The sequence below is a fragment of the Wyeomyia smithii genome, chromosome 1 (assembly GCF_029784165.1).
Source record: "Wyeomyia smithii strain HCP4-BCI-WySm-NY-G18 chromosome 1, ASM2978416v1, whole genome shotgun sequence".
NCBI classification, from domain to species: Eukaryota; Metazoa; Arthropoda; class Insecta; order Diptera; family Culicidae; genus Wyeomyia; species Wyeomyia smithii.
The window spans coordinates 148,901,069-149,045,247 of record NC_073694.1 but is presented as its reverse complement, the minus strand read 5'-3'; the positions used below and the strand labels follow the sequence as shown (position 1 = coordinate 149,045,247).

Below are 144,179 nucleotides of genomic sequence, written 5' to 3'. Positions count from 1 at the left end.
TATTAATTTATTTATTTCTGGTCGCATTGATTTACGGGTTTCAATTTGTTTTTTATCAATTTACAGGTTTCAATTTTTTTTTTGTCAATAAACAAAGAAAAAATCAAGCAACTATCCGCTTAGTAGTGAACTCTTTAGCAAACAAAGACATGAGACGAAGGAAATATTTCTTAATTGATCGTTTACTGAATAAGACAGCATATATTTTTGACATATAAATTAAGCAAATAATTTGATATTACACGCAAATATTGATCGTCGTTTCAAGCAAATATTTGCTTTGTATAATGCACACTATGGATCTGCTCTACACTTCTACGACGTAAGTTTCGTGTGTTGTCAGGGTTGATATTTGTTGACACTCTTGAGGGAAAGTGAAAAAAAGCATCCAAAAACGTTATTTTTTTACAATCCTTTCAGAGTTCTCCTTTCCCGCTTTTTGCAAGGAAAGTGAACTGTCAAAACACCTCATTATATTTCATGCGATGGAAGCAAGACAATAAAATCAGTTTATCAGTTAACAAAGATTGTCGAGGCATCGGTCAGTGTCAGTGAAAAAGTATTTCGGTGAGGTTTATTTTGGTTGAGTGGTCTGTTTGTTTTTCTTTTTCGTTTTGAAGTGAAAATCATTTGGTTGGATTTGTCGTCAAATTTTATTCTGTAACCGTGAACGATGCGCGCGATCTATTTCATCTGAGTATAACAGCACGTTACTAGGACCAGTGTGTGTATCTGAAAGAGTGCTGCGATCATTGGAAGTGAAAATTGAAAATGATTGGCTGTAATTTTTGAAAAATTTGCTGAGGAAAATGACTTTTATCAGCACTGGTTTTGATACGATGTTTAGTTTTATTGCAATATTGTATGGAAAATTTTCCGAGGAGCTCGGGAATCCCGGGATCCCGGGAATCAATATTCCTATTCCCGGGATCCGGGAATCCCGGGGAAGGGCAATTCCCGGGAAATTGTTCCCGGGATTGCAAACCCTAGTATGCCCGTTGTGGAAATATTCTGCGAGCTCAAGAGCCAAGGTCTATTTGCATAAGCCAAGTCGGAAATAGCATGTATTATTAGCGGGTTGATAGAAAGGTTAATGCTCTTCTATGATGATGACGATCGGTTCAATTTCACGGTATGCAGAATACGAATTTGCGGATAATTTTAGATAGAAAGAATACTAAAGATAATTTAGGATACTCAGATCAATAGGGTACTGAACCTTTAACCTGTTTTTGATCTTAATCGATAAAGCCAGAGTGACTGTATATTACCAGAAGAGCACCATGTCATCCAAGGCGTAGGCGTAGCCAGGAGGGGCAGTGGGTCCGTTGACCCCCCCCCCCCCCCCTGGCTGATGACCCTGTGTGATGTGTGCCCTGATTGGTGCAGAATTTTGTTTCCAATAACTCTAATAGCACACAACGACACCTTTAGAGCATAGAAACATCTGTGTAAAGTATCAGTCAGATCAAAAATAATTGATTGCCATATGTTGTGTGGAACTGCACAGGTTTTTCACGTGATCTACCGAGGACATTGCAGCGGTAAAAATACCGGGCAAATCCGCCTGCATCAACTAGGAGTATTGGAACCAAGCTGTAACAATCCCTTACCTTGAGTCTCTTGTAACCTCACTGGAAACATGGTTCAGTGAAGATAGTACACCCGCCTACGCGTTGTCCGCGCTGTATCTCGCTAACGTAATACGCATGTCGTTGAAGAGTTCAAGCGCAAAACCAAAGCTTTCGTAATTTTTTACGAAGGTGACAATTTTGTTGGAGTGGTGGAAGTCTGGTATCAACATTGTAGCGGCATGAGAGCAGACCGTAAGAACTTGGAAGAGCTGGATCTTATAGACCTGCTTGCTGAAGCCCGTTCTTTCTTCCCTGTGACTGAGAAAGCAATTAAAATTGCACTTGCTCTACCATGTACAACATGCACGGTTGAACGCTCGTTCAGCACATTACGTCGAGTGAAAACCTGGCTGAGGTCAACAATGGATGAACAGCGGTTTAGTGCGCTTTTCTTGCTAAGTGTTCATCGGCAGATCTGCCGTGGGTTGAGATTTTGTCGTAAGCGTCAGAAGCACAAAACCGCTCCAGTAGCGGTTTGATTTAGTTCCTTCCCATATTAACAGAAGCTCTCCATTACGCCATCCTATTGCTTTAACACGTTTATTTATGTGAATGCATTGAGTTCTAACGCCAACGTCACCTCTTCTGCAAAATAGCAAAACCATTTCAACGTTTTGAACGAAAAGAGACGTTGATACGCCTGAGTAGTCTAGTTTACCATGCGTACTGATCTGTAGTCAGCAGCAAGAAGTTGGCATCTTTTCTTCGTTGAATGTTCATTAGGCTATATTTTGTCAAGGAGGCAGAATTCGCACAAGACATATATGATTATACTTGTAAGTTAATTATCTCTATGTGCATTCCTGTACAGTGATGTTGCGATCATATGTGCAAATTGAAATTCGGTAGCACTTCAACTCTTCTTTTGCAATACAAGTAACGTAACAAGCAATGTAGCAATCATGTTTCATGTCAATTTTAAATTGCGTAATAATTCTTTGTCGATTTTCGAATTTATAGCTAATCTACTATCCAGTTTTTTACGCACCATAATGGCGGTCGCTATAATGCGTGTTCGTAATATGCGAACCTCTCTGCTTACGTCAGATTTGGGATTTCTGAAAAATTGGCAACAAAAATGTTGCCAGATATATTTTTCTTTTCATAAAATATATGAAGACTTCAAACTGACGTAAGCAGAGTTGTCGAAAAGGTGGGTATTTTATTACGAACTTTGCATTATAGCGTTCGCCATTATGGCGCGTAAAAAGCTAGATAAGGATCATAGATAGTTCACGCTCGTCAAAATTAACTCTAAGCTGAGTGAGATGTCACTCACTTTCGTTAAAAGTGAACCTACTCTGAACAGAGTTTTTATGATATTACTCATTTATGGGTAGCAGCACAGAACAGATATTCAACTTCGAACAAAACTCTGCAGCAAATTGGTGCCCAAGCTTTCGCATTCATTTTTTGCTGTTCCATCCTACATTGATTTTACAGTGCATCGTTCGAACAGTTCGCTCCAATAGTTTGAACATGCACCAAAAAACTATTTTTTTTTGCTTTGATAACCAGGCAAAAAGGTGATCTTGAATAGTTGAATCTATCAAAATCAAGTTCACAGGACCGCATTCAAGAGATCTTTGAAGTGGAAATTCAGTAACAATTCACAATCAACGTCAATAGAACAAATTAAACTAAAAATCTTTCAACCGTTCAAACATTGTTTAACAAATTTTCTTGGATCGTACACCTCACGACCAGGGTTGCCACATTTAAATCTGTGTTTTCCCTTGAAAAAATCTGAACATCTGTATCTGGAACAAAAATATCTGTAAAAAAAATCTGTGTTGTTTAAACACAAAGAACTTTGTATTTTTTGAGTTTTTATGGTACATAAACCAAATTTTTAGCTTAAAACGTGTGAGGAGTTGAAAATATGTTCAATTTGCTCAATATTTAATGGAATAAAATTTTGATTGTTTTCAAAAATTAATGTCAATTTCGAAAAATCTGTAAATCTGCACTTTTCGACGAAAATCTGTATATCTGTATATACAGATTCTGTACCGTTTCTTCGGCCAAAAATCTGTAAAATACAGATTAATCTGTACATGTGGCATCCCTGCTCACGACTGTTGAAACTATTTTAACCTGTTAGTTGATTTACTTGAATATTTTCGTTGGACTTGGAAACCGAATTTCTCGACCAACGACAATATTTTTTTCTCGTACCGTTTTTTTACCTAACATTGCTAGAAATGCATATCAGACGCGCTGTACCAGCACTGCCTACGACATTAGGTATAATATAAAAAAATAATTGTCGTTAGTCAAGATATTCAGTTTTCAACTTGGGCAACAATGAAATTCATTAAAAATATATCTACATAAAAACCGTTGCACGTATGCGGGTGGCACTGTACGTTTATCATGAAAAGGCACCCTCACTATACCAGCACCGGGGAGAACAAACGTTTCTCTCGACGAAAAAGCGGCGAGAGCACATACGGTCCTTTTGTTGAATGAATGGAATATAAGCGTGATGAAATTTCGAGTGTAAAATGCATTCTCTCCACCGCTAGATGTCGATACTTAAAATAAAGAGATTCTGTCTCGTTTTTGGTTCTTCAGTTGAACAGATGTGGTAGCAGCTAGCTGGCATCTCTATCTTATTTGCTTTGCTCCGTTAGGAGCTAACATCACTGCGGATCCGCAATTTGCGGGCCCCATTGACAGATGCTATGTCATGCGTATGAAAAGTGGCGGTGATATGCTATCTCGTTTACACAGACGCTGAGATGTTAGTCCTCGAAACATGGCGGGATGCCAGCTAGCTGATGGGTAGAGTCACCATGTGTCAGAAATTGAGTAGGAATTACGCTCTTCTTAGAAAACCGCTTTGAAATGAAACTGAGTAAAAGCTACTCAGTTTGCTCGTTTTGACTTTTGATTCCTTTGATGAATGAAACTGCCAGAGGATTGTTGCATACAATTATAACAAAATCACAAGTTTTTTCTTAAATCTGTATTTTGCATATACATATATGTAATAAAAAAACACACCTCATTAAATCAGCAGTGTATTCTCTACTTTGCCAGCTTCATAATAAAACCGCAGCAATACGGTTCTCTGTTGCCCGGGAATTGTGACTTGAGGTTTTAAATAGTACAATGCCAAAAAATCCATAACCATTCTCATATCTGGAGGAACTTTAATACACAAATAAAAAACACCTTTTTCAAACAACAATACAACGCGTTTTTCCAAACAACAACTTATTTTTAGCGAAACGTTTTTAAATGTTTTCAATACCACTCAAAAAAAAAGAGTAAAGCAGAAAATTATGACAATCTGAGTAACTGTTACTCAGTTCGGTAAACGAAACTTACTCAATTTTTGACGTTTTAATAGACATTGTAAAACTGAGTCAAAGTTGCTCAATTTAGAGTAAAATGAAAGGAGCGTGTTGGCTAACCAGGCGCAATTACACCTTGCGTACGAGTTAGCCGTTTGAATATTTGCTCTTCCTTTAGCCTCTTCTTCGCGGTGACGCAACCCAAAATCTCAAGCACGAATCAGCGACTTACTTGCTTGTTCTGCTTGGTAGAATCTCAGCAAGCGCAGGTCATTAAACGCGGGAAATGAAATGGTTAGATGCATGAATCTAATGGGAAAGGGAGATATAAACTCGGGTTTGCATTTACCGTGGAAGTTCGTTGCAAATTTCCGGTTTCAAACCCAAAATCTCGTTCGATCTGAGGAGCAAATCAATCTCGCTTCGATCATTTCGTATCGAATAGTGACCGAAGTCAGAGTGCGTGATTTGTGTTGTTCGTGATAGTCGAATGTGCGTGTTAGAGTGAGATTGTCTTCAGTAAGCTAACTATATTAAATGTTATTTATCATAGGGTTAGCACAGTTGAGAGAAGTTTTTAGTGGAGACTTTGCCAGCAAGTGTGGTGAAAAAAGGGGTGTGCTCTAATTGGGTTGTTTAGCTGTATCAGGTTTTTGTATCATTTGAAAGAGCTGTATTTTCTAAGCAAAACGTGATTTTCAAAAATTTTCTATCGTTGTCCTTCAATTTTTAAATCACGAATTAAAACTGCTCGAAATCTGCTTGAAATCGCTACAATGACAGCTCGCCCATATACCAACTGTCATTGTAGCGATTTTGGAGCGATTTTTATTCTTCATTTAAAAATCGAAGAATAATGATATAAAATTTTTAAAGATTATGTTTTGCTCAGAAAATTACACTCTTTAAGCTGATATATAAAAATCCGAAATCCGTGAGTAGCTAAACAACCCAATTGGGTTTATAGCAATGGTAAAACTTAACCGCGTCGAACATTCGTTCGACGGCTTTTAATGTTACATTTAAAGCGCCTGGTGAAGCTACCATCCACACCGCCAGCAAAGCTCATCAACCCTCCTACCTCACACGTCTGGACGCACTGTTAGCTGGGATCCTGACAAGCCGCCGTACAAACTAAGCCGCTGATCGAACGGATCGGCCCTTGCCGCCTTCAATATCAATCGCCGTTATCCTCTTAGCCGCTGATTGGACCGATCGGCATTTGCAGCTGAGATAATCGATCGCCGCCATTCCTCACGCTGCCGCGATTGGTGCCTGAATGGCACATTGATGAAAACGCCGTTGGATGACTGCCGCATGAAAACTCACGAGGTTAAGTAGCTGGCGACGAGTGAGTACCAAACTAAAAAGTCCCGGCGCCGGGCCAAGGTTTACTCAAGATCCCAACCTTGTAAATAGCTTTATGGAATAACCACTAGAACTCCACCCACGCAAATAATAGTCTAGTAGATAGTTATGGATGGCCAAAATTTGTTAGATGTAGGAATTGAACATGCATGTAAATATAAATGTTAATCTTATATAGTGCGTTTCCCTGTTTAGCGTAATGTTTAGTGTTAATTAGGTAAGGTATCTCACGGCTCGCGTTCGTCTCTAGTTTTGTTATTTTGTACTCCAGGTGGACTGCCTGGGAAAACAGTCCCCGAACTCTGATTTCTATAAGCTGGGCAGCAATCTGGTCGTTCAGAGTTGGTCCAGTGATGAGAATCACGAGGTTGGTGTTTTGAGGCTTCAGGATTATTTTCGCGACTTTCTGCGGTAAATTTCATGTTGGATTTCGAATCGAAAGTGGAGACTGAGTACCTTAGTTTTGTGCATCTGCCTTCTCGTTGTCCCCAGTTCATTCTTCTGACCCGCCCTGAGGCGGAGTTTCTGGCCGGCAAGTCAAGACAACCAGATGGTCCTCTTTGAGGTGGCGCTTAAGTCACTTGCTTAGAGATACGGGGAACGGAACCACAGATTTGGGAGTGTGGCATTTCCGGTCCGCTACAACAACTTTATGCAGTTCTACGTCAATCAACGCACTTTCACCGCAATATTTCGCAGTGAAACTATAGTCGAAGACAGATGCCCACGCTGAATCCCCAACATGTGGAAAGTTTAATTTGCGACGTCACTAATCTAGGACTCGCCAGCCTAGGAATGGTAGGTCACTGGTATACTGAGGGACTAACGCGATAGTGGACCTCCGCAGTGCGTGCCGCCATGCAAGACAGACGATGCAACGTGCGCGAATCGACGAACAGAGAGTGCCGTGAAGCCTTCGGATTTGCAATATCAGCGATCAAGAGGGCTTGCGTTGATAGAATATGCGCGAGTGCCAATATAAATTCGTGGGATGACGCCTACAGGATCGTAATGGCGTGTTGGCGCGCGCGGAGTGATCAGCAGCGATGCTGGAGCGTATCATCGAGAAACCCTTTGTATGCCATGGGCCAAGTCATTGGCCTTCGGTTGTCGAGTCGTTCCACGATTTAGTATCTCCGACGTAGACTAGGGATGATCGACCAACCTGCCGGACATCCAAGAATGTAAGGGTTGCGAATCAGGAACTCATCGTGATCGTCAACTCTATGAAGGCGAGCAAGGCACCGAGATCGGATGGGATCTCGAAGTTAATCATAAAGACGGCCAGAAATACCTAAATGACTGCCTCTTTCCTGAGAGGTGGACTCCATAGCACTCGCGCTTAGGAGCCTCCTCGTACCGGTGTTGTTGAACAAGATGTTGAAAAATTATTTCCAGAATCGAGTTCTGGTTTACAACATGGATGAGGGTCAGAAGAGCGTCCCAAGGGTGGATGGTCACACTGACTTGTTTTGTTGGTAGACGGTTGTGTCGAGAGGCGCCATGGAGAAATGAACTTCCACACAGACCCTGTCAGGCTATGACTGCTTCAAGCACTATCTATATAGGTTCGCGCACTCCTCAAGTAACCGTATGCATTAGAAGATAGCATTTTATTGGCACTGATTCAGCATTCCTACTACCAAATGGCTCTGCATCAGCTGGTTCAATGCGTATTATTTTTATATGAACATTACTAGTGTTCAACAACATTATGATAAACTAGCATTATTGAGAGCGAAATATAAACTTCTAGTGCTAAAGTGAACGCTAAGATGTAGTGCTTGAATGCATTTGGAAAAAGCTTTAAAATTTTTTGTGTCAATGTGCCAAATACAAGCTTAAAGTCTGTAGTACACTCTTTGTCTAATGGTCAAATATTTGACCTTCTGACATAATGGTCAAATTTATTTGACATCATGGTTGTTGTTTGCCCGTGTTTGCCACATGTTAAAATCGGAGAGTGACAAATAATTATCTTCGACCAAATTTTTATCTGTCAAAAAGAGACAAATATTTGACGCTCGGTCAAAGAGTGTACTACAGGCTTAAAACGAGTGGCGATTCTTAAAATACTGTAATATTCTCTGCTCATTCGTGTACTTCAGCAGCGACCGAAACAACAATGAACTGAAATAAACCATATGAATTACGTTTGAAGACTTTCATTTGCTTTTATTTTGGACATCAAATTTCCTGTTTTTTCTCAACGCAAATATCGAAGCAGTGACATTTCGAGAGTGCTCCAAATGAGCAATAATGATGCATATAAAGGGTTGCCACCTGCAGCACTTTCTTGGCTACCTATTTCGCCTTTTTTACATAATATCAGATATATACGATACAACCATTTGGGTTTGAATAAGCATTCAATCAGAACTCTGTAATTGAATATAGTATTGTTATAGGTCAATGATTTAGAGCTTATTGGTTACTTGAGAATTTGCATGTCTTCTTCGTTTGCCCTCGTTTTACGCGCGCCAGAAGCTACATCACAGACAGACCTTCAAGCATAAACAATATTGACCGAAAATCCCTTGTAAATTTCAAAATGAAAACACATGAGAAATCACTCAAACACTACCCGCTATCATCGTTTGAGGAAAGTTAGATATAACTTTAAATATACATCATATCTATGAATAGTGCAGAATCATTTATAATCAGCGTGTTAACATATTGACGAAATGCTTCAAATTTTTGGTAAAATTCAACAAATAAATTGTTATTTCTCGCACCATAATTAGCCATGCTTTATAGTAGAGTCATTCCAGCCGGGAAAAAAAACAATTATCGAGCTGTGAAATTTCAAACTGAAAATTTTACAGAGTTTTTTTTATAAATAAACGAAAGGTCGTTACGTCCTATGTTACTCGTCCCTTTAATTCCGACACTTTCAGTACAGCTTCAAAATTACACTAAAATTGAGCCTCTTTCTTTAGCGTACGCAAAAGCTGAGGGTGGAATGACAAAATCGAATCAAAACAATTATGTAGTTTCTGGCGGGAAATTAGTTTTGCTCTCCCGAGCATCAGTGGAAAATTTCTTGACTTTCGAGATCGATTAAATGTTATCAAAGTTGTTATCCGTTCAAAAACATTGAGTTCATGTTATAAAGTAGAAATCTGGCAATGGAAGAAGCTTTGTACCCTAGCTCTCGAAACAGTTTGGCGACTGTTTCGCCGCTGGATTATAATTCAGACTCGGAGTTAAATGCACATGACACTCTCCGAATGGAAGAATCCGAGGACGAGGAAGAATCGAAGGCTAGTGAGAAAGAACCCGAATCAGTGGTAGAAGTAGAAGGGACGAACTCATGTAATTCGAATGAAACGAATTCCCATGAGCCTAGAATGGTCGACAGCAAATCGGATGAAGATACTAAACCAGAAACTACGAAAGATGCTATTGTGAAAGAACCTGAAAAACATCTCTCTATTGATATTGCAGTAGAAGTAGAAGGGACAAATTCATTAAACTTTAATGAAAAGAATCCTCAAGTATCCAGAATAATCGACAGCGAATCGGACGAAGATGCGCCTACAACTAGACGAATAATAAAATTGAAAAAATCCAAACTTATTGATAGTGATTCTGATGAGAAAGATACCACTGAAATCAACCAACCAGTGTCTGATTTCGAGAAAAACTCATTGGCGAATGTAAACCTAGAAATCGATGAAACTGGTGCAATGATTAATCAGTCGATGAGCAGACTCAAATCGTTGATAGATTCGGAATCGAGCAGTCCGGAAGAAGCTAAGCAACAGAATGTGTCACCCATTAAAGGAAAATCGCGGAAAAAGAAACTAAAATCGAAAAAACATCGGGATGCATGCAGAAAACCTAAGAACTCAAATGATTTGTTGGCTAGCGTAAGTTTTAGAAACAAAAACTGAATGAATGTTATTGATAATTAATATTTTTTAGCTTAACCTTGACTTTAGCGACGATGAAGATACTGCAAAGCCTAGATCAGGTTCGAACAGCAGCGACGATAGTGATTCGCTTAGCGATAGTAAAGAAGATGTCTCGCGGAGAAAAAATAACCAATCTCCTCAGAATAAACCCCAACGGGTAATTTAAAAATTTTTGTACTGCCCAGTCTTATTATTCGGTTTACCTTTATTTTGATTATTTTAGATGTCAGCTAAAACAGCTATGGAGCAAATGAGAGTAATTCAAAGCGAATCGCAGCGCATGGCTCGGGAAACAATCGTGTCCGTTCCGTACCATCGTCCGAAGCAACATACATTACAAGAGTTTTTAAGTAGACGCACCATACAGAGGTCTATACACGCTGGCAATACCAACAATACAAAACATAAAACAACGGCTGCCGCTATTAGAATGACTCGTGAAGAATTAGAAGTCTTCGCAAAACAGCTTGAAGAACGTGAAAAGGAAGCTATCGAGTTTTACAAGAGTGAAACTCCTGAAGAAGCTGAAAACATAATTGAAGGCAACATGGAAATGCTTCCCAATCCAGTTCCGGTAGAAGAGACTACGAATGAACTTGCTACCGCAGATCAGAAGAATCCTGCCAGTTTGTCAGTACGTACGGATTCTGAACATACCCCCAATTCTGCTATCAATTTAGATACAGAACCAATCGGTACTCTTCGTGTCAGCGATACTGAGGATGATGAAGTTGATGCATTAGTTAACAAAACGTGTGAGAACGCTGAGAAAATGCTGGCATCCCAAATAGACTCGAAAATACCCGAAGCGGGGAACGATTCAAAACAAACGATTGATTATGAAATTTTCTCCGATCAGAATCAATCAAAATTAGCACAGCGAAAGGCTGAACTACTGGCAGCAGATACCAGCATACCACTATTCCCCACGCTACGTGGTGATGCGGGCATGGAAATCGACCTAGAATCGGGCGATCTTCTTCCAAAAACTCCAACCGGAGTCAGTATCCTGTTCGAGCGTTTCGCTAAATGTGCTGGCGGTAAAAAAGCAAGCAAAGCAACGTCCACTGTAAATATTCTCAGCACTGACAATGGGGCGCTGAAAATGGATTTCATTTCAATGCCAATCAACTTGGACGATCGGGACCCAAATGGAAAGGAGCCAGTACCGGGTGCTGCCTTTCTTAAGTTGAAGCAAACTCTGCGTGAGAAGATTGTACAAATACGAAGAGAAACAATGCTCAAGCGACAAGAAGAAATGCAGAAATGTAAAAAATTGGATGAGGACGATGAAGCAGACGATGAGGAAAAGGCGTTTGAGGATCCAGATGAAAGCGAGTTGGAAGGTGAAGAAGATGAGGAAACAACAGAAATTGCTGCTGATGAAGAGGATCCCAATGATGAAGAAAGGTTGATGAATTCCCTCATAGATGAAGAAGCGGAGGACAATGATAACGATGTCGATGGAGAAATAGAAGACGCACGGGAGGATGACGAGTCTAGTGAAAGTAGCAGTAGCAGCGAAGATGAAACAGCAACGGAAACTACGACTGTGGATGAAAAAAAAAAGTCAAGAATTCTAGTGGCCTTCGAGGATTCGGAAGATGAAGATGTGAAAGATTCCAATCAGGCATCCGAGATGACAGAATTGAACAAAATTGATACCGAGGAACTGTTCTCTGCGTTAGAAGGTATGTGTCGATATATTTTTATAAGGATAATGAATCAATTACACCAAACCTATCAATACCAAACAAAAGTTTATTGTTGTTAAGAATTCATGCTACTTAACCCCTTTCTCTACCAAGGTTAATCTAGAGCCCCACAGGTTTGGAATTAGAAAGCCTTTCAAAATATTTAACAGTGCTACTCAAAATGCATAAATATGTTCTTGAACAATATACTAATTGTTCATGAATATATTTATGCATTTTGAGTAAGATTGGTAAATATTTCTAAAGGTTATTTTTTGCATCCAAACATGTGGTACTCTGGAGTAACCATGGTATTCTAACGTATGAATTGATTCGAACGAAAGTGGGTATGCAAATTCCTGATACGGCCTTAAACAAAAAAAAAAAGGGTGAACTAGCTCAACAAACCGATTTTTGAAATGTAAAACATACTAATTTTTTTTAAGTTTTTTCACAATGTCACAATTATAATTATGACACAAATATTACCGCACTGATTCATATTTTCGTGACGCAGACACAGAAAAAATACCACGTCTTGCTGAAAAATGAGCGTTATAACGTCACGAAAAATAAAAGCTGCTCAAAAACAGATGTTACCAGTTGTCGGCACTCTAAACACGACAAAATGTTCGAAATCGTAATTAATTTTCAAACAGAGCAGAGTTTTTGACTTTTCGAAGAAAAGGTTCGACACCTCAATTTAATGTGCGTTGCAACGCCACACTTTATTACTCTCTCCCCAAAGTGATTGAAACAAAGTAAACAAATGTCTTATACGCCATTATCGTATAAAATTTTATGTACTTTCCAAATCTTTAATAATATTGAAGAGTTCCTTGTAAAAAGTCAAGTAAATATGAAGTTAAGGCCAACAGAATAGTCAAAACCAAAGAGCGTTATAAAAAATATTCAATTCCTTCGGAGTCCATAATAATTATTTTTTTAAAAGATTTCATATATACATGTTCAAATCCCGGCCCAAAAGAGACTGTGGAAACTGTTGTTCTATGTTGCATAAAAAATGAAATCGTTTGAACAGTTGAAAGACGTGTTATGATTAAAATTCTCATTCATATTCACATTGCTTTAGAATATACATATTAGGGGGTTGATTGGTTTAGTCTCCACTTGGCGCATTGCATTTCAAATTTATATGGAGATTTGTATGAAAAAGCCAACGTTTTTGCATTTTCTATTCTTGAGAGGTCAAAGTGGCTCAAACCATAAGTTTCATGACTTCGAATGGTAGGTTTTTTTGATGCCTAACAACTTGGCCGAAGACATCAAAGAGCTAGGGTGTCCCAAAAAAATACTGGAGCTGTTCAAAGTTGAGTATGTCGAAATTTATGCTTCAAATCATTTTTTCTGCCAACACTGCCAGTGTACCGGCGTTAGTCAGATTTCCATCAGAAGTAACCTCTGAAACACGTTGTAGATTCTACCTACGCCTAGAATATTGACCTGAATTTGTTTGTTTGATCCAGCTGAGCGTATAAACTTGTTACGGCAGGCTATTTCTGATGGGAATCCTACTGGCGCCGGCACATTGGTAATGTTGGCAGAAAACAAGATTTTCTGCATTTAAATCGACATACTCAACTTCGAACAGCTATAGCTCTTCTTAGGGACATCCCAACTCTTCAGTGCCTTCTGGAAAGTTGTTGAGCATCTAAAATACTATACTTTTACATAATGTAGTGCATTATTAGATCATAATTGAGCTCTCTAGGAAGCTAAATGCAAAAAAGTAGGTTTTCCCATATAAATTTTCATACAAATTTGAAATGCAATGCGCCAAGCGGAGACAAAACCAATCGACTTCCGGTAAGTTTAGGGTTGTTTGGGGCCCCAAAAGGTACCAAAAAAATCTGGTTCTGGAAAATCGATCACTTTTCCCCACCCTAATACATATGTAAAAACATCTAACTAGGTACTGGTTGAGCATTGGCTTCGAGGGAATCGATAACATAATGACTAATGTTCTATCATTTTATTGTTATTAGATATGAATGAACAGCCCATCAAAATCATTCCCAAGGGACGTTTGAGGTGTTTTGCAAATAACATCTGGCTTAAATAAACTGGACATATCTGGTACATTCCTACGTATCGTGTTGTTTAATTTGCAAATTGAAAATGCCAGATGTTACTAATTGCAAAACCTTCAAACCCTTCAACCTATGAAAGGGTAGTCTTAGAGCAAATCCTATTAAAATTAATAGTCGAGCGGTACCAATAAACGATATACCATTATTCAATTGTAATCTTATTTTAAATTTTTAATTAATTTTCAGATTCGGATAAATTCACCGCCTCCGACCGAAAGAACCTAGAATCTGGTGGCACTATGGCTCTGCTCTGGAAAGACACCGATGATCCAGGGTCGGTGTCTCAAACAGATGACGATTTGGCAGCGCTCTGTTCAGGTCGATTTGGCGAAACGCAAGCCCCGACGGTCAACGCTACTCAGGATACCCGATCTCTGATTAACTCGCTGCCAGCCTTCGATAATGGTACACAATCTGAGCAATTTGAAGAGAATAAATTAATGGGAGATTCACTTTTCACGCAACGAAGTGAACAAGTGGTAGATGAGAGTGAACTCGAAGCTCTTTGTTCGGGAACCTTTACCACGCAGGATCAGCCTGTCAATTTAAAGCAGCATCCGCAAGAACCGCAAAGTGAGCTAGTTTCGAATGTTATCACCAAGGGAAAACTTGTGATAGCATCGTCTGATGAAGAACAAACCATCAATGACTCACCGAAAACAACAAAACGCAAACGAAAGCACAGGAATAATATCTCCGACGACGACAACGATGAAACATCTAAAAAAGAAATGTTAGAAAAAGAGGAAGACGAAGAAGAAGTGGTAGAAGAGGAAGACGAAGAGGAAAAGGCTGAATGTTTTGTAGATTATGATTCAGAGGAGAATGAGGTTGAGGTTGTTATGACCAAAACAGACAAGCTCAAGGCGGCGAATGCTTTCTTGGAAAACGAAGCTGAACTGTCAGAATCGGAATGGGGCAGCGCAGACGAGGATGAAAAAGATCTCGATCGGTACGATATAGATCTAGCAGATACGGAGAACTTTGACCAGGCTAAACTGCAAGAAGAACTGGAACGCATTCACGCTCGACGAATGCTGGAACAGGACAAAAAAGAAGTTAAGGTGCTGCAGGATATGTTCTTCGAAGACGAGGAGAATGATGGTGTTGGCCGCGAAAGGCAATTCCGATGGCGGAATGTAGAAACTACTTTCAATTTAGACTATGATAAGAAACAACCGGATGAGGAAAATGCAGACGAGGATGGTGCCTGTAACAACGAGGAAGAAGAGATACAGTGGCGAAAGCTTCGCCATGAGCGAGAGATGTTGTTGAAAGATAAGCAACAGGATTTAGAAGAGGTTACTTTTACAACGACTTTGCTGGACAAATCGATTGATGAAGAGAAAAACTGCTCGGTTTCTACTACCAACATAACTTTACTGGGGTCCAAATCAAAAGTAACAATACTACGAGGGAAAAAAAGCAGTGAACCGAACACTCCAAAAGATTCGCCCTTTCTTATCAGCAAAACGGATCCTGTACAGGTAAGAACTATTACTACATCGCTTTTACAGTACAAACAATTTATTACGCCAAATGTTCAAAGCTTAATGTAGTATTAAAATAAACTCCGGCTAATTTAACCTAGTTCTATTAGTTACACTTGTTTGGACAACACGCTTGAGCTATGAACTCAATGAGCGTTCGCGTAGGACGACCGGCCATGCCCCTTCGCAGGTACGGAAAATCGATTCCCTTCGTAGTCATTACGTTGTACGCATCTATATGCATCCATTCGCCGCACGGTAAAAACTCTCGTAGAAACGCAGCTGCTTTACAGGACTCACCGCCCACACCCCGTCCAAAGTTCTGCACATCCACATGTTGGACTGAGCACATTTGTTGCGTGAAATAGTCCCACAAGGGCAGTCGCCAAACTCGGTCCCCCGTGTGTACGCTTGCATTTTTTATACGTTGCCAAAGATCTTCGGAGTTGGTGAAAACGGCACTACATACCTTTCCAAATGTTTCTAGAACGTGATCCGATATAGTGGATACATCGACGATATATTTTGGGCCAAAGTTTTCAGCATAGAGTAAAGCATCGACCAAAACCAGTGGACCTTCATAGTCAGCATCGACGACTTCAATGCTTTTTCCGTTCTTCACCTTCACAACATCGCCTGGTTTCATTGCATTACAGCCAATCATGTGCTCACAGAGCGGGATTAATGCGCGAATGTTGACCGGCAGCTTTAAGGCCGCAATTGCTCTGCATGTGGCCACAATACAGGCAGCGCCGGCCATGTCACCTCGCATATCACGAAGGGCATGCAATTTTTTGGCACTTATACCGCCACTATCGTAAGTGTTTCCCTGGCCAATAAGTACTATTGGTCGCTCTTTCGGGTTCGTACCGTAATAGCTAAGTTCCAAAAAGATAGGAGGCTCACAGGAACCTTTGGCAACCGTTAAAAAAGAGGTCATACCCTGACTTTCGGCCCAGCTGCGAACTTTTACCTCCACGTTCACCCCCGAATTGCACAGAATTTGAACCACATTTTGAGCAAATGTGGTCGGAGTCATACGATTCGCTGGGGATTCCTGTAACAGCCGTGCCAAGTTCTGAGCTTCCGCTTTCGCCAGTCCAATTCGCCAACCATTGGAATCACATGACAATGCTGGCTCGTAGTACAGTTGCAATTGCGGGATGAACACTCGACGATCGACGTTTCGCATTTCCTGATTAACCCACATGCCCATATGGGCTCCTTCCGCTGCTGACTCAGCGTGTCCCATGTCTTCCACGTAAATTCGGTTGGTGTCTAGTTTCTGCAATTCTTGGCAACCGGTTGCTGCTGCAATTCGAATAGCTTCTTTCGATATATCCTGCTTCTCCACTGGATCATACCCGAGACATTCGCTTCCAAGCCCGCATACGGCAACCGCGGAGTACGTGGGCTCGAGATTATAGAAGATTCTTGCTTCTCCTCTTTTTGGCATAGGACCGGCAATGTGAAGCAAGTCCAGCAGAGTTCCATTGGTGTAGTACTTTTAAAGTGAAATATGAGTTAATCAGTTTAAAGGCCTTGTCTTTAGTTGAAATGAACCTACCTCATTATATTTAGCGGCAGCCGGGGTTAGCAAACCGGATTCGTACCGATCATGTTCATCGCTATAAACTCCTAAAACGAGACCCCGTGACGGTGGTTTGGAACAGTTTTCCGTTCCGGATACAATCTTCTGGTGAGCGTTTCTTCGAAACATTACCGCGAAAAGTTGCTTTGTCCTTGAAGGTAATATGCTTCGTAGCCGAAAAAGAACAGACATTCTGCCGATGTGAGAAATGATCTGCATGTGAAATCAATGAGGCAAATTTAAACTGCTTTGAAACGATTCGCTTCACGAGAATAAAGAAAAAACCCTTGGGATGGAAATTACGGCTTGCTTTGTTTTAACACTTTGTTTCAGGGTAGTAAAGCATCCTTCCTGTGCCGCGATAGTGCAACACTCAGCAAACTGGCCAGTTTGGTTAAGGTTCCAGAGATCGAAGGAGCGAACACAGTTAACGCAGGAAAGGGGCGGAACTTTGTTTTTGCTGCCGTTAGTCCCGCGATGGACAAAATGGTGAGGAGTAGTGAGATCGAATAATTAATTCTAACGTTTATTTTCAATTTATTTATTTTAGGGATCAAAACGTTCCCTGGAATTAGAAACCGATGAATCGTCACTGAACAATAAGAAAATTAAAACTGGTTTTACAAAAGAGGAAGGAGTTGCGAAAAAACGATTACTGCTTGGACAGTTGATGTAGCGGAAATATAGGTATACAATTCAAAGAAGCATATTTTGGATAATGTGAATCATTTTGTTTCAACGCAGCAGAATTCGAACATATTTTGATTCTTTTATCAGGTTTGAAAGTTGCGAACTGCTTTAAAATCTTTAGATTATCCAGAAAGTTAATTCTTATTATTAGGGCAACGTTATCACTCTAATTCTTGAATACTTATTTTTTGCTGAGATGATATTTTCACAATTCACTAATATACACAAGAAACCAAGATGGTTAATTAATAGGGCTTGAATAGTTTTACATATCAAAATTTCTATCAATCTGCAGAAGCAGAAATCTGTGCTTGTGGTCATATAATTGTGGAACATGTATGTATTAGCTTCTGATGCAAGGGTAAGCTTCTGATCAAGGGTATTCCAATCCGCAAACTAATTCTGAACTAATGGTGTCAAAAAACTCAATGTGCGAATTGGCGAAAATTGCAGTTAAAAATATTTAGAAAACATAGAAAGTGAGCTGTGCTTGTAAAAAGATTGTCTTTCTAATAAAGCCTATTATGTTAGTGACATAGCTGTATAACTAGGGCATCGCCTAAGCGTAGTTCATAATATCTCAAACACGTCGATGACCTGGGTCTGAATCTTAACACTGAGATTGATGTCGATGAACTTGGTTGCGCGATCTCTAAAAACCCAACGGGTTTAGGTTCCTAACTGATGTCGAAAAGTTTTCTCAGAAGGCCGAAAATGTCTACTAATTCTACACATTAGACACGGTTTATCGGATTAATGTGATGGTTTTATTTTCTCGCCTCAATGCACTTTTCGGGTCCATTGTGGGTCCTATAACAACCGTGTAAATTTTCAGATCGTTCGGAAGAAACCTATTTTGTACCAGATACTTTAAGATTCCAGAGATGTCCAGTTGACTCTCATACATGATACTATAGTAATTAGGAATTTCCTGGGAAAAACTCTTTTATAGACCGTGAGGCGCTAGGTCAGTTAGCCAGTTAAGATACTCAGATCAGTTTTTTTCATACTAAGTAGGTTTCGTAGGTTCTACCCCATGGTGTAGTAAATATTTTTGATTGTCCTGCCTCGGAGGAAGCTCTCAGTTGGCATCACTCATGAATGGTCAGTCTCTGAGCCCTAATTTTCAGCAGGACGTAGGTACCCCTCAGAATGACTCCGGCGCGACGAATGTAGTTAAAGAACTTTTTTTTTTAAAGTGGGATTTGTTAGTAGCTTAAGTATTTATGATAAATATTAGTAAATAATGAGTATGTGTGTCCAATCACAAATGGTGACTTCTCAACACTGTTAGAAATTTGTAATTTTAATTGTTAGGATTTGTATGCTTTCGCAATTAGGACTTATCATTCGTAGGGATTTAAACCTACTTGTCAGAAAAGGGGAAGTAAACTTACAACTAACTTAATTGCTAACTTATTGGCTATAAAGAGAGCTTATCGTAGCAATTGAGGATTGCAACCATTTTTGTCGAAAATTGGTAATAATTTTTTTTGACATAGCTTCTAATGATTCAACACCAGTAAGTCTATGTAATTCGAGTGTACCAAACCAAGGAGGACGCTTCAAAATCATTTTCAGAATTTTATTCTGAATCCTTTGGAGCGTTTTCTTCCTTGTAGAACAGCAACTTGACCAGATCGGTACAGCATAAAGCATTGCTGGTCTAAGAATTTGTTTGTAAATCAAAAGTTTGTTCTTTAAACAAAGTTTAGAATTCCTGTTAATGAGAGGATATAAGCATCTCGTATATTTGATGCACTTGGCTTGTATACTCTCAATGTGCTCTTTGAAAATAAGTTTTTTATCATAAAATAGTCCCAAGTACTTAACCTTGTCGGACCAACTTAAAATAACCCCATTCATCTTGACAACGTGATTATTGTTTGGCTTGAGGAAAGAAGCCCTAGGCTTATGCGGAAAAATTATCATTTGAGTTTTAGAAGCATTGGGAGAGATTTTCCACTTTTGCAATTAGGAAGAAAAAATATCTAAACTTTTCTGCAATCGACTGCATATGACACGAAGACTTTTTCCTTTTACGGAAATGCTTGTGTCATCGCAGAACAATGACTTTGTGCATCCTGGAGGCAAATCAGGAAGATCTGAAGTGAATATGTTGTACAGGACTGGACCCAAGACTGAACCTTGAGGTACACCTGCTCTGACAGGAAATCTATCAGATTTCGAATTCTGATAGACAACCTGTAGAGTTCGATCAGTAAGATAATTTTTTAAAATTTTGATTAGGAAAATTGGAAAATTAAAAGTTTGCAATTTCGCAATCAAACCTTTATGCCAAACACTGTCGAATGCTTTTTCTATGTCTAAAAGAGCAGCTCCAGTGGAATAACCTTCAGATTTGTTAGCTCGTATCATATAAGTAACTCTGAGCAATTGATGAGTTGTGGAATGCCCATGGCGAAATCCAAACTGTTCATTTGCAAAAATTGAATTTTCGTTGATGTGTGACATCATTCTGTTAAGAATAATTCTCTCAAACAGTTTACTTATTGAAGAAAGCAAACTGATTGGTCGATAACTTGAAACTTCAGCTGGGTTCTTATCCGGTTTTAAAATTGGAGTAATTTTTTTTCCATAATTTGGGAAAATATGCAATTTTGAAGCAGCAATTGAAAATTTTCACTAAAAATTCCATTGTGCTCTCAGGGAGATGTTTGATTAGTATATTAAAGATTCCATCGTCACCAGGTGCTTTCATATTTTTGAAATTTTTAATAATTGATTCAATCTCATTCAAGTTAGTTTCAATTATTTCTGCAGGTAAAAAATTCTGGGAAGAAATTAAATCAAATTGACGTGTGACTTCATTTTCAATTGGACTCACAAAATTCAAATTTGAGTTATGAACACTCTCAAACTGCTGAGCAAGTCTTTGAACCTTTTGTTCATTGGATACAAGAAGACGTTCACCATCTTTTAAAACTGGAATAGGCTTTGAAGGTTTCTTAAGAATCTTCGACAGCTTCCAAAAAGGTTTTGAATATGGTTTCAATTTTTCAACTTTAGTCTCAAAATTTTGAAGAGTAAATCTATGTTTAATCTCTTTCTATAAATCTTTATAAATAGTTTTAAAAACAGGGTCACGAGAACGTTGATATTGACGTCTGCGGAAATTTTTCAAATGAATTAGAAGTTGAAGATTTTCGTCAATTATTGGTGAATCAAATTTCATTTGAGCCTTTGGAACAGAATAATTCCTGGCATCAACACTTGCACATTTTAATGCTTCCAAAGCGGAATCAATATTCACATCGTTTTGCAAACCAAGCTCATTATTGAAATTTCTCTCAATATGAGTTTTGTATCTTTCCCAATTAGCCTTGTTATAATTAAAAACAGAGCTCATAGGGTTTAAAACTGATTCATGTGATAAAGAAAAAGTTATTGGAAGATGGTCAGAATCAAAGTCAGCATGTGTGATCAAATCCCTACATACATGACTTTGATCTGTTAGCACCAAATCAATTGTTGAAGGGTTTCTTACAGAAGAAAAGCATGTAGGACTATTCGGAGACAAAATATAATAGTATCCTGAAGAACAATCATTGAATAAAATTTTGCCATTGGAATTACTTTGAGAATTATTCCATGAACGATGTTTAGCGTTAAAATCGCCGATTATAAAAAATTTCGAACGATTTCTGGTGAGTTTTTGTAAATCACCTTTAAAATAATTTTTGTGCTCGCGTGTGCATTGAAATGGTAAATATGCTGCGGCAATAAATAAAATCCCAAGTTCAGTTTGAACTTCAATTCCCCAAGTTTCAATAACTTTCGTCTCAAGATGGGGAAGAGCACGATGTTTGATTCGGCGATGAATAACAATTGCAACTCCACCGCCGGAACCCTGAATCCTATCATATCTATGAACCACGTAATTGGGATCATATTTTAATTTTATGTAAGGTTCCAAAAATGTTTCAGTAATAATTGCAATATGCACATTATTTACTGTTAAAAAATTAAAAAGCTCATTCTCATTGGCCTTCAATGAGCAACCATTCCAATTTAATATTTTAATTGTTTTATTTAAAATTATTGCTAAATTTTAAATTAGAAACAGTTTCAATAGTAAAATTTGCGCCTATTTGAATGGCTTCAAACATTGATTTTGCCTGCAACATGGCGTTCATAAGATCGAACATTGCCTGTTGCAAAAAAGAAAGTTTACCTGCCGTAATAGGCCCCAGACAGTTGACATTAGAAAAAATATTTTCGGCAGCAATATTAGCTGGAGTAATAGGTGTACAATTATTTTCTAGCGTGTTTTGCTTACCCATATTAACGGTCAGTTTCGAACTACCAACACTAGGCGGTATAATGTTCGAACTACTACACACTGACAAAACACAAACTTTGAAGCTATAGGCAGTCAAAGACCAGTCCACAAGCAACCGAAAATACGTCTGATCTGTCGGGCAGCTCAAGACGCACTGTAGTTAAAGAACTAATTCTTTATATTGCACTTTCATAGTGATTATATTAATAGCTCGACAAAAATTGATTCTTGCTAAAAGATCAGCTTTTTATTTCCTTTCATATCACAGTTGCAAGTCACTCAGCACAGATTACCATCAGTGCTACAGTCAGTGTCATCATAGGGATAAAATACATTCCCAAACTAACTTAATGCGTTCAGCAAGTGGAAACCATACAACCTAATAGTGGTACGACACCCTGATGAGGCTTACATCAAAGAGGGACCCGCCACAAAAGATCAAATCTCTAATCGCAGTGGAAAATGTACCCAACAGGAAAAAAAACCTAATGCATTGAGGGATGCTTGCAGATCTGAGAAAATACAGATATTGGCATGTCTATATTTCGCAGTCCAGCAAATATTTGTACATGTTAAAATAGTATTTAGGCGGATACAAATCTCGCGTAATTTTTCAAAGCGACCTATCTAACATTGAGAGACTCTCTTTGTTTACTTTCTCTTTGATCAATAATTATGTTATTTTTTCCATATTTCATAACACTCAATGCATAGTAAGCAAGATAGTATTACTATCTTTCGATTAAGGGGAAGAAAGCTTAGAATATATATATATATATATATATATATATATATATATATATATATATATATATATATATATATATATATATATATATATATATATATATATATATATATATATATATATATATATATGAATATATATATATATATATATATATATATATATATATATATATATATATATATATATATATATATATATATATATATATATATATATATATATATATATATATATATATATATATATATATATATATATATATATATATATATATATATATAATGACGACGTAATTAACGAAACAAAGTGAGAGAGGAGAGAATCTGTCATTGGTACTTAGGTCCCTTTGAAAAATTACGCGAGAAATTTTATTTTCATTCATTTATTAGAGTGTAACAAGATAAACAAATTCGTCAACCACTTCGAAAGTATCCCCAACCATCTCCACCGCAGCATTCTGGTTGGCTGGTCTGAGCTGGCATTCCTTCCGCGAAGCACAAAAGCATGTAGGACTTCGTGATACTGATGCCACTTCTCAGCACACCTGCACTTTATATTGCACCTTCTGAAGCTATATCTAACACCAAGTTCGAGAGCCCGTCACCTTGCTTCAGACTGTCACAAACGCGTCTGTAAATTTGTCCGCTGTCCTGACGCTTGATGTGGAACCGTCAAGCGTCGCACGTAACAGTTTAATTAGAAAATCTATAACGAGCGTCTTAGCAGAGTGATTGAGATCAATCAAAGAAATAGTTATCGGTTTCCGTTATACTCTACTAAATTTTTTGGAAATAAATATTGAAATTCAGTCCGCAAATATATATTTCGACTGTGACGTACAGTCTTCCTCAGTGCTTATGAGACCAGTCCACATAAGCACTGAGGAAGACTGTACGTCACAGTCGAAATATATATTTGCGGACTGAATTTCAATATTTATTTCCAAAAAATTTAGTAGAGTATAACGGAAACCGATAACTATTTTTTTGATTGAGTTTAATTAGTTTTATATATATATATATATATATATATATATATATATATATATATATATATATATATATATATATATATATATATATATATATATATATATATATATATATATATATAATGACGACGTTATTAACGAAACAAAGTGAGAGAGGAGAGAATCTGTCATTGGTACTTAGGTCCCTTTGAAAAATTACGCGAGAAATTTTATTTTCATTTCATATCTTACCTATCTTGCACGTCTGAACATTCGGAAGCCCTGGAGACACCACAATGGAGAGGCCTGCTCCCAGAACAACCACATGCTGATCGACGGCCAAACATCGACTCGGATCTCGTGGTTGATAAGATTCACGCCCGGCTGTCCAACGGCTGTCGAGGTCGGTAAGAAAATACGTCTGGACATCCAGATCACTAGAAGGAGTTGCTTCAGAGTATACTCGGCAAGTTGATAGACGGATCGGTGAACTAGCTGGAGTTGACCCGAACGAGCAGTGGAAGCAGATCTATGATGCGGTCAGCGTAACAGCGCGAGAAGTAATAGGCATAACAACGGGAACCACGTGTAGTGGGTGGTTTGATGCTGTGTCTAGAGGTGACGTAAGGGAAGAACCAATCCTACGCCAACACGTTAGTAGCAGCTAATCGTGTGACGCGTCAGATGCGGAAGAAACACCGGGAGGAGAGAGCTGCTTCACCGTCGTGAAAAACCTGAGCACTATGATCGCGTCCTCGTGGAGGCGGAGAATCGCTTCACCAGGGGAACGAGGGGAGGAAGGACAAGCTGTGGACCCACCAACATTGGACGAGGTAAAGAATGCTTGCAAAGAGCTGAAGAACCGCAAAGCCGCTGGAAAGGACGGCTTACCGAACTTTTGTAGTGCAGTTCACCAGATTATCTTAAGGGAATGGTCTGAGAAACAACTACCTACGGCCTGATTAGAAGGACTCATATGCTCTATCTATAAGAAGGGACAAAGGCTCGACTGTTGTAATTATCGAAGCATAACCCTCCTCAATTCCGCTTATAAAATTCTCTCCAGCGACTGAGGCCGTTGCAGGAAGCCTTTGTTGGAGAATACCAATGCGGTTTTCGAGCGGGACGATCTACAACGGACAACCTTGAGATACAACACAACTTGCAGACACATAATCTGTTTATAGACTTTAAGGCAGCATGCGATACAGTAAAACGCAATGACCTGTGGCAAATTATGCTTGAACATGATTTTCCAACAAAACTAATTAAACTCAATCAAAAAAATAGTTATCGGTTTCCGTTATACTCTACTAAATTTTTTGGAAATAAATATTGAAATTCAGTCCGCAAATATATATTTCGACTGTGACGTACAGTCTTCCTCAGTGCTTATGTGGACTGGTCTCATAAGCACTGAGGAAGACTGTACGTCACAGTCGAAATATATATTTGCGGACTGAATTTCAATATTTATTTCCAAAAAATTTAGTAGAGTATAACGGAAACCGATAACTATTTCTTTGATTGATCTCAATCACTCTGCTAAGACGCTCGTTATAGATTTTCTAATTAAACTGTTACGTGCGACGCTTGACGGTTCCACATCAAGCGTCAGGACAGCGGACAAATTTACAGACGCGTTTGTGACAGTCTGAAGCAAGGTGACGGGCTCTCGAACTTGGTGTTAGATATAGCTTCAGAAGGTGCAATATAAAGTGCAGGTGTGCTGAGAAGTGGCATCAGTATCACGAAGTCCTACATGCTTTTGTGCTTCGCGGAAGGAATGCCAGCTCAGACCAGCCAACCAGAATGCTGCGGTGGAGATGGTTGGGGATACTTTCGAAGTGGTTGACGAATTTGTTTATCTTGTTACACTCGTGACATGTGACAACGAGGTGAGCCGCGAGGTGAAAAGACGGATTGCGGCAGTGAATAGGGCTTATTACGGATTGCGTAGCCGGCTTAGGTTCCGATGCCTACAGATTCGTGCGAAATTTGCGCTCCATAGGACTCTGATCCTCCCGGTGGCACTTTACGGACATGAATCGTGGACGAGGAAGGAGGCCGATCGATGAGCCCTTGGGGTCTTTGAGCGTAGAATCCTGCTATAATACTCGGAGGCAAACTAGAAAATAGAGTGTGGTGCAGGTGCTTTAATCACGTGCTGTACGAAGTATACAAACACGCTGGTACTGTCAAGCTGATGAAACACGACTCTCGAAAACCACATTTGGAATCGCCATCGAAGGTTTCCTGCAACGACCTCAGTCTGTGGAACAAGATCCAAAAGAGAGTTTTGAACTCAATATTGAGAAGAGTTCCCGAGTTATTTAGAGTTCTGATACAAGTAGATTTTTTAGCCTAATCAGCCAATTGAAGAATCATAAAAAGAATTCTATTCAGCTTAATTTCTAAGTTACTAACCGTACTTTCTAGTTCACATTTGATGATTAAACTTCGAGGGGCATATAAAGCTTATCTACGTAAACTGGAGAGTTCACATTGAGTTCGGTTGAATCGCTGTGTAGAACGCTGTTTAGCTGTAAAAGGGAATTTCAATAAACTCAAAATTAAAAAAAACAATTTTTTATTTATAAATTCAACTTATTTCTTAACTATAACATTCGTGTGTTTGTCAAATTCATGGTAAGCGTGCAGGAAATCTAGATTAGAAGAATAGCGACCTATCAAAAAGCAAAGCCTTGATGCTACACTCCCATTCGGAACTCGACCTTCTGTACACAGACTTCGCAGCCAACTGTTTTAGTGTACAGAACAATTGCGGGGATAGCGCTACGATCCTACTGACACCAACAGTCTCTTCCGAGCCGGGACTCGAACCTACGATGTCTGGCTTGTAAGGCCAACATCGTACCTCAAGACCAGCTGGAATTGACATATGATGAATTATCATTAATCTTTAAAAAAAAAACTTCTCGCCAAACATGTGAAAAGGGCCAAATTTTCTCGTTTTTTGATTAATACAAGCGAAATCTGCCCTTAATAATATGATTTATTGATAAAAGAATTTAATCTTAATCAAACAATCTTATTTGTACGGGTAGATTAAGCTTGTGTTCATCGAAAAACGTGAAATTGTGGCTTGTTTAAATATGGCACATGGGCCCTTTTCACATGTTTAGCGAGACTTCCTATCTTACCGCAAGATTCAAAACTCAAGTTCTTTCTCTTCGAACCCTTGGTCCATACCACTACTCCGCTCCCGCGAGGTCTGTGTCGGTTCCACTCGATTTTCTTTTTGTTGGTAACTTACATGTTCATGTTTTTTCTTCAACTTCAGAAAAAGTACACGCGAAACTTTATTTGAACCTGAAAGTTCAGAAAAGGATGATGCGGAATTTGTTTTAATTCAGATAAAACTGACGTGAAATCAAACCTCAGAAAAAGTACATGGCGGAACTCAATGTGAACTCACGTTTGACAGTTCTCTTGTTTGTTTTGTTTTTACTGCAGTTTGTCGGTAAAGTAATCGAAAAGGTTGTTTTCTTCTATTCATTTGTTTGGACTTCTATTAAAAACTATTCAGATAAACATTAAAACTTAACAACTAAAGCTGTTAAATTAAAATTTGAAACTTCTAATTAAGATCTTTCCGACTAAATAAATGTCCTGTTATTCAGCTAAAGAGTTCCGCGGAAGTGAAAGTGTTAAGTGAAATTTTTCTCAAGTTATGCCCTGGTACCAAACAAGTCCGAGGGCAATTCTTCATCAAACCACGATACAGATATTCGTTTTCGATTTTTAATAGTTCGTCGGGAATGCCGTCCTTTTCCAGTTGTCTCATAGTTGTTAAGCTCTTTAACTGTTCTCTCCACCTCGTCAATCGATAGTGGGCAGTTTGTCTATCATTCTCAATATCCATCATGCTCTTGTCGGAAACAGGAAAGAGCCTCTGTTATCCTCGTTTTGAAGTAGAATACTTCTCTCAGGAAGTTCGGCTACATAGGGATGTAAAATGAAAATCTAAAACCGAAAAAAGTGAAAAATATGTCCAATTTCAAATGCTAATAAATCGGTTAGTATTCGATGGATTTTCTTTGTTTTTGTAGCAATAGATTGGAAAATCTTCTAAGATTCTTCCCAAAATAAGATAATTGTAATTTTATTATTTACACTACTGTACTATTGAAAATAGTCAAGCCTTGTCAAAACGAAAAATTCGACCTCTGATTGGTCGTTATATGCTTGCTTCCCAAGCACGGTCGACAGGATCATATACCTTGCAATTTAAAACATGCTATTTGGCCTATATAAGAGCCTGTTTCAGCCGGAGCCGCTCATAATAGTTCTAGACAGCGACAACAGCAGTCGTCCTTCCTTAGCAGCAGCACTAGCCCTGTGGTTGGTCACCACGTCTCAGGAACAGCGCGGTTTTTCTCAGCCTGTGTCGCCAGACAGCCTTTATTCCCCCCGTGTTGGGGCAGCATGATGATTGCCATCAGGAAATCCAATTTCGGAAATCAAAATGCCTTTTTTAAGGCAAATAAACAAGTCATTGAAAGTTAATAATTTTTGTCAACGCAAGCAAGCATTCTGTGTTGCATCCTAGCAATTCAAATTTGTCGCACCCGTCTAATTTGTGAAATAGCTTCCACAGTGCATGTTGTCCGTGTATCTTAATTCCTCCAATGTTAGGGCAGCTCAAAGGTTGTAATTAGCAACCGATTTTGAACCGCAACATGCTTTTTTCAAGGCAAATAAAAAAATAATTGAAGGTTAATAATTTTCTGGCATCAACACAAGCAGACATTCTGTGCGGTATGCAATCAAATTCTGTTGTAGTTGTCTAATTTTCACTTTATTTAGTAAACCCCCCACTGTAGGGGCAGCGCAAAGGCTGCGATCAGCATAACCGACATTGAATAATTAACTGCCCTGATAGTACGCATTCACAAAAGCAGTTAGTTCGACTATGCAGAGCTAATATGAAGTCGATTCAATCAATCATCATAAACAGAATTTCGTCGTCTCCCAGCTGCCCAGTTGCAACATGATGCAACACGCAACAGCAACCAAACGAAATCGCTTGATGTTACAAACCGCAATAAGATACGGGTTAAAACCGTTGCGTGTGTGAGAGCACCATCGGTGTTTATTCGCTGTATACACTATCTACTGTTTACTGAACGCAATAATCTGCTTACATGCGACACGGGGACGGGAACATTTTCTTCAACCAAGCTGCACAACACGACGCAAAACATGTTATTTTGTTGCTTCAATGAGAGTGCTATCGGTCCGGCTCGACAAGAAATCATTTTTGTGCATCCGTGCTACGAAACTGAGGAAAAACTTTAGAAACTGAAAAAAGAGGTGGAGCTTATCAAATGATCGCTCTGAGCCGGAATGAAGTCACACATATTTTTCAAGTTATATCATTCCACCACGTACGATAAATAATTCATCCCTATATAAGAGCCTGTTTTAGTCGAAGCCGCTCATAATAGTTCTGAACAGCGACGACAGCAGTCCCTTAGCAGCAGCGGGAGCGAGCAGTGGGTACCATCGATAGCGGATAGCGGCCACAACTGTGGCATAACTGCGGATAAGCGTAGCAGTTTCAGCGGATCTCACCATCGATAGCAGCAGGGCCAGCAGATGCAGGTACAGCGGATACCAATGGCGGCCACAACTGTGGCATGGCTACGGATAGCGTTGCAGTTGCTCAGCAGTTGGGCCAGCGTATAGCTGCAACAAGTGTGGCATGGCTATGCATAGCGTAGCTGTTGCAACGGGTATATCAGCATCGATAGTAGCAGGGTCAGCTGATGCAACGACACTCCCTTCACTAAAATGCTGTTTCAGTGTGGTAGCGGGAAGCATCAGCAGCAGGCTTGCATGAAGTGAATACATCAGCCAGCAACTTTCTCTAAGCCCTCTGCCATAGTAGACGCGAAAAGCGGCGCGAACCGATTCGCTCGGCCGTAGGTTAATGTACAGCTCTACTGATGGCTGTACATAAACCTACAGCCGAGCGAATCGGTTCGCGTCGCTTTTCGCATCTATTATGGCAGAGGCCTAATAGGAAAGTTGTATCATTTTGTTCAGAAGAATATTATTGTCGGTAATATTACAGAGATGCGATTGCGTAAATCCGATTTTGAATTGAACAATTGTTCTTTTGAGAACAAATAAAACACTTATTTGAAGAGTTTATAGCTTTTGGTACCAATAGCAGTATAGTGACAGCCTCAGCGGTAGATGCAGATGCAGCCGGTACTTCCCTGAGGCCGATGTAAAGGTAAATAGGAGCACCACGGTGAAACAGTTCGGGTTATGCTTAGACGCGCGTCATTTTTCATTGTTGATATTCCCCACATGGAACGACGCGCTTTCGTATGATAGCGGTGGTATTAGCGGTAGATGCATTTGCCAACACTTCCTCCAGTAAAGCCGTGTCTAGTTTTCAATGTGAAAACACCTTTCTAATTGTGTTGACCGTGCGCCTTAGTCCTCACTATCAAGGTAACACAGAGATGTAAGAGAAACACTACATCCTATGATAAATTGAACAATGTTATGTTATGACCTAGTAAATTGGGAATGCATCATTTGGTCTATATAAGAGCTACATCAGATAATAAACAAACATTTCATCGGATATTAAATTAAACAACTGAAATTTGGAGAACACAAATGATTATTTGAAGAGTTAATATTTTCTCGTTTTGCGCTATAATCCAAAGTTAATTATCTTCATCTACATGCATACTCAGATTATTATTACGTTTTTGCGTCGCTTTGTGTTTGGCTACGGTCATGCAGAACGCAAATAACGGCGCGATGCGATTCGGCAAGACGAAATCTGTTGAAATGTATAGCTCTACTTCGCCTTAAAAAGAACTGTACATTTCACCACGATAAGGCGAATCGCATCGCGCCGGCATTCGCGTTCTGCATAACCGTAGCCTTTGTTCCGTTCCCGTTTAATGATGTCGTATTAAATGTGCATATTACAATTCGGCAGCACTTCAACTTCTCATTTGCACAAAATTTAAAAATATTCAATGAACTTCATTCAAAATATCAGACAAAAAGAAATTACAATACTGCCAATGAACGGTCAACGTTTATTTACTAGAAGAAAAGACTGACACGCAAGCAGCCGGGTTATCTTTCTTGTAGAAGTATTCTACTTCAACCTTGCGGTCGTGGCTTTGCATACAACCTTCTTGTGATTTTTTTCAACACCACACTAAAATGTTGTTTGCAACACATGGCCACCTCTGATTAATCGGTAATCAGGGATCCTGTCGTTGAACATGACTAGGAGTAGACACGTTTTGATTTCTGATTTCGTAATCTTTTTGTAGAAGCTTCTCGCATTGTGCCTGGAGTAGCAATCCTCCGCCTCCGCAAGAACTCGCTCTCAATGCTGACGTTTCTTCCGACGATGGAGTCTCTTTTCTTTAGCTACTTGATATCTCCCTTCGCTCTGACGTGTCCCAGTCGTAGCCAACATATAACCTCTGGAGTGGTTCTTCTCATCCGTCGCTCGCTGGAACTCAACGTCAAACCACTTAAAGGACGTGCTGGTGATTGTACTGTGCTGCCGTGATACAACATTATGACGTACATCCATTTGATCAGTTTTTCAAAACGGCCCAAAAACGAACGGGTTACTTGTCACTTTTGTATTGAAATGGTGCATACGTCATTTTGTTTTCATGATTTTATGGAACGTACGAATAAGTAACAACTAAAAGAAAGATACCAAATGATGGGTCTTCGAATAACGAACAAATTGGCATAGGAACCCCATATTTGAAAAAATGGCGCTTACGTTAGTCTGCGAGATTACGGCAGTGTGTATATGTCCCCACTGTTCGTTCAGGTCCCCTCCAACTCGCTTATCGAATCGCTCGATTTCAATACGTTGGACAACCTAGCGCAAATCTTGCAAACCATGTGATAGTGATCCGAGTCAACGTAAGATTTTCTGAACCTTTACGGCTGTAGCGTCTGAGAAGTGCCAACCATCTATCAGAACATGATCAATTTGAGAGCATCCAGGTATGCTTTCGGTGTGCTAGTTGCAGCGAAATTTTTCATCTGTACGATTGTAATCCTTCCAATGTTGAGCTGGCATCCCCAAAATCTCTAATCATGTATCTCTGTAAATCCATTTTCCAACACGCAGTTTTAAAACAACTTAAAACCTTAGACGCATCAAAAGGGCCTTGGCAAAATTGCATCTTCTTGAAGAATCTTTCGGAAGAACCTACAATTCCATTAGAACGCCTTTTCAATTTATCTCTGAAAAATGGAAAATTTCCTAAAACCTGGAAAAGTTCTTATTTGGTGCTAACTTTTAAATCAGGTGCGAAATCGGACGTCCATACCTATCGTGAAATTGCCATTATCTCTTGCATTTCAATAACAATAACAAAATTCTTCAGTAAGTATAATATCATTAGCAAACAGCATGGCTTTTTGAAAGGTTACTCATCAACCTCGAGTCCCAGGAAAAAGTCAATTTATTCCACACTTGGCACAATAAAAGTCTACTCCAACTCAATGTCAAAAAATGTAACTCGAACCTGAAGAATTCAAATGTTGTTCAGAACAAAATACAATCACGATATACTGCATGAGAGGGAAATTGGGGTTCGACTGGCCCTTTCCTTTTCTGAATAACATTTTTAATTTTCCCGGGGAGAGCGAATCGGTAGAAACAAGAGAGCTTCGAAGAATATCTTTGATGTAGTCAAACGATTCATTCGTTACACAGTCGCGGTTGCAATCGGACGCTTGTTTTCGCGGTGCTTCTATCAATCGTCTTGCCGAACTTTGGAAGAGTAAAATATCGGCAGTGTCTACTTCGAGGCGTTTTGATTAAGGTGAAACAAAATTGAATTCGCGCTAAAGAATATAAGTACGATTTTATCATGTTCTAAACACAGTTTCGTGTAAAATAATTCTCCTTTACAAGCTGCAAATTCTCTTTTATATTCAATGTACAGTTGAAAGGAATGAAACGCTGATAAGGTATACGTGGGACATTCTGCCAACGTTGAAAAGGTTGCTGTTTACTTTGAAAAGAAATTAAGTGGGATCAAGCCAGGCCAATGAAGGTATTTTTCATTCCCCTGTAGCTTGCCTGCCTTCGCCGGTCGGTCGGCAGCGTTAGCTCTTATTAAGTTTTTCCTTTGCCACTGTGCACACACACATTAGAGAAGCAATTGGGAGAAAAATTAGGACATCTATTCATTCTCTCTCGTTTTCCGTTGTGGGTGTTTGGGGCGGTTAACGATGGTTATGCACTGCACCTGATATCATTATGCTGATGATGATGTCCATTAGACAGATGAGAAATGGTTTATTTATTTACTGCATACTGCGAAAAGAGAGAGAGGGAGAGAAAATGAGAACGTAAAACGTGTGCATATTCACCACGGCTGGTGGGTGACAGTTGCGTGCATACTGGAAAATCCGTGGCCATCTTTGATAAAAATTAGCTCTCCTATTTTCACACGAAAGCTCTCGCTTTCACCGGTTGTCCTATGTACTTATGCTTCCTGTTTCTATCTCTCACGATATACGAACAGGAAAAGTCGAGACTCACCTCTCTCTCTCTCTCTTTCCTTCTCTCTGTGCTCGCTTGTTGGGGGTGCAGCGCGCTTGAGTGCTTTTTTTTCTTGTGGATATTATGAATAAGATGAGCTGATATGTTTCGGGTGTATTATTGTCAGCAGCAGCAGAAACAGACTTTTGCGGAGCAAAGAGACCTATGGGCAGCGAGATCCTGTAGGAAACCAGTCCTGTTCAGAGTAAGACTACAGTCAGTGTGTTGTGAGAGGTGAACGCAAAGATAGTTCCTGTTTTAGTGGCTTTTACCGAGTTTTGCAGATCAGTTGCTGAAACACTTTTGGGAGCTAATTGTGGGATTGTGCTGCAGAAAGAAGTTAAGTTCTGTTGGTTTCGGAATGAGGAAAATATTCCTGAACGTGGTGAGATCGAAAGTGAATAATAACGCTCTTTTGCTGGAGTTGAAGTCAAGCATTGACAAATCGACGGTTGTGGTTGAATTCAGAGATATTTGCGTCCGAAAAAGTTAAACTCTACGCTAGATGTGTTTAATTTTTTTTTAAATGAAAAATTAGCTTACCATAGTTGTTGGGAAATGTTGATTTCCGTAAAGCTGTGCGTTATAGGGAGAAAAACGAACATTTTTCGATTTTTCGCAGACGGGTAAAGGAATTGGAAAAGTGAATATCGATCGTTTTCCTCGTTCGTGGGACAAAATCGCAGTGAAAAGCCGAGGTGGGCTCACGAGTGTAGACGAAGTAGAGAAGACTTGACACCACAACAGTCGCAGCGAGAGGTCGATGACGGATGCCTACTATGGTACATACCGTACCGTGGTACACATACAGGGCAGAAGTGTGTGACACATACGCATTAAAGAGCAACCCCACAACTTCGCCTTGAGTGGGAGTAAGCTTGTGCTCAGTGGTGAATTTTCCAAAGCTACATCTCTCATGGCGACTTCAAAGCGTTTAACGCACTGCTGTTTCTATGGGCAGTCTCTCTCTCTCTGACTCTCCTTTTCTCTATTTCAACCCTCATCCCGTTTCTGCTCCAGTGGTTTCAATGCAGTGTATATGTGAGAGCACCAGACTATACAAGGATTCTTGATCGCATGCAAATGCAGCGCGTAAAATTCTACCGTTTCACACACTGACACAACCGTCGAGGAAAAGTAGTTGGCGTAAAAAAACAGCCCTGATAAGGCCCGAAGTCACGTGTATGCGGGTTGAAAGAAAGGTTGCATCTGTAATAAACGATGGCAGAGACTCTACAGAGATGCACTCCGTGCTCTCAGTAGGATGAAACCAGGGGGCTCTTGTGGCTGTCAAACTCCATACATTTTCCATCTACCACTCATTGATTCTGGTACCAGCGTTTCTGGTACCCACTTTTTGGTTGGTTTGCCCTAAAACAAGTGAAATAGAGTAATCGTCCCATTTTGTCGGTAGACTTATTCTCGGATAAATGTCGTTTTAGACGAAAAAAAAAAAACAAGAGCTAAACATTTGTTTTCAGTACAATGTGCACTTTCAATGAATAAGATAAGTTTTGCAAGCATTTGAAATGAGATATTACTGCCGTGATGAATTTATGATTGGTAGGCAAAATGTTGACGTTTATAGGCCCCTGGATGAAACAAATCACATTCTGATGCATCCATTTTTGGTAGTTGTGGATTTAGGTAGAAAAGTGTTTTAGTTGGATTTTAATTTTTTTTTTTTTTGAATCGTTGGCCAACTTTTTTAAAAAACCCTTCTGGTTCTATCAATAAATCATACTACACTAGCAGACAATTATAATGAAAAATAGACGAGAAGCAAGTGAATGATCTAAACAGGCCTGAAACTGGTCACAGAGGAGAGCTGTGGGGAATTCTACAGAAGAAAATGTCTCCAATAAACCCGGGTGCGGGAAAGGACAACAGTGTCTTATTTCTGTTGAAAGTTGCAGTTGCAAGAGCGACTGTCAATGAATCGCGTCTGTGCTAACGTGTTGGTGGAGGAGGAGCAGCAGCAACAACAACGTCAGCAACCGAAAACACGGTGTTGCCGAACAGTCCTAGCAGCAATATCGGGGAGGACGGCAGCGAACTTTCTACGACGGACGGCGGCTACTGGAGGTCACGGTGCGTCATAGCACGGCCGGTTCTCTGCTAGCAACAGTCCGAAGCTAGTCGTTACCCGAGCCCGACGTAGACTAATGCAGTGGAGGAAGTTTGCACGGCTGAAAACGACTGCTACTGGACATTCGCGTACGCGGAGAATGCTTTGTTGTGGCCGAAGAAAGGTAAGCTGAGTAAATATTATTTTCCAATGTACTATGTATTAGTTCTAAGGAACGAAGGGGAGAAATGGCGAAAATTTGCCATTCCATCACGTTTCTCGATATATCCACACATTCGAAGTAGGTGTGGTGCATCTCACGCGACTCAGGTATATGACGTGAAAAGGAAGGCACGCATTGCATGCTGTCCTGCAGCATATTATTGTTTTGCGCTTTTGCCCTTCCTGGAGGTAGGTTGGGTACACTATTATAGAATTATGATTGTGTGGTTAGGTATGAAGAATGAAAATAGGAAGTGCATAGAGTGGTAATTAAAAAGCAAAGCCTTGGTGCTACATTCCGATTCGGAACTCAACCTTCTGTTTATTATACACAGACTTCGCAGCCAGCTGTTTAGTGTACAGGACAATTGCGGGGCTAGCACTACGATCCTACTGAAACTAACAGTCTTTCCCAAGTCGAGAGTCGAACCTACGACGGTTGGCTTATTAGACCAGCATCGTACCTCGAGACCAACTGGGAGGTGGAGTGGGAGAGTGGTAATAACAATTTTTAAATCTATGAATTCAACAGAAATTTTTAAACCATCACATTCGATTGAGTTCGTTGAACTCGTCAATATTTTCACATGTGTTTGCCTGCATTAGTATTAGTATTAGTTTTTGTTTTTCCAGGAAAGACTGGACCAATCTGAAATAGATATCTGGAGTCAAATTTTATTTAATCTTCAAATACAAAAAAGCAGTCAAAGTCTCCAAAAACACGAATTATAACACAATTATTCCTTATAAAACATTGATTTGACACGCTACAAAACAAGTAAATGTCTAGCGAAGCCAACTAATGCGTATCTCACAGTCTATGTCTCTCAAACACTACAGTCATATTGCAGTCACATTGAGTCTGCGTTACTTATTGTTACATAGGGACGAGGGGGGTAGTTGAGCCAATTACTTAACTGTGATGTTTGCTCAAAACTTTAAATTTAGAGGTGGGTCAGGTTGTTCAGCGTTACGAAATTTTAGGGGAGTCATAGTCATATCGATCGTTACTCATTGTTACATAGGAGGGAGGGCGTCTGAAATATAGACTTTCAGCGTTACGTAATATGTATACGGTGCCTAATCTAAAAGAAGAAGATCTAACAAGACAGCTGAGAATACAGAAAGATATTCAAATGAATAAACTAATGAAAAGCAATGAGGATGAAATCAAACTTCGAAATAGTTAAAAGAGACAGAACAAGAACGTTGGGAGCAAGGTGGGTTGAGAATTCGGGAAGCCTCACTCTGCTTCTACACTAGCGGTTCTAAAACCACAGGATCGCAGACCATAGGACACTTGTCTAAAGGGTGTTTCGCCTCAAAACTGCACACACTGATATTACTCTAACTTTTGATAAATTAGATAAAATTGAATGATATTTTGCGTAGAAATTGTTTGTTGCGTATTGTTCACATGCTGTCAGTCAAGGTTGCATATTCAATTTTGGGGTACTTTCTCGCCGGGTTCCGATAGCTCGCTCTACAAGTACAATTCAGAAAAAACAATGTATGACAAACTTGTAGTTTTTAAGTGGTACTACAAGTTTGTCAAATGGTGCAATGCTCTAAATCCTATGCCTGAAGCGTGAGAGCCTCTATTTAGCGCAATATTCAGTCAATATTCGCGGTGAATATTATGATATTCAGCGCGAATATTGGCTGGATATCCCATTGAATATGGGCTCTCACACTTTAGGCGTATTAGTTAAAGCACTGCTTTCTTTAACAAACTTGTAGCATTACTTGAGGACTGCAAGTTTGTCGTACATCATGTTTAAAAATTGTGCTTGTGGAGCGAATTATTGGCACGCGACCAATTGAATAGAATTGACATCCCAAAATTGAATATGCAACCTTGCTGTCAGTTGATCTCATTAGGAGCGCAAAAGTTTTCAAAATTTCGTTGAAGAACAGTGCGTTCGCGAAAAAGACGAGCCGGTTCGTTTAAGGTCCAAAGTCCCCAAACCAAGACGAGAAGCAAAATACGACCGCGAAAAGTCGTGCGCGGAAACTGCACGCTCAAAAGTTCAAGGCAGACTCCTGAAAATTCCTGAAAACCTGTACGTGACGGCCAAGGATAAGTTTGATGTTCCCAAGGACCTCAAGACGCAAAAGATCTCGAAATTCGCCAAGAAGTTCTGATTTAGCGAGCCATTTGCAGTGCGGAAACTATGAATGGGCAAATGCATCTGAAGAGTGCCTCCAGGAGCGGCTTCTTCCTTTCCTCGAGGCTCGCGATGGTCCGACACTCTTCTGGCCGGATTTGGTATCCTGCCACTACTCCAAGAAGGTACAAGGCGAACGGAGTCGAATTTGTGTCGAAAGAGCTGAACCCCCCAAATATTCCGGAACTGTACCATATCGAGAAGTACTGGGCCCTTCATAATGACATCTGTCATACTCCCTGAAGATTTGGTGGCAATCGGATGAAAACTCGAATTTTTAAATTGAATTTTGTCTGTGCAGATTTGAAGTGAAACACCCTTTACAAAATTCCAAGCGGAAATACTAAATAGAATCAAATCTAACTGGGATTTCAAAAGCGGATTACAACAATCGAAAAGGTTCATACAGCCAAATTTCGGGAAAAGCCTCGAGCTTCTTAGGCTCAACAAGAAAGACCTAATGACATTCACTGGTCTAAAAGTTGACACGATTAGAGATATATGAGAAAGAATTTATACTTTGAAACATGTAATCAAAATAAATACACTTCCAAAAGCGAGATTGGAGAATAGAGTTCAACAAACAAAATTTTAAAAATGAAAAAATAGCTACTGTAAACAAAATATGAAATTGAAGAAAAAAATGACTCCGGCGATTCGAAACAGTTTCACTAGCCTCCGGAAAATTTAATATAATGGATACAGTCCCAGTACAACGTGTTGCCTGAATGTTCAAGAATAAATATAAAATCGAAGAAATCAGCTACCAATGTTTAACTATCTATTTCTGTGTTCTGATTTGTACAGTTAGTTTCACTGCAGCTGATGTGTATAAATCTGTTGAGAAGAAAAATATTACTTACATATCAAAAGATACAATTATGGGTCACTTTTGGCATTCAAGATCATTTGGTCTATAAAATCGTCAAAATCCAGTACGAAAGTTATCTTATTGTTGAAAAGGCTTGATAATAGGTTGTTTTATTAGTCAAAAGTAATGAAAATAGCCAAAATATGGACTGCGCCCATGTACAAAACTAAACACAATTGTGCACCGCAAACATTACTACCCCGAATCAGCCCAGAATTCCCCGTGTATATTTGGCTTTTTTAACTTTGGATAGCTACTGCGCCCACGTACAAAGCTAAACTAACTTGACGTGATTTTCTCTGTCAAGCGGCATATATCGGGGTTCATAAAAGTATTGCCAAATGATGGAAATGTCAATATATTTCTTTTTGAGTCGGGATATGTTCAATTTATCAAATAATGCCATATGGCATCATTGGGTCGGGTTACAATTATGGGTCACTTCGCCTAATGCACCGAGCAGAATTATTATTTTGAGTGACATTTGTAAAGTTAAATGAAAAGGTTTAACTTTACAAATCGTATAAATAAGGTTACAACTGAGTGAAAAAAAAATAACATGGCTAATGACGCATAATTGTACCTGACTCATAATTGTGGAGGGACTGTATAATACTTTCCCACAACAAAAGAAAAGTTATGAAAGAAAGGATCTACAGTGTCTAAAAAAATCCATGTGGTTCATGCTCAACCCCTAGCTGAAACAAAAGTAAATTACTAAAGCATTTCGTTAAGTTGTGGCTGTTGCAACTCGATGGAGGCGCATGGTGAACTAACCGCTATAAAACTCCATGCACGTGAGGTGTATCAATTGGTAAACCATGGTTTTTCATTTAGAAAAACGTGACCTTTGAAACACTTCTGCGTTTACCAGGGGCCCCAAATCTACATAAAGGGTTAACAAGTTATAATCTTTTTATATATTTTTTCGGTGTTTTGATATCAGTTTAAAATATTTGACTGTTGCTGAATTTTTTGTTTGAATTTGCGATCTTTTTTTTTATTTGCCATGATGGTAAATAAAAAGTAAAAACGGAGGTTTTTCGAGGACAAATTACGAAGTACTCAAGAACCTGTGGTCCCCGTGGTTCTGTGGTTAGCGATGTCGTTCGGCTAGCTCTCCCACACGGTTGTGATATCGGGTTCGATTCCCGATCGAGTCGAGGATCTTTTCGAGCTGGAAATTTTCTCGAGTCAGCACAGGGGCACGGTGTATCGTTGTACTTATCCTACACATGCAAAATGTGCCAAAAACAATATCGATAACGAATTCTCTCAACTAATCTAGTTGATCGAGACCGCTATTAGCCCCAAGGCTAAGCGTGCGATATTGTTTTTTTCAAGAACCTTATAAGTGGGGAGCCTCGCAGTTCATCATCCACAGACCCAAGGATGGTTGATGCTTAAGACATAACGGGTGACAACTAAATTTTTGGAATTTTTTTCTACTGCTGCCAAAAAAGTAGATGTACCGTCAGTCGGGGTGAGACCCGTGCACAGTGGGGCGACTCCATACAAAGGCTGGCCAAGCAAAAAAAGTGTCGATAAATGCGACAAAAACTGGGTATTTACATAATTTTGGGGCGCTGAACACGAATTTGGCATCAATTTTTTGTTTGGGGCCGTCCATAAAGCACGAAATCCAATTTTTAATATTTTTTGGCACTTTTTTCTCTTTTTATAGAATTATATGATCTTTGACAACAAATAGGGCCACCGGGCGTCCTCCCCATTGAAAATATACGTTATTTATGGACGACCTCTCGAACTAAACAAATTTTGCCTAAATATATATATATTTTTTTAATAAACTAGAACAACATAAGCAGGGCTGCAAGTTGGTCACTTTTTAGTGACTTGGTCACTTTTTTTAAGCTGGTCACTCAAAAGTCACTTTTTTCATCAAAAAGTCACTAAAGTTACTTTTTTTCCGAAAAATAGTCACTAAAGTCACTTTTTTATCAACTTGACCAGCCCTCATCAGCCCTGCTTTTTGAATAAAATTTTTGATGCCAAATATCTCAGACATGCATGATACGTCGAGATCTGTTCTCTCAAAAAAAATTTTTTTTAGGAATAACCGACTTTTTGGCACTAAGAGAAAATTTTCGAAACGAGAGAGTGAATTGAATTTAACATAAAAGATTTGAATGCAATTCCTTATACGGCCAAATACCAATCGCCAATAGTGTTGCTTTGCAAAAACTTAAAGTTTGATAAGTCGCAAGCAAGGTTTCGCTACCATTTTTATTCTAGCCTGTGTCTCTGGAAGGGTACTTACCCCACGGTTACCCTCGATAAATCCGGAACAACGGAAAATTTTGAAATGTCTTCTACTGTCCTAAAAACAATGATAAATTTGTTGAAAAAGGTTCGATCAAAATCGGTTCAAATCTCGTGGAATGGCAGGTAAAAGAATTTTCATTTTTTCGGCTGCGGAAGGGTCGGGTACGCAAGTGGTAAAGTGCTCGATAACGGAACGAAAAGTTAGGTCTGGATTTTGGTCTTGTCCGGTCTGATTGAAAATCGGAACGAGCCTGGAACTCGTGGTTCTGTGATTAGCGATGTCGGTCGGCTAGCTCTCCCACACGGTTGTGATGTCGGGTTCGATCCCGATCAGGTCGAGGATCTTTTCGAGCTGGAAATTTTCTCAACTCAGCACTGGGGCACGGTGTATCGTTGTACTTATCCTACAACATGCAAAATGTTGCAAAAACAATATCGATGACGAATTCTCTCAACTCATAATCTAGTTGATCGAGACGGCATTAGCCCTCCAGGCTAGCGTGCGATATTGTTTATTGTTCTGTTGCGGTTCGTTTAGGGTGCAGTTCGTTTGGTTTCGTTCCGGTTCGGCTCCAAGTCCGGTACGGTCTGTAATTTGGAAACGAATGTTGCCAATGATTTCAATAAAACGTTATTTTAGTGAAAGAATCAATCATAAATTAATATATGCATGTTAGAAACTGTTTGATTAAAAAAGGACAATTCAAAACAAGTTTTACTATTTATTTTACTATTTATAACTATTTTTAATTTGATTTTTTTTTTATTAAACAAATTGAGGACTAAATAGTGACACACGAGGCTGACTCTACAGTTTTCCTAAGGAATGAAATATTTATCGAATTCCAACTCTGCTTCAGGGGTTGCGATGTTTAGTGTTGAGAAATCACCATTTGTGAATGGACACACATACTCATTATACTAATATTTATAATAAATACCTAAACTACTAACAATCCTCTTATTAAAAAAAATAAAATAAAAGCTTGACGAAATATAGACTTGATAAGCGACTGGAACTGATCTTGCGTTCAACTATGCATTCCAGGACTTTTTTTGTACAGTTCTTGTCGTGTCAACTAAATTTGTTCTCTGTTCGAGTATAGAGCGTGTTTCTGTGACATTGACTTCGCTGCATTCCAGAGGCGTGGTTAAGGAAAGCGGTCGCAAACTTTATTTGTTTTCAAATTGCTGAATCAATCACCACTGAATCTTGTACATTAGAGCTCTATAGTAGCTTGTGCTGAATGATTTCAATTTCCATCCATCTTATTAGAGTGCGCAAGGATCATTGACTTTGTTCTTTCTAAACATCCAGTTAGGATCACCGTGCCGATTCGTATACAAGGATACTCATACAAGAGGTATATTTCTGTGATATTGATATTGCTGTTGAGCAATACTAGCAACATAGGAAAATTTTAATATATTTTCAATTGTCATTTCTGATCTGGCTGGAACTTTGCACAGATGTTCCTATAGGCTAAACATATTATACTGCGGTATAATTTTTTTTTTGAGTCACGACCTAGGGGTAAGACACTATTGATATATTGCGAAATATTTCCAATATTCAATAATAAATAGTATTTACCGTTCCATTTTCGGACACCCCTCTATCATATCATAGCTCATTGTCGTTATATCAAGCGCTACATTATCGTTTGAGGTTGTCAATTGACAGATAAACGATAAATATCAAAATATATCAACCAATATCGTGTAATATTATCGAAATATTTTTCATAAAAATATAGTTGTCTAGCCCCTAGGTCACGACTAACTTTTGAAAAAAATTCAGTAAAATTGGTAAATGGTAATGGATGATTAAAAATATTCTAAAAGCCAGAACGGTTTTGGCTAAGTTGTAGATAAGATTTATTTCTTCAAAAAACAAAAAAAAATGACTGCAAATACGCCTCAGTTGAAGTCGTGTCGCATTCCAAACGTAATGTTCAAGCTATACGGAAATGTTGACTGTTTACACTTGCTAAAAACATATTTTTGTAATTTTCAACCTAAAGGACCACCTCGGAGAAAAATGAGGTAATCGTTTCAAAGAAAATAACGTCCTACGACGATATAGGCAATGATTTTATGCTATTGACTTCAATATCTCAATCGAATTTAATAATGGTTCAATATGTACAATAAGTTAGCCATCATGATAAAATTTTAAATGTCGACAATTTTTTATTTTTTTCTCTTTTTCGACTAAAATTTGCCTTGCCCAATTCTCAATTTTTGAAAAAAGAAGGTCAACTGCGTGAAATCAATGAGAATATTTTTCATGCGTGTCATCTTCATGGGTGCCATCAGGGAAAATAATTAAACTGGTAAACACAGGTTTTGTTCAAAATTGGAAAAAATGAAAGATTCTAGCTTTTCAACCATTCCTTTGAATTTTGATGCTCCTAGCAAAGATAACTTTTTCAGAGATTTAAATAAGTTTTCCCGTAAGCAACGAACGTAGAAGCGACGAACCCGGCGCGCAATTATTCTGCGGCGTTTTGACGCACTTCGACATTTATTAGGGGCCTCAAAATTTTAGGAACGACCATAGGAGTGCCTAGAACAAAACGCTGGCCAAAATAAGAAAAAAGTTTTTCTAGGCTTTTTGGTGCCGCTATATTATTTCTGCAGCTTGAATAAATGCTTAACGAAATGGAATCACTCGATTAAGTTTTAACTGCATTTACATATGCTGACAGTGCTGTAAACATTGACAAATTTTCAAGCTTCTTTTTTGGGAATCGAATCATTTATACTAACAACTTGTGCCAGGCGTCAAAAAAATGACATTTGATCAATATTTTGCAGTAAATGAGTTCTCTATGTTCAATTCCAGTAAACCGGTTGATAGAAATTCCGGCACTAAAAAATTATAACTACTCTTAGAAATTTTTCGATATTAGTGATTTTTCTGTATTTTCAAGCTTTTGCAATATCAAAAAAGGTAAAAATTCCGAAATTCGGAATCCTATCATATAATTTTCGTGGGAATGAAAGTTCATCACGAGCATATTCTCGTTAATTTCTCATCCGGAAACGTCCGGATTGACATTTGCGACCCGTTTGGAAAATTCTATTTTTAACAAATTTTGACGTTAAGAGCTTACGCGTACATGGGAAATAGAAAAAAATAAAATACCTGATGGGTCTCTGCCGTATGCTCCAAACAGAGTTTCAGCTCAACAATGATTCAATAAAATCAAATTCAGTTTCGCTTCACAATCAAATATTACCCAAAATATCGCTAAATAGCAGCGAAAATAATTTTGGCCTGGTTTTCACTCGAGTTACTCCTCTGTAGAACGGTTAAAAAAGCTATAATTTTTTCATTTTTCCAGTTAAAGTTTAGAGAAATTTTTCTTCGCTTCTGTCGACCAGTGCAGGACTATCAATTACCAATTGTCAATTGAAAACGACCGTGCTTGCTCTACTGATTTTGATGCTGTTAACGGACAATCTGCTGTTGCTATGCCATGCCAAGACGTGTCAAAATCGGCTAAAACATGAATTTGTATTAAACTGCTAAATGCTGTTTTTCCCTTCTATCTGTTCTTGAGATACGATGGTGGCCTAACAAGCCAGTCGTCGTAGAGCTAAAATTTTCGTGTTCTCACCTTTGGATGCAAAATTTCAGCTCAATTGGATATTTTCACGCTCGTACACTGAAATAATCTCACCTATTCATATTATATGGGAGTGTTATAAATTTGCACTATTAGAACTTCCAATCAAAACGTTGTGATCGGAAATGTGTCATGCATTCTTCATATGATCGTCTGATAGACTCTCATTACTACCAAGCTTTTAGAATAGATAAGAAAATCCTTTAAAAACTAAAAAACAAATAATTCATTAGACTCATTGGAAATGCCATAATTTATATCTTGGCATATAATAACAATTTCATAGGAAAATCTCATACATTTTGTGTTATTATCCTATAGAAATAACTTCACTAAAGGGACTGTTTCTTTCATATGATATGTACATTAAAACAAATTTAAGTGCTTTTTATAAAGGATACAAGAATTTATTATAAAAATAATATTTATTTTAAGAAATTGGTACTTGATTGTTGACTGTTAAACGGCAATCCTATAAATTAAAGCAAAGATGAATTACGTCGGTCAGTGGCAGTCACAACTTTCGAGAGATTTCACTACCGACTTCCTGACAAATGATTAATAAAAAAGAAATTACCGGTTCAACGTTGGCCACTTGATCCGAGCTCCAATGGTCTGTGCGTTGTTTGCCCTACGATTATATAAGTGCCAATTTCTTCGGTGTGATCTATAGTTGTGAATATCTACACTGAAACAAGTCGACATATATTCTCTATTAAATTTGTCCAATGAATTTAACGTACCAAAAGATCTCTTAATTTTATATGATTCCATTGGAAATCCATTTGTAAATTAAATGTGATACAACAATTTTAACGAATCGTACAATGGAATAATAATTATAGGATTTTCACATCCATTTTATTTGAAATTCATTTACGTCTAACATGTGCCGTAAAAATTTAAATTTAAAGCCAACATTGCGGAATACATTTCATAAAGTAGGTATATAAAACCATCATGTATCGAAACCAGCATATAAATCTTATTGATAAATCCATTAAAAAACACATATCGCCGTGACTTTTTGTCAGTTTAACTTGTGAAGTTTTGTTTTGACGTTTGGATTTGGTATCGAATAATCCAGATTGTTATTCAAAGTGGCTACACCACAAGAAGACGGCGTCTTATTGAGCGATTGGAAGTATATTTTCTTATCTCCAATGGGTAAGTTAATTTTTTTATTTCATTTGAGTTTAAACTTACATAGATATTCACAACTATAGATCACACCGAAGAAATTGGCACTTATATAATCGTAGGGCAAACAACGAACAGACCATTGGAGCTCGGATCAAGTGGCCAACGTTGAACCGGTAATTTCTTTTTTATTAATCATTTGTCAGGAAGTCGGTAGTGAAATCTCTCGAAAGTTGTGACTGCCACTGACCGACGTAATTCATCTTTGCTTTAATTTATAGGATTGCCGTTTAACAGTCAACAATCAAGTACCAATTTCCTAAAATAAATATAATTTTTATAATAAATTCTTGTATCCTTTATAAAAAGCACTTAAATTTGTTTTCATGTACATATCATATGAAAGAAACAGTCCCTTTAGTGAAGTTATTTCTATAGGATAATAACACGAAATGTATGAGATTTTCCTATGAAATTGTTATTATATGCCAAGATATAAATTATGGCATTTCCAATGAGTCTAATGAATTATTTGTTCTTTAGTTTTTAGAGGATTTTCTTATCTATTCTAAAAGCTTGGTAGTAATGAGAGTCTATCAGACGATCATATGAACAATGCATGACACATTTCCGATCACAACGTTTTGATTGGAAGTTCTAATAGTGCAAATTTATAACACTCCCATATAATATGAATAGGTGAGATTATTTCAGTGTATGTAAGTTTAAACTCAAATGAAATAAAGAAAAATAACTTACCCATTGGAGATAAGAAAATATCCTTACAATCGCTCAATAAGACGCCGTCTTCTTGTGGTGTTGCCACTTTGAATAACAATCTGGATTATTCGATACCAAATCCAAACGTCAAAACAAAACTTCACAAGTTAAACTGACAAAAAGTCGACATGTGTTTTTTAATGGATTTATCAATAAGATTTATATGTTGGTTTCGATACATGATGGTTTTATATACCTACTTTATGAAATGTATTCCGCAATATTGCCTTTAAATTTAAATTTTTACGGCACATGTTAGACGTAAATGAATTTCAAATAAAATGGATGTGAAAATCCGATAATTATTATTCCATTGTACGATTCGTTAAAATTGTTCTATCACATTTAATTTACAAATGGATTTCCAATGGAATCATATAAAATTAAGAGATCTTTTGGTACGTTAAATTCATTGGACAAATTTAATAGAGAATATATGTCGACTTGTTTTAGTGTAGTGATCAAAGGTTTATTTTTTTGACCGATGAAAAAATTCGAAGCTCAATTCGTTCCTATACATTCCATTGGCACCGTAATCGATCGGCTGCATCATGAAGAGTTGGTTATATGTGCAAGTTTATGCAAGTGTTAGCTTTGCAATTTCCCTATTCAATGTTTTACAGGGTGAGGGTCCTTAGATAACATTAGGAAATCTGGAAAGTGTTCATTAGTTGAGGAAAAAATATTTTTTTCTCATGAAACAATAAGTAACTCATCGGAAAACAGTATAAAACTACGCTTTAGCGGTTATTTTTTAAATTTTTAATTGACAGAGCAAAAACAGCTTTTTCCTTTGTGTTGGATTCGATTCTCTTTGCTTTAAATTGGAAATGCTCTCTAGTGTCTTTTATCTCTGCTTTTTTATACTGAGAGGCCTCCTGAATTGTTGAATTGTCATCACCGCTTTAGCTTTATCGGTTTATCAACGTTTTTCATATTTTAGCGTAATGTTGTTATGCAAATATTTATTTTAATTTCTTGAAAAATTCCACATGATTTTTGGAAAAAACTGTTCCCTTTTGAACGATTTATGCAAGACAACTTTTTTTTCAAGTTTTTAAGTCACTTTTTGGTCACTTTTTTAAAGCTTTGAAGTCACTTTTTGGTCACTTTTTTCGACATTTTGGTCACTAAAGTCACTTTTTCTTACCAGTTTGACCACTTTCAGCCCTGCATAAGTAATACAAACTATTTACAAATTGAAAAAATCATCATCAGCATCATCATCTTCCGCTGTGATCGCTTGAATCTCGTGTTGAATTGTTTCCAGAAAATTTGAAGTTCATTATACTTATCAGCAGGAAAAATATCTTTCGCTGCAATTTTCATTTCTTCTAGTAATTTTTGATGTTTCATTGTTTCATATATATGTTATCTTCCTTACCCGGTTTCTATGGTTAAAAGAGGACATTAAAATACATGTATAACACCATGAATTGACAACTTACTAGACATTGAATTAGGTGGTGCCGCCAAAGTTGAAGGCTCCATAATAAAATTCAACGAATTTATGAATTTGAAAACCAAGACACTGGAATGACACAACGTTCTAAATGAATAGGAAAAGATGCAAAGGGGGACGACAGTTCTTTGTTTTTTTTTCTCATAAAGCAAAATGTGTGCTTTACTTTTGTATGCCATCGAGTGCAAAGCAAAAGCAATCTTCAAACGGGCTATTGTTAGCCGGAGTTTGATGATAGGAATTTGCTGCTAGTATTTAACACTTCAATCAGTTTAGCGAATTTCATGATCATAAAAATCATGATCATGATCATTGAAAAGGGCTGAATTTTTTTAATATTGTTTGAAATTTGCAGAAAGTGATAAAGTTTGACATAATTAAAAGTTTCATAAAGATTTGTTTACTATTTTCTTATTTAACACTTATTTTATAGCTTTTAATTGATAAATTTAGTAATTTTTGCCCAAATTTTTGTTTTATTCTTACGGATTGAGTTCGATATCATAAATTTTCATTAATGGGGTATCATGGTTATGATTAAAATTAATCCTGGATGAAATTTCAACCTCAAAAAATAAAAAGGAAAAACACAACTATCGCTTTTTTCACTAAAGTGACAATTTGCGCAGTTTTGCGCAGCAGCGGACAGTATGCATTTGAAAGCTCACGTATTTACCTGAATTTTGAATGTAGTCACAACCGTGGCAAACTGCGGCAACTAAACTTTTAAGCTACTTTTTTACAAAAAATCACGTTTTGTAAATTTTTTTCTAGTGTCAGGCCTATTATGACCAAATTTTACAATATCTAATGAAAAGGGTTTGTTTTGCACAATATTTACAACAACTTTTTCTTTGACGTCAAAAAAATCCAAGTTATCATTGAAGCTACAGAGCGTTTCAAAGTAATGCACTTTTTTGCAAAAAAAAGACAAAAAACGTCAGTTCGCCAAGCTTTGAAAAGTCATAAAAAATTCAGATTTCATGATATTGCGCCCAAATTTTGGATTTAGACACTTGAATGTTATAGCAATAAAGGAAAAATATTATGAAACAGCTAACGAAAAAAAAAATTTTTTGGCTGATGGTCAGCGATTCCCCACTGTGCCGTGACTTGTCAGCCAATTCCTCCGGACTAGTCTTTCTTGGTTAAGTATTCGAGGACACTTATTTTAGAAAGATTGGTCTTGTGATCGCCGTGGGATGGCTGATAAGCAATCATTTTTACACCGAAGGCACTTCAAACTTCAAAGAAATCATAAATTGGGCGACACTGAAAATAATTCGTAGGGCTGCGAAGTTGTGTACAAATGGAGTCGAGTGGTTGTTCGGGAACGTTCGTGTTTTTTGAACGTAATGTAATGATGTTTTATTTAGCCAAAACACATACCTTCTATCGGTATAGTGTTTTTGAAGAAATTGATTCAAAATTTTGTTCAAATATTCGTTCTGGCATACATATTGATTAATAGCCAAACCACGGCTTAACCCATGATTTAGACAGAAAGTCGTGTTTTGTCCACTACTTAAGCAGGTCTTCCACTACCTTTCTGGAGGCTTATTGTTGTGGTTTGCAGGAAATTATACACAGTCGAATCTAGGAGATTTTTATCTTCAAAATGGTTTACCGTGAACTTTTTGCCAAAATTTTTGTGCAGTTTAGTTAGGACTGTATAATGCGCTTGCGAAAAGCTTCCTACTCCGAAACCATTCAGAACATGCATGAGTGCATGTATAAACAAAGCCAAAAATACTGGCATGAAGAGGAGAGAGAGCCTCAAAAAATCTCCAAAATTTTAGTTATCACCCGTTATAAGAATCAGGAACAAGAAACAGTGGACTCAAAATTGTGACACATTTTTTGCAAGCATAAATTAGTGTTGGATGATGATGGACGCAAGGACAAAAAAAATGATTTAAAAACCATACCAGAACTTTTATTTTTTTAGTGAAGGAGATGATGTCGAGAAGGTAGACACATCAAATTTTTAAGCAGTTCCTCGCATCAATAAATATGGTTTTTCATGTGTACTAAAAAGGTTGTTTTTGCCACTCATTTGTCAACATAATCTTAGATAAATTCATTCAGTAGTATCAAATTGATTTGACTATCAACAAAGGTGTGCGGTCCCCGTGGTTCTGTGGTTAGCGATGTCGGTCGGCTTGCTCTCCCACACGATTGTGATATCGGGTTCGATTCCCGATCAGGTCAAGGATCTTTTCGAGCTGGAAATTTTCTCAACTTTGCACTGGAGCACGGTGTATCGTTGTGCTTATCCTACAACATGCAAAATGTGCCGAAAACAATATCGATAACGAATTCTCTCAACTAATCTAGTTGGTCGAGACCGCAGGCTAGCGTGCGATATTGTTGTTGTTATTAACAAAGCTGTACTTGAATTTTTCAAATATGCTCATATCTGGAGCACAGAGACCTCGAAAATTCATATGGCATAGATCAATTCAATCACTACCCAAGTAACAATTTAAGTCGTATTGCATTCTTTTAGCGGTTTTCATGACCAATTTCGCAAAATTGCTGTTAAAACTAAAAATACTATCAGAATCCTCCTGATAACCGCTATAAGTTTGCCAAGCCAAGCTTATTGAATCAATTATAAGAATGGCAATAAAACTACTTTGAAACCACATGGAAAGAGTACCGCATACTGTAAGCAGCTGGCATTACCTCCTAAAGAGCGCAATAAGTTTGGTTGCATTATTGTGCGCTCTGCCACAATAAGTCCAAATCAACTTTTCATTGCTTGACAGCAACCGTAATAGGTTGATTTGTTGTGCCGTTCCTGCACACACACCAGAACATCACGCTACTTTTTTTAATAAGGAAATCTCTCGTCGCGGGAGAAATGTTTTACCTGTGTTGGTTATCATCGTGCAATCGATTTTATTTGATGGTGATTTTGTAGAAAGATAAGGAATAAGGAGGGGTTTTTGGTAGGTTTTGTAGCTCTCAAGCATATGCGCATGAAATTTCGTCGTACATTTTGAGATCATAGGCGCTTAAAATTTATGCGCCATCAAAATAGTACTGGCTTACAAAAATGATCTCATTGTTAGCAAAAATGAATTGGAATGTTTCAGCTCAGTTTTTCAGAAAAAAATCTAGCCGTGTTCTTCAATACAGAGATAGATAAAAATCAACTTAGGATATTCAATTAATTTGTTAGTCAGACGACGATTCGATTTTCGTTTCAAGATTATAAAAAATTTCAAAAATATCAATATGGCGCGGTTGGTAATTAGTTGGCATTAATCGTAGCCGCAATAAGCCTAGTTCAATGATATATATGTTGTAAGGTGCGGCAAAGGTTGGATGCCTGTATTATTAGAGAAAAATATGGTAAATCCCTGGGGCCTAGACAACTTTATTTTTATGAAAAATCTGACATCACACCGACGATAATGAGGAAACAACAAACTTTGATATAAATAGAGAGGTGCACGAAAAAGGCAACGTTACATACTTAGTTTAATTGAATATTGAATATATTTCGAAATATATCAATAGTGTCTTGCCCCTACCTTATTTTTAAGGACGCATAATTGCAATGTTTACAAATGCGCTGCAAGATGCTCTAAAGCATTTTACACACATCTGACGGAGACTGCGACAGAATTCTGCATCACACTAAACCAAGTCAGCCGCTTTTGTCTCACCTTTATGTATATCATTGCCTGCATATATTTGTTGACAAGTTTGACAGGTTAAAACTGGGCATTTGAATGACCGCAATAAAACTGGTTTCTATGTTATATGACAGCAAGCTGGAGTGGTTTTATGGGACAATAGATAGTAATAATAAAACCAATAATAAAGCAAAATCGCATTGACTCTTGCCGGTTTTATTGGAAGTTTTATTAAAGTTTTATTGACAGCTATCAGTGTTCATTACGACTGGCTATTTTTGGCAACGGGTTTAACCGCCATAAAATCGTTGGTAATATTCATTGCTGTGATAAAACCGTTAGAAAACCAAGTAGCTATAGATTTGTTACTTGGGTATGCAAAGCTACACTTATATCATCACACGAAATAACTGTATTATTTTTATTTACATAAGCAATATAGTTTGATTGCCATATGAGTTTACAAAAAAATCTATGAAAAGGCCCAATAGACAAACAGTCGGTTATCACGAATATCCACGCCAATGATGTTATGTCGCTATCTGTCGCACTATTGATTACATTACTCAGTACCTAAACCGTCGAGCGAAGGCTTGTATTGTGAAGTTTCAAAGGTAAAACCTCTGGTAATCTGCCTATAACCCACGCAGATTAATAAAAACGTATGCCTTTGCCACCAGTTGTATCCACATTGGATACTGCCGCTAACATCCAACTTGCTCATCGACACTCGGTAGCTGATGTGTGAAACGAACTAATCGAAATTGCCACCCTACAAAACGTCCGGACGGCTAGACGAACCAAAAAAAATTCCATAAATGTAAATACAAGCGTTACCGCCCACGCAAATCCCAATTGACGATGATGGCCCACACACACATCGTAGTAAAACCCGAAATCCGTTCCAAGCACGAATAGATTCGATGCGAAAACATGAGACAAGAATGGTGAATACACTGGAAACACCTTTTTCGCTGGAAAAGCGTTGAAAAAATACATAATGCATACGTGTTAATTCTAAAACATGTGTGAATAACCATGCTTTTGTAAGTTTGCCGGTAATGTCTTTAGAAACTTAAAGAAAAGTTGAGTTTTTTTATACCTAAACTTGTCGAAAAAGTAGAATGTTTTTCATGAAAATAAAATTCAGAAGAATAATCATACATAAAAAAGCATGAACAAATGAGCATACAATTCAAAATCTGTTTAAAAAATCTAGATAAATTCCGAGCTAACCGTAAAAGGTGACTCAGTGTACAGTGTATTGCTGTTTAGCGGAGAATCGACGAACGTTTTTTGAAAAGGACACTGTAGATCAAACCCAAAACTGATGAACTTGGGGCTGACGGTTATGAAAAATGTTCGCCTTTTCTGCAGTATTGTAACGCGGGTGGGTTGCGGCACCCCTCGACAGCAGACATACGGAAGCCATATAAACACGGCTGGCTGGTTGACTGACTGATGGCGTGGCGAATGGCCTTTTCCAACGTCACGTGGTTATGTGTTCATTTCCTGCGGCTTTGATGAACGTGTGGGCGAGAGCAGGACTTGCTGTATCGCGTGGGACGGCCTGTGGAGATGCTATACAGTCGTGTTTGAACGATTTTGTAATAACACATCGTGCTTTGTATAGAACAGTGGACGGAATCACGTTGATGTGCATATGGGCGGCACGGATTACAAAAATCGGCGAGACATGGTCAACCGGAAAAACGAGTCAAGTTCAACAGCGAATAGCGTCTTTTGACCCTTCCGTTATGACAGAGCTGAAAGGACAGAAGAAAATATGACATTTAAAATTTGCTTGTATGAAATATAAAGTTTTGTCACGTTCCACGAATACTCAATAAAATTATTAGAATATCATCAGATGGTTAATGTCAGTAAAAATATAGGATTTCATGTATAAGGTTTAATTACTGAAATTGCCACTTCATTTACCTAATTTTGATTTGATTTACAATAGTAACAACATCGGCAAATTCGTTCAATTTATCGTCATTTCGGATTGCCATTTGCCAATGATTCTGCTTCTCTGGTTATTTCGGGCAGAATTCCCAGCCATTTTTGCAGTTCTCAAGTGCTCCTTAACGGCTGCCAGATATACGGGTGAGACCCGGCGCAAGATGACCGGTACTACTTTACCTTTTCTACTTAAGCGCTCGAACCCTGACCACTTTTTCCATGGTTGTACTTCTTGATTTTCGAATTCAGGCAACTAACTCCTCCAGATAGACGAAGTCCTACGTCAATAATATGAAAAGTTCCAAAAAACATACGAAAAGTGTCCGTTACGTTGTGCTGAAATCATTACAACAACAAATCAGTGCTTACCTAGAGGTGTCGCTACTTTCTACAACCATTTATCGCATAAAGTCATTCAAACGAATCATCCACACGTTCACACATCGTACCTTAAACCTGCTTCAAAAAGTGATCTCAATGTCAAGGAACACTCGTTTCTTACCTACTTTATTTTTCTCAGCTTTCCAATGGTGTCATCCAATTTTAAATCGGTGGTTGCAAACTTGCCTAAAAATACGGATTTCTACTAATATCCAAGATGGCAGCCAATTTTTCCTACTTCAAATGAAAGTTCTATCATTCCTTTTTGAAACGACGTGCTTTTTTTCAAAAAAATGCGAATATCTCATCATGTATTCTCAATAGCAACATCCAATTTTCCTGAAAATCGATTCAGTTTACACAAAGTTATAACAATTTTACGTTTTTAGCAGTTTTTGGACATCAAGTTTTGACATGCTTTTTTACCCCATTTACTCCTGTTTAAAAAATCAGATGTTATGCAAAACATTGTACTATTATATAGATAAGCAAACCCTGAAAGTTTCAGTCCGATCGGAGAACCTCGGTACAGCCTCCCTTGTAAAGGTGGTTGCGGTTCTCGCGGACTGGCTTCTTAAAGTGAGACAATATAAAAAAAGAAATTATCAAATTGTGTAATGAAATACATTCACGATGAATGTTTTTTATTAGGCAAACAAGCACAATCACATTCACAGAATACTCAGAGACAGCAACCCTTTCAAGGAACTATACGCTTTCCTGGAGATGAAAAAGTTAAAAAAGGACGGTGTTGTTCATATGTTAATATGTAAATAATTGCTTCAACGATGTGATCTTGCTCTATTTTTCTTATGGGGGCATTTTACTTATTCATACTTATTTCGTATTTCTACCGATATCGGTGTCCAAGGACATTGATTTTTCCTTCGGCATCCAACAGCTGCTGCGCAGCACCACTTTCAGGCTGCAACCCATTGTGAAGCCACTCGAGTATACGCATTCGGTCCAAGTGGAACGGAAGTTGTGTTTTTTCTCATCATTCACGGTTCGGAGATCCTTAGCGTATTTCCTAGCCCCGGAACGAAACCGCGTAGAGCGGAAACCATAAAGTATGGTAGGAATTGAGGTTAGAATGTGAACGTTTTGCTTGTCTTGCAACTATGCGTTTGCTTCAAAGTGAACATACCAGCTCACTACCATCCTATTTAATCAGGTCTTGCTGCTTTTGTGCTTTCATTGTGAGAGCAAACTATGGTTTTCTTTTCTTTTTTCTCAATATCGCCATGAAAAAGCCTGTACTTTTTCTCAGACATGCACCTGAACGTGTAGCTTGAACTGTTAAGTTCGGTACTCTACTGGATGGCCTGAAGATGCTGGTTCTGAAAAGTGAAAATATAATTCTTTTTAAACTAGAGCATGCCAACTAATAAACCTATTGTGATTATCTCTAGTCTCACCTTTTTTGGAGTCCTTTTCTGCTGTCACCCAACGGATGATCCTATTATTCGATTTCAAAGCCTAAACAAAGTCGAAGCAGAATGTTGTCTAAACAGTAACGTTAAATTCTAACTGCTGCTTTGCGTTTAACAGTGTTTCCGACTATCTGCTGCCTATGCCAGCGGTGATTGTGTTTCTGATGAAATCGACCGCAACGACGCCGGTAGAATAAATTAACACCGTACTTGTTCAGACCTTCCGGGCGTATCCGCTTCTACCAATGGGGAAAACTGTGCCGTCGCACCAAACTGTGACTAATCGATCTGCAGCAGTGAAGCTCCGCCTCATGACTTCCATTATCGAACCATCGCACATAATCGCCTCACGCCGAACGAATAACTCCTTTAAAATCACTCGGTCTTTTTTTTTTCATACCGTATCAATTATGACTGCAAAATCACACCCCCTCTCCCTTTTTATATGCACTGATAGCTATTTGACTGCTTATTCTTAGCTGGTGGCTCAGTAAACAGTGTCTTCTTTTACATACCCAAGTAGTCATTAAATCAAGTTTCTCCTACGTCATTAATAAAACGCGAACAACACACAAATCATCCTCAATATATGGTGCCGTAAGAGAGAATAAAAATGAGACGTATGGACTAGCAGTTGCAAGCACACTCCACCGGCAAAAAGGGGCCACTTCCGGCGTGAAGTGCGTACGTATACGAAAGCCAGAGTACCCATCGTTCGTTGTTAGTTAATATCTTGTGACATTTTGCAAACTGCTGCAAAATGCCACTCGTAGCGGACAGGTTTCTACAACATCCCAAAGGAATGACTATAAATTGTGCTATCCACAGCAATTTCGCGACCCCCTGATGGGCCCCCAACAGGGTGTAGTAGCTCTGAGAGCCCCGGAATGACGGATTCATGAAATGCGATTATGAAGTAACGGTGCGATGACCATCCGGAAGTATTGCATTTACATATACGATATACGTATGCAAGACTGTAGGTACGAGCCGTTCCGGCGGCAGCATGGAGGCATTCCGGCAACGATTGCGTCATATGGAGTGGCCACTGTATATAGGTCAGAGGATGAATAATGGATGTTCTAATTGTGCCATAAACAGCCGCTTCTGTTTTTTTGCTTTTTAAGCCATAACAACGAGTATCGAATAACCGGTTGGAAAGCGCAAACTAGTTCAGCAGTACGCATCAGTCGCCTGAGAGCATTGTCGACAATGCTTGTAACAGAGTTGGCGTTCAGGTATTGGCTTTAGCTCTATTTCTGATGCTAACCCCTTTAACTTTTTTATTTGAATTCTCGGTACTTAATATTAACATTCTATTTTTCTAAGTTGAGAGGGTTTTGTTTGAAGCGTAGGTTTTTCATAATAAATGTTCAGGTTATTATTTTTCGTGTCCAATCCACAAATGGTGACTATTGGGAAATGGTAATATTTGTTTGCTTTCGCAAATAAAGCTAATCGTTCGTAGGAATTAAAAACTAGTTTAAAAAAAAATGAATTCTCGCTGCTTCGCTTTTATAAGGTACGAATATCTCTTTCATTGCTCTGCGATTAATATCGACGATATCAATATCATCCACTAAAGCAAGGAGCATATGAGGCTTCAAGAAAATGGTATCGCTTCTTTGCACAATAGCTCTCCGTACTACATCCTCCTAGGCAATACCTAACAACAGGATCAAAACCCTGACATTTTGCTTTAGACCGTCTACCGTCACGAACGGTCCGCGTTATGCCTGCTATAACGCGTGAAGAAAAAGCGTCAACGGTGGCACGAATCAGCTTAATCAGTTTTGTATCTAAGGATAATCTGCTATAACTTGTTACGCTTGACTGAATCGTGTGCCGCCTTGAAGTCTATAAACGGATGATGAGTCTGAGAAATTAATTTCTCTGAACATGTCAAGAATTTGACTCAACGTAATATTTAGTCCATTGTAGATCTCCCAGATGGTCTCGAGGTACGATGCTGGCCTAACAAGCCAGTCGTCGTAGGTTCGAGTCTCGGCTAGGGTTTAGGAGGATCAGAAGCAGAATTAAGAAGTGTTATGATCGAGATTTATTGCAATCGAGTTGGTGATCCTATTTATAGACTGGGAAATAAATCCTTTCAACCAGTCTGCTAATAATATATCTTCGGCCCAAACTTTTAACATGAGCCGATGGATTGCCCTCAACAGCTGCTCATTCTTGGCTTTGGAAAGTTCAACTGGAAAATCGTCCATGGAGAATCCAAAGCTTGTCCATACTTTTTTAATTCTCTCCTGTTTCTGTTGACGGCTCTATCTTCTTCGTCGTTCAACAGAATCTCGAAATATTGTTTCCGACGCATGGCCATCACAAAGGTTATTAGGTTCCCTTGACATAGTCCGGTTTCTGATTGCGTTTGCTACTTTATAGAAGCTTATCTCCGCCACCGCCAGGCTTACCTGATCTACAGAAAATTTTCGTAGATCTAAGGATTTGTTTCACTTTACGTTTGATGACGAGCTTAAGACGTTTCTCAAAAAAAATCGCACGCGGCCTTATAGTACTCGGCTTTGATTTTTACGTTTTGTTCGATAAACACTATAGGGAGCTGATAACGTCTGAATTCAGCCCCCAAACCATCACCGACACGGTGTTCTGGAACCATGGGATATTTATGTGGGACGGAGAATGCTGGTCAACATCGTGTTTGGCTCTGTCCAGCTACTTCTTAGTTGTAGCCTCCATTACGTCGTGGACTTTGCCTTTCTTATACGGATCGTATCCCAGGTCTTTCGTCATCTGTTGATCTGTTCTCCTTGTATGACACACCGACGGAACTCACGTTCACCCGTCTTCTGGCTTCACTTTTCGTACTCTTTTAAGATACTCTCGTGTGCCGGTTCGAGTAGAGTTCTAATGCTTCTAATTCTAACGTTCAAATTACCAAGTTTTCAATTATTGTCCCTTTTCGTTCGACTGGATCGATACCGATTGTTCCGATTCAAAATATTTTTGATTTTTCGTAGTAGAATACTTTCGGCATACTGTTCTGCTGAGACGGCGATGCCTAATCTCGCGACGGGGATGCCATCATATATTAAATTAATATATTAATCATCTCATAGTTCAGCCGTCCGGTACAGCTCAGTAGCTGCTTGAGTCACCCCTAACATGAGGCATAAATCCTCCGACAAGCTGCCAACTTATCTGGTTACTCGTATCCCAGTCGGTACCACGTGAGGCAGAGATAGGAGTTGCTGGGTAGTATGCTTTAGAAGATAACTTGTCATTTGGAATCTGGGAAATACACTTCAATGCGAGAACAACAAAGCAGAACTATGCTTTTTAATGTGTCGCTCATGGCAGTATCATCTCCAGGTTGTCTGGCAAGAGCCAACAATGAGTAGAAAATATCGTTATAGCATTTGCATCCGAACGCTGTTGCGCAAAACCAAGTTCATGTTTGCGGTGTGCCATAGTCAATCTTACTGCTAACCAGTAATGCCAAAAACTTTATTGAAATTATTATTGTTCTTTTAAACTTCCAAGGAAATGGTGCGTATTACTAAAACATGTTTTTTATTGGTTATTGGGCATGATTTGCGTGAAAAATATTGTGTTGTTTCGCTAGGAAACTAGGAACAATAATTACAGAACAAAAAAACGTCGATATAAGTTCTAGTAGTTACTACACAAGACTATGATACTCAAACCAAAAATGTTTCAAGAGACTAACAACGATGGTAAAAACCGTTCCTTCCCTAACATTTCCCACGATATCGTTTTCATTCCTTATAGAGACGGAATGTAATAAAAGCGAAGGCTTCCCTACTAAACGATGGAACCAAGCACTATCATCTTTCCGAACTGCTCTGCATTCTTCTGCCTCAGTAGTATAAACGGCACATGCCAACGGGCGTACTCAGCATAGCAAACTCGCAAACTCCTATAAAATCCTTGAAAATTTACTTCTGATCTCTTTGAATGCTATATCCTACAGCCAGAGGTTGTACTACTATCGCACACAGTGACTATCGGCTTTATTCGTGTTAGTAACGGACCATCCACAAACCGTAAATGTGTGTACAATATCCCATAGGAAAATGAGAGGAAATTCGGGTTAACTGCAAAGAACCATTTTTGCATTGGCACATTCTTGTGCAACAATTATTTTTGCAAATAATAATTCGTGTTCAAAGCCAATCCAAACCAGTGTGTTTGGTCAGTTTTATGAACGTTCTATTTCGGCAGTAGGATATCATATTGATTTTATTCGTCTTTGCAATCAACACGACAAGAGACCTATGCCAATATGCTTCAAGCCAAGCAGCGAATGCTGACGATAAAAGCGAGCCGTGGAGCTAAAAATAGCGCCTTACAACTTGCATTTGAAGCAATGTACCAGCTACACTCCCCCGCTCTTTCCCTGTGGGTTCACGTCACGGAACCGGAAATTTGTCATTTCCGAGAGGAGTAGATTTCTGATGCCTACTAGTGCTGAACGTCGGTCAGTCGGTACAATTGTGCCGAACTATGTATGAAACACTAATGAAGCACAATGTGGCACTCAATCAACGATGAAACAATAGGGTACAGTGCTGGCAGGTGCAACCAGGCGGAAGGGGTAGTACAGACTCGAGTTTGCCCGTTTGGATTTCGTGCAGTTTCGGTTCGTTTTAAGTTCACTTCCGATGGAGAGTGATAATGATCATAGGAAAACCGTGACGCGACACAGCAGTCGTGATATGCAGTACCGTAGTGAATTTTTATTATGTAAGGAAGTGACCAATAGGCTGTCCCAAAAAAAATAGATGTTCAAAAAGTCAAGACCTAAATTGAAAGATAATGTTATTTATAGCATTTATGTAGAACATTTCGACTTTCTAAAAAATCGTGGCTTTAAAGAGATTGTCTGAATTGCAAACCAGTGAAAATTGAACTAAAAATGAATTGGAAAAGTAGGTACTAACCAACCACAAGCTCGTTATCTGTTCGAGATGTTCATTCTGAAACCATGTGGTAAGACGTTTTTACAAGTTATGCCATTTTCCCAGTTTTGCATGCAGATGCAAATGCAAAGGGAATCAATTTCGTATGTAATACGAATGTACGAAAAATGAACCTCGTTTCGTATTAGCAACCATATTAGTGTATCGTGGTCCGGCTTAGAAAAAATATAACCAAATTCTTCTCGTGTCTGAGGAAAGCAGATAGCAGAAGATGCCGCGTACTCTTAGCCACGCAAAAGTTAAATACGCTATTGCGTGTTGCATATTGCGGCTGTGCGGCTGAGGAATAGAATGAGTTAACTTTTAGTCAATGAAGTTGCAGTAAAGTCGAATTAACCGTCTTTGTCAAGGTGTTCCTATGATCTGAATTAGGTGTTAGAAATTTCCTGAAGCGAATCCAGCAGAATATGTTGAATTTTTGATTGAAATCGGATTAGTTTTGTATATGCTGTTTATGCACAGTATAATCGATACACTACTGCGTGTCGTAATGGAAGTCTTCGTAGACTTAAATGAAGTTTTTTCGTGAGCGGCTTTAACACACTTATGTCTTTGCTAGGAGCACCAAAATGCAAAGCTTTTTAACAAGTAATAAACTTTAATTTTTCTAGTTTGAGCTAAAGTAAAACCTGTGTTGACAACTGTAATTTTCAATATTACAATAGTTTGCGCAGTCTAATTACCATTTTCACAAAGACGTATTTAGTTCCGACACGATTAGATATTGATTGCTACTAACGAGTGTATCGAAAAGTAGTCAAGTAGTAGTTATTTATATGTTCTAAATAAACTTGGTTGGAATTCATTGTCTCTTCCTTCTTACGATTCGCGTTGCATGCTTAGTAATAATATAAAAATACTTGAAAACAGAAGGGAAATTGCTTTGGTCAGCACTGTTAACGATTTAGTTTCAAAACGCATATGTTTGGAATATTTGCGAGAGAAACTCAACTTCTATGCTCCTTCACGCTTATCTCAGAACGCGAAAAATCATTATATGTATGGAGTTTTCATAGAATAGAATATGCTATGAGCGGGCAAGTTAATACACTTCCCAATGAAATGTGAAGGCTTAGTCGTCCTCGAGCAGCATCCCGGTTAGCTTTGCTTTTTGCGTTTAAGGTGAAACGGGACGACATCCAAGCATTATTCAATCATTGTTAACAGTTCATAGTTACCGTGGAATGGAGTGAAATTGATCACCTGAAAATTCGTGATAAAAATAATAATCAAAAGACACTGATCGTACAACACTAGGCGATGTTTACCGTGTCCTAAAATGCGACTTTTGCAAGGTTCACATATCTGTACATATTTTCGAAAAATTCTTCTGACTCAGTCAAAACTTAATCAAATTTGATCAAACAAGTTTCCGAATAACAAAAGAAAAATATTCAACTTACTAAGTAATCTTAATTAAGGGTTAATTACGTTAGAATTGGAGAAGTAAGTAAAGTTTGATGAAAGCTCATAAAATATAATTTTCAACAATGATTATTCATTACCATTAAAGTGATACTGATGAATTCGCAGGAAACCGCAAAGATTTCATGTTAAGAGCTAGTTTTTGAGCTTTAACAATAAACCGAATTGAAATCGATCTAACGATGATCAAATGAGAGCAAATTTAGCAAACTGCAGCTCGTGCATCAAAATAAAAAAATAAACCTGAAATATCGTTATTTTTTTTTTTTCAAACTAGCTGTGATTGATACTTTTCAGTTCAGCAACATCATTTATCATGAACATATTGAAAAAAGTACATTTCCAATAGAATGTATGGATTTCAAGGGTGATCAATTTCACTCCGATTTATCGGATAGTATCTTATACAGTTCTCGAATTTATTTCATGAAGTAGACGATAGAAATTTCACCAATAGCCATAAAGGTTCTTTGAAGCACATACCAGTACTTGTTTTAAATATAAACTATTTTGGGAAAAATGTACATGTAGCTAGTTAATTGGAAAATATTAAAAAAATGGATCAATTTCACCCCGTTCCATGATACCAAATTTTTCATATTTTTGATGCCATGAAATTCAACAGAATCACAACAATTCGAACATTTCTATATGCTAGCGCAGTCTGCTGCTGGTAGTGCTTACACCACGGCACAGTGGGGAATCGCTGGCCATCAGCCAAAAAAATTTTTTTTCGTTAGCTGTTTCATAATATTTTTCCTTTATTGCTATAACATTCAAGTGCCTAAATCCAGAATTTGGGCGCAATATCATGAAATCTGAATTTTTTATGAGTTTTCGAAGCTTGGCGAACTGACTTGTTTTGTCATTTTTTTGAAAAAAAGTACATTACTTTGAAACGCTCTGTAGCTTCAATGATAGCTTGGATTTTTTTGACGTCAAAGAAAAAGTTGTTGTAAATATTGTGCAAAACAAACCCTTTTCATTAGTTATTGTAAAATTTGGTTATAATAGGCCTGACACTAGAAAAAAATAAAAAAAAAACGTGATTTTTTGTAGAAAAGTAGCTTAAAAGTTTAGTTGCCGCAGTTTGCCACGGTTGTGACTACATTTAAAATTTAGGTAAAAACGTAAGCTTTCAAATGCATACTATCCGCTGCTGCGCAAAACTGCGCAAATTGTCACTTTAGTGAAAAAAGCGATAGTTGTTTTTTTCCTTTTTATTTTTTGAGGTTGAAATTTCATCCAGGATTAACTTTAGTCATAACCATGATACCCCATTAATGGAAATTTATGATATCGAACTCAATTCGTAAGAATAAAATAAATATTTGGGCAAAAATTACAAAATTTATCAATTAAAAGTTATAAAATAAGTGTTAAATAAGAAAATAGTGAACAAATCTTTATGAAACTTTTAATTATGTCAAACTTTTCACTTTCTGCAAGTTTAAAACAATATTAAAAACATTCAGCCCTTTTCAATTTATGATCATGAAATTCGCTAAACTGATTGAAGTGTCAAATACTAGCAGCAAATTAATACCATCAAACTCCGGCTAACAATAGCCCGTTTGAAAATTGCTTTTGCTTCGCACTCGTTTGCATACAAAAGTAAAGTACACATTTTGCTTTATGAGAAAAGAACAAAAAACAGTCGTCGCCCTCCGCATCTTTTCGTATTCATTTAGAACGTTGTGTCATTCTAGTGTCTTGGTTTTCAAATTCATAATTTCGTTGAATTTTATTATGGAGCCTTCAACTTCAGTGGCACCACCTAATTCAATGTCTAGTAAGTTGTCAATTCATGGTGTTATACATGTATTCAAATGTCCTCTTGCAACCATAGAAACCGGATTAGGAAGATAACATATATATGAAACAATAAAACATCGAAAATTACTAGAAGAAATGAAAATTGCAGCGAAAGACATTTTTCCTGCTGATAAGTATAATGAACTTCAAATTTTCTGGAAACAATTCAACACGAGATTTAAGCGATCACAGCGGAAGATGATGATGCTGATGATGATTTTTTCAATTTGTAATTAGTTTGTATTACTTATGTTGTTTTAGTTTACTAAAACAAAAAAAAAAAAAAAATATATATATATATATATATATATATATATATATATATATATATATATATATATATATATATATATATATATATATATATATATATATTTATATATATATAGGCAAAATTTGTTTAATTCGAGGGGTCGTCCATAAATTACGTATTTTTCAATGGGGAGGACGCCCGGTGGCACTACTTGTGGTCAAAGATCATATAATTCTATAAAAAAAAGGAAAAAAGTGCCAAAAAAATGATAAAAATTGGATTTCGTGCTTTATGGACGGCCCCAAACAAAAAATGGATGCCTAATTCGTGTTAAGCGCCCCAAAATTATGTAAATACCAAGTTTTTGTCGCATTTATCGACACTTTTTTGCTTGGCCAGCCTTTGTATGGAGTCGCCCCACTGTGCACGGGCGCAAAATTTAACACACGCAGTTGACTTGAACTTAGAAAAAAGCAAAAACCGAAACTTTCCGGAGCGCTACACTTTAGAAGCAAGTTTTAGCCTATTTCGGCTGAATGTCCGCGGAAATTAGTTTGATCGCGCTGTTTATTAGTGTAAAGAGAAAAGTATACTTAGTTTGAGTGGATACGCGACTCTTACGTGCCGGTATTTGTGGAAATTTTTTAGTCGCTACCGGCGCGAATATATAAACAACACCGAGAGAGAAAAATAGTGATGTGATAAATAGTAAGATTGAAACGTTTTCAAGGTTTTACGGTGAAACCAAATTTGCAAACTGACCAAGTTAGGTGCTCTGATGCTGGTCCAGTTGAAAAATTTAGTTTAGTTTAGTTGAAAAATTAATGATATTGCATGAGGCATTCCTGAAATGCGGTAGTATGCAGGAGGAAGCCATCGGTCCTCCCATGCTTGGATTCCGTTCCGTTTCACGTTAAACAACGCAAAAAGTAAAGTAAAGTGCGTGTTTTTTCACCCAGTTCGCAAGCAGCGGTCCGTCAATCATTTATGGAAAATCGGTTACGAAAATGACATGCCATCGATTCTAAAAAGCTTTTGCGTAGCTACATCCAAAAGTATCACGACTAGAAACGCCTTACCACAGATAAAAGCATGATGTTACATTTTATCACATCAAGTCAGATGATAGAGACTCCTCCTCTTTCGCGTTTAGATCCAAAGTAGGTACGAGGCTTAACAAAAAAAACCCGTTGATGAAGTGTAACCCATTATTGTGAGCTTCTCGTTGCGCGTGAACAGCACCATTTTGCCGCGCCACCGTCATTTTCCTAGCCGTCTCATTTCGCATCACGCGCGTACGAAAACAGCAAGAAACCGCTCGGACGGCAAGGACGAATGCTAAAACACTGTCTGATGAAGGAAAATTTGCGGTTTACTGGAAACTGTCATGTTCATGTTCGCTGGTTTTAATAAGCACTTGTTAGTTGTTTTTTCTTGTCTTGTCCCCATGCGCGATTCAGGGTGCTTTGATGTTAGATTGCTGTTTTGTTGTTTTGCTTGTGGTTTGTGGTTTTTTTTATTTCGTACAAGAATTTGAGTGGTGGGAGAGAGGTGATACCTTCCAGTTTGTGTGCTACCGAAATGGCCAGCAGAACTAAGCACATTAGTTAAGCTTTCGAATTACTAGAAACGCATGCACCCACAATTGTCAAATGTTCAACTTAGCTGTTAATGAATTTGCGCTCGAATTTATAAAGTTCAGGTTAATTGCGATTCTCTTAGCGAGCATCATTCAACAATTAATTGAATATTTGCCCAGCTCTTGACTAGCCAATGTATGGTTTCATTTCCAAAATGAAAAAAGGCATGCACATTAATGTGCGTCCTGCAGTAATGGTGGAAGCACTCGATAACAGGGTAATATCACTCGACTCCATTTCTCCCGTCATTTCGGAAAGGAACGGCCAATGTTCCCGTGACGAAATAAACCGCACACATTCCACTATTTCCAAATTCAGCCTTCAGGTTTTTTTAGTGTAAAAGTTTGATTGGATTCTGATTATCATAAAATTTTCATCAATCATTGTACAGTGCTGTTTCGTTTTTATCATGGTCAAAAAACATCTTGCCGTGAATCCAACAAAACTGTGGACTTGGGAAAACGATAAAAATCATTATTTTTGCTAGATTTCAATGCTATTCAACAACCAATTCTAACGTTCATTATTTCCTTGAATTCACGGCACTGTTGTCTGAACGATTGGATTGGTTTGTGTTGTACGAAGAAGACAAGGCTGTATCAAACAGGCTCGAAACTTCATCAAAATCGAACAACTCGTGATAGATCGATTTTCTATTCTACACGGTACCCATTCCGGTGTAAGGTGTTAATCAAGGACTAACAAAAAAGTCACTTTACCAATAAGATAGAAACATAAGGTTGTTATTGTTAAACTCACTTTTCTGCCAATTTCGACTAAATTCTACGTTGGGTCAATTTTGTTACAGTCTTAGATTTGAACCAAGAACCAAGATGGATCCGCAGATTTTTCGCCGCTAGCTCACATGGGAGGACATCCACCGCGAATCCACCACCCTTCAAGGTGTAGGCAACATTGTCTTTTGCAAATAGTGCTTTCTGCAAGCCCTTGAGGCTAAGAAAAAAAACCTTCAATCATTCACTGGTGGTTGTGGTTGCATCGATTGTATAATAGTAGCGTGATAGTAGTTGTAGTAGTAATAGTAGCAGAAATAGTAGTAGTAACAGTAGTAGTAGTATTGGCGACAAACAATAGTACTAGCAGGTAGTAGCGAAAAGAATTCATGAACGAAACTGGACCAAAGTTATGAAATGGGCAGCAGCGTCCTGGTGGAGTTTGCGCTGTGGTGGCTAATCTCCACCGGTCGTTCCGTTTTCACCCACACAGCCTTTCAATATCAAGAAAACATCGCACACAGACACACTTGCACACGTGAGAAAATTCGTTTCCTCTTTCCATCGAATGCAAATCGGTACTAGAATGCGATGTTTTAGTCCTTACTCACATTGTACTGAATCTGAGGGGTTGGTGGTGAGTTAGACACCAACTGACAGTATCAAACCGGAGCACTCCAACATATGTGAGAGAGGACCGTTCTCGGTTCTGAAGTGTAGCCTCCTTCGGTTCACATCGCAGAGCGGTCCGCTAGAACAGAACATTTCCTTGTCACTTTCGGTTCGTTTTCGGTTTTACACCACGGAATATGTTTGAGGTGGTAAAAAGGAGCGCCATTTTTGTGTCCTCGTCTTGTCCTGGCTGCTTTGGTTTAGTATTCGGTATTTCGGAGGTCTTTTTAAAGGATAGTCCCATTTCTGCAAACAGGGATACAAGTGGTTACACTCAGGAGAATATATTTTTGAAGCTAGCGCAGTATCGCCAAATTTGAAGGCCAAACCGAGAATAGTGAAAATTAGCAGCATTTGTGATGGATAAGCTGAGTACGCGATCGTGGGTGGTTAGCAGGAAAGAAATCTTTTATCCTGCTGCAGTTCGAAGCGACAGCTCTAATTTTTTCCTAGTGGCATAAGCGATATCAGTGAAGCAACACATCGATTTCGCCAATTTCGTGATAGTTCGAAACATATCAAATGAGCACAGTAGTGATTACTTCTCAGTTTGCAAAAGTTCAGCGTCAATCATTGCTCAAATGTGTGACAGCTCAAATACTGGGTGCTTTTTTCTTCGAAGTAGTAAGGTAAGCTCTAGAAGACATTGTGCAGGAATTTTCCAAGTTTCTTCCATTCACATGGTGAGAAGGAACAAAAATCATTAAAATGATTTTCCCACACACACTCGTCGTGTGCCCACGTTTCCACTGCTGGTGGTGCTACTGCTGTTGTTAATGTGGGATTCGAATCCGTTTAAGCATCCTAGGGCAGCAGTCTCTCCAGTGAGCCATAAATGAGTTTTTCTTGCTTACGTCCGACTCCCGTCTCCGCTCCCGTTCGGGTCGTTTCCTCCGATGGGGAATACGTGCTCCATTAACCTTCCGCCCAATCACCCCACGATGTCCGCCTGCGCTTCGTAGAAAAAGAATTATACTCATAGTGTTGCCAAATTTTTCTATTTATACAGTAGTCTTTTCTAGATACTCAAATATAGGATTTTACGGTTTACTATTAATTTATTTAAATATGTTCCACAATGGATTTCACATACGGCTCATAGTTTAACCTGTGCAACTCCGTGATAATGGAAAGGAAAATTGACTGTGTGACTCAATTTATAGTGATTTATAGTTTCATATCCATATAATATAGAATGGCACATCATATTCGAATGCTCGTGTGTTGCCCGCGATTGATCAAAATATGCTGAAATTGCACAAAACCATCAAAAGGATACCTCGGTGTATTACATTATTTTCAGTGTTCTTTTGGTGTTGTTTTCCGAATATCAATACCTGATCATGTCTAATAAAGACTGAGGGAGAGGGATTTTGGGGCTATACCGAAAAAACACAAAAAAAGTTTTTTGCAAACGTGTCAAAATTATAACATTTAGAATATGGCCATCATGGATTCATTTCACAATATAAGCTATGTTGAATATTGTTAAAATTAAGAAACATTAGCGGAGACCAGTTAAAATAAAAACATGGTAATATGTAACATCTTTGCAATTTTTTTTCTCTAATTACCTTTCGAATCCCTTTTTGTCAGAGCCCTAAAAATTACCACATTTTGTTTTTTTTTAATTTAAATTGTTGTTTTTCTTTTCACATTTTTATAGCATTCCCATTTTGATTTCATCACCTGTATGTTTCAAAATGCTATTTTGCATTGACATTTTCCAAGCTACTTTTTCGTTACAGTTGTATTCATCGTTTCTATTATTTCAGGTTGAAAGCTCCAATAAATTTTAGTTTTGTTTCCTTCAACCATTCATCTGTTTATTCTTCTCTATTATGTAGCCTTCCTTACTCTCGAATTTCATTTTCCTGATTTTTTTTCAATTTAAGTTTTCTTGTCCATTCTCTGTTTTAATTCGTCTTAGTCTTCTCTAACTTATTTTCACGTATTATTTCCTTATTTTGTTTGTTCGTGAAAACTGGATTGGTTTTCCTTTCTCATTGTTAGAATATCAGATCGATGGCAAATGATTCTAATTGCAAAAGATCCAAATATCGTACTTCTTCAAGGCCTCTGGCAACCTTGTTTCAACCTCGCACATGCTCTGCACGCTTCACGCTATCGAGAATCCGAGAACCGACGGATCTTACTGAATGACGTGCCGTTCGCTCCAGACTGCTTGTGCCAATGACGCTACTGCTGACTCACACGCGTCAGGCTGGCATGCTGTTGTTCGTTAGTTTGCATTGATAATACCTACGTACATACATTTTATCCCAGCACGGGTTCAATTGTGAGAACCGTCACTCGTAACCGCCGTCATCGACTGACGGGTCGCCGTTGTTCCGTTCCACTGAACTGTGTCAGTAGTGTATTGCACAGAGCGGCACGCAAACAGGCACAACATACGAAACGACACGTACATTATAGTACATTCGCAGGAACAAACTTAATGGGCTGGGGAGGATGCACGTCACGCATACACAGACGTTAAGCTGTTTTTCATTCATATACACGGTCGGTGACAACAATTGGGTGCATGTCGGTATATGTGGGAAATCATGAAAGGAAATTTTTGCAATGGGTTATAAAGAACTTTCGATGGTCAAGCAAAGAGGGAGTTCTTGCGGGATTTGGGCTGTCGTCTGAGGCGTTCCTCATGCTCTTGTTTTATGTAGATTGCTGCTGCTGTAGGCACAGGTCATGGTTCGCTGCGCGATTCGACACAATTGACCTAAGGGCTGAGAGAAGGACTGGTTGCAAGTCAGGAAGGATGTTAGTTGATTGGAACGGGGATTGTAAATTGTTCTGGTAATTCACTTGAAAAAAAAAATAGAGTGAGTAGAAGCAATGGTAATGAGGATATCTTTGCTGGTAAAACTGAAACTCTATTGATTTTTAAATTACGATCTAGTTAAGAGAGCAGGTGAACTAACGTAATTGACATTTTTCATATGACTAGTTCCAGCAGTGAGCAATATGCGGTTGAATGGAGGTGCAACGTCACTTATAGATAAACATAATGATAAACAACCAAAAACAAGGCATGTCAACGTGATTCCATGGTTTCCCCTCGGGGAAGGACTGGGAAATTTGAAATGCTAATTCGACTGTTTATAGCCGATCTTATACTTTACCCGAAATGCGTTTGTCATAATATACCAATTTCATGGATCTGTCGGAGGATTAAAGTCGTAAACGTTGTTTAGACCATTCCATTTTATATTCTACCACCGTCTCGCTGAATTTTGTCTAGGCAATCATGCGAAAAATATTAATAATCCACTTTGATAATGATGAAAGGCGGGATAAATTGAGCGGTATTCATGCTCTTCCTCTGGAAAATATTAAACCAGGACTTAGATTCGATTGCGTTGGTGGGCATACTTGATTTAGTGTAATCTTTTTAACCTAACGTAATTTATTTATATTTATTCGAAAAAATCACTATGCAAAGTCTGGGGCCCTACATTACACTGTTGAAACTTGATAGCCAAACGACGGTTTTTTGAATGGGTTTACTATCCGGGAGAAAATCACCAGGTGAGCTGACGACAGTTAAGATAGAGCAGCTATAACAAAAATAGTCTTGAATTAATTAGTTTTTCATGCACGGGTGCATCTCTAAATAAGTATCATGTTTTTTAACGGGTACAACTCGCAGGGGACTTGTGGATAAAGTGAACAGAGGTGGTAAAATAAACATTCGTTTAAATTTCGACTATTACGTTGAAAAATAGTACAAACTTCTTTGGCACCTTATCTAAGAGGCACTAGAAGCTATTTGAGACAAAGTTATAATAAACAAAAACAAAAAACACGTGTACATTCGTGGTGGTGATGTTATTTTTGGCCTACAAAAATTAAGGTTATTTCTAGTGTAAAACAGTATTTTATAACGATTTTTCGGCAAATATCTGTACTCAGATTTTTGATTACCAGAAATCATTAAAGGTTAGTAATCGTTTAAATTATTTTCTCGATATATTTAGGTATTTTCAATAATATGTATGTGCGGGTAAAATGGACAGCCCATGGTGATGGGGAAAAAATTGTGTTAATTTCCATTGAGAAATCAAGATGCTTCGTGTTTATATCAGAAAAACACAAAGGTAAACTCGGACCGATGAACAGATGAGTGCGGCTAAACGTACCGTTGAATGCGGAATGTCCGTAAAGCTTTTCTCAGTTTCTTGTGGATAAGGTCATATATTGTTATTAATTCTACGACAAACGGTGAAAATTGAACTGTTGGTGAATGCATAAATGTGTCACGTGCTATGGAACAACATTTTACTATCTGTAAAGGGATAATCAATGTTCACGCCCAAGGTGTTCATATTACTACCTCCCTTCATTTTACCCACACGTGTCCATTTTACCCCCAAAAAAACTGCTTTCGAAAATGCTCATGAAAACTACGAAAAAAACTTTATTTGAGTACTTCTTTTTATTTTTTGTATCAACCATTAGTGGTTAAGTTAATGTGCGCTATCGACTCATAGTTGTAGTGTTATCACCCCTTCCCCTTTTGATTGATTCTGGTAACGAGAATGATTATTAGTGTACCACGATGTAAAACGTTCAAATTTTATTTTTTTAACCACGAAACTGCAATTAAATTTTAACAACTGAATAGTTTGTTATATTATTTTGTAAAAGATGATTTCACATTTTCTTCTGTTTTTATAGTTTATTAAAAAAATATTTTACTTGTTTGGCGCCTAGCGTGCTTCTTTTGTACAAACATTGTTGATCCGAATTCAATATTCTAGGATTTGTAAAATTGAGTGTCCGATTCGCAGTAACATAAACTTATTAAAGGTGAGGGCTTAGCATAGTTGGTAAGATCTCCGCAAACCACTTTGGTGGACTGGTTTCGAATCCCAACGACATAAGTGTCGATGGTTGTGGGGTGTGGCGTTTTCCACTGACAACCAACTGGTCTAGAGATTTTTCTGTGGCGAAAAATCTCTGCGATCACGGGTCCTGGGTGGAGACGCCTCCCTGGGGGTCGGTGGTGGCACAACAACAGTGGCAGAACTACCGACGCACAGTGATGCGAAGTCTGAAAAAAGTCGGAACATTTACTTTCTCGTATCACGTATATTTTATTTTTATTTTTTTTAAATTCCGTGACGATTAGATGAAAATTGAGTTCGCTATAATTTTTCAAAGCAAGCTACTTTCATGCACAATTTTTTTGATCCCATATAAAATTTAGGTTTAATTTTTTTTCATGTAGGGTAGGGCTTAAGCAGTGGCGCCTATTTTAAGCAGCCGAAGAAAGCAGGCCTTAAACTCCTGGATTTTGATCAATATAGACAATTTCAATGATGGAAACGAAAACTTTGATTGTCTAGCTGTCTTACGAGTATGAGAATTACCGTTAATCACAAAGAAATCACACAGAAATCACCATTCGAAACAAATCGACCTATATTGCAGCCATTCAGGAGCCACTTCGGGTGCTAAAAAACGCCTGCAAAACAGATGGAAACTGCTTAAAATAGGTTCGGGGTGATTGGAATCCCGAATAACACATGCAACATCTTTTACGAAAAAAATGAAAGGAAAAAGTTATAAATAAGTCATAATTAAGTTACAGGGAGAACATTGGGTTTTAATTCACTCGCATTGATGTTTTAAATCAGAATGACGTTTTAAATCGAAATAACAAGTTGAAGTTGTAAATACATTACGAATTGCTGTAAAAACTGATTTATAACATGTTTATAACTAGTTTTTTTCTTGAGAATGCAAGAGAGACAACAGTGGTGAATATGTGTTTGACAGCAAAACGTATAGTGGAGACAAAATTGAAAAATGGCCGCAAAAGTTGTAGTTCAGTTTTAAATCAGTTGTAAATGTGATTTGATGGTGTGAACTATTTCTTCTTCATCAAATACAGTGCAGATCAAAAATTTATTTATTCATGATTTGTTTCAACTCTCTTTTGCTAAACGATCTTCGGTTTTATTATTATTATTTTGATCAACGTTAATAACCTCAGATCAAAAAACAGAAATATTCAACTGTTTTACTTAAATTTGAAAATATATTATTTAATGCGTGGTTTAGTTAGGAGAATTTTTATATTATTTTCTCTACTACAATAATCAAGATGGTGACGGCGATTTTTTTTATAGATTGTAGTAGCTTTATATAGCCTTGCTTAATTGGTTTCACGATTCCATCTCCAAATTGTGGCAGAAATTACTCCTCGCTTGGTTTGCTAAAAGAGTAAGAAAGTTCAAATAATTAGTACATAGTGCATGACATCTCAGTTCACCTTGATGTTTCAATGTACATTTTTTCAATTATTTTGCGATATTTTTACCGAAATAAACTTTATAGATAGTGGTCATATAACGGACAAAATCTTTGGACAATCGGTGTACCCATTTAACGAATGCTTATAATCAACATGGCTGCCTCGTTAGCGCAAGCGGCGTGCTAAAATAATATTCAACACCATTTTTTTGTGCTATAGGCTCGTTTCATAATATAATCCTATCGTAAATATATACCTGAGGCTCATTCCTCTAGAGTTCATCTGTTACTTTTTTCTTTATTTCAATTTAAAAAAAAAAAAAAAAAAAAATATATATATAGAGCGGACGAAGCAGGCCATGGCCGGATTCGGACGTCAAAATTTTCGCTCGCGTGATTTTTCGGGAAATAAAATGTTCAATGTGATAGTGCGTGTAAGTTACAGGTGTTACCGCGAAAAGAGTTTATTCGGGAAAGTGTGTTGTGTTGTGTGTGCTGCGAAATACTCACTTGATGTGTATCGTAGTGCCGTGAAGATTAATCGATGAAATGGCTGAATAAGCATAAGGAATGGTACTACGCCACCGTCGTTTGCAGCGGATTTTGTCTTCGTTTATTGCGTCCGGAGTTGTCGCGTTTTGTCGTGATTTATAATATGTGGAGGGCGTAATTCGTGTTGTAGTCATGGTTGAGCATGTTTTGTTCAGGGTCCAGTGTGTTTAAAGTGTATTACGAATAAAAAAATAGATACTTTATTGCCGGTGTTCTTACAATTTATTGCTCTCAAAATGGCTGTCTTCGAATCGTAGTGTTGTGTTGGTGATCTTTCTCAGACATGGTTGTGTGCATGCGGAGAGCGTAATGTGTCTGAGAGTCTATAGCAGTGTGAAATAGTAGTGAAACCTTTTCTTCTTTGTCTGGTCTGCTGAGAAGCAGAAACGAGAGAGCGACAATTATCAACAAAGAAATGGTTTGTTTATGCCGGTCCGTGTGCGAGTGGCAGAAAACGCTGGTGAAATGTTTGATCTGTTTAATCCTGTTCGATATCTAAGATAAGTGAATACATTTTCCAGGAGCTTTCTTTTTAAGTCAGATGAAGTTTATGGTATTTTCAGACTCAACAAAATGATTTTGTTTTTTCATAATCGTGAGTGTGTGTTATGCCTTATGATTCCTCTAGCGATGAGTTTGTACGCCATTTAGTTGGTGGCTATTAAAGAATTTTCACACTGTAACTGGAATCAGAATTGCCCCAATAGGTGAGAGCTTTAAACCTTTGTACACGCTGGCTCTCACAACACGGAACTGGTAGCATCAAAATATAATTCAGAAACTTATCGCGGCCTGACCGAACGGTTACGAACATTTGGCCCAGTTTTATACCCTTGTTTTATGATTTTTCTAGCTTTTGACCAAATATTGAAACACATAGACAATTTTTATTAAAATCTTGTTGGTCGGAATAGCAACTAAATTTTGATTGCGATTGCTTTGGCATTTTATCAATCAACTTAAAATTCTTGTTCGATATGCATATTGCATTTTTTTAAATATTTGAGCTATGAGTGCATGAAACTTTGCCAGTTTTTATACTCAGTAGGTATCTTAACACCGTGTCCTCTCGCGTATGCGTCGGTGAGAGGGAATAAAGCGGTCGTACATAATGCTCCGGTGTAAACGTGTCTTCGGCCTTGGTGAGCTTTGCTCATTTAAGGATTATCGGTGTATTGTGATTTCCGAGATGTACCAAATCATTATTTCGGAGACTGTACGCCCGTTGGTTCTTTTTTAGCACGTTACGATTCAGAGTAGGTTTCGTTCGTTCGATAAATATTGTAATTATTCAATCGCGACAAAGACAAACCCTACATGGATGCCAAATCTATTCCTGTTTCGCCAGTTCCCTTTTTTTTCCTTTTTTTTTCTTTTTTATAAAACGGGTGTTTTGGCTTTTTCGTCATACCAGTGGTCGACACGCTCTTGTTTGCTTTCGGAGAAGGCAGTTCAGTTTCGCGCGCATTATTTTGACTGCGCTCAGTGTGACTATCTTAATACAGCGCTCTATCGGTTATTTGAGCTGGTACCAGTAGTTTGCGTTCGGCGTGCGGTTGTTGCGTTTTACGAAATCCATTCGTTTCTAGGTAAATTTGAATTAAGTTCACGGCATTAAAAGCGAAGTTTGGTGTGATACAGACTGACAACGATTGGTAGGTTGCCGAAGATAACTAGATCGTGGCGCGGTTCTATGTATATCGTCTCCTGGTGACCGGTTGCCCAGAGACCGAGAAGTAACCATGTCGTGCGCGAATTGGGGTAGAAAAGATCGCACCATCAACCTCGATGGATCCAGATCAATTCCTTTCCACTAACACTAATTCCTTCCTTTGATACTTGTGGATGATGCAGAGGATTCCTCGGTCTCTAGTAGCAACAAGTATTGAACTAACACTCCCAATATCCCTTCCTCTATTGATCTGCATTGGGCGTGGCCAGCTACGTTATTGACCAGTGATAAGAAAGATCGCCAGGAATTGTACACTGAAAATGGCTTGCTACTCCTAGGCACCATTTTGACGGTTCTTTGTACAATTTCAGCTGATTCTGGTCAATCGCGGGCAACACACGGGCGATCAAATATGCTATGCTATGCTATGCTATGCTATTTCAATTTAAAAAAAATATAATTTTGATTACTATCATATTGTGGTATTTTTGAAGCGCGTAAATTTTAACGAAGTACAAGGCAAATATTGACGACAAATCTGAAATCGCACGTAGATTTATTGTATTTAACCACTATACCAACACCCTATTCTATCAATGAATTGTCTTGATAATTTGTCAAATGAAGAGCCATGATTATTTTCGTGGGCCATCTGTTTTGTATTTATTAGAAACAATCATCAGCGAGTGAAATTTTAGCTCATTTGTGCAATTTGTTTATGACCTATTAATAACAGGCCACCATTTGTTGGTACTGGACATGTAAGAGTGGTGGTTATAGTCGTTATAAAGTTGTTTTATATAAGTCGTGTGAACAATTCATTTGAAGTTGAATATATGTTTTATGTTGGCTCCACCCCTTGCGCTTTTTAAGTTGTTAACAAGTTGTATATAAGTTCATACGTTATTGTTATAGTGACGAGATTTGTTATATATCAATTACCTAAACTTATTAAAGACTAACCGTGTTACTTGGGATAGTGTCCTTCGATTGGTAACTTTAATTGATTATTGTTAAAGTTTGCTAACTTAGTTTTACAATCTGAAAACAATTTCTGACAGAGAAAAGGATAGAGAACAGACTTATATAATATATATAATATCTATATATAATATATATATATATATATATATATATATATATATATATATATATATATATATATATATATATATATATATATATATATATATATATATATATATATATATATATATATATATATATATATATATATATATATATAGGGTAGAGCGGGGCTAGTTGGTCATTTTTGGTCAAAATGTTCTCTAACTTTTTGTAGGGAATATTATGGTAAAAACTCATTACACGAAAATGTTGCGTAAAGTCTGTAGCCTTTAGAAAAAATATGACCGACTCAAAATAGTTTACGATTTTGCGGATATTTTATGTTTTTTGAGTTGGTGTCAATTGGTCCAACTAGCCCCTCAGGTGGGGTAAATTGGTCAGGGTGTGGGGTAAATTGAACATTTTTATTTCGGAATGACAATTCAGTTATCCTTCCTCACTGCATTTGCGGCAGCCTGTAGCGTCTCAGTGGAAGTCAAACCTCTTCCGGTTTTTTGTTAATACGTTCACTTCCCGAAATCCCAAACCATGAGAAATGCAAATCATAATTGCATGTAAAAAATCGTATTATTCTTTCAAAAAGTATATGATGAAATCTCTCTAATGGTTTGGTTGGACATTAAATCGAAGACAACACGGGTTAAATTGAGAATCGGAGCCGAATTCTAAATTCGCATCTGCAATCGCAAGCACACTACCGAAGCCTCATTTGTTTTTGTTGTTGTTGAAAACTTGTATTTGATGAAATTTTCGTCGGGTAGGAGACACTTGTCGATGAATTAGTTTACGTTATAGTTATTTTATATCAATGACTCGGCATTTATGGTGTCCATTAAAACATTCATAAAAATGACGACGAAATGAAGATAACTTTTACCAAATTGTTTATCATTTCAAATAAACGGTTTTGCTAAGCAGAGCATATGTTGTTTTCGTTTGGTTTTAGTATGCATCACGAAATGTGCCGTCCCTGGAATTGCATATACTTGATTAATTGAATTCTTTGATGACGTGCATAGGATCAACCAGCCTCGCTAGTATGTAACCAACTAGCCCCTTATGTATTAAATATGAAAATTACTTAAAATACATGAAAATAAAATTTTGGCGCAAGTTTGTTTTACACAACTTAAAACTAACAAAAAGTACTTTCATTACGCATTGAACTAGGTTTATTTTAATTTGGCTAGCTTTGTTTAGACAAAAAGTTTCAACTTGAAAACCGAGTAGAATTGATGGCCATTTTGGCACCAACCTGTTTTTATTATACGTCCTAATTAAAACTGTACTTTATTTTGTCATTTAGTTTCTCTGGTTATCTGCTACATATCACCCATATTACACGATTTTTTTGATACGTATATTCGGAGATATTCTCATTGACCAACTTACCCCGTAACCAACTAGCCCCGCTCTACCCTACTTATGTTTGAATTTCACCCAACATATTTCAAGTATTTCGTTCCAATATACAGTCGGTTCCTGAAGCTGCTTAGAATATGTTCCCTACCCTAGATCCTGTTTTCATATGATGCTAAGGAAAATTAATAAATCTAATTAAAAAAATCAATTTCTGTTCGTGTGCGAATACCTCGGCTTTACGGATTTGCATGATTCTTTTTTTGTTTTGTTCGTCGTGGGCTGCGTCGGGTTTATACGCAAAAAAAATTGAGAAAATGTACTGGAACAGTTGAAAATGATGGAAAATTTAATTTCTCATACGTTTCAATGGAGAGCTTTTTCATTCAATTTCAAGGTTACCTTGGATCGTTCGTATAAATCGAATTCACAGTTCTGTACAAATATCACTATGCTTTGTAGCAAATGTTCATGATACACATCATGATGCAAGTTATTCATGCTTTTCAAAGCCATTCGTGGTTGATTGGAAACCCAAATGTGAACATGACATTGTTTCTTGCAAATTTCAGTACTAATAAACCGATCACGGTATATTGTTTTAAACCCCGACAACACCACTAAATATCTCTTTCAGAGCATCGTGTATCATTATACCTTCATTGTACTTCATTGCATCAATGAAAATGAAATTTGATGAGCAATGATACCCACTGATATATCTTTCATATTAAATATCATTGAATACTTTGTACGGTATTTTTGATCAAATTCAATTCGTCTTCGTATTCAATAAAAATAATAAGGACGTATGTAGATCATGAATGACTGCTGAATCATCACCAGCAGTTTCGAACATTGTAAAACCGTGAAAACATATCCAAAACTTTGCGATTGAACCCAAAGAGTGATTTAAAGTTTTCAATGTAACAACACGTTTCAAACCCTGTTTTTATAATTTCTAACGAGTTAATTGATTTCTTTATAGACCAACAAAATCTCAAAAATCTCCTTACAAACTTATAAACTGCACAAGCAATCGTCCAAACCAAATCGCACGAAATATTTTTTCGTGTATTTTATGTAACATGCTATCAGATTTACTCTCTGATTTAATACCTAACGTTTTAAGGACCATTGAACCGATCATCGTGAAAAATGTAAATGCGGACCGCGAAACCTCTTGCGTTTCCTTTTCACAACAGGTTGCATACTTTAATGTAAATGAAATTTAATAAACAATGATACCCACTGATATATCTGACTTATATTTGAATACTTTGTACGGTATTTTCGATTAAAATAAATTTGTCATTGTATTCAATAACAGGGATGTAGATTACGTTGATAAACTTTTAAGATCATCATCAGCACTTCAAATAAGTAGCACTCTCAGTTATATTTCTGCTTAATCCATTTACGCGCATTCGGACTGCTGGATCATATGGAAACTTTAAAAATCGGGCGCAAAAATATAGTTCCACCAGGGGGTAGAAGTGGCTGTCAGATTGCCTATTGAAGCAGCGTACCCAACATCGCCTCCTTTGGGAACCAACCGTTGGTGCTTTGACGTTTGCTCGCATGCGCAAGCAACAGTAGGGGAGAGTTGATAACCGCGTTAGCAATTTGATTTTCGAGCTTGTTTGTTAGGTTATTGTTTTTAAGTATCTAGCATATTAAGTGCTCCAAAGAAAAATATGGTTTTTATTTCATCCTGCGATTGCGCCATGAGTTTTGCGTGAAGGCAAGGTTAAATTTGAACTCACAGGTGAATAATACAGCCGCAACTTTGCATGTTATAAAGGTGTACTCTCAACTCACATGTGAACGATGCAGCATTGTTTTTTTTTTTTTATTCTCGCTTATTTTCCGTCGGTCTAGTTCCGCCACTGTTGTGGCCAATCACCGACGCCCAGGGAGGCGACTCCACACCCAGGACCCTAACTCACGACCCGTTTATTAACGGACCGGCGCCAACGGCTTTACTTCCTCATGCGATGGAAGGCGTGATCCCAGAGATTTTTCGCCTCAGAAAATCTCCCGGTGTCGGCTAGGATTGAATCTAGACCAGTTGGGTTGGTTGTGAGTGGATCACGCCACCTCACAACCATCGACACCTATGTCGGCGGTGGGATTCGAACCCAGGCGTCGAGCGTGGTTGGCGGAGACGTTACCAACCACACTAGGCCCCCGCTGCGCAGCATTGTTGATTGTGTGAAAAACTTGCTAATCGTTTTATTTTCCAGATTCCCCACAATTAAACAAAAAAAAAAACGTCGATGGTGCAGAATAATCTCCATCTTCAGATTATGCAATCTGCTTGTCAAAAGCAAGCAATCAAAAACAAGAACCAGTGTTCTTGCCAGTACTACCCAGCTGAATGTATTTAACAAACGCAAGCGTAAGTTCTTGAGGAATACTGTTCCGAGCTTGTTACTTGTAGACAACATCGCTGAGTTGGATGTATCGGTTAGAGGATCCAAAATTACAACAGATAGCTGCGCTCTCCTAATTGTTGTAAACAAACGACGCCATATTTGGTTACGATGAAACTGCTTGACTTCACCCCCTTGAGTTCCACCGATCGATCTGAAAAGTTACACGGTTGTTTACCGTGCTGGATCGAAATCCGTACACCTAAGCACATGATAATCTTCGACGGTCAATATGAATTCAAGAAATCACATATTGCTTTAAACTGACATGTTTAGTTATAGGGCTACTGATATTTTATCACTATTGTCCAGCAAAATGATTAAAATCACTCCGAAACTCGAAAAAATCATGTTTAAATAGAACATGTTTTGAATCGATCTCCGTACACAGTTTTTTGTTTGAATCAAAACCCGTACACTTTTGTATCGAAATCCGCACACACGCGATATAGACTGGATCAAAGTCCATACAACAATAAATCAAACTCCGTATAGATGACGAAGTACAAAAATAAACATCTTTTATTTATAATTTATCTTTAAATTACCGAATAAGTATATTTTGAGGATCCACTGGCTCCTAAAGATTCACACGGTTTTCTAATTTTTGATATCAGCTGAAATAGTGCAATTTTCGTAGCGTTTCGTAGTAACCGGAACGCCGGAACCTCTCGAAGCTTCCCGGTACGACTTTCTTTTGCGCACCTCAGTCACAGCTCGTTTAAAATTGTTTGCCGTATATTTATACTTGTTTTCTTCCATTATATGCTGAAAACAAGAAGAAAGTTCAACAATATATGCATGATACACACGCTGTACGGATTTCGATTCAAGCAAATAAAAAGAATCAAAATCCGTACGGCACAGTTTTTGTTGAATAAATACAACTTACACTATTTATTAGACAATATACAGCTCGAAAATGACAAAGACTTACCTTTTCCATCAATTTTAAAAAGATTCACAGAGTAAAACACTTATATCCTACTTGAAAATCGTTTTTATCTGAAGAACGTTTCCTTAGTAAATTCTCTAACGATACAACGAAATGACAACTGAAACCGATACACGATTGATTTCATTTTTAATATTTTTATTTCATGGCCTACTGGCGCATAATTTAATTTAACAGAAGGCCAACAACTCAACGGATATGTACATGTAACTATCATATGAATTTTCACTTTTATAATGCTTAAACTGAAGAAAAACATCAAGGTGTACGGATTTCGATACTGTACGGGTTTCGATCCAGCTCGGTATAGGACCCATAAGGAACACGAAAAGTGCATGGGAGCGAAAAACTAACATCATCACTTTTTTCCCATATAACCGTGTCCCAGTCTAATGTGTAATCATCATATTCATTTTACATGAACCCTTTGCACAAATTAGTCGTGATAAAAAAAACTCCCGACAGCACAAAATGTCATGTTTTGCCTATAAGCAAATTTAAACATAATATTAAAATTGCGACATTTCTCATGGAATTGCTCAGTATACAAATGCTTTGACTTTGTAAACGGTTTGTTGTTGGTGTTTTGTTTTCTTGAGTGCACAACGGCACGCCCACTGGTAGCCAAACTCTCAGTAGTCATGCATGAAAACTAGCATGCACTAATTCATTCTTTATTATCTACCTGATCATTGTGTCACTCTGGCGAGAGGTTGAATCACTGGGAACTATATCGACCATCAGCAAGCAATGCTGCGGCAAGTCGCAGTGCAGCGGGCGGTGATTTCAAATATTCCGCAGCCTTTCATAGCGGACGAATCAACAGATGAAACCGGTGAACCTCGCACTGGTGATTGTTAATCACCTTTCACATCGCTAGATTTTGGATCTCTCGTCTGTGTGGGAAGCACTGTCATATAAGCATGTCCCCAGTTTTGTGAAAACTAAAATTAACGGTCCTTCTAAGGACGACTGCATATTTTCAATTGAAGTAGCAAATTTGAGTTCACATCTTAGCTCTACAGTACTCAGGAGTTTACTATCAAGAAACGAGATGCTGCTTACTGCTAGCATCATAGTTAAAAAATACAGCACCAGTGATTGGTTCGCAGTTGGTTCGCAATTTATAAAATGAATAACGGACAAACTGTCACAAAACTGGCATATCGTCGTTTTCGTTCAACACATAATTCAAATTTAATACTTTCTATTATCATTGAACTTCTCATTCTCATTGAATTTAGGTTTTTTGAAGTAGAGTTAAAAGTAAACCATAAATCATGCAATAAGTAGTTTAACCCCGCGGATAGAAATCAGTTTTTACCTCAAAAAAAGAACTTCAAATTCAAATTACTCATCAACTATATGCACAATTGATACAAACTGTGTTGCATATTATTGAGATCAATCTGTTCTAAAACCTTATTGAACAGTTCCATCGTGCAAATTGTCAAGTACAATAATAAAATTTATTCATGATCGATATGCCAGGTATGACGTCTTCGACAAAGTTGTAGATAATAGTTTTGTCTTTCCGAAAAAATATACACTCTAAAAAAATTTTCAACATTTTGAAAAAAAGCTAGAAGAAAAATTAAAAATTAATTTTCTAAAATAGCTCATTTTTGAAAAATCTATTTTTTTATAAAAACTACAAAAGATTCCCTAAACAATGCAACTGGTCCGATCATGGAGAAATCGGAAAAAAAATATAAATTATGATTTTTCGAAAAAAAATTCATATTTTCATGGAAGGGCAAAATTTTTATCTACAGCTTTGCCAAAGAGACAACCGTTTTGACTGTAAAAATATTTTTAATTTCCCCTAGAATGCTCTATTAGAAATTAAAATGATTTCTACAGCCAGAACGGTTAAAATGATTGGCATAGTGTCTTCAGCAAAGTTTTTGATAACAATTTTTTCCTTCCATAAAAATATGCCCCTCGAAAGAAAAAAAGAATAAGATTTTTTAAAAACTAACTTTTTTAGATAATTAATTTTTTTTTTGTTTAACTTTTTTTTTTCTTCAAAAAACAAATAATTTTTTCCTAGAGTGTATACTTTTTTCGGAAAAACAACATTATTCTCTACAACTTTGCCTCTGATGTCACACAGATCAAACGAGCCGTTTTGGACCTGAAAATATTTGTAATTATCAATACCTTCCCGAATTAGCATTTTTCAAAAGATATCTTCTCAAAAACAAGTCGTGTTCCAAAAAATTAAACCTATAGCACAAAATAGCATCGTTTGCCTATAGAAACGTCTATGCAAAGTTTCAGATAAATCAAAAATGATCGATTAAATTGGTTGTCCGTTTTTCTGTGGAATTGCTCTATAGCATCACCCGCCGGAAATGGGTTAAAATCAAACTTTAATACATGCTAAGAAAAAATATTTTTTTGTAGCGCATTGGATAAAATTAAGTTCACGTGCCGTGTCAAATAAATGATATGTAAAAAAATTAAGTTCACAGTTAAAATTAAATCTTTAAACAGTTCAGTTAAATCACTATCCGTACATTTTACCTTCTTCATCGAATGATTTTGGGGCGCTAAGAAACTAACTTTGCTTCATTCCGAATTGCCAAGAAACATATGGTTCGTAGAGCTCTGCAATGGGAGCATCATTGCCGATTGAGGGTTTCAGCCTTCCTCCGATGGAGCTCTGCCTTCTTGCAACATCATGAATTACCAATAGTCTCCGTACTTATGTACCTGATCGAGGATTCCGACCAAATCTTCGCAGAAAGCCAATTCTTTTTGCTTTGATTTCAACAATCAACGCTACTGAAACCGTTTACTGTTACTAAATTGCCTGGTAAACATTCCTAAATTCAAACATTCCTGAAATATGTTTAACAAAAGTTCGTTTCATCTTTTCTCCAACAGAGTCAATAAAAGGACATATTGATCGTCCTAGAAATCAACAATCTGAGACCGAATACCATCAAACCAAAATCCAAAGTTCAATATATAGAATCACTAATCCGAAAGTAATAAACTAGAAAGAAGTGAAATGAGAAAAAAAGGAAGCACACGAAACTAAACCAGCTTCACAATAGTATGTTATTTGTTCACGACATAATCTAACCCGATCGGAGATTGAACGGAATCCACAAAGTGTCATCAATTTCGTTATCCGACAATACCGATATTTTGTCACCTCGAGCTGCTTCTTCTAGCAGTAATCCTATAGTTGAAGCTGTATTACTTTTCACACGGCATCGTATTTTCCGAATCGTGACACACAACGACAGTTTGAAACAAGCATGTACATTATGTTCTTGCTATCACAGTGCACAACCCCGCACCAATGGAAGAGCAGGAATAAGCAATTTTTTGTCGTTTATTTCTTTTAGTCACGTGGGAAAATCCCTTACACGAGCGAGCGAAACTACGGCTACAGGCTCTAAGCTAACTCGCTCACTCGTCCACGAGCCTAAATCGGTTCGAATAGGATGATTGAGAACAATCGTATACTGTTGTTTCAAGATTCACGAATAATTGCGGTTTTGTAATATCAATTTGTTTAGTCCTGCCATAGTAAAGTTGACAAATACTCCAAACCATTATCCCTGCTATCCACGGATATATGGGTGTATTTGTGTACACATGTTTGTAAATGATAACTGGCAGAATAGTGACAAGTGTAGTGTACATTGTCAGCCACAAAATCGGTAGCAGACAGCAGTTTTTTCTTTACTTTTTACACTGTGATAGTGTTTACAATGACTGGTGTCACTCGTGTAGATCCCGTGGTATGTTGTCCTTTGGGTGGTACGAGCATTATGGCTGTTTTTTAGAGCGAACAAAATAAAATGTACAGTAACCATGCGCTAACATGGAAACTTCTTATGATGGAGACGCATGGTTATGGATACCTGATTTACTTTATTTAAACAGAACAATTCGTTTTTGAGGGTACATTTATTCTGACGACTGATTATGAACAAAAATATATGGGCTCTCCGTTTTAACAAACAGACTCCTCGGATTGCAGCAATCTTGCCGCTTCTATCGCCCTATTTGTAGCCACAGTACGACTGCAGACCACATCAGATGGAAAGTAACATATAAAAGACTAGATCTCTTTCCATCGCAGGGTATCACACAAATGAATGTTTGATTCAAGAACTGACACTGAATTCAAAATGTGAGGCTTTTCACTAGCAGCTTAAAGTAGCCCAGCCGGCACCTTCTTCTGTTTGTGATTTTCTGAGCAATCCAACGGTAGGTGGATGGGGCACAATCCTTAATGATTCACAATACAACAGTCGGCGCTTAGGCGATATTTTGCTTCTAAAATCTTTACGAATCAAATAATTCTAAATCAGTTTGTTAAGCTGGGTCGATACCAACATTTTCCGCACGAACGACGCACACATGAGTTTTTGACCCAGAAAGCCGGCCAAAATTTCAATACACAAAATGCAAAATTTTCATTATGCTAGAATGATTCTGGTTGCCAAAAAACTCTGTAAAAATAATATTCAATTCAACTCGCAAACAAAATATAACAGAAATGTGTTATGTACACTTACCCACCTTATTTTACTTTAGTGTTGAATGTAAGGAACAATATATTTCTCTTAAAGTTGTACGCGATTGCGACCAGAGAAGTGCAATTTGGAGTTTTGGCCAACTGTTTCAAAGCAATCACTCCTATGTGCGACGACGCTCGCTCCTACAGAAATCGCTTTGCCTTGCGGGTATAACGATTGCGTGATGGTTTTACCAATTTTTTAATCGAAGCTTATTTATGTTTGGTCTACGCGTAGTCAAGCATTTGCTCGTTGACATCGAAGCCATCACGTATTTTGACATCACATCTGAACAGATAGTCGCTAATAAACACGCTAGCGGCGAACTTCATTTCCAGTTCCAAACAAGTATTATTAGTGTTCTGGATTGGAATCAAATTTTCTGTTTTGATGGACTTCAGATCATTTTATGTGTTATTCGAGACCCAAAATTAATTTGAGCCTTTCTCTCTCTCTCTCTCTGTTTCTCTCTTTCGCAGGAAAATGGAAGATCAGTGCCTGACCTCACCGCTAGTCCGGGTCGTGCACCACCCGGGCCGATGCCCTCCCATCAGGGCCAGCAACAGCAACAACAGCACCACCCCCAGCAGGGCGGCCACATGCAGCAGAGCCAGCGGGGCATGGGCGGCGGAGCAAACAAGGAGCCAGTTTTACTACAGGGTGACTTCCGGAAGGTGTCCGGTATTAGCTCGGAGATCTTTCGCCAAATCGAAGCGGTGGAAAATGACCACGACCCGAGCACGGCGGCCGCATTGGAGGTATGTATGAAATTAGCTCACCAGAAGTCAAAACCAGTTCTTTCCCGATGTGAACAAAAGTGACGCGTTGTAAACTCGGGCAAGACTGTCTTGCAAATTGCGCATTCCACATTGCATATCCACGGAACAGATAAAATTAATTAAATTTTTCGTGATGATATAACAATTCCGCTTTTTTGTCCTCTTTCCGTTTTACTATTTCTATTTCTGCTTGCCTCTATTAGAATTGATAAGAAAATTCAAAAATGTTGAAATATTCACAGGAACGCTTGAAAAGCTATAATCTTTCATTTGGTTCCAGCAACTCGACAAAAACGTCAACAAAAAACAATAACAAAAAATTGCTCGAAGAAAAATTTTGTTATCGCTTTTGTTGACCAGTGCTATATTTTTAATGTAAAGCGGTTTACTGATGTCTGAAGATGAATGTTTTTGCTAATGAGTCTTCATTCCAATACTGTAGAATTATGGAGCAGCTAGTAGAATAACCTTCAGATTCATTGGTACTAATTTAATTATTTAAATTACTCTGAGCAACTTATAAGTAGTTAAATGCCCATGACGAAAAGCATAATAGTCATATGCAAAAATGGATCTTCCATTAATAGGTGTCATCATTTTTTGATTGATTCATTCATAGGCTTTGATTATAGAATTCTTTACTTCCATCATTTTTATTTTCTCATAGATATCACAAATATTCTGCTTTATTTTCCTATTTCGTTCCTGTACCTGAGTGCCTTTATTGAATTCCCTTCCTCAATGTTTCCTCTTGCTTGCCAACCTTCTTTTCTCCCTTTCTAGTTCCCAACTTATTTGTTTATTAATTTATCCTTGAAATTTGTCTTCACTTTTTTTTCGGTCGTTTTAATTTCATTATTCATGTACCTTTTATACATTTAACATTTGATCGTGAATTTCACCATTTCACTCTTTTTTTTATGTTTATTATTGTTTCTATCTTCCAATCAATCCATTCTTTTTCCAGTTTTTCCCTTTTATTTACCTTTTCAATTTTCCTCTACCGTTACACAATGGATTCTAAAGAATCCAAATTCAAGAAGAAATTTGGGTTTAGAGCTCTATAATAAAATTTTTAAGAAAATTTTCTTCCGCAAAGTTGTTACATATGATAAAGCGCTTATTTAAAAGTTATTAAAATTTAGGGAGACCCAAATTTTTGATGAAATCAAATATCTAACTTTTTTATCTTTGCAGATAGAAGAAAACGTTGCTCTACAGTGTTATAGCTCCGTTAATTTTGAGTAACTTTATGGAAGAAGTTTTTTATCTTTGAAAATAACCGTTTTATATTGCAAAAACATTTTTTATGCTCTAACTTTTTTATTTCAATCACCTTAAATCTGTCTTTGAACGACTTTTAGGGCTTTCTGAGGGACACAATTTTTCAAAACTTAGATCGTGCATATCCCAATTCTATTCTATTTTTCATAGTTGAATAATTTGATAAATAAATTTTAATGCAATTTTGAGCACAATTAAAGCACTTTGCGTGACCAGTTCCGAAATAAAGTAACCATAAAAAACGGCTTCATATGATTTATTTTGTTTTCAAAAATTCATAACTGCTTCGATAGATTCTCGATCTTTAGGGTTCAAATTAAAAGTAATTAGTTATAGTTTTAAACAAAAACAGTAAAAAAACAAAATTTGTGTGCTTTCACATGCATAATATATAAAATAATTGAAAATTTTGTCATGTTTTTAAGTTGAATTTACTCAGATATAAAGAATAGTATATTCTTGAAAAATTTTCCATATATAGAGTCAAATGTGCCCTTCAAATTGAAACCAAGAGATATTTTTGATGTTCATTCCAAAAAGAATGACAAATAAATGAAAAACGCATATTTTTGATGAAAAATATTAATAACTATGACTAGAATTGAAATATTCACGATATCAGCATTGCAAATTGTTTTCCTTTAAAACACCAAAAAGTCGTTCAATGACAGTTTTCAAGTAAAAATTTAAATTAAACAGTTAGAGCAAAAACTGAGTTAATCGGTTATTTCAAAGATAGAAAAAAACTTTTTTTTTCAAAGTAACTTAGAATTAAACATTGTAGAACAACTTTTTTTTCTATTCACAAAAATAAAAAAGTTAGATACTTGATTTAATCGGAAAATTGGGTCACTCTATTTTTTGATATTCTCCAATAAACGCTTTAATATATGTAACAACTTTGTAGAAGAAAGTTTTTCTCTAAAATAATTTTCCCCTAAATTTGGTTTTAAAACCGTTGATCCTTTTTTCTTCAGTTTCCCTTCTGCATGATCATTTCCTATTTTCTACTTGTTCTTTTCCTTCTTTTTTACTAAGCTTTCAAATAAAAGTATGCGCAGACGACGGCATGTGTTCAAGCCAACTCGTTCAAATCTGCAACACCTGCGGATTATATAAACTTTCAAACTCATACTGTAAAGTACGCGATCGTTTCGATAAAATAATTTACTAAAACTGCGGATTATTATTCCGGCTCAGTGTTTTTTAAATAAGTTGTTGAATGATTGAAGTGAAATTAACATGATAAACCCGAAAAAAACTTTTTTTTGAATATAGTCGAACCAACCTATCAAAATAATAACTCAAAGTAAGTAATAAGCAATGATACGCTGACTTCCAAACCATCCATCCATTCTGACGAAGATCTAACTTGGTATTTCTTTTTACGACCACTCGAAATGGGTAACAGTGAGCTATGAAACGATCCCACTTGTGGAATTTTTCGCAGGCGATTAAACATCATAAACTACATGCCAAAATGGTATGGTCTGGAGTACGGTTGTGCGCCTTTTTCCGAAACCCGTCATGCATCTGCACTGGATAGAAGCAAAAATAAAATAAAATAAATAAGGAGCAACAACATTTCACAGTGCAACAATCTCGTGTAAGAGAGTCTTTCTATATGTTGAGGATGTAACGAGAAACTTGGTCTGGGCAAAGCAACAGAATCAAGGTCCTGCATTCAAAGGCAAATATTGTACACTGTTGAGTCCGAGATGCACAAAGTTTTAGTTATAAACTGCTGCTGAACGAATTATTATAGTACCCAGTAAATACTCAAAAGTCTGTACAGGAGCATGAATATTAGGTCAGAACCGAGCTGCAGAACAATCGTTTGCAACAAACTCCGATATCAATCCAGTGAAATGATGGTTCTTCACCGATACAATCGATTAAACCTGTCTACCACTCACGCCCGGGTGAAATGTCAACGTGGTGCCAAGATGAAAAGTTTTATCCCCATTTGAACAAATGCAGTATTTTTAACCTTCCTTTCATGCTGCGTTAGTTTATTCAACTCAAAACTAGATTTTTGTGGATTGTTTGATTAATTTTTTTTTTCATCTATCTTTTATTTGACACGGCACAAAATTGTTTGAGTTATAAATCAATTATTATTTCAATGATTGTTATGCGTTTTTTTCCTGCGAATTACTTTTAATTAAAAAAAATATTGTCCCAACTTTCTCAAATCTGTTCTTTTTATCAATACAAAATGTTTGACAACAAACTTCTTCACACGATGAATCTAGACTTAGCCCATGTGGGTAGAACGCAAATTTTCCATCTTCTAATCGTACTCAATAGATGTAAAGCTATATTTTCATTATTGAAACCCAAGTTTCATCAATCTTAATTACTGATACCAAATTGCCCGGTTTAGCTATGTACATTTTATTATCCAAAAGAAAAAGGAACTTGACTCTCCCGTAGCTGACATTGTATCCCACTTTGATTGTGAACGTATGTTCGGATTTATTATGTTTAAGTTTCTCCCAAAACTAATCCTATTTTCTGTTTTTTCTTCATCTTTCAACAGGCGGTGGAAAGGCGTGGTGAAATGATAGTGCGCATTCTGGAGCCCCGCTGCATGGGCAGCCGGCAGGCCGTCGAGGCTGGTCAGAAATTTCTCAACAAGGCTGATGCCCGGCACATGGTGCAGGTAAGCAAGCTGACTGCGTGATACTCTAGCGCTACTAAGCAGTTGTACTAATATGTCGTTTCTACTCTCTCCTGTCGATTTCACCTTGGCTGGTAGCTGGTGGAGATTGTTAAACGACCCGGTCAAACTCTCGGCCTGTACATCCGTGAGGGCAACGGTGCGGACCGGTCCGATGGGGTGTTCATTTCTCGGATAGCACTCGAGTCGGCCGTCTACAACAGTGGCTGTCTGAGGGTAAGTTGTGACACGGCGAAGGCGAAAGTACTTACAGATGTCATTTTCTCATTAAAAAACTGTGCTGAAAAAGAAACGATACAACTCCCCGAGGCGTTAAATTGATTTGTTTTCATTGCGCGCATCACTGCGGTGAAATTTGATTCCACTCTTCTCCTTTTTATTCACTTTGCTCCTACTGACGACAGAGGCGGGGCTGAGCGGATGCGCTTGGCCTCAGGGAGTGCGAAAGAAAAATGCAATTGGTCTGACGGATAATTGGTTATTTTTCCGACCTGTTGCGCTCTGAGTTGATTAAAAACTTTTACAAACAGCAAGAGTTACTTTCGCGAATGAACTGACAAATTATCACACACACACAAAGCGCAGAAGTAGAGATTATTCAAATTAATAACACAGTGGAAAAATTTTATTGCTTTAGCTTCTATGCATGATTTTATGATGTGATTTGATGCAAAAACACATTTCCCCGAGCTCGGATCCATTCCAAAGTATAGAATTATATCATATGCTTGAATGTTCAAAAGTGTGTTCTATTTTAAAGCATATTTATAACAAAATTTGTTATTTAATTAACAAAACATTGTACAATCTAACTAATTCTGATCTTTTCTGCCAAAAACCTTACATAACTTGCTATAATTTGTAATAATCAGTAAGTAATTTTGATAGGAATTTTGATATTTTAACTATTAACGAGACCAAGTTTAGAACACAAGTTGATACAAAAAGTTCGCAACAAAATATCAAGATTTGATATAATCCTGATATTTTATGACTGATCGGGTTACCTAGTCTACTGGTAAGACCACCTTCAGCTCACGAATCTTTATTTAAACGAAAAACCTTAAAAAATCACTAGATTCAGTTGCATCTAAGCTTCATTATTTAGGTTTTAAAATTCTAGACTGCAACCGGAAACAGTCATTAGAAACTTTTCGGTGACTAAGTGGAGCAGGAGCTTGCTCTAGAGAATTTTGCAAATACCGTAAACTGGGGTGACTTTGATCAGCGGGGTGACTTTGATTACTCTACCCCTTTTTTTAATTTGTGAGAAAAATCGCTCGAAGAGCTTGATATTTGCCGTAATCTTCACTGATTATGTTTAGATATGTCTACATTGCTACTACCCATACATTTCTTGCTTTTAAAAGAGGGTTTTATATGCTCAAATATTAATTTGAAAATAACGTGGATTTTGAGCGATTTTTATTGCATACAAACAATTGGTTCAAGCAGATACAAAACAACAAGCTGCGATACGTAATGTTTGTTTATTTTGTGCCCAGCCATATTCCACGTGGGCTAGGTTTGGTGATTTTAGACCCCCTTTCCTTCAAGGACAGTCGTTCATGTATATTCTTAAATTTGGTATGAAACCTGGAAATTCGCCAATAAAGACTATTGACATGGAATGTGAATAGCCCCTGAATTGTTTTTGCCTTTCTCCTAGAAAGGTATAGCAATCACTTGCAAAACCGAAAGTATAAAAGTGCTCCAAAGGGCCGAATGGCATATATCACTCGACTCAGCTCGACGAATGAGCATTTTCTGTATGTATGTGTGTGTGTATGTGTGTGTATGTGTGTGTGTATGTGTGTGTGTATGTGTGTGTGTATGTGTGTGTATGTGTGTGTGTATGTGCAGATTTTTATTCTCACTCACTTTTCTCAGAGATGGCTGGACCGATTTTCATGAAATTAATTGCAAATGAAAGGTCTTGGTGCCCCATAAGACCCTATTAAATTTCATTGTGATCGGATTTTTAGTTTAGAGGTTATGTATCATAATGTAAAAATCATGAATCATCATTTTCTCAAAAACTACACTACCGATTTGAACAAAATTAGTTTCAAAGGAACGGGCTACCTGAAATACCTATAACTTTTGAATTTTATGAAGATTGAACTTGTGGTTCAAAAGTTATAAAAAGAAAGGTGCTTTGAAGACTGTTTAATCTCACTCATGTTTGTCAGAGATGGCTGGACCGATTCTCATAAAATCAGTGTCAAATGGAAGGTCTAGTTGCCCCAAAAGACCCTATTGATTTGTTTTGCAATCGGACTATTACTTTGCCTGTTATGTTTAAAAATGTGAAATCCAGCTATGAAAAGGAACATATTCCGAAGACTACTTGGACTCACTCACTTTTCTCAGAGATGGCTTACCCGATTTCCACAAAATTAGTGTAAAATTAAAAGTCTAACTGCCTCATAACACCCTATTGAATTTTACTGTAATCGAACTGTAACTTCGTCTGTAATGTACCGAAATGTGAAAATCACGAAACTTCATTATCTCAGAAACTACACAACCGATTTGATCAATATTATTATCAGGTGAGCGGGCTAGCTGAGGGTTAACTGATGAACAACACAGGTTAACAGAATCTAACAGTGGTTGTCTTTGAATTCAATAGGGTGTCCAGGGTCAATGTTTGGTTTCTATGCATCATCTCGATTACTGAAATACCCATATTGAGTATTATTCGGTCATTTTCGCCTGTTTCCTAGAAGTTGCCATTTAGCAATTTTCAATGGTGCCTGACGTCAATTGTTAGCTCCTTGCATCATTCTGGTTCCAGAGATACTCATATTGGATAGCATTTGTTTGTTTAGGCTGTTTTTCACAAACCGGTAGTCGCCATTTTGGATTTCAAAATGGTATTTAAGATAATTTCTGGCCTATGAGCGTTATTCTGGTTGAAGAAACGCCCATATTGGGTGTAATTCGATCATTTTCGGCTGTTTCCCAGGAACCGGAAGTCGCCAGCCTAGAATCCAAAATGAGGTCTGTGGTCGATTTCTGCTGCTGTGTATCATTCTAGATCCGGAGGTACTCATGTTAGGCGGGAATCGGCCATTTTTGGCTGTTTTCCAGAAACCAGAGGTTGCCATCCTACAATTCAAAATAGTGTCTGAGGTCAATTTTTAGCTTCTTGCAACATTCTGGCTCCAGAGATACTCATATTGGGTGGTATTTGGTCACTTTGGGCTGATTTTCAGAAACCGAAAGTCGTCATTTTGGACTTTAAAATTGCCTGTGAAATCAATTTCTGTCATCTGAGCGTAATCCTGGTTCCGAAAACATTCATATTGAATGGTATTTGATCATTTCCGGCTGTTTGCCAGACACCGGAAGTAACCATCTTGAAATTCAAGATTGTGTCTGTGATCAATTTTAGCTTCTGTCCATCTTTCTGGTTCCGGAGATACTCATATTTAAGGGAAATCGTCCATTTCAGGCTGTTTTCCAGAAACCGTAAGTTGCCATCTTACAATTCAAAATGTTGTCTGAAGTCGATTTGTGGCTCCAGTGCATCATTACGGTTCCGGAAATACCCATATTGGGTGGTATTTTGTCGTTTGTCGCTGTTTTTCCGAAACCGAAAGTCGCCATTTTGGATTTCTTAATGGAATTTGAAGACAATTTCGATCGATTTTAGCTCCTGTGTATCATTCTAGATCCGGATATTATTATATTGGGTGGAAATCGGCCATTTTGGCTGTTTTCCAGAAACCGGAAGTTGCCATCTTACAATCCAAAATGTTGCTTGAGGTCGATTATGGAACAAATTTGTTACCACTAAAAACATTTACCTGCCAAATATGGTTCCATTTAGTTGGTTAGCTCTCGAGATGTGCAGAAATTTGTGTATCATTCGTATGGAACCCCTCCTTTCTAGAAGAGCGAGGGCTGTCGAATCATTATGGACATATTTGTTACCCCTGAAAACATTCACATGCTAAATTTGGTTCCATTTACTTGGTTAGTTCACGAGATGTGCAGAAATTTGTGTTTCATTTGTATGGCACCCCTCCCTTTCAAAAGAAGGAGGGGTGTCAAAATATTATGGACATATTTTTTACCACTAAAAACATTTACCTGCCAAATTTGGTTCCATTTAGTTGATTAGTTCTCGAGATGTGCAGAAATTTGTGTTTCATTTGTATGGAACCCCTCTCTTATAGAAGAGTGAGGGATGCCAAACCATTATGCATATATTTGTTTCCTCTAAAAACATCCACATGCCAAATTCGGTTTCATTTGCTTGGTTTGTTCTTGAGTTGTGCAGAAATTTATGTTTCATTTGTATGGGACTCCTCCCTTCCAGAAGAGGAAGGGGTTTCAAACTATCATAGGAACCTTTATCGGCACCAAAAACCCCTACATACAAATTTTCACGTCGATCGGTTCGGCAGTTTTCGAACTTATATGGATCAGACAGACAGATCGGCTTGCATTTTATATGTATAGATTACAACATCAATATTTTAGAACCTAAAGAGTTAATATACATTTATTGGGTTGAAGCGTTAATGTAAATCTATTTTTACAAATAATAGTTTGAATGAGAAAGGCTGGGTCTGACCGCTAGGTGGATTAATTTAGGTTTAATTTTTAAAAACACATTTGAGTCGTTTTGAATTGTTCAAAGTTGTTGAAGCAGCAAAGTTTCACTCCAAATTCATCAAAACAATGAAGTGATCAAAGTCACCCCGGAATAATGATTGATATGAAAATTTTAGAGCACCTTTCAAAACAGCAGAGCTGTTGCTAAATTTTTGAAAAAAGTGACTGGAAGGGGCAATATCCACCAAAGAAGATTTTTTTCCATTTTTTTTGGCCTAAATCAAGCTAAAACTATCCTAGAATCAAAATCTACATCGCCCAAGTACAGATCTAAACTCAAAGTTCGCTTAAATCAATTTTTACCGAACAACTTTTATGCTCCAAAATCACCGATGCTCGGCTTACATAGTTACCTATGATCGCTATCGTGTTTCAAATTTAAAGTATAGAGGTCGCTTCATCAGGTTTCGACCGTTACAGCGTTTCTACAGCACGTGTTTACTCACAATTTCCCTTTGTTTAGTCGATGAGCCGTTCTCGTTGTGTACGTTCTCTGTTTGAGTTTTTCAATACTTTTTAACTGTGAGTCATATTCAAAAGTACTTAAATATGAGTGACAAGGTGTACAGTTACCATAAAGGCAGTGAAAGAAGAAGTACCAGAACAACCCGGAGTAAAATTAGTAACCGACACCCGCCATGCGTTCAAAGGCGATTCGGAGTACGTTAATACCTCGACGGAAAAATTAAAAACTCTTGATTTAAACCGTGGTCGCGATGATAATAGGGATTTCGGCTACTGGTTCATACATTTTTCGTTGTATTTACTACCTTTTCTGAATTAGAAGTGTGTAAAAACTGTAATAGTGATGTGCGGTTTTCACAGTCCAGCAAGCGTTACTAGGCTTCAAGATTCTTGTGTCTTGTTGGAACTGCGGTGATGCCGATATTTTTAACTGTTCTCTAATAGGGTAGGGAACATATTCTAAGCAGCTTTAGGAACCGCCTGTGTATTGAGACGAAATACTCTAAATGTGTTGGGTGAAATTCAAACAGAAGTATATCAATCTGTTCTCTATCTTTTTCTCTGTCAGAGCTTGTTGCCAGATTGTAAAACTAAGTTAGCAAACATTAACAATAATCAATTGAAGTTACCAATCGAGGGACACTATTCCAATCACCCCGAACCTATTTTAAGCAGTGTCATCTGTTTTGCAGGCCTTTTTTTCAGCACCCAAAGTGGCTCCTGAATGGCTGCAATACAGGTCGATTTGTTTCGAATGGTGATTTCTGTGTGATTTCTTTGTGATTAACGGTATTTCTTATCTTCGTAATAGGATTGGGCGATCTTCGGGGAAAGATCGATTTTGAGAATCGATTCATTCAAACGGTCCTTTGATCGATCCACCCAAAAGATCGGAGCTGCGGAATCGATCTCAACTGGATCGATCTTTTATAGCACTTTTTTGCGGCGCTGTGAAATTCATAACTGATTGGAACTAAAGTTTATAATGTTATAGCACCGTCCGTGGTTATAATGCACAGGAGATAGAATAGATTGTTTTATCAAGTTCGAAAGGTTGTTAAAGAAATATACCTTAAAGTTACATCATTTGAAAACTTTGGTTATGTGTTTGTTAGCGTGTCGGAACATCATTCAAAATACATTGCAGAATCATACGTCAAAATATCACACTTTTTCTCTATTGTGTGTGGAATGTGATACAGGATAGCAATGATTATGAGATGGTCGGTGTGCGACCAGTCCGGACCAAGCCCCATTTTTTTCGAAAATTAAGTCACTGACGAGGCGGGTAAAATGTTGTATTAGGGATCGCAAGTAAAACTTGGCTGCTGACAACTGAGTCGAACAGTTTCGCAGGCGAGCTATTTGTCCAAAACCCAGCCGACTCGCCATCTGTAATACCAAAATTGGTCAGGCGAGTAACTCGCCGCTCGCCTCGTTTTCTGTGATACGCCAGAAAAAAGTCGAATTTCGCTCGTTGGGTTATGTTTAGTTGAGTTACGTTTTAGTTGGGCTCCCGCTCGTTGGGCTATAGCCCAACTGAATCGAAGCCAAACATCATTTCTGATAACGTTGATTTTCGTTTGAGGGGTTTGTGGATGCATTTTAACGCAGAAAGTAGAATTCATTCAAATAAAAACAAATGAAGCTGAGTATATATGTAAACAAACAATATTTTAATCAATTGTTAGAAAAACAATATAAGTTTTCTGGCGTAATAATGCAACGTAGAGCTATGCGTATTTTTGAAAGTATTTGAGAACACGTTATTATTGAGCACTCATTTTTGGCTTCAAATGTGTGATGTGTGGCTTAAATGAGCCAATTTCGAATTTGGCCCTATGCTGCACTTTTCGTATTTCTTTGCAAATTTGACCTTTTGCATGGCATCAAACGAAGCTCTATTAATATGGAAAACATTGAAGAAAATCCAAAAAAGTAGGAGAGAAATTAGTACAAGCAAGATCATTCTCAACGAATGGTTTTGAACTTTTGCGGTTTGTCAACCAACTCAACGGTTTTATAGAACTTTTCTTCGTTCCCAGTTGTAGTCCTAACAACAAGAAACAATCGGTGTGCTCTTTGATCGATTTGCAACTTTGACAGCTCAGCCCGACGACTGATAGTTTTTCACTAGATGAGCTGCGGGTTCAGTGCAACTAGCGAAATTCGACTGTATAACCAAAATTTCCTAGAGCTTTGAGCGCCGATTACTCGAAATAATGTTTTTGGAGCTTGGTTCGATTTGAATGCACGCCGATCATATCATATTTGCTAGTTCGTCACCAGTTGCATTTTTTTGCAGGAATGGAATGGACTATAAGGAGGCATAATAATGTCATAATCGCACGCAACCATTCAAAACCCGATAAAACAACGAAACACGATCACTGACAATGACTCAAAATTGGATCTAAAAAAATTGCTGCATGCTGAAACATAAATTAAATTTTTAAAAGATCGAAAAGATCAAATCGAAAAGTAAACGATCTTTTCGATTTTTTCAGGGCTGAAAAATCGATCAAAAAAATCGAAGATCGGAGCGGAAAAGATCGATTCTCTTTAGATCGATCCAAGATCGACCAATCCTACTTCGTAAGATAGCTAGACAATCAAAGTTTTCGTTTCCATCATTGGAATTGTCGATATTGATCAAAATCCAGGAGTTTGGGGCCTGCTTTCTTCGACTGATTTAAATAAGTGCCACTGCTTAAGCCGTTCCCTACCCTACATACTCATGCTTTTGGGTTAACCGTTGGACCGAACATGTATGAGTTTTGCGTGGGATCGGACGCCAACCGCGTCAAAGTCGCTGTGCATCGCATGTCCAATATCGCGAATGAGTCTAGGCGCAGCCTCACATCAGACAAAAAAAGGAAGACGAGGCAAAAAGGCCCAAGAGACAACTTTACAGCGCGTGAATAGCTGACTGATGGTAAAAAAATATTAGGGGCTTTATTATTGCGATTCTTAAGATTTAAAGCATTTTGAAACTTTAAACGCGTTTTTCTCAAAACCATGTTTTCAAAATTGGCGAGCAGTAGAACTGAAAAAGTTTACATCCGATTGACTTGAAATTTTAACTGTAGCTTCTTCATTAGATTATCTAGTGAAGTACACACGATTTTAGCGATTGATTAACAACAACAAAAGTTATAAACAATTAAAGTCGATTTTTTTTTTGTCGAAAAAGAATTTTTTTCCCAAACCGTTGCCATTTTGCAAAGAAAAATTTTAGAAATATAATCATGTGTACTTCACTAGCGACACTTATGTAGATAATGAAAAATTTTTGTTCTGGTGATAGGTGGAGTTGGGCACGACTGCTACTGCTCGCCGCGGAACAACTTTAAAAAAGCGGTTCACGGCAATCGCTGCACAGCCGCCATCTTGTAACAAAAATAGCAATGACAATTTTTTTCTACTCTGCAAGAGTTGCTTAATTCAATGATATATTACTTATATACCTTACATCTCAAATGTCCTTTAAAAAAACATGAAAAAAATCTTGTTTTTTTTAGCATTTGGTGGATATTACCCCTTAATGTATGCCAGTAATCATTTTAAAAATATCAAACAATTTAGTATTCAGTACATTCTTAAAATATTTAAGATATGTTAAAACAAATGTTCAAGTCACCCCAGTTTACGGTATCTAAAGAGTATAGCATGAATTCGGGCTTTCATTCCAATATGTGGAAATGCGGGTTCCGGTTATTTCACTAAATAATCGCCACTGGACTAACAACCTGAAATATAGCATTTCTTATGAAAAATTGGTCAATAAATTCATTGGTGATGGTTTCATTTTGTGCAGGGCACGGAAAATGATCTATCTTGCCCCTTTTCACCCTGGTTTTGCGTATTTTTGGAAATATAGACCATGTCTCGTGCCCTGCACAGGATGAAACTAAATAGTTTTTATATCTAACTACTAGGGGGATTGATCAAAAAACCGAAAACGCCAAAATAAAGGCTTTGTTATATGGAATAAACTTGCTGACACTAGGTACATAAAATCAATATTTCACTGTCAAATGTAAAACGATCACGATTTTTCGAGTTAAGACCACTGTGGCGTGATGAGAATGGGAAATGGGTAAAATTGTACGCGTTATGAAAGCAATGAAACTTTAGTTGCCATTTTAGCTTGCTCTGTTGACTAGTTCGCACGCGTTTCTTTTACGATCTCTTTTCCCATATTTTTTAGATGAAATGAAAGAATGAAAATTAATTTTTATAGATTAAGTGAAAAATCACGTGAAAAATCACCACTGAGTTAAAGCGGACAAGAAAATCTTATTCCGTTGATTTGTAAAATATTATCATCACATCGCATGGATGCTGGTTTTTTTTTTTAAAGGGAAAAAATTTTACTCTTTTTCTAAAAAAAAAAAATATTTTTAAAAATGCGTAAAATTATACCCATTTTCGATGTTTGATCTAGTGTTTGATCAAGTTAACCCTTCAAATGGGCTAACTCTCTTTTTTTGCGAATTGGTCGAAATTTTCCCCATTAATCATGATTTCCGTCTTAACGTGTAAGTACTCGTTTATCCTCATTACCATGTGCTCTTGCTTAGGGAAAGCATGTCGAATCTTTTTTTATTTGTCTCATTACAACAAAACGAATACTTCATTCGTTTGATATATTTCGTGATTATATTGCGTAGTATTTGAAACATAAACAACGATTTTTAAAATTCGCATAACATCAAACGACGCACACTGGGAAAAAATGAGCCCAAATTCCCACTAATTAGAAGACTAATTAGAATTAGGCTATTTTCAGCAACAAACTAGAAATATCTTTACAACAAATGAAAATATCAAACCAATATATTCTACAAAAATGCGAGGTCTAGCAGAATGAACAAAATCTTAGAACATCTTGAACTGTTTCAACGATTACAGAAACAGTTATGGACGAATAACTAATTTTGAGGAGTGTTCCTCGTGAAACTCTATTTCGTCATATCAGACGTACAGATAGAAGATTACAATGTTCAGCAATTCTTTTTCGATTTTTTAGATTTTCCTACAACTTTGCTGAAGAAAGCTATCTGGTATTTTGAAAATTAGAAAAAATAATTTTTATATCTAACTACTAGGGGTATTGACCAAAAAACCGAAAACGTCAAAAGAAAGGCCTTGTTATATGGAATAAATTTGCTGAAGACACTGGGTACATGAAATCAATATTTCACAGTCAATTCTGAAATGATCACGATTTTTCGAGTTTAGACCACTGTGCACGCGTAAGATTTAACCCTTTTCCCATTTTTCGATTCATTCGTTTTTCGACAACCGCATATGACAATAAAAATGGGTAAATATTTACCCATTAATGACTTTTCGACTCCTACCGTGTATGCGCATTCTACGCATTGATACAAAGGTCATCATTAGCACTATTTTGCATAATTTAGGACTATTGCGTCAGGGTTTTACAGGATTTCAATTTTTTATTGTTTTAATTGTCACCTCAGCCACTCAACTAGGTGAGCAATGTCTCTCTATCTCTCTCGAACACCTTCTCCAAGGTTTGCAAAGTTTCTCAGGGTCGGCCGATATGACGCAAATAGCAGTTGGGTTTTACATGCACTCTATATTTACGATAAAGGGGGGCTTAACCTGACTCTACTCTACCATGTGGCATTTTTAGCTTAACTAAGAACATACATTTTTATCTTAGGTCTATACACATGCTAGTTACATACAATCTCTCTGAAGAACTCTGCTACCGATGCTGATTGCTCTGTAGCTCGGCAACCTATGCCGTCACGTCGACGATACCGCTGTCTGCTGGCTGTTTCCGCAACTCTCCTCCTCCCAGGCCGCAACCATTGGGGAATTCAGCGAACCTTCGCCGTCCCACGGCTCGTTCGCTCGTCTTGCTTCTTGGTCCGAATCCAAATGACTTCGCTGACTGACGTACTGTCTACGCTTGGTGTTGATGGTAAAGATGGCGTAGCTTGTAGGTCGATCGCACGGAGGGCTTGCACGTGGCCAAGGTACTATCCCTGCGACTAAGCGATATTGCAAATTCTGGATCCTGATTCACTCTCCTCATTTGATCTTTGAGGTTACGTGTACAAACACTAGCTTTTTCAAGGCTTTTAACTTTACTCTACTAAACTGGTCTGGGCTTATCGAGCGATCAATTTGCAATGGCTGACGATAGCTCGCCAATATCGGATGTGCCTGATGATCCGCTGATCTTCGCCCCTGCTTCGGGTTTCATCGGTTATCAGCGTTGCCAGGTCATTTTTTCAAAAATCTGGAAAAGACAAAATAAAAATCTGGAAAAAAACTGGCAGTCATTTCGTGGGGTGAAAGGTTAATTTTTCGAATAAAAGTCTTGGGGTACGCAAAATTTGAGGTGACAAAATTGCAAAATTTCGCGCCAAAATTGAAGTGATGACCTTTTTGCGGAACAGAGAAAATAAAATCTGGATCATCCACGAAAAATCTGGATACTTGGATATCAAAGCTGTCTACCTGGATACATGTTCAAAAATCTGGATAATCCAGCTAAATCTGGATACCTGGCAACGCTGTCGTTTATGGTTATAGCATCGTTGTTCTAATTCGAGGTGTTATGGCAGTGCGATATTCTCATGCCCCCTGTGGTAACTTTAGTAGTTATCACCGACGGCTTCTAACCGAAACGGTTACATAATTCAATTAGGAGCCATCCCGTTCCACGTGGACAGGTTTCAATTCCCCCTCCCTCCCCGTGGACAACTGCTGATATAAATTCTAAAAAATTTGTATGGACCGTGGACATAACGCTGACCGCCACCCTCTCCCAAAGCTGTCCATGTGGAATGTGGATGGCCCCTTAGATTACCTAAGCCGTTATATACTCGGCAAGATACCCGGGTACTTTTTCAGACTTTATTGCTTTAAAAAAAAGTTAACCTAAACTCAGTTATTTAAGTTCATAGAATGCTTCTGATTAGTGAAAATAAACCATTTTCCATCATCAGACAGTTTACAGCAGCAGGGTGTCGAAGGGAGGGGCTTTGATTTTTTTTTACCCCATACCTACTCGGCTTCAAGATACAAAATCGGTCTAGAATTAAAAGTTAGAAGCATTTCATTTTGGTGGGTACCTGGGTACCTTGCCGAGCACTTACGGGTGTTAAGTACAATGCCGAATACATAACGGTAAGGACAAATAATAATATAGGTACACACAGAAGCTTTAAGTTCAAGAAGCGATCGGCAAACTTGTAGCATGAAAAGATCTTTTGTGGTATCAAAACAAACACAAAAATGCTCACAAAGTTTATTAAGTAATGCTCTTGAACTACCTTTTTTTATCATCACAGAACCTCGTTCCATATTGCAAAATATAAATATTCTCGAATATGTTTCAAAACTGTTTGCGTATATACCTACCACAGATAATACCATTTTTGTCATACCTAAATCTCTTTGATAAATTCCGTTTTTTCGCTATTGTATATTTGCAAGTGTGTACGCGAAGCAAAACTTTTGAAAAATGCAGCCTTGTTAATAGCTTATCATCTTGTTGATGACCGCCTGTTAGGAGGAGCACTTTCTGACTCTCTGTCAGAATAATTTCTCTTAGTTGCTATATTACCCTGACAGAATATCCATTTTGTATCCGTCTATACAAAATATACTAAATAAGATTAATCATTCGCGTTTTGTTTTGTGTTCCGTCTCCACTCCCCCGTCCAATGACCTTTGCTTTTTGGCTGTTTGCCAAAATGTAAAGCACAGCACAATTCAAATTGGTGTTTATCCCTAGGCAACATCAGAATGTGGCAGGAAAATCGGGCAAAATTTACCAGGAAACGTGGAAGCTCTTTTTTAGAATAAAAATAAGACTCGCTATTACTGTAAATTTTTCGAGGTATAGCTTTAATTTGCATGTCATGAAACCTCTAATTTTTCTGTAAATTATAGTTCTTCGCTAACATACTCGAAAATCATGGTATCAATATATATTTTCAATGCATAATTGTTGTAATATCTAGAACATAGATAAATTACCCTCTCAAAAGGACATTAATTGAACGCCGATTGAACCGTATAATGAGCGAAATTACACCATTCTTTCACGTTCATGTGAACTTCTATTGACTGACTCTGCATAGGAAGAACAACTTTTGGTCTTAATGCCACTCCAAAGTACTTTCGCTAAGTTTTGTTCCGGTTGCGATGGAAAAGTTGTTGCACATTTTTTTAGCGCTGTTAAGTAAGCAGCAGCTGGTAGTGCAGCCCACTGACACAGAAAGGACGTTTTGGCTCGGAGCCCGGAAAGCATCCGGTAACTAGTGCGAGTGTGATAAAGGAAGAGCAACATACAGGAACGTCTAGGTCTAGACGCAAGGGATAACGCTAGAGCTGAAACTGGGTCGATTTGTTAGAGACTGATGATGATGATCATGATGATGATAATGACTATAGTGTTGTGAGGGCGTATGAGGCGTCTCGGCAATGTCAGTGGAGAGAAATAATTCAATTAAAAGTTGCCTGATGGCCCGGGTGCAGCTGGTCGGAAATGTACTTCTTAGTATGCTTCAAAAGTTTAACTTTTCGATACAGTATTGTTCGGCAAACAGGGTTTTTCGTGTTAAAGTAACCTATCTAAGACTGTATCATTAGTGGTAAGGTTAGTTCAGTTTAGTTGCAAAGCCGTGTACTGTGTATATATGGAACGTAGTTCCCTACTAAAGTGAAGTAATATTCGCTTTGTTGCTTCAATGTTTGAGAAATGTTGATTGCAGCAATTGCAGTGGAAGTCATGAGAGAACAACGATAATAGGAGACCATATTGGAGTCGGCCTAGTGTAGTTGTGAAACATCTCTACCAACCACGCAGTGGCGTGAGTTCGAAATCAAATGCCCGAGATGGGTTACAAGAGCAATAATTATTTCTGTGGTAGATAAAAGGGAGAGGGGGGGTGCTCCCATACAAATAAAACACAAATTTCAGTATAACTCATAAATTAATCAAGTAAATAAGCTAATCAAGTAAGAAACGTTTCAATGGTGGTTCGACACCTCTCCCTCTTTTGAAAAGGAGGGCTTCTTTTCAAATGAAACACACATTTTTGCATGAGAAGATTTTTAGGGGGAAAAAATACTTTCATGATGGTTTGACACCCCTCCCTCTTCAGGAGAGGAGGGTATCATACATATGAAACTCAAATTTCTGCACAACTCGAAAACTTACCGAGCAAATAGAACCAAATTTGGCATGTGAAAGTTTTTGGGGGTGAAAAATGGGCTGGAAAACAGCCGAAAGTGACCAAATACCACCAAATATGGGTTTTTCCGTAATTGTGATGATGCACAGAAGCCAAAAATCAACCTCAGATACTATTCTGAATGCTAAGATGGCTACTTCTGGTTTCTGGGAAACAGCCCAACATTGTCGAAAATCACCCAATAGGGGTGTTTCCGGAACCAGAGCAGCGCTTAGAGGCCAGAAATCGACTCCGGGTGCCATTTCGAAATCCAATATGATGACTTCCTATTTGTGAAACAGCCGAAAGTGACCAAATCCCGAAATTGTAACGATGCATAGAAGTCAATCATCAACTTCAGGCACCAGGCACCATTCTAAGACGGCGACTTCCGGTTTTTGTAAAACAACCCAAAATTACCAATTACCACGCAATACGGATATTTTCGAGATTAGAATGATACACAGAAGCAAAAAATCGACCCCGGAAATCAATTTAAATTCTATGATGGCGACTTCTGGTTTCTTGAAAACAGCTCAAAAAGACCGATTACAACCCAAAATGGCTATTTTCGGAACCAGAATGACACTCAGAGACCAGAAATGAACTTCACATACGTTTCAGGAAAACAGCCTCAAATGGCCCAGTACCACCCGATATGGGTATATCCGGAACCAGAATGACGCCCAGAGGCCAGAAATCAATTTTACATGTTATTTTGAAAATCAAAATGACGGCTCCCGGTGTCTGGGAAACAGCCGAAAGTGACCAAATATGGTATTTCCGTAATCATGATGATGCACAGATACTAAAAAACCACCTCAGACGCCATTTTAAATTCTAGGATGGTGACTTCTGGTTTCTAGAAAACAGCCAAAAATGACTGAATACTCCATATAGATGGTATTTCCGGTATCAGACTGATGGTCAGGGGTCAGAACCTGACTCCAAGTTGACGAATTTCTTTTCTGGAAATCAGCTAAAAATGTCCGAATGGTATCCAATGTGGCTTGAAATTCGTGGTGGTGCACAAAAGCTAGGATATTTTCATTCCTATAAAACCAATCATTTCAAACGATTTTTCTTTTGAGTTTAAACGTATCTAATGTTCGATTCGTTATGCATTTACAATAAACAAATCGGAAGGTAAATCTTTGGGTGTAGGTGAATACAATTTAGCGTGTTTAAAATCATGTAAATAAAAAAAAAATGGGCGGAACGAAGTTTGCCGGGATAAATAGTTAAAAATAAATTAGTTTAAATAAATAACACAATTTGCACAATTAATACTCCAGCGTATTTATCAATATATTAGGTGACTGTAAGTCGTTACACTTATAAAATATCAACCGATATTACACACTTAATTTATCTCGGTAAACTTCCCAACAGCTGATTGGGCTCGGCAAAGTTTTCAACAAATGTCAGCAATATATTTCGACGAACATTCAGCAAATATATCGATTTACCGTAAACCAGCAAGTATTGACATTTTATGTGCCGAAGTTCTTGAAAATTCTGCCGAAAGTTTTTAGAACATATCGCTGAATTTATCAGCTGTTGAGTTCTCGGCAATAAAATCTAAGTGTGTATGTTACAAAGGAGAAAGTGTGAAACAGGAACACAGAAAGAAAAATAACCGAAAGCACAAAAACTATAAATTGGAATGTGTTGTTGCATTTTTTCATCCGTTATAGCACCATTTACGTTTATAATAGAATGTTTGTAATTTTTAAAGGTTTGTGTGAGCTCTGTGATGGTTCGGTTTTCACTGTGGAACGGGCTCAAACAATTAGAATAAAAGATTGATCCTTCCTGGGACGTTTGAGTATAATTTTCCCAGTTCTACACGTACTATAAAACAGATAATTGGAATATTGCACTCGTGTTGTTACCTTGCTCAGTGCCTGTATTTTTACTGTCGAGTTGGAAAGCCGTTCTCCTGGTCAAGTAAATTTGAAGTTGTTGTTTGTTGTTTCGTTGTAATTTGTTTAATGTTTCGTTGTAATTTATACACAGAAGGCGGTAGTAACAGTGATTTACAATTACGAAGACAGTCATTTTCAACGACATAGAAGACATAAAATAAAACGAGTGTAAATAAATATTAAACGGGACACAAACACTTATGGTTCTTACAATGTAAAAAATTTTACCTTTTTTACCGACCGGTTTCGGGTAAGCTGTTACCCATCTACGGGACGATGTCCAACCGGTTGGACATCGCCCCGTAGATGGATAACAGCTTACCCTAAACCGGTCGGTAAGAGAGGTAAAATTTTTTACATTGTAAGAACCATAAGTGTTTGTGTCCCGTTTAATATTTATTCGCGAGTTCTTACGTTGCACTAAAATTTGAAATTTAAAGTAAAACGAGTGTTTCCGATGTTTTATTATATATACAGATTATGTATGAATATATATGTTCAGAATAAAAAAAATGAAACAGCGGCGACCACGTGAAAAAAAAATCAAGAATGGTCTATGTACAGGTACATTCAAAGCCTTTCCAATAGTCTTGTCACCATCGCCCCACACCTTCTTCTCACCCTACCGTTGAAGGAGTTGAAAAACCGCAGACCGCTGTTACAATCTTTTCCAACCATCACGTACTGGCAACAGAAGCCAGTTTTCGGAAGTCGGGGTCTCATTCGTTGTTTTGCTTTCGTCTCGATTAGACGCAAATTGTTCATCTCCGTTTGAGTTTGCAAAATAACAATACACGAGTTATCGTACGGGTGTTTTTTTGTCGATTATTTCTTGTGCTGCGCGATAACAATAGCCGGTAGTTTATCGGCAGAAACATCTTCTGCACACTGGTAGGGGCAGGCTACCCCGCCAGTGATCCGATACGCAGCTGATATATCAGCAAGAATAATTCTCCCGCACCGCTGTTACCCCGCTAGCAGCACGGACCACCATACGATCGAGCGAGTGGAAGTCAACTACAAGTGGCATCTACAAGGTCGCGTGTAGGATACGGCCACTGTGTCACAACACGAAGCTGGATCGTCATTGTTTGTTCTGCGGAGACGCTCGATTAATCCTACTATCAGCCGTGAGGTCGTGACTTAGACGTTCGGTGAAGTATTCACTTTAGAATTTTTATCATTATTATTAATAGTATTATTATTGTTATTATTATAATTATTATTACTATTATTATTATTATTATTATTATTACTATTATTATTATTATTATTATTATTATTATTATTATTACTATTGTTATTAGTATAAGTATTACTGCCTTTTTTTTAATTTTGATCCATTGTAGTTTGAAAAATTGTTTTTAAAATTTAATAGCAACTATTTGACCCCCCCCCCCCCCCCACATTCGAATATTTATCGTTTGTGTGCGGTAGAGCGTAACGCTCCCGCAAAATGGACGACATGCAGGTGCAACTATTCCTGGATGTGGAAACAACTGGGGAAGAGATTGAGATCTCCCCCATCAATTCCCCTCTACCTTCCCCGCTACCTAGCCCCGTACCAAGGGTACCGGCAACACGGGTGAAAGCTTACCCAGATGCTTCGAAAGGTCCGTTCGTAGTTTACTTCAGGCCCATAAAGAAGCCTCTAAATATAATTCAAATCGGCAAGGACCTGGCAAAACAGTTTTCGGACGTAACCGAAATTACAAAGGTTAGACCGAACAAACTGCGAGTTGTTGTGAGTAGCTTGAAGCAAGCAAACGCAATTGCTAGCTACGAGCTCTTCACGAGAGAGTACCGCGTGTACATCCCTGCCAAGGACGTGGAGATCGACGGTGTGGTTACCGAAGGAAGCCTCACGGTCGATGACATTTTGCGTCACGGGGTTGGCTGCTTCAAAAACCCCCTGATTCAAGATGTAAAGATACTGGATGTCAAGCAATTGCATTCAGTATCCATCGAAGAAGGGAAGAAGAAATTCTTCCCTTCGGATTCCTTCCGTGTAACATTCGCCGGATCCGCACTGCCGAACTACATCTCTTTGGACAGGGTTCGTCTGCCTGTACGCCTGTTCGTACCGCGGGTCATGCATTGCCAAAACTGCAAGCAGTTAGGTCATACAGCCACCTACTGCTGCAACAAGGCACGCTGCAGCAAGTGCGGAGGCAATCATGCTGAGACCGCTTGCAGTGAGGATACTGAAAAGTGTCTTTACTGCGAGGGAACTCGGCATGACCTTTCGGCGTGTCCCGCGTACAAACAGCGCGAGGAAAAAATAAAGCGTTCCCTCAAGGAACGATCAAAGCGCTCTTTCGCAGAAATGCTGAAGAGTGCTGAGCCACCCTCGACAGGAAACATCTTTTCCTTTTTGCCAACCGATGAGGGTACATCTGACGATCCCGTCGAAGGGTGTTCTTATGCCATGCCAGAAGGATCTAGGAAGAGGAGAATGATCAACTCTCCTAATCTTTCTCGCAAAGGTCGCAAGATAACCCCTAGCGGAATGACCAATAAGCCAACACAAAAAGGAAGCGGTGAAGAAAAACCGAAGCAAGTACCTCCCGGTTTTAATTTTAAATCAAACCAGGAGTACCCACCGCTTCCTGGGGCACCAAAAACCCCTCGGGCACCCATTTCTCGATCAGAAGATAAAATAGAAACAGGGTTCATAAAATTTTCTGATATTGTGGACTGGATATTTAAAACATTCAACATACCAGATCCCCTACAAAATATTCTTCTTGCCCTTCTTCCTACAGTGAAAACCTTTTTGATGCAACTAGCAGCAACTTGGCCCCTCATTTCAGCTATCATATCTTTCGATGACTAATACGGCGAAAGAGGTTAGGAATTTTATCACTGTATTACAGTGGAATTGCAGAACTATCATCCCCAAATTCGATCTATTTTCTCATTTAATAAATACATACAATTGTGACGCATTTGCGCTCTGTGAAACCTTTCTCAATTCAAACGATCAACTCAATTTCCACGATTTTAACATTATTCGTCGAGATCGAGACTCACACGGTGGAGGGGTACTTTTAGGGATTAAAAAGTGCTATTCCTTCTTCCGAATCGACCTCCCCTCGATCTCGAATATTGAAGTCGTTGCCATTCAAACGAATATGGATGGAAAAGACCTATGCCTTGTTTCGTTATATATGCCTCCATCCGCGCGGATTGAACAGAAGCATCTCACTGATATAGCAGAGTTGCTTCCCGCGCCTTTTTTGATATTGGGAGATTTTAATTCTCACTGTTCGCTATGGGGGTCGCTGTACGACGACAACCGATCTTCTTTAATCTGTAACTTGATCGACGACTTCAATATGACAGTTTTGAATACTGGGGAAGCGACACGTGTACCTAATCCTCCAGCACGTGAAAGCGTGCTTGACCTATCCCTCTGCTCGACATCACTAGCGCTAGATTGCCGGTGGAAAGTAATCAACGATCCCCACGGTAGTGATCATCTTCCAATCGTTATATCAATTGCTAATGGTTCAACTCCCCCGAACCCAATCAATATTTCCTACGACCTTACACGTAATATTGATTGGAAGTGTTATGAGTCTATTATAGCGCAATCTATCGAGACTCACGAGGAACTTCCTCCGGAGGAAGAATACGCGTTCTTAGCTGGCTTGATAATCGACGCCGCGACTCAAGCTCAGACGAAACCGATACCCGGGGTAACGATTAGACAGCGCCCTCCCAACAAATGGTGGGACAAAGAGTGCTCTGAGCTGTACGCGCGAAGGTCCGCGGCGTATAAGGACTACCGGGAGTACGGCACTGTCAACCTGCTTCGAAAGTACGAGGCACTGGGCAGGCAGATGAAGAGCTTAGTAAAGGCGAAAAAACGCGGGTACTGGCGGCGGTTCGTAAACGCGTTGTCCAGGGAAACAGCGATGAGCACTCTTTGGGATACCGCCAGGCGCATGCGGAACCGTGACGTTTCGAATGAAAGCGAGGAGTATTCAGATCGCTGGATACTCGATTTTGCCAAAAAGGTCTGTCCAGACTCTGTACCGGAACAGAAAACCTTTCGCGACGCGTTATTAGTAACTACGGAAGAGCCTCCATTTTCGATGTTGGAATTTTCAATGGCTCTCCTGTCGTGCAACAATAAGGCTCCAGGGTTAGATAGAATAAAATTCAACCTGTTGAAGAACCTACCCGACTCTGCAAAAAGACGCTTGTTGAATTTATTCAACAAGTTTCTTGAGCTAAATATTGTTCCGCATGACTGGAGGGAGGTAAAAGTCATTGCTATTCGGAAACCCGGGAAACCTGCCTCTGATCACAATTCATATAGGCCGATTGCGATGCTCTCTTGCCTCCGGAAATTAATGGAGAAAATGATCCTCTTACGGTTAGACAAATGGGTCGAAACAAACGGGTTACTTTCAGATACTCAATTTGGCTTTCGCCGGGGCAAAGGGACGAACGATTGCCTAGCGTTGCTTTCTACTGAAATTCAACTAGCCTTTGCTCGAAAAGAGCAAATGGCTTCTGCGTTCATGGATATTAAGGGGGCTTTTGACTCTGTCTCTGTAGAAGTTTTAAGCGCGAAACTTCATTCGCAGGGACTTTCACCATATTTGAATAACTTTTTGCTCAATTTGTTGTCAGAAAAGCATATGTATTTCTCACATGGCGATTCGACAACTTCCCGAATTAGTTACATGGGCCTCCCCCAGGGCTCATGTTTAAGTCCTCTCTTATATAATTTTTACGTCAATGACATCGATGAATGTCTTGCAAATTCATGCACGCTAAGGCAACTTGCAGACGATAGCGTTGTATCCATTACTGGTGGCAAGGCTAGCGACCTGCAAGGACCATTGCAAGATACCTTAGACAATTTGTCTGAATGGGCTCTTAAGCTGGGTATCGAATTCTCTCCGGAGAAAACTGAGCTGGTCGTTTTTTCTAGGAAGCATAACCCAGCTCAGCTGCAGCTCCTACTAACGGGTAAAACGATCTCTCAGGTTTTAGTCGCTAAATATCTCGGGGTCTGGTTCGACTCCAAATGCACCTGGGCTTGTCATATTAGGTATCTGACACAAAAATGCCAACAGAGGATTAATTTTCTTCGTACGATTACCGGAACTTGGTGGGGTGCTCACCCAGGAGACCTTCTAAGGTTATACCAAACAACGATATTGTCAGTTCTTGAGTACGGCTGTTTCTGCTTTCGCTCCGCCGCGAACACGCACATTATAAAATTAGAGAGAATACAATATCGTTGTTTGCGTATTGCCTTGGGCTGCATGCAGTCGACCCATACGATGAGTCTTGAAGTGCTAGCGGGTATTCTTCCGTTGAAACATCGTTTTTGGAATCTCTCTTACCGGTTGCTAATTCGATGCACAGTTATGAACCCATTAGTAATTGAAAATTTCGAGAGGTTGGTCGACCTTCAATCTCAATCCAGATTTATGACTTTATATTTTGACTATATGGCTCAAGATATTAATCCTTCTTCATACGATTCCTCCAATGTCGCACTTTTAGCTACTTCTAATAATGCTATATTCTTCGACACCACCATGAAACAAGACATTTCTGGTATCCCGGATCAATTGCGACCCCAAGAGATCCCTAAGATTTTTTCCAATAAGTTTAAACATGTTAGTTATGATAAAAGCTTTTACACTGACGGATCTAATCTAGATGAGTCCACTGGCTTCGGTGTTTTCCACGAAAATTTTACCGCCTCCTACAAACTCGATGCTCCTGCTTCCGTGTACGTCGCAGAACTTGCTGCTATTCAGTACTCTCTTGGAATCATCGAAACCCTACCCATAGACCACTACTTCATCTTCACAGATAGTCTCAGTGCCATTGAGGCTCTGCGATCAATGAAGCCTGTGAAGCACACCCCGTATTTCCTGGGGAAAATACGGCGGTTTTTAAGTGCTTTAACAGATAAAAATTACCGGGTTACCTTAGCGTGGGTCCCTTCTCATTGCTCGATTCCGGGTAACGAAAAGGCTGACTCTTTAGCTAAGGTGGGTGCTATTGACGGCGATATTTATGAAAGACCAATTGCTTTTGATGAATTTTATAGCATTTTGCGTCAGAGAACACTCAACAGTTGGCAATCATCATGGAACTCAGATGAACTGGGACGGTGGCTACATTCCATTTTTCCTAAGGTATCGACGAAAGCATGGTTCAAGGGGTTGGATGTAGGTCGGGACTTCATTCGCGTGATGTCCAGACTTATGTCCAATCACTATACGTTAAACACGCATCTCTTTCGTATAGGGCTTGTAGACAGTAATCACTGCGTTTGTGGCGATGGCTACCATGACATCGAGCATGTTGTTTGGTCGTGTACCGAATACTGTGGTGTTAGGTCTGAGCTTATAGATTCCCTTCGGGCCCGAGGAAAACAACCGAACGTACCCGTTAGAGACATTCTGGGAAGCGGTGATCTCCAGTACATGACACAGCTATACGTGTTCATAAAACACGCTGGTATTAAAATATGAAACTCTTCTATCTATTTGTTAGATTACCATTCCCGCTACACGCTGAAAGAAGATGATACACTAAGCTGGAGACACCCAAACGAAGACTCGGCATCTTCATGTTCACGCAGACACCTCAGTCCAAACTGCTCAAATAGAACATCACTGCTTAGCCATGTACAAATAAATAAATCGTATAACTCAATATAGTTGAAATCAAAATTGTAACTCCCCTCCTCTCACCTTAAATCCCCACTAGCTCGTAGTCGGCCGCGAGAATAAAGAAAAGGCCTCCCTCTTTTCCCTGCTAATTAAGAATTTAAAAAAAATGTACTTGGCTCAGTTAAACATAAATTGTATCGTGCCGTGTCGTATAAACTATTTAAAAACAAAAAAAAAAACAAACGGGGTCAGGCTTATCATCCGGTAGTGGGGAATTTGAGAACGCTGAATAAGTATCCAGTGTGTGTGATGTGGTTTCGGGCAACTTCTTCACTAGCGACAAAAGATGGATGTATTACTACATCGACAGTCCGAGCGTTAGCCAAGTAGGACAGTGGGTTGCTACTGAATGGTGAACATATTCTTCCATAGTAAAATGAGCAATTAGGTTACATTTTCATTCAGTGATGTTTCGTCAAAGCAAAAACACAAAAATACTCATATTGAGTTGTTTAAATTGAGTGCTGTAGTAACTTTTAGAATATAGTTAGAATGAATCGTTTATATTTCAAATTGTTTCCAGTAACAATATGCACATTACTCCTCATTATAGATCTCGTATCTCCTGTTGGAGCGATTTTAAGCTAAGGATAAAGTAACATCCAGCAGAACCATAACTGAACGTTGTGGTTTTATCAGGTTCATTGGAAGCGTAACTACACATACGTAACACAAATAAAGTCAACGTTAAATTTAGTTTTATTTATTGTGGTTTTCGACTGTTCAGGTCTACGGTTTTTTGACAATTTTCTCATATTTTCTTGATCATTGGCCACGATGGCTCTAATTTTGTTTGTTTTTTTAGTCTGGATTTTTGGCTCTTAACTATTTTTGTTTTTAACAATACAAAGCATATGTACAGTACAGTACACTGCCAATGAAAATCAACTTCTCGATTTCGGAACTGACCTAATGAACTAACTCTGCGCATAATTTTCTTGGGTCAAGAAAATAAACCATTGACCACTTTAAGGCTCAAATTTTGAACAGGGACTTTTCCGAAGAGACGAAACTTTTGAACTTTATCGAAAGTCAAATTTTTCTCATTCATTCTATTGGCATTATACAATTATACAATTATACAATTGGCATTGTCATTATACACGAATAGTAGTGGCAGAAAAAAAGGGTAGTAGTTTTAACTTTCATCAGAATAATGCAGACATCTCAATTTACTCAATTTCGCTTAATCAATAAAAAGAGTGTTTTCTAAATCAATTATTTTCGATCCGTCATTAAATGGCTCCCAGAACAGCCTTCCATGCATTATTCCTATTTAGATAAGGGAAGACATCTGGCTTCTTACTCTACTTCCTCATCCACCTCAATGATCCCTGTTGTTTTTTTTTCATAAGTGATGCCATTCACTCGGAAAATACTTGAATGTTTTTAATGCTTTTTATCAGCATTATGCACAATTCCCCCTGCAGGCGATAGTTTTACCGTCTGGGGATTACCGGAGAATCTGCATCTTTAATATCCTTTAAATCAAACGTGTCATCCATCAATGATTATGATTCATTCATTGACCCATCTGAATTGTACTCTCCGCACAAGCAATATGCCTGGTATGTTCCAAACCTAATCCAGAACGGACTCAAAAGTAGAAATAAGCTTACACTACACTATTTACTTCCGACATTGAGCAGCGGTGCTGTTCATATGCTTCACGCAAAACCGTATTAATTCCCTACGCACTTTTAGATCTTTTGATAATTAATATCAGTGATGATCCAAGTCGGATCTCTTACTACACCCGTATTTGTACGCTTTATACTTTATTTTAAATGCTAACTTGAAAATATTTTAAATTATAACAGGTGACATCATAGAAATAACATAAATCAAAACAACGAAACATGTTGTTCAGCAACACTGCCAGCGAGCCTGATGATAAATTTTAACGCACTCGGGGTTTCCAATTTCAACCAATCAGCGAGTGGTTCCCAAAGTGGATGCAAATCTATACCCAGTTGTCTCCCCTTAGCTATTTAGTACGGACCGATCGTTTAAGTATAATAAAAAATGTGTAGCATTCAGTGTTGCCAGAACATGCACATTGTAATCCACACTTTTGAATGCATTGGGACTCAGGATATTCTAACGACAAAATGACCAACGAAATTGTTTCAATTGTCGATCCGATTGATGATGATTGAGTTTATCTTAGTTTATTTGTTATAGTAAATGTGATGACATTTAAAATCAACAAACTGCTATCATTCTTCAAGCAAATCTTATTAAAAGTTCATTTTTTATATATTACTCTAAACAGGTAGGAGATGAGATTCTCGCCGTAAATCTGGTCGACGTTACACGAATGTCGCTAGACGATGTAGTGATTATAATGTCAATTCCGCGACGTCTAGTTCTAGCCATCCGACAGCGTCGCGGTGCTCGAGGAGCCAATTCCCCTGGACCCCACCAGTTGTCGCGGCCGGAACATAAACCACCTCCTGTGGTGGTTATCAAGCGCGACTTGCGGGACGATGATCTAGACGATTCGGATCGAGTACCACGCTCTTCACGATCGTCCCGTGAGAGACGAACGGGAGACGGCCGGGAAATGACCGAGTCCCGGTCACGGCTGGGACTAGGCCTAAATAATTACAGTCCCCAGAGCGAACAGCTCGATTTGTACTACAGTAGCCGCACCGGACAACCAGTGGAGACTCCGAGTTGGGGTTACAAACCACCGCCACCACCATCTGTAATCACCGAGCAGCCGAAGGGAACGCACGGCTTCCAAACATCGCACTCTTACTATCAGAATGCTGGAACGCTGGAAAGTTTAGCCGAGAAAGTACACTCCTTCTATCCCAGCACCAATCGGCGACTATCGGCCGGTACAGGCGTCAGCATGTCTCAATCCCACCAACGGTTCCCACGCAGTGGCTCGGATCAACATCTGCCACGGGTAGAATATGCAGATTACGCATCGCTCGGTCGCCATGCTTTGTTACGGTCTAGCCTAAAATCGGACCTCGTACAGGCAGCTCCCATTGCCGGCGGTACCCTAGGCCGTTATGGACGTTATGAACCTCCACCGTCATCGCGCACCACAAAATATGGGCCGTCGCCATTGGGCGCTACTGGATCTCTGCAACGACGTTCTCGCCCAGCGCTGGATTATTCAAGCGATACAGAAGCCACAATTGGTCCCAGGCCTAGTTATTACTATTACAACCACCCAGCGATGGCTGCCGCAATGGGACGTGGTAGTACGCAAGCTCTCGGCGGTGGTCCCGAGTACGCCAAATTTAACTCTCTACCACGCGAACGTCCCGGTTCCCGGATGGGTCTCCGAAGTCGTATCGGTGAGCGCCTGCAAGACGAAGCCGATGGAAACTTATCCGCTCCCGAGTACTCACTGCCCATTCGAAGGGATCCACGCGATTTACGCCAGCGAATAACCGCTAGCCCATCGATATTTACTTCAGACGAATACCGAGCCTGGCTGCGACGTGCTCCCAGCAGTTCAGCCATATGCGAACAGATGCGGGCATCTCGCGATATCCTGAATCAGCAGCGGGCGCATCGTTTTTCTTGTTCAGCCGAAAATATTCACGACGTTCTCAAGAACACCGAACACATCTACAGCAGTCGCACTGGTCTCACAGGCGGCACACTAGATAGGCACAACCTTACGGTGGGTGGTCCACGCATGTCCTCACTGCCAGTACGATCCATGTCTTCACAGCACATCGGACCGTCGTCCATTCGATCGCCCAGTGTTCGCCGTATGCGCCAGCTGCTCGAATTGACTCAAGGCGGTCCGGGTGGTGTGCCTGGATCGGCAATGGCAGCACTTACTGGCCATCAGAGTCCAGCACCGACACCAAGCACAACACTGCCTAGAACTCATCGACAGATCGATATTAATCCGGCGGAGTACACCAAATATAAGCTGGATAAGCCCGGTAAGTAAAGCGTGTTAAGATTCATTTATGGCATTCTTAACATTGGATGAAATTTCTTTTCTTCACAGTTGTAGACGCTATCGGTATGTCAGGTATGCTGTGGATACATCTACTCGCAGGTCGTGGTTTGCGGTCCATGTCCGACACCACGCCTCAAGTGCAACAACCGATGATTCGTGATCTGTATTGTGTGCTGGAATGTGATCGAATCCACAAGGCTCGAACGGTTGTCCGATCGGGTGACCTTCAGTTCGATTGGGATGAATCGTTCGAGCTTGATCTGGTTTGCAACAAGCAGTTGGACGTTCTGGTTTACTCATGGGATCCACAGCATCGACACAAGTTGTGCTATCGAGGTGCCCTGTCGCTTACCACATTGCTCCGACAATCACCGATTCATCAGTTGGCATTGAAAGTACGTTAATTGTAAAGGAAAAGGTAAGTTGTATTTATCGCAATCAATTAATCTTGCTTTTGTTCTGGGATCAGGTTGAGCCACGAGGTACAATCTATCTGCGACTACGGCATACAGACCCGTTCCAGCTATATCGTCGCCGTGGGTTGCCCAGCTTACGAGCGAGCGTACCGGCACTCTTCGGTGCTGACCTGGAAACTGTTGTGACGCGCGAGTCTAAGGGTGCTCCGGGAAGCGCTCCAGTTCCTATAATTTTACGTCGCTGCGTGGAAGAAGTCGAACGACGTGGATTGGACATCATCGGCCTGTACCGACTGTGCGGTTCAGCTACCAAAAAACGATTGCTCAGGTAAATTGTTACCATTTGCTTGACTGATAGATTGTCCATAATGGTTTATCGATTTATTGCAGGGAAGCTTTTGAGCGTAATAGTCGAGCGGTGGAATTAACGCCAGATCACGTACCGGATATTAACGTTATTACAGGTGTCCTGAAAGACTACTTGCGGGAACTCCCCGAACCGTTGTTCACTAAATGTTTATTCCAGATGACCGTTGATGCACTAGGTAGTTCTGTCCGTTAGAGCAGGAACTGAATCACTAACCACTTCATTTTTCCGTTTGATAGGTGTTTGCTTACCGGATGACCCGGAAGGTAATGCTAAACTAATGCTTAGCATTTTGGACTGTTTGCCAAGAGCGAATCGGGTAAGTGACAGCACGACGATTATCGTTCATAAATTATTTCTACGATTTCGCAATATTTCACAGGCAACATTGGTCTTTTTGTTAGACCATCTGTCGTTGGTAGTTTCGGCATCGGAACGAAACAAAATGTCCGCCCAAGCTCTGGCGACCGTAATGGGTCCTCCACTAATGCTGCATTCATCTAGTGCCGGTCCGAACGAGGAGATCGATCACGCACAACCGATCGCAGTGCTCAAATATTTACTGCAAATTTGGCCCCAACCACAGCACAGCACCACCGGCGGCCACGTTGGTACCTCAGGTAACGTAATCTCTGACTTCCTGCTAGCAAGCGTCCAACTGCAAGTCTAGTTGTTGTGTGTTGTTATCTTTTATCGTTTCCCATCTTTCCATCGATTACCGTTTGTGTTCTTTTTCTAGCGAACGCAGCTCATTTCGCCAGCCAGTCTGTCACGCACGGCATTTCGGTATTAGTTGTCATTCCTTCAGTGTCAACGAAAGAGTCCTTCAACTCGGACTCACGATTGTTTTGATTGCATTTTTGCTGATTGAACGGAACTGCCTGCTCTTGTGTTTTCCGGTTTTTAAGTTGCTGTTTTCGTAATTCTTTTTTGTTTATTCTCGCAGGAATCGCCACTTCTTAGTCCACCACTTGCTCTTTTACTTATATACATTTTTTTCCCTTAGCCAAATCTCCACCTTCTCGTGCCCATTCATTTTTAATCATTCATCCTACCCACACTCAAACATTAACACACATGCGCGTGCCACTGAGTCGTCATAAAGCAAACACTGTCTCAGTTCGTTGTTTTAAATTCATCTGCATTTTACTGAAACTTTTTTACAATTTGCAATGTTCTTTGAATAAAAAAATTCTATTCAGTATAGTAGACAACCCGATTGGCGAAGACACACCTAAAATTATGTAAAAATTCTGTTATTTTCTGTGTGTAAATATTCCTACAATTTGAATTGCTTCTACACTTTGACCAAAAGCTATCAAAAACACAATTCAACTATTCAACACAAACTCTGCAAATGCAAACAAAAACAAGTCACAAAGTTGGCCCAACTCACTTGTGTGCGAACTAACTATTTTAAACAACCAACGAACAGAGTGAAGCAGGCACTGTCACACAGTCAGACAATCGGTTTGGCAACCAGGCACCCAAACTGAACAATAGGAGTGAGCGATTCCTGTGTCTTCGTCCGTATACCTGACTATCGAGAAATCACAGAAAAAAGAAAACAACATACAAATACATCCACGAAAAAAGCTTATCGTCGAGCGTTTACCCAGCCCTAGCCTAATGTGTGTGATTATCATCTGTTTCATTCAGTATGACAATATATATACATAGCCTATAATTCTATCCATAGTGTAGGTAGAATCCGAGCGTGAAAATTTTCGCCAATTTTTCTTCGTTTATTTTTGTAGATTGTTTGTTGAGCTATCAGATCCAACTAAAATGTTTTTTGTGATTACATGTTGGAAAGTAGAATAATTGGCGAGTCTTTGTTAGCTATAAGATCTGCGCCGCTCTGTTTAGCTTGCTAGAAAATATGTACAGTCAACACTTGTATTGAACTATACTAGGGTTCAAAAATTTTCGGATTACTAACAATGAACGACTTTTTTTATTAAAAAAAACTAATTAATGATTCGACATAGTATCTAACACTAATCGAAGCACTTCAATGCCAGCTTAAGAGAGCTCCGTAGCAAGTCGATCAAAATAGTCGTTCGTTTTCAACTTTACCAATTCATTCGATTCGCGAGAGCGTTGTCTTGGTGAAAGAGCACATTTTTGCAAGCTTTATGCGGTCTTTAGTCTGATTTGAACGTTCAATTGATCCAATAATGCACAGTAATGTTTTTTATTGACTGCTTTTAATTCCTCAGCAAATGACTACTATGCCTTGCGAATCTCAAAAAAAATACTGGGTAGCACTTTACCGGCTGATTTGGGCGCTCATCAGACAGATGAGATTCTACCGGCTGCCTATTGGCAAAGATGTCTAGAACAAGATACCTGACTTTTTCGGAATTCATCGGACATGATTGTCGCTGCGCGTGAGCAAAAGTCAAACTAATTTATACACTGTTAACATGATGTATACTTAACGTCAAAATCAACGACTAGGCCAATACATGACTGCTGAAAGGTGAAACATTTTTTTTCAGTATCCATGTGGACGAGTGTACGGTGCTGTGTACGAATGTTTATGTAATGTGTACGAATGTTTAGTTCTCAAACATGAAACTTTCCGGAAGAATCAAGAATTATCGACGCATCATTCAAAACATAGCGTACCATCAGAACCTCCTGATAACCGCTATGAGCACGCTCTACAGCCAAGTTTTCTACTCTTGCCGAGGTTAATAAAGCAAAAATCGGGTGCCCCGGTGAATCTGACCATATGCACAATGGTTCTGCAACCTGGATTGCGACATGTCAAACTTTAAGTTTTGGTAGAATGTGACCTGAAAATAAATATAATCCCTCAATATAAACCCCCACTCTGACAGTCAATTTCACACTTTTCTTTCGTGCAAAAAATATGGCAATAGCATTAAGTGCAAAAAATGACAATATCATTAATCTGCATGTTATCTTAAGCGTCGAGCTGACCAAACTGCTACACCTTTTCCATTTACAATCTTGAACAGCTCAATGATCGATGATGGACTATGCACGATAAATCGGTTTTGCTCATAGTGACCCGTTTATGAGAATTTAAGTCATCAGATGGCAACACTAACCGTCGGAAATCGGTCGTGTTCAAAATGTATGAAAATATGGAAGTTAGGTATCTTGTTCTAGTTATCTTCGCTATTGGGCTATATTGCGCGTAATCAATACCAAACTATCGGTTGAGAATTTGACAAGTCTTTTCTTAAATATCCACTGAGATTTGACTGCTTCATTTGGCCTTCCTGAAAAATTGATTTAGCTGGAGCAGATCCGTAATACTTGTTAATCCACTGTTTTGCTTGAACAGTATTTTCCCCATTAAGAACATGTCATGAAATTTTGACAGCATCCTGGATGTGGTTGATAAAATCGGCAACCCTAACGACAGCTGATTTGCAACGCCATCTCTGTGTGAAGCCATAGATTTTTTTTAATTCTTCGCGCGAAATAATACACTACTATCTATAAAGTTTGGTGTATTTACGAATTGTTTCTGCATCACATTGATGCGAATACTTATTCCAAAGACTATCTAGCTCCAAACTTTATCCACCAGAATCATCAGTTATTCTATACACATAAATATTCAAACAGTTTTAGGGCCTCTTTATCCTATACGATAGTTTAAATTATTTTTACATCTATTTACAATGAAATTTCTCAGTAAGAGGGATCGTAACTTAAAAAAAAAAGTAAAAATATCAATGATTTCATTATTTTGTTTAAACTTCGTCAATTTTTATTTCGAAGTTTTGTCTGAACTCAATCCTAACTTATTTTAGATCCATTAATTGGGCTTTTGTTTTTGTTGTTTTTTCCCTTATTTGATCATCTTCTCTCAATATTTTCTAGTTCTGTACATTTCCACTCCTTTTTGTGTGTTCTCTCCGCATTTCATTTTTAGTAGTTGTTTTCCAAATTGTGCGATTTTTTTTAAATATTTTGTACATAATTTAGCTATAATTTTTCTTAGATATTTATTTATCAAGGTTTTCGAAACCTAACCACGCAAAATTTTACTTGATTACTCAAATTTAAAGTTTACAAATAATAACTCGATAATAATTCAGATAAAAAGACAGCGAAGGTTAAAAATTGATCCGTGATGAATACACTGTAAAATAAATGTTGTCATTAAACCTGAGCAAGAAAAAATTGATTAAGTCATAACAACCCAATATGACCGTTTATTTTCATTCCTAGCTTCATTTTTGTTTCAATAGTAATAGCCCCGTCTCAGTTATATCTCAAAGTCGTAATAGGGTAAGGAACAGATAAATAAGGGGTCCACTATTTTCATTTTTAGAAAATGGACCTCAAACCTTGAATATCTCTATCATCAAACGAAATCAATTGGACAAACTGTAGCCATTTTGTTTTAAGGGTGCTTAAAAAAGCCCCTGTAAAACAGATGCAAACTGCCTAAAATATGTTTGGGGAGATTAAAACAGTTTTTCTCGATAGGGAACTTCAATTTATCGGACAAAACATTATTTCGAGTAATCGGCGTTCAAAATTTAACCACTCTGTATGTTTCTGCGATCTACTACAGAGAATTTAACGATAACGGTGTTACAGAGATAAAACGATAGTGAACAAATTCATACACTTATGCTTGTACCACAGACTAACAGACATAACACGTCGAACAAATTTTCAATAAAATCATCGTTTGGATGATTCCAGTACTTTACGTTAGTAACACTATCACCACAGACAAACAGACGTGCCACTTGATGACGATTTCATCGACCCGAGAAATAACGATAATTTTGAAATTTTGCTTAGTGGGCAATAATGCCGCTAGCGTCACTATAAGCAAGCATGCCTTTTCATTATCAAAGACAAAAACCATCAGTTATGCCGCTTGTGTTGATTTGAGTAAGCGTGCACACCCATTAGCAAAGACAAACACCGTTTTACGAAAACAAGCTAGCAGGCAATAAGCTCTCATGGTGGCGCATGAGTGTAACGTTTCGAATAAGGACGAAGATTTTTCAGGGTTTTTGTTCGAATAGGCACGTCTGTTTGTCTGTGCTTTCACCATCTGCTGTCGTGTTTGCGCTGCGTCATGTATTTCGACATCAGCGCCAGCGTCACTGCATGCGTCAAATGGGGAACTACAAAATATGTATGAGATTGCATGACAGCGCCCCAGACGACGTTTTTGCGCGATGAATGTTATTCGATTGAAAATTTGAAATGAACGTTTTTTGTGGCGATGGAGCTAGGTTCCAGTGTTACGTCTGTTAGTCTGAGCTTGTACCTTACACATTTCAAGTATTTCGTTTTGATGCAAAGGCTGCATTAGTTACTTAAAATTGGTTACTTACCCTAGTGATATTCTTCATGCCTATTTCTTGCTTCGTTTTTGAGGGAAAACTTAGTGAAGCTTGAAAATTGTACCTGAATGGTTATCCTGTATGATTATATAATTCTGCAGCATCACACATATATTTTATTTAAAACAGACATCAAAATTATTCACAGACGATTGAATAGAGCGAGGTAAAACGAAACAAACACTCTATCAGTAATATGAAGAATATAATAAATTTGATAAAAAACAATTATTAAACAAAATGTTATCAAATAAAGTCTTGCAACATCGATGTTTCAAGTACATTTTAACTGCCCAAACTGCCCAAAAAACGAAAAATTTGTTCTGCAGAGGCGAAATCGCAGAATAGTTAACTAATGTTAATTGTTTTTTTTTTTTTCATCAAAGATTGATAGCTTTTAGTTACATTTAAAAGGCTTCAATGAGTTTATGAACGTTTTTGAGCGCATTCTTTTTTCCAGCTATTAGTTTTGAAGAAATATACAGAAGGAGAGGTTAATAACTCATAACGTTCCAAGCTTTCTCAGAATGTATTACATGCAGCCTCAAATTAATTGATAAATGGTATTAATTACCATGAATTAAACATAATTCATAAACAAATATCTAATCAAGAAGTTCACTTTTCTATCATGGAGGCCATATATATATATTAAATTAGGGTACCGCAAATCGGCTTATTTTGCTGGATGTTTTTCAAATATTTTACCAAAATGGTGAAAAAACACCGGATCTATAAACTGGTAATAAAAAAAGGGTGTATATCCTGTACGTCATAGAGGATTATCGTCTAAGAGACACAGCTAATAAACAAAACCGCAGTCAATAGTTACTGTGGTTGTCATCTGTTTCTTCTTTGTTTTCACATCACGTTCAGCACGAGCAAGAACTAGAGAATACGAAAAAACTAGCAAGAACTATAGAATACGAAAAAGCTCTACTGAATTGGTGTTTCATGGGAGAAATGAGCACAGACTAACAAACTTAACTCTGAAACCTAACTCCAGAGTCAGAAAAAAGAATCATTATAGTTTTCCAGTCAAAGTCGTCGGCAACAACACCGCTGGAGGCGCCTTTGCGCACTACACATTTTTTGTGGTTTCGAATTTGATACATGCACGTACACTAGCGCTGCTGTCGGAATAAAAAAGCGACGCGAAGACGGAAACAGCACGTAACGTACTGTTATCATCCGAACGATGGTTATATCGAAAAAATTGCTTGAAGTGTTATGCCTGTCCCCTGTCTGTAGAAAGTTCCTGATACCAACTGTTCCAATGTCTAATACATTTTAGCTTTAGGCACAAAAAGTATATTACTAAAACCAGTCACAAGTTGACCTGGAAAAAATATTAGATTTTTACTACTTTTATTTGATCAGAACAAACAAAAATATACAAGTAATCCCGTGTACAAATCAAAGTCTTCGCTCTATTTCAGTGTGTCGTACCACATAATTCTATTAGGTGTTATGTTGTATTCTGATATTTGTAAAAACGCTTACCAACCTACTTCTAATCATCCTAACGACATTCTAAGCTGTATTGCATCATCTGTTCTCGTCTCTCTCTCTACTCTGGATATATTCGTGTGCGTAATCCGTCAGTGTACTAACCGTACTAAAATTTTATATGCAATACGAATCGAACAGTTTCACAATTCACTCTCATTAAGCGTACGCAATATCTCGTGGTTAATTCAGAGTCCTATGTAGACAGGTCGGCGCGGCGAGCCAGTAGAGCCGCGTGGAAACAAAGCCAGTGTGTTGCAAGCGGGCAAACCACCGGCGCCTCTCCCGTCCCTCCCGTCGGCCAGCAACCTTCTTCATCATCAGCAGCAGCAGCAACAGCAGCATCTGGGCCCACCGGTATCATCCTCCCTGGTGGCGGGGACAGTGGGCCCTATATCCCGTTCTGCAACCAGCAGTCCATCAACAGCCTCCTTCCAACTCGGTCCGCGTCCGCTCTCAGCCACTCCCAGCAATCTACAGTATCAATCAGTAGTGGCTCAGTTAGCTCAATCCCATCGAGTCTTGCAACAAGTGGGCCAACAGGTAATTACACACTCACACGAACACTCACACACACACACACATACACAATCACGTAGAGACGCATGACACAGATACCAACAACACGCGAGCTTAACTAGTATTGACCACCTTTACACACACATACACACCTGAGCATCGATATGCACTACCATTAAAATTTTTTTAGATCACTCATAAGTTATTCGGTATCTTTATAATTAATATAACATCTCTCATAAACAGCACCATCTATCGGAGGGCTCAGCGGCCTCGGCGGAGCCCGGCCAATCGCCACATCACGCCACACCCTCCCCAAGCTCTAGTTCGACTTCGTCGGCGTCCGGATCAGGATCCGGTAAGTATTTATCAGCATATTAAGTCCCGACATTGCAAAAGGTAACATGCTCTGATCGTGCACTCATTGCAGGCACGGACACTATTAAACGTGGAGCTTCGCCCGCCTCGGTTAAGTTTAAGGAATCCAGCAGTAGCTATTCGCTTAAATCCGACACCAGTCGTATCCTGAGCAGTAGCAGCAGTCTTATAAAAAAATACGCCAGCAGCAATAATAACAACGGATCTGAAGCCATTGCCAATGGTGGAGGAGGAGGAGGCACCGTCGCTACTGCGACACTTTCGTACGACCATCATCTGCTTGGCAATGGCGGCGGAACCGGCAACGGCATTATTCGTAAACGGGACGGCAACGGCGTTGGATCCACCATGACCACCACCACCACCCCCAGCAGCAGCAGCAGCAACAATAATGGACCAAATATCTCCTCATCATCCGAATTACAGTTTCCATCCAGAAGTGTTCTTTTCACATCGGACAGCCTGTCATCGACGACAACGACATCGCCGCAATCACCGGCAGTGGCCACCACATCGTACGGTAGTAAAGTTTGCAGCTCAACATCCGCGACACCGGTGGGCCCAGCGTCTACTTCATTGGACGTTGTAACATTCAGTTTGGACGAAAAGAATAATCTCGTCGTGTCACCGTCGCCCTCATCTGCATCGGAATCCTCGCATCATTCATCGAACTCATCGCTACGAGAACGATCGCCACAGCCATCACCCTCACCATTGAAACGGCAGGATCCGATAGAACGTGCCGATAGTACAGGCTCAACCAGTGGAAGCTTCATTTCATCGCTGCGAAGTCAAACACTGGGCAGTTACCAGTTTCCATCGAGCAGCCTCAAACTGTCGAGCCAACTAAGTACCGATTCAACCGCTTCCGGTGGAGGAGACGACGGTAGCACATCGTCCCTATTACGCAAACTCACCTCGTCACTGTCGCGAACGATCACCAGTAATACGGGCACTTTACCATTATCGTTAGGTAGACAAGGCGCAAGCAGTTCACTATATCAGCAAGACTATTCCGGTGGCAGCAGCAGCAGCAGTAGTGGTAAGCCAACCAGTGCTTCTCTAAATTATACGAGCTCAGGTGGTAGTGAGGCGATTACCACAGCCGCAGCCGTCAGTAGTATGAGTATCTATGGTACCCTTCCAAAGAACTCTTCGATATATTCTTACGGAGGAACATCCTCAGGTTTACTTACGGGAACTTCCAGCTCGTATGGTATTAGTGACAGGCTACGGGCTCTAACTTCAGTTGGTGGTGTGCAAACAGAATCATCCAGTGGGTTGGGATCTAGCACAACCGGTTCGCCCGGAGTTGATAGTGGGGCGGGTTCCAGTGCTGCCGATCTGGCCAGCACCACTAGTGGGTATGATTATGAATCATCCAGCTTTTCGTCGACTGGATTAACCTCATCGTACGGTACGACAGCGTCGTCCGTTTCGATGACCACGTCAGCTGCTTCGGAGCTTTCTTCGTCTTATTTCAGCACTGGTAGCGGCACCAGTCCGTTCGCAGGTATGGGGGGAAACGGGTCCACTGAGAGTAGTACAAGCACCGCGCCTCCGACATACCGAGTGCAATATTCGTCGACGAATCCATTCCTACCAAGCTACAATCCTCCGAGCGATAATGGTGGGTCCGGTCATGGGATAGTCACAAGCGGCCGCAATGGTGGATTGAAATCATCCGACGAAGATGATTCATTCGATATGAAGTAATTTCGGCAATCTTTCGCTATTGAACAGTATTATTATTACAATAGAAACTAATAGATTTAACCGGTCAGGGTAATCGTAACACGAAGCGAACAACAGCAGTGGACACAATGATCTAAACAATCAGCTTTTTTTTGTATTCGGCAGTAAGTGAATACAAAACAATCAAAAACACGGTACTTAAGCGACAGGTTTTTGAGAACGTTTATTGTTTTGACCACTTACTGGACGCGTGTTTTCACGCACTAGCCAACCTAATCAACAACAGAATATGTTCTAGGCCCATGTCACACATTTGCGCTACGCATACTCATACATATAGACGAATACTAACCACTCACACACACATAAAGCTTAGCAGTGGTTGTTAGATTGTGCGCGTTTCAATCAACGTTTGCCGACACAGTTGTTATGTGAAACGCATCCTTACTCATTGCGCATTTGATACGCTTTATTTGTCATTCGAATAACAAATATGAAAGCTTCTTCAACTAAGCTTGAACGAAATCATAAACAATACCATAATAAAACAGCATTTGAGCGGAATTAGTAAATAGTACCTATGTATGCGTTTTGCGATCGATTCCGCATATCTAATTTTCTCATTATTCAATTCACAGTATATACAAACCTCAAGAATCTAGAAAAAAAACAACATTTAACTCACTCGAAAACAACAAAATTTAAGTCTAGGGAGAAAATTTTGAATACAACAAAATACAACCGAATACAATAAGACGAAAGATACAAGACTTACTTATACAACACTCAAAACCACACACACCACAAGACACCCCAAACAAGGGGTGTTTAACGCAAAAGTAAAGTAACAGGTAAAGGTAGAATCAAATAATCCAGATTAACACATTAACGCAGTTTTTCATTAACAAGTACTTATCATATTCATGAGTGCAATTCGCGACCGGCTTCGGTTAAGCAATTTGTTCGTTCCACAACCTTACACTGCATCCTATATTTAAAAAAAGTAAAGCAACATAAGCATCAATACTATCTTTAACCACTCGATAACGCAATGTTCGCACACATTGATTAATACCTACTATCAGCTACAGCAGAATGTGGCATCGAGTGAGTGAGCTTCAAATCACCTTATATTTATCTCTATGAATAAGAAGAATGCGTTAAGATGCTAGTGGGTTTTACTTCTGCTCCCTCGATAATCTCTACTTAGCACAAATACCATCTTCATCATCAACATCGTAAATGTTCATATGGCATAAAAAAACTAAATGCTGGCAAAACTCCCAGTTTTTTTTTTTTTTTTGGTAAAATGATTTTTTCGTCAAAAGTTGTCTGAAATGTGCGGTTTTTTACCCAACCATTTTTTTTTATTCTATCTCAATGTTTGATACAAACTAACGGTCAAGTTAATTTTTACTAGAATCTTGTGAGATTAAAGGTGTTCACTTCAGGGTGCAAGTGTAGTAGTACCGATTGAGGAAATCTACTTGCGGTGCTCACAAACATAAACAATACTATAATGGAATTCGAAATAAAAATTTGCTGAATATGATAATATAATTATGTACTAATGTGACAGACTCTTAGAGCAGTGGAAAATTTGAAAAGAATGTACCACATAGATTTTAAAATATAATCTCTGCTGAAAAACATTCATTTTCTTCAAAACCATGAAACAAGAAAAAACGGATAACCTCCATTCGATTCATTGGCGATTACTACATAGGATTCGCGTCTAAGGCAGGCATTTTTTACGCAAGACTATCTTCAGTTTACTGTTTGCATGCCACTCGATGTAAAAATTTATGTTCATCATTCAAAAAAAGTGGATAAGGCCGATAAAAATTTCACTTCATTTTATGTTACCCCCCAATTCAAAAATGTTGAAAATTGGAAGGGGAAGAAAAAAAATCAAGCCGTTTTGTTAATATTATTGACTTTTCGACAGCGTATATGCTTAATTTAGCAACAAACAAGTCCAATGATAGCGAGAGTGTCATCAAAAGGCAAGCCAAATGATTAATAATGAAAATAGTGTGATATTTTGCAACACACTTTTGCATGCAAGTTACAAACGTCGTAACTTGCACACAATTTTCTTTGTAAGCTATTCCTTTTTTTTCTTCTCAGTGTTATTTAGCTAACTTTGATAACCGTGGACATAAAAACTTTTCAAAATTTGTATCAGCCTAAGTGGGCTAATACCTAACGTTTTCTACATATTTTTTTTCCTGTATGGACTTGCTCACTGCGACCAGAATCGTTGAACTATTGTAAGATATGCCCGGGTGTCTGCTTTATCCCGCACTTCTATTATTAGCAATACCGCTATTGAGAAGTGGCATGCTTATTATTATTTTTTATCAATGCTTGTGTGTAACGCTTATTAATTTTCAATGTTTTCACATTGAAGGACATTGAAAAATGTTGAAATAGCAAAGTGAATTATTGTATTATAACAGTTATGTATGACGACATTTACCCCTTCACCTATATCCATCTTAATTGAAAATAAATGAAAGAAAAACACCGCACATTTTTGTCTTCTTGAAAATATTAAAAAAAACACGAATTCAATCCATAGTATGGAATCCATAGTTTTTTGCAAATTTTTGATAACAAAGCAGCAAAATTAGGCATACCGCGTCCCCATCTAAAAACTCATAACCCTTCATGTTGATTAGTCTTATCTTCGGTACGAGATGGTCGAAGCCGTCTCGAAAGCGTCTGCGTCAATTTTTTATGCTAAGGTTCTGATCCAGTGATTGAACAAACAAAAAAAAAACAAAATATTCATTCGGTTACTTGTTGTAGTAGTTTTATCTAAATTTATAGCCTAATTTGTTTGTGGATTATCCGCAGTCGAGATTAACCGTTGATGGACGGAATGTCATACTAATATTGTATGCCATCCTTAGACAAAAAAGTTCATACAATTAAGGTTGAATTAAGTGAACTATTTGTAAGGTTATGGATATTCTTTTGTAAATAGATCTCATTCGTTATTCGTTGATAGTGAAAAAATGGTACGTCATGCAAAAATAAAATCAAGTATTCGTGTTGAATTAAATTCTACATTAATTTAGCGACAATTACTGAAAAATAGGCAAGAATAATTATTAGGAGAAATGTGTAGGCTAAACTGACTGCAGTCACTTTGTTTATGTACCATTTGGCTTGGCTCGAAACTTTGGAAAATGGATTCGTTGTCACTAGAGCAAGCATACGATACTCATGTTAGAAAACAGGTTCCCTTTACTCTGGTTTGATACGACAAAACATGGAAATAAAGTTTTCGGTTTGCGTTGATAATGTCCACTATTGGGCCGTTTGTAACCGTCACCGTCACCAAAAAAAAACATATACTCACAACTCACCTTGTATCGATTTCTATCTATCAGACTAGATTTATTTTAGTTAGTGAAAATGGCTTTTTCTCGTCGTCGAATATTACACTCGCACAATATAGTCGAACTCACTCACACTCACGAAGACAAAGCAAATGGATTGAAAGAAGAAAAAACGAACTTTGAACCTCGTCAAAACAAAAACAGGAAACCAAATACATCGATTTTTAGAATGGAACCCGAAAGCCGTCGTCGTCGCAGTGTCTCTCTCTCTGGGATTGGAAAGTTAAAAAATATTGCTAAAGAAAACATGGTTGTTTTCCTCTTTTAACAATCGCGTGAATCCTTCTCTCGTGGTGGTCTTTATCCGAGATACTCATACTACTACTGGCATCAACGACCTTTCTCTGGGCTTGTCGTTATATCACTGTTCCATATCGTAGTCATACATACAACATAGCAAAACATACACACATAAAGATTTATAACTATATTGAAACAAGAAAAAGAAAAGAGAATCAGAAACGCAAACAAAAGTAATACTAAGTTCCAGTCATTTGTGGATAATTTTGTGTCAATCGAAATCTCTCACTGTTCTCAAGCATAAAAATTCGATCGGAGGTAAAAAAACTTTTTTGAGAAAACCAGAAAATCTGCATATATTTATATCAAAATTTATATTGAACAAAAGAAAGAAAATGATATTAGAAAAAAATCTGCTATACACATACATATTTAGAGTAATCATCAATATTTGAAAATATTTACAAAACCATACAATCTATCGAAAGCCCACGAAACCATTCAATTCTAAGCAGCTCAGCAGCAGGCCACATATTCTGAAAGTTATGGCAGGCAGTTCCATAGTAGTCCGTTTCTCTCCGCCTACTAGAACCAAACTGAGAAAAAAAACTAGTGTAGATTACTAGCGCAAACTTTTTTCTATCTGGCTAGTAGTTGAACAGGCTAGCAGTAGTTAGCCGCAGCACCACCAAATTACCAATACATGTACTTGTAAAGAATAAAGGACTGCTCTTTGCAAGCAATAGAGTAAATAGACGATTGATGTTAAGCATATTCCCCTTTCCACTCTCCACCGAGTTTCACAAACGTTTCCACGCGACAGTCTAACACACACACACGTCATTAAATTGTAGTTAGGAGAGGAAGGACGGTCTCTTGCTAGCATGTACACAGTATATGTTACTCTCTGTTCACAGTACGTAAAACCAATAAAAAATCCAGCTAGGATCATGTTTGTGTAGTTATCAATAGTATTTGAAACAATCACTAGTTGCGTCAATAGAAGAATATACGGTCTAGTTAGTTTTGGAACTAATTTGTCATAGGAAATTACACAAAAATACGGTCTTGATTTCGAACCCCCCCCCCCCCCCCCCCAACTGACAGTTGCAACTTTGCGGTGGTTTGGTGTGCCATCTTTGACGCTTGAATTTAATGCACAAATTTACGATTCCAATCTGCTAAGCTATATTTATCCAATTTTTCAGAGACTATCCAGCTAAATCTGGCAACCAACACTGCCAAGTTGTCACTGATAAAATATTGTGCTTGAGATGATTGTTTAAACACATACATACACACACGCTAATTTATGTCTTATCCGTTATAAGCAGCGTTACATCTAAACTGTAGCAAATGTTTTGATTTAGCATTAAAACGAATAAAGCTTAGAGAAAAGAATCTTTATCCAAAAAACTGTCAAAAAAGATTAACAGCACCAGCAAGGCATATCATACGATGGACATCACAATTTCCAGTGAATCTAAAAAGAGCAACTAAACAAGATAGAGAGAGAGGATGGGAGAGAACGGGGGGAAATCAATGAACACCCATACATGCTCACATATACACAAAAACGTTACACGTAGCAGCAGCATACACTCACGCGCGCCCGTTTTTTGTAAAGGGGGAAAGAAAGAAAAAACTACAATTTAGCAGGACAAAAAATTGCAGCAATGTTTTTTGATATAAATTTACAATCTTTAAAACACTTTAAGCAAAACAAGAAAGCAGCCAAGCATTCTAACTTTTTTTCTACTAAAAATTTAATCAAAGTAGGCACTCAGATTTGAGATTATTGCGATTATTAATTAGTTGTCCCCCAGGGAAACCAGTAAATGACAACAAGCTCGCATTAGCAACATGTCAACCATCTGTTTTCAATTAGTTTAAACAATGCAGCTGAAACATAAACCAACCAAAACAAACCGTAAAGGAGAGACGGAAATGACCCTTCAGAAAACAATCAAACCAAAGCGCCAGACTCTTACTTCGATTCTAAGCTATCCAAAAAGCGTTCTGTATATCAAAAATCGCAAGCTTTACACGCGTTTTACCAGTTGACTAACCAGCAACAGAAGTACTGGCACGCAGCATAAACACCGTCACACACACGTACACACTTGTATATGTTCTGATAAAACAAATACCGCCACCGCAGCAGAGTTTTCTTTTTTTCTGGACGTTTAATTTCTAACGTGTATCAACTCTATATTTAGAATTCGATAAAAAAAGATGACTTATCTAGTGAAGAATCAGATGAGAGGCACTGCGTCCGAAAGTTAGAGAAAAACGAATAGTAAAAAATACATACAAATAATAAAAAAACACATAACAAGTATTAATTCTAATGATTGAATGGTGAAAAGACAAAAACTAACTAAGTAGCCACGTATTTAAGCAAAACAGTGAAGAGTGAATGAATGAATTTTATACACACATTACGAAACCAACCAAGTTAAGGTAGTTAATTTCAGCCGTTCTATTCCGACACACAAACACACGTTTTAGTGTACAAACACATACCTATACACATACGCATTCACGCAGGTATTATGTTGCGGCTACCTTTATAATAAGCAAAGTTATTGAGCAAATACACAATTGAACTTTCCTATTTCAGTTCAAAACTAAAGATTTCGGGTGTAGAGATTTGATGTTCAAGAACCAAAAATTACGCAAAAATGAAATAATCTTATACCAAACCAATTCCCTAATGTTAATACTAAATTCACCAAACCAAAAAAGAAAAAGACGAAAACAATGATGAAAAAACAATAGCTTTTGATAATGTAGCAAACATATGGACAGAATGGACAGAGAACAAAAAAACCGGCAACACGCGGGGTAATACATGAACTCCCACTAGCCATCGCTGTCAACTGGAATTGATTATTTGTATACCAACCTTTGGTTGAGGTGACGACTAGTGACGTAGCCGAAGGGGTTCTTTCGAAAATTGGTTTTATACATGAATAGTGTTTTTGAAAAACAACGCTATTCTCAGATAGATAATTTCGAGAGCTCTTTTCGAAATGTTCAGAAGAGTTTTAGACTACTAAATTTTCTATCTCAAAAATGTAATTTGGAAGAAACCTAAGATTTAATTTAATTTAATTTAAGATGACCATTTTTAAAGCAACACTTACTGTTTTGTAAACCAATTTGTTCCATTATAGAATCTCAAATATTTCCTCCATAAAATGAAAATTTGGACGATTTCCAAAAAGTGATCCATTGACAATTTTTTTTCAATCTTCTATCATTACTCAGATATATTGAGCCGTTTTCAAATGTTATTATAGATTTTTTTTGACAAATATTTATATAAATATAAATTCGTTTAGTTTTGTGAGGCCTGCACACACTCACAAAGATTTTGCTGATTCTGAGAGGGTTCTACCAGCCCCTCAGTCTAGTTCACGTGACATCCGTCTATTATTTAATTATTTTAAATCGCGTAACATTTTCCGAAAGGGATTATGCAAAATGGCATCGAAAAACAAAATATAGCATGCAGAAAAATGTTGCGTTTCATTGAAAAAAGCAAAGTTTCAGATAGAAAGTGCATCTCTGGAGAAATTTGATATTTTGAAATTGACAAATATGACTAAAGGTGTCGTGGGCAAAATGTATAGAAAAAACAGGAAGTCAGATATCTTGTTCGAGTCATTTTTGAAATTGGCCAATTTAAATTAAATCTTACAGATTTTCATACAATTTTAGTTTAATTAAAAAAAAATCAATGTTATTTATCTTTGAGTTAATTGTAATCACAATTTGAACGTTATGATGCAGTTTTATTTCAACGATTTACTAATTTATGAACAAACTCACACTAATTCTGAAATATCAAATGCTTTGTTAAATTAAAACAGTTTTCAAACCAAAATAATATTCCTCTTGCCATTATTTATTTTATTTTTATCCAGTATTGACGATTTTTATTCAGTCTAAAATTTCAATCTAACCTAGGAAAATTTTTGACTAATAGTGTCTTTGACAACTTTTACGGTTTAAGTACAGACTAGCATATTTTCAAAAATCATCGCTCATATGATAACACGTAAATAACACTAACACCATCTGCTGTCGTGTTTGCGCTGCGACCTGAATTGCGACAGCAGCGCTAGCGTACGTGCATGTGTCGAATTGGGAACCACGAAAAATGTGTGAGATTACATGACAGCGCTTCAGGCAATGTTGTCACGTGACGACTTTTATTTTGATTGGGATTGAATTTATAGTTTTTGCGGCGATAGAGATAAGCACCAGTGTTGCGTCTGTTACACTGCGTTTGAAATTATAAACCTATTGGAAGAAGAATCGAATTATCATTAATTTCATGATTCATTTTCTGAAACAGTTTTGTTCAAATTTTGATAATTTTGATTGAAATTATTATCAATTATTATCAATTGTGTAAAAACTTTGAGACGGTTTGAACTAAACTTAAAACCACTCAACACTGTTTGATGTGATTTTAATGTGATGTAAATTATTTTAACATAAATTAATAAAAAAACAACGTTATTTATGATCATGTAAGTACAGATCTAAAAAAAAATCTAAATAAAATATCATGATTTTAATCATGTATAGCTTCGATAATTTTATTAATTTTCGGACAAATTTTATTCAATAGTGCTATTTTTAACCAGATTCAACTAGGTTTATCTATATTCGTGTGAGTTGTGAAGTTAACATGACAATTTAAAAATTGGACATTGGGCTCATAATTTGGAATCTAGAGTCGAAGAACATAAAACGAAATTTTATTTTACAAAATATCGTGACGATGTGCTTTTGTTTACAGAGTTGAATGGTATCAACACTTTTAGCTCAACTTATTTTATGGTGAAAAAAAATTAAAGTGTGAAATTATCGCCGCATCAATTATCTGAATTCTACAGAAAAGCGCAATTCAAAGCGAGATCTGAGCAAGTTATCTTCAGTATGTTACTGAAAGTTCATGAGTAAGCATTTTTTCTTCGACGGCTGCAGTGAGTTCATGAGCTATGAATGGAAAATAACTAACCCAATATTGTAACGGCAATATGAAACAAATTACTTAGAGAAATACTTTGTATTCAAAAAGATAAACCCAAAAATCATTAGTATAAAAAATACAAGTACCAGTGAGCACGCAAAACACAAAAAATTATCCCGCTAAGAACAATACTGTTCGCCCCCCCGCAAAGCATTGGGAATAATCGAAGCATTTTTATTCGACGGTGTAAAATAGGAACATTCGTGTAGTTGTATTTGAAAAATCATACACATTCAAAACACCCACGAACACTCACACAAAAACACACAGACAAACAATTAATTGTTGATCCTCTCTAATCCTTTAATCAAAATCAAAGTAAAAAATAAATCCTCTAGCTGTTTTCGTTTATTTTTTTCTATAAGAAAATGTCAAATATTTACTGCATGGAACGCCATTAATTGTTGATTATTAATTCAAACCAAAAACAAACTAACGAAAATCAAACAACCTTCCCGACTTTTATTCCTAGTCCAAGCGTTAAGAAACGATCGAAAAAAATAGTCTATTGTAATCAAGAAATTAAACGGTAATAGGAAAAAGCAAACGAAGTTTATCATCGTATTTATACATAAATGAAACAAATAGCAAAACTTCACTAGCCCCAGTGGGGAACAAACCTAAACTTCTGCTTTATCTTCAGAATCGCCTCTTTGTACAATACACTCGCGTTCAGGACCCAGATTAGGTCCGGCTAGCCTTCTCGTACGAACTCTGTGTGTAACTTCTTACCCATCAGTCACAAACAAACATACAAGCATACGCGCAATATCCACACACACACATCGTTCATCCAGAAAATAAAATCACAAGGAGCTAAATGTTGAACAAGCAAACAAAAATACTACCCAACAGTAAAATCATAATCTATTACAGCAAAAGCATACCACAGACAGTAAAAAAACACTCGCGATACGAACAAGCTTAGCAGAAACTGTTCCGGGGTGTAAATGTAACTATCGCATAAGTTAGAAAAAAAAATCACAGCGTGAGAAAGTGAGAAAGTAAATAAAAATAAGCAGACACACGGACAAGCAAGAAAGTACTCTGATTGCCACCACTGCCACAACTAAAAGAATAAAAACTTAACGAAAAACGAGCGACGGATGGAATGGTAGAAAGCACTAGAAGAAAGAAAAAAAGAGATGATAGGTATATCACGAAACAACACACAAAACCATTACCATTTGTCTCACACGCGAACAAACACACTCACGACACACACACATTATTCTCTCACGGGCGTGAGCGTGCACACGAATGAATCGATTGAGTGTGTGGATAATTAGTAAATAAATTTACTGTACACAAAACAGGTGGGAATAGCGAAAACAAAAAGCATTTTAGAATTGCACGAGAAATAAAAGCAGCCGAAACACGTCGTAAGCAAATGAGGAAGACAGCAGTGCAAAGCTACATACACAATAGAACACACATACACACGTATACCCCACAAACGCATGCCATAGTTTCAGCAAAGTGAACGAACAGTGAAAATAGCAACAAGAAAAAACCATAAAACACTCTCACACATACGAACAAAGCCTGAAATGGGAAGACAAAACGGAACAGAAGCAAAATAAGAACAACGCTAAAAAGATAAATTAAACCGAAACCAGTCAACCGCGACGACGGAATAGAGGAAATAAAAGACAAAAAAGGAAGAAAAAAATCTACTAATAATTATTACAAAGAATAATGGATAAAAATATTAAAAGTATGAATAATGATATGTTATGAATATATATATATAAATATATACATGATAAATATTATTAGCGTTTTGTGTTAATTTGGCCACCAGATATCACTTCCTGAATAGAAGGTTTTCGTCGGACCATACTCGTTATTTTTTCTTTAGGAAAATTTGATTAGTGCACTCGTATAACTAGGTAAACATCATAAGATTTTCGATCTTTCTCAAAAATAGCTAATTTTGCTTTTATTTGTCGTGTCAAGTCAAGCATTAACATGGCTCTAGACAGTATTGAATTGGGATTACGAAACGGCATGTCACAAAAAACAATTTGTGACAAATATCTGGTGAAAAAGTCAACCGTTTGGAGGTTGCGTTCCAGACATAGGAACACTAGAAAGATTACTGTTGACTACAAGAGAGGAAGACCTAGCTCTACCACTTCTAGGGCGGATTCTTTGACCGTCAGATCAATTCAAAAGGACCCAACCACCTGCACAGTCAGACAATTTACCGTTGCACAATGGGCCAGAAACAAAATTTAGGGGGAAGTTTTGGTCTAGAACTCTATAGCAATAGAAATAGAAAAATTATCGAAAATTATCAGTGCGTCTTGAACTGTCCTACAGATCAGACGATTTTTCGGTTGCTTGTGGACTGGTCTTTGACTGCCTATAGCTTCAAAGTTTGTGTTTTGTCAGTGTGTCTTTTAAAGATTACCTGAAAGTTATTTCCCATCAGTCTTTCTCAAGACTACCTACTTTTGAATTTAACATTTGTTTTAACTTTTTTCGTATCACCTGAAATGGCTGGACGGAAAAAGAAACCTAGCATCGCTGCGGGGAGGAAAAGAGAGGCATCTCTTTCTGACACTTCGAGTGTCTGTAGTGACAATCCTTTTGATATTTTGCTTGAGCATGAAGCTGGTGAAATGGAAGTTACCAATAATGAAACTATACAAAATATTAAATCTTTAAAAAAGGAGAAAGTTCCACCTATTGTGGTAACTATTTCTTCTGAATTTAATATATTCAAAAAGGAACTTTCAACGTTTGTTTCTGACGTTAAAGTTACCTATCAAATTGGCCGTAGAGGTGAATGTCGCTTATTAGCCGACTCAGTAAAGGGTCGTGATCGTCTTGTTCAGTATTTAACTGACAAGATGTACAAATTTTTTACATATGACACCAAGAACGCCAAGCCGTTCAAGGTTGTCTTGAAAGGTCTCACCAACGATCAAACCGTTGATGAGATCAAACTTACTTTAACAGAATTACTTGGCTTAGCCCCTACCCAAGTAATTCTAATGAAACAAAAATCACGAGGCGAAAGCAGTCAGAGAACTGGAATTTCCCTTGTTAATTATTTCATTCATTTTAACCGCAATGAGGTTAACAACTTAAAATTTTTGAAAAAGCACATGCTTTGTATAATGTGCGTGTAAAGTGGGAAATTTATAGGAAGTATGGCGGAGGTGAAAAGCATATCACCCAATGCCGTACTTGCCAACGTTATGGCCATGGTTCCAAATTCTGTAACATGGACCAAAAATGTCTTAATTGTGGAGACTCTTCTCAGAAAAAGGACACATGTCCTGTGAAAGAGAGTAAAAATTTTCGCTGTGCGAATTGTAACGGCAACCATATGTCAAATTTTTATCAATGCCCAGTCCGTTTAGCAATTGTTAAGGCAAGGCAAGGTAAACAAAATTCAATTTCTCAATTAAAACCAACTTCAAAACAAAATTCTCCAAGCGTACCAGTGACGCATAGTTTACCTACTCCTTTGCATACCCGTTTAACTTATGCACAGGTTACAGGTAGTTCGAACATTATACCGCCTAGTGTTGGTAGTTCGAAAATGACCGTTAATATGGGTAAGCAAAACACGCTGGAAAATAATTGTACACCTGTTACTCCAGCTAATATTGCTGCCGAAAATATTTTTTCTAATGTCAACTGCCTGGGGCCTATTACGGCAGGTAAACTTTCTTTTTTGCAACAGGTAATGTTCGATCTTATGAACGCCATGTTGCAGGCAAAATCAATGTTTGAAGCCATTCAAATAGGCACAAATTTTACTATTGAAATTGTTTCTAATTTAAAATTTAGCAATGATTTTAAATAAAACAATTAAAATATTAAATTGGAATGCTCGCTCATTGAAGGCCAATGAGAATGAGCTTTTTAATTTTTTAACAGTAAATAATGTGCATATTGCAATTATTACTGAAACATTTTTGAAACCTAACATAAAATTAAAATATGATCCCAATAACGTGGTTCATAGATATGATAGGGTTCAGGGTTCCGGCGGTGGAGTTGCAATTGTTATTCATCGCCGAATCAAACATCGTGCTCTTCCCCATCTTGAGACGAAAGTTATTGAAACTTTGGGAATTGAAGTTCAAACTGAACTTGGGATTTTATTTATTGCCGCAGCATATTTACCATTTCAATGCACACGCGAGCTCAAAAATTATTTTAAAGGTGATTTACAAAAACTCACCAGAAATCGTTCGAAATTTTTCATAATCGGCGATTTTAACGCTAAACATCGTTCATGGAATAATTCTCAAAGTAATTCCAATGGCAAAATTTTATTCAATGATTGTTCTTCAGGATACTATTCTATTTTGTCTCCGAATAGTCCTACATGCTTTTCTTCTGTAAGAAACCCTTCAACAATTGATTTGGTGCTAACAGATCAAAGTCATGTATGTAGTGATTTGATCACACATGCTGACTTTGATTCTGACCATCTTCCAATAACTTTTTCTTTATCACATGAATCAGTTTTAAACCCTATGAGCTCTGTTTTTAATTATAACAAGGCTAATTGGGAAAGATACAAAACTCATATTGAGAGAAATTTCAATAATGAGCTTGATTTGCAGAACGAAGTGAATATTGATTCCGCTTTGGAAGCATTAAAATGTGCAATTGTTGATGCCAGGAATTATTCTGTTCCAAAGGCTCAAGTGAAATTTGATTCATCAATAATTGACGAAAATCTTCAACTTCTAATTCGTTTGAAAAATGTCCGCAGACGTCAATATCAACGTTCTCGTGACCCTGTTTTTAAAACTATTTATAAAGATTTACAGAAAGAGATTAAACATAGATTTACTCTTCTGAGAAATCAAAATTTTGAGACTAAAGTTGAAAAATTGAAACCATATTCAAAACCATTTTGGAAGCTGTCGAAGATTCTTAAGAAACCTTCAAAGCCTATTCCAGTTTTAAAAGATGGTGAACGTTTACTTGTATCCAATGAACAAAAGGCTCAAAGACTTGCTCAGCAGTTTGAGAGTGTTCATAACTCAAATTTGAATTTTGTGAGTCCAATTGAAAATGAAGTCACACGTCAATTTGATTTAATTTCTTCCCAGAATTTTTTACCTGCAGAAATAATTGAAACTAACTTGAATGAGATTAAATCAATTATTAAAAATTTCAAAAATATGAAAGCACCTGGTGACGATGGAATCTTTAATATACTAATCAAACATCTCCCTGAGAGCACAATGGAATTTTTAGTGAAAATTTTCAATTGCTGCTTCAAAATTGCATATTTTTCCAAATTATGGAAAAATGCAAAAATTACTCCCATTTTAAAACCGGATAAGAACCCAGCTGAAGTTTCAAGTTATCGACCAATCAGTTTGCTTTCTTCAATAAGTAAACTGTTTGAGAGAATTATTCTTAACAGAATGATGTCACACATCAACGAAAATTCAATTTTTGCAAATGAACAGTTTGGATTTCGCCATGGGCATTTCACAACTCAGCAATTGCTCAGAGTTACTAATATGATACGAGCTAACAAATCTGAAGGTTATTCCACTGGAGCTGCTCTTTTAGACATAGAAAAAGCATTCGACAGTGTTTGGCATAAAGGTTTGATTGCGAAATTGCAAACTTTTAATTTTCCAAATTTCCTAATCAAAATTTTAAAAAATTATCTTACTGATCGAACTCTGCAGGTTCTCTATCAGAATTCAAAATCTGATAGATTTCCTGTCAGAGCAGGTGTACCTCAAGGTCCAGTCTTGGGTCCAGTCCTGAACAACATATTCACTTCAGATCTTCCTGATTTGCCTCCAGGATGCACAAAGTCATTGTTCTGCGATGACACAAGCATTTCCGTAAAAGGAAAAAGTCTTCGTGTCATATGCAGTCGATTGCAGAAAAGTTTAGATATTTTTTCTTCCTACTTGCAAAAGTGGAAAATCTCTCCCAATGCTTCTAAAACTCAAATGATAATTTTTCCGCATAAGCCTAGGGCTTCTTTCCTCAAGCCAAACAATAATCACGTTGTCAAGATGAATGGGGTTATTTTAAGTTGGTCTGACAAGGTTAAGTACTTGGGACTAATTTATGATAAAAAACTTATTTTCAAAGAGCACATTGAGAGTATACAAGCCAAGTGCATCAAATATACGAGATGTTTATATCCTCTCATTAACAGGAATTCTAAACTTTGTTTAAAGAACAAACTTTTGATTTACAAACAAATTTTTAGACCAGCAATGCTTTATGCTGTACCGATCTGGTCAAGTTGCTGTTCAACAAGGAAGAAAACGCTCCAAAGGATTCAGAATAAAATTCTGAAAATGATTTTGAAGCGTCCTCCTTGGTTTGGTACACTCGAATTACATAGACTTACTGGTGTTGAAACATTAGAAGCTATGTCAAATAAAATTATTAACAATTTTCGACAAAAATCGTTGCAATCCTCAATTGCTACGATAAGCTCTCTTTATAGCCAATAAGTTAGCAATTAAGTTAGTTGTAAGTTTACTTCCCCTTTTCTGACAAGTAGGTTTAAATCCCTACGAATGATAAGTCCTAATTGCGAAAGCAAACAAATCCTAACAATTAAAATTACAAATTTCTAACAGTGTTGAGAAGTCACCATTTGTGATTGGACACACATACTCATTATTTACTAATATTTATCATAAATACTTAAGCTACTAACAAATCCCCCCTTAAAAAAAAAAATCGAAAATTAGGGTGACCCAAATTTTCGATGACATTACTTTTTGACATAACTTTTTTCATCTTTGAAGATAGAAGAAAAAGTTGTTCTACAATGTTATACTGCCGGTAACCGCAAGTCAGTCCCATCTATAACTTTGTCGATTTTGACTTAGCATCGGATTTTGGCCTATTTTTGAGTGTATTTCCAGATGTGCCGAAAAAAATAGTGGTTTGTTCAACAAAAGTGGAAATCAATACCAAATTGAACTATCCCATTATGAAAAGTAACCGCAAATCAGTCCCAGAGGAAAAACAACCGAAAGTCAGTCCCAATTGAAAAAAACATGCATAACAGGTACAAGAAAACGGATGGGGAGTGGAGAAGAGAAGTTTGATATGACCGTTTATATAAAAATAAGTTTTCTAGTAACAATTATCAATTATCGGTATTATTTCTTAGTTTGAATTGATGATGAATTTCTATGCACCAATTTCCTGCTAATACGAATTCAAGTCCATTTTTCCATGGTTCGCTTCTTCGTGGATCTATCCGGAAAATCTTCAGTACCGAAAAAACTTCCATCAGAATCCAGGGAATCATTCAAGTTATCTCCAAAGGTGATACCTGAACCTCAAACGGATTTTGATCATCTTGAAATTTGTTGTCGGATGAACCAACTGCAGTGGTTGGTAAACGGCTGGGCAATGCGTACCAGCAGTACACCCGTACTAGTTGGCATAAAATAGACCCCAGTGTGGTCCATAGCATAATGCCCAGCAACTCCTATCCCTACCTCCACGTGGTACCGACTGGGATACGAGCAACCAAGGGAAGATCGGTGAACCGGTGGGAACTTGGTCGTATGCTGACAGGGAAGGGGGAGTTGTTCTCCTTGGAGAGCAGCTTGCCTGAGCGTCTGTTCCCCAGGTCAGGGGCGGCTCAAACAGCGACTGATCCGGAGCGGACGGCTGAACTCTGAAATGCGGTGTCTCGCCAGCTACACCCAAGACGGCAGCCCCGTCGCGAGACTAGGC

General features: G+C 38.0%; 4 protein-coding genes across 6 annotated transcripts in view; 3 read left to right on the top strand and 1 right to left on the bottom strand.

Moving 5' to 3' along the window:
- The first annotated feature begins 9,270 nt into the window (after window positions 1–9,270).
- LOC129718335 (claspin-like) lies at window positions 9,271–18,347 on the top strand. The gene is made up of 6 exons (XM_055669015.1): window positions 9,271–10,179; window positions 10,235–10,381; window positions 10,448–11,915; window positions 14,216–15,516; window positions 17,444–17,599; window positions 17,661–18,347. The coding sequence occupies exons 1-6, from the start codon at window positions 9,436–9,438 to the stop codon at window positions 17,784–17,786; spliced, it is 3,942 nt and encodes a 1,313-aa protein (XP_055524990.1). The 5' UTR covers window positions 9,271–9,435; the 3' UTR covers window positions 17,787–18,347.
- On the bottom strand, window positions 15,554–17,582 carry LOC129718336 (cytosol aminopeptidase-like). The gene is made up of 2 exons (XM_055669016.1): window positions 17,087–17,582; window positions 15,554–17,023 (listed from the first exon to the last, which is right to left on the bottom strand). Exons 1-2 carry the CDS (start codon window positions 17,327–17,329, stop codon window positions 15,626–15,628), a joined length of 1,641 nt encoding a protein of 546 aa, XP_055524991.1. The 5' UTR covers window positions 17,330–17,582; the 3' UTR covers window positions 15,554–15,625.
- Window positions 18,348–35,168: 16,821 nt separating the features above from the next.
- On the top strand, window positions 35,169–138,238 carry LOC129718334 (rho GTPase-activating protein 100F). Of its 3 annotated transcripts, none has more exons than XM_055669012.1 (13): window positions 35,169–35,665; window positions 86,354–86,632; window positions 90,480–90,602; window positions 90,699–90,836; window positions 115,858–117,502; window positions 117,571–117,917; window positions 117,992–118,266; window positions 118,329–118,483; window positions 118,545–118,624; window positions 118,688–118,925; window positions 125,380–125,714; window positions 125,937–126,048; window positions 126,121–138,238. In XM_055669012.1, exons 1-13 carry the CDS (start codon window positions 35,579–35,581, stop codon window positions 127,782–127,784), a joined length of 5,478 nt encoding a protein of 1,825 aa, XP_055524987.1. In that variant the 5' UTR covers window positions 35,169–35,578; the 3' UTR covers window positions 127,785–138,238. The 3 variants fall into 3 exon arrangements, with proteins under 3 accessions (XP_055524987.1, XP_055524986.1, XP_055524988.1); XM_055669011.1 differs by having other exon boundaries at window positions 118,329–118,486; XM_055669013.1 differs by lacking the exon at window positions 35,169–35,665 and adding an exon at window positions 67,065–67,618.
- Window positions 138,239–143,852: 5,614 nt separating this feature from the next.
- Window positions 143,853–144,179, top strand: part of LOC129731867 (uncharacterized) — a 4,432-nt gene continuing 4,105 nt past the window's right edge. Inside the window, exon 1 of the mRNA XM_055692229.1 lies at window positions 143,853–144,179. This exon is cut by the window's right edge and continues 2,604 nt beyond it. The gene's annotated coding sequence lies outside the window, so the exon portion shown is untranslated.

What these genes read in the sequence shown, in the direction of transcription:
- LOC129718335 (XM_055669015.1), top strand. Translation starts at nt 9,436, where the DNA reads ATGGAAGAAGCTTTGTACCCTAGCTCTCGAAACAGTTTGGCGACTGTT. An exon ending in CAAATGATTTGTTGGCTAGC is followed by an intron (nt 10,180 to 10,234) that starts GTAAGTTTTAGA and finishes AATATTTTTTAG; the next exon opens with CTTAACCTTGACTTTAGCGA. An exon ending in GTCCCGCGATGGACAAAATG is followed by an intron (nt 17,600 to 17,660) that starts GTGAGGAGTAGT and finishes TATTTATTTTAG; the next exon opens with GGATCAAAACGTTCCCTGGA.
- LOC129718336 (XM_055669016.1), bottom strand. Translation starts at nt 17,329, where the DNA reads ATGCAGATCATTTCTCACATCGGCAGAATGTCTGTTCTTTTTCGGCTA. An exon ending in CTGCCGCTAAATATAATGAG is followed by an intron (nt 17,024 to 17,086) that starts GTAGGTTCATTT and finishes TCACTTTAAAAG; the next exon opens with TACTACACCAATGGAACTCT.
- LOC129718334 (XM_055669011.1), top strand. Translation starts at nt 35,579, where the DNA reads ATGCAGTGGAGGAAGTTTGCACGGCTGAAAACGACTGCTACTGGACAT. An exon ending in ACAACAGTGGCTGTCTGAGG is followed by an intron (nt 90,837 to 115,857) that starts GTAAGTTGTGAC and finishes TACTCTAAACAG; the next exon opens with GTAGGAGATGAGATTCTCGC. An exon ending in GTTTGCCAAGAGCGAATCGG is followed by an intron (nt 118,625 to 118,687) that starts GTAAGTGACAGC and finishes AATATTTCACAG; the next exon opens with GCAACATTGGTCTTTTTGTT.